Source organism: Phocoena phocoena, chromosome 9, assembly GCF_963924675.1.
Source record: "Phocoena phocoena chromosome 9, mPhoPho1.1, whole genome shotgun sequence".
Taxonomy (NCBI): Eukaryota; Metazoa; Chordata; class Mammalia; order Artiodactyla; family Phocoenidae; genus Phocoena; species Phocoena phocoena.
Genome location: NC_089227.1, coordinates 15,304,317 through 15,429,598, shown reverse-complemented (window position 1 = coordinate 15,429,598; position 125,282 = coordinate 15,304,317). Strand labels below are relative to the sequence as shown.

The window sequence follows — 125,282 nt, the reverse complement described above, 5'->3', positions numbered from 1 at the left end:
ACTCTCAACCACTGCACCGCCAGGGAAGCCCAGTTGATGCTAATTTTATTTTCATCGTGATATCCTTGTATCTCCACTCAGTACGGCGATGCCTTATTCTGAAAATGCCTTTGATCACTGTGCTGTGAAAAGCTGTTCCATGCCCGTTTTCTTGTACTTAGTATCCAGCAGTATTATTTAAAAATGTATCTTTTCTTTTCAGGGCATTGTAACCTTTTTTCCCCCTTCCCTTTTAGCCAGAGAAGACAGAAAAGAGGTGTGAAGGGAAAGCCACAAACCTGAGCCGGGAAAACGGATGCCTGTGCTGAAGGAAACACATCTAGGTCTGCCCTGGTGGTCTGGGGAGTCATTTTCATTACTAACGCCCACGGAATGCAGAGTGCTTCCCTGGGCTGACAGCTCTACTGTCTGGGAGACGGGGAAAGGAGAAGAGTAGTCATTTGAAAGGTCAAGGGTTCCCTGGTTAGCCGAGGAGCAGCCTCACACCCCAGGAGACTTTCCAGCCCTCGGGTGGTCAGAGTTAAACTTGCTCACGTGGCTCCCCAGGGTTTCTGGAGCCGAGTGGGAAGGTGGCCGTTTGTGCAGGCAAGTCTCCACTAGGAGTCTCGGCAACTGGGGTTCCTGGCCACTTAATCTCTGGACGGCCAACCTCCGACTCCACGCCCCGAAACTGGCACTCTCCCAGCTACAGCCCCCTTCTGCCAGCCACCCTCTTGCCACCCAGCTGCCCTCAGAACGCTCTCCCCGCTTCCCTAACCTCCAGGACCAGCAGCCACCTCGGGCCCCTATCCTAGGGAACTGGCAGCTCCCCGGGCTTTTTCTCACCTCCGGGAACAATCCCCCCCTGGACCGCTCTGGTGGTCCACTGGGACAGTAAACAAGCAGTCCTTTTGGGCCCTGTTAGACCCCAGGGCCCAAATCACTGTCATTCCAGGCAATCCCTCTAAATTCCCAAAATGGGAGCCTTCTCTTACAGGGCACTGCTGGTTAAACCATCAAACGTACACAAACCCATTCGGACGTCATGAGTGGGCTGTTCACCTCAAAGGGCTTCCTCTGGGGCTGCTCTCCCCCGTCCCCGCCGGCTCCTCTTTCCCTCCTGTGGGCATGGATGTCCCGACATGACACCATGCCACCTGGAACAAGCCCAGGTTCTTGACCTCCTGGTGGGACTCGCCAAACGGATGGAAGGGACTCCTCCGGTCAGGACGGTACAGTCCCCAGTACCGACTTACACAGAGCACTGAAGGCTTACACCCTGTCATTAATGACATGCTCGAGACAGGAATTATCAGGCCCTTCCAATACCCATGCAGCCAGTACTTAAGCCACCACTAATGCACGGAACCTCACCATCGACTGTTGGAACCACAGTGCTCAGGCAATTCCTAATAGTTTAGGATTGAGTGAGGTCATACAACAGTCCCAAGGAGAGCGCTTCAAGGACACTGACCTAGCTCGTATGTTGTTCTTATCATGGAAAAGTCCCAGGCCCAGTTTGCTTTCACTTGGGAAGGGGCTCCATATGTATTTCGAGGCTCCCAATGGGATATCTGAACAGTCCTGCAAGGCTACATAACCTCTGCTGCAGGACTGAAATACCGTACAACTGGGAAGTGCCGTCCTTGGCATCATTTCGATGACCTTAGGCTGAGGCTCCCTCTGAGGAAGCGGTGTGGGCAAATTTGCAAAGACCAGCTAAAGCAACAGGTGGGAGTTAAATCAACCCTCTCAAGACCCAAGGCCCAGCCTCACCTGTCAAGTTTCAGGGCACCATCTGGTCTTCTAAGGGCGAAGAAATCCCAACAGTCAAACATCAATTACTCACGTTCCCCACCCCCGTCCTCACACTCAGGCAGAACACGTACTAGGTCTTTTCAGGTTCTGGAGGCAACACACCCCCTCCTCTCCCACTAAGGCTTTGCCCCAGATGTGCAATCACACGCGAGATTCTGCCACCTTCCATCGGGATGAAGCCCACCAGTGGGTTTCAGAAGCGGCCCAGCGGACAGTCCAGCAAGCCTCACCCGTAGTCCCCTCTGGCCTCACGCTCCGAGTCAAGTCATCAGCCACACCTGACTATGCCTCCTGGGGTCTCTGGACCAAGCAGGAGGCCACCTGGCTTCCTACGCGGTTTTGGACTAAGCGCCTATGTGCAGCAGCAGCCCAAAATACTCCCCGAGTGCCAGTTTTGGGCATCCTCTTGGGCTTTTATATAAACGGAGGCACTAACAAGCCCCACCTGACTACCCCAGACCCACGTTCCTATAACGTCCTGGGTTCCAGATGCCACCCAGCGGAAGCTCGGCACGGCTACTCATGCCTCCTTGGTAAAATGAAAATGGTACCTTCAGGATAGGGCGATACCTGAGGTCAAAGGCCTTTCCAAATTACAGGAGGATGTAGCTTCCCCCATGCTCAGCCCCTTGCCTGGGATACCTGAGGAAGTAACAGTGCCCCACCTCCCCAGCTCCGGCTATTTGGGGAGCCCCTTGGGAACAACCGTCCGGGATGGATGGGGAGTCAGAGTTCTTCAGGGATAGCAGCGCCACCATCGTAGGCGATACAGCTGGAGGACGCGGCTCCACCTGCCTCGCCTCGGGCACCTCGCTGGTGGAGGAAGCCCTCCAGCTCAGCCCAGGCGATGGAAGTCAGCCCTCAGGGAGGTCATACCAAGGGGCCTTTCACAGATCCACGTTTTCAGACTCTTGGGTGGTTGTTAACAGCCTTGTGGCCTGGTCTAGCTGCTGCCTAAGGGGCAGTTTTCTCACAGGAAGCAAGCCCACCTGGGGGGCCAGATATGCAAGGAATTAGCCGAGTCCCCAGTTCCTATCATTTCTACTCACATTTCCGTTCACACTAATGGCGCCATATCAGAAGCCATTGTTAACAATCCGGTAGACACCCCCCCGCCCCCCCCCCCCATACTAAGCCCTCCACACTCCACCCAGTACAGACACCTCAGGGTTCTGGACTGTTCCATCAACTCGAGAAATGGGCCACACAACTTTGGGTCACTGGGGAGCTGTGCCTTAACAACTCGGCCTCAAGGGAGGGGACTCCCCTCTCCAGCAGCAGCCGCCAAGCTGGGGACAAACAAGTGCATTCTCTGCTCCCAAACCCAACAGAAGCCATCCAGACGGGGACATACTCCCAGCGAGACAGACCACACTCCCGCTAGCAGACTGATTTCCTTGGCCCAATGCCCCCTTCTGCTGGGGCTTCCAGATAGGGTGTCACAATCACCAATACGTACAAGGGACTCCTTGGCGACCCGTACCCAGAATTCCTCTTTTAGACAGGTCATCCCTTTCATGTTTACTCCTGCTCCTTTTGGATGGAGAGACATCACTGACTCTGACCAGGGCACCCGCTTTACCTCTCAGGAGACTCCACAGCGGCCTCTCCAACCCAATATTCTTCGCGTCTTCCATCCACGTTAAAGCCGCAGGCAGCTGGCCTCGTGGAGCGTCCTAATGACCTCCTTAAAGAGGCACTCCTTAAATTACTTTCAGGTAAGTGGTCCCCGAAAGGGATCAAACTCTTGCCTCGGGCATTTCTAGCCAATAGCATCGCTATTGAAAGCCTGAGACCAGTACAAAACACACCTATATTGTAAATAAGGTTTTGTTGGGACTCAGCCACACCCACTTGTTGATGTATCTTCCACACCTGTGGCTGATTTCCCTGCAAAGCCGAGTAGTTGGTGGCCTCAAAAGCCTCAACTGTTTGCTATCCGGTCCTTTACAGAAAAGGTTTGCCAACCCTGCTCTATTGTGTGGTGTTTGGCTTGCAGGAGGGCAAGAAGGGTAGGCAGTATGGTTGGGAGACTAGAGATAAAGAGCGGTTGTGTGTATTCCACACACATTTTGTAAAAAAACGTAGTGAATTGGCTCTTGGGTTTACTGCGTGGGGAAGGAAAAAAACAATGACTCCTGAGAGTTTCGCCTTAATTGAGCCCACGTGAGGCTCGTTACTGAGACTGGGTGCATCGGGCAGGGAAGAGTTAGCGCATACAACAGCTCAAGACTTAAATTTTGAACAGATTAATTCTGAGATGTCAATGCTGCCTCATTTGGATGGAGAATTGAGAGCTAGGAAACAGATGCCGTTAAGGCCCAGGAGAGCAAACATGAGAGACAGCAGGAAGGAGGAAGGATGGTAGTGAAAAGCCTGGGAGAGAAAAATAAGAGAGAAGAGGGATGCCATGAAGCACTGAGCTGAAGATGTCAACAAGCCAGGGTTTTGTAAATGCCTCACAGGTGGCCTTGCCACACAGAGACGCGAATTAGAGGCGGACTGTCTCCCAGGCCTTGTGAAGTCTGGGTGTGTATTAGAGCCGACATACGTCCTCAGATGCCTGACAAGACAGCCGTCCACCCCACGGCCGGGTGGAGCGGGAGAGATGGCTTCTGGAAGACTCTAGAAGGCAGGCTGGGTCCTGACCCCTGCATTTACCACATGGAGGTGGGAGCAGAGGCAAAGGCCCTCCACGTCCTCACTGCCTCCTTGGGCAGGCCATTCAGAGAAAAAGAGAGAACCAAGAGAGGAGTCACTTAGGCCCAGTTCCTTTTTTCTTTGAAAACCAGTGTTATATTGCATCAAAGCTCAATAAAACTGTAGAAAAATGAAATAAAGTAATTTAGAAAAACAGCAATATTGATATAACTTACATTCTGTTGTCCCCAAACGAACAGACTAGCAGTTACTTCCCCAGCAAAGATGGGTTTCTTCGGGATCAGAAAAGAGTTGCATTCCTAGACCTACAACCATGAGGAGCCACGAACAAATGCTCCCCAACACGAGAAGCAGCTGGCTTTTATAGAGGGAGTTGGGAGGGTGTGAGTAAACAAAGAGCCTTGGCTTCTCATTGGCTGAGTCGTTGCCAGGATAGAAGAGTAGTCTTTTTCCTGTTTGGCTCTGCTATCAGCACAGGGCATGAGAGCTCCCCCTTCTGGTCTCCCAATTCAGTCTGAGGTTTCTGTTTTATAGTTTTTTACAATACGATAAAACATACCCATTTTAAGTATAGAGTCCTGACAAATAAACAAACCCCTGTAAACACCTCCATAATCAAAATATAGACCATTTCCATCATCCCTAAAACCTTCCTCAGCCCCTTTGTAGTAAATCCCTCCCCACTCCTGGCCCCAGGTAACCGCTGATAGTCTTTCCATCAGTGTAGATTAGTTTTGTCTGTTCCTGTGTTTCATATAAATAAAACTTGTTTGGCTTCTTGCAGCAGAATGAGTTACCTGTATCAGTAGTTTATTCCTCTTTATCGTGGATTAGTATTTCACTGCTATGAATTTTGGTATGATATAACAGAATGTGTTTATTACTCGATGATAGACATTTCGGTTATTTCAAGTTTTTTGCTATTATGAAAAGAGCCTAGTTTCTTCTTTGAATCTCAGGAGGTAAATCACTCCTATACCTACAGGTGGGAGAGGAGAGAGGCTGGCACGTAGTTTGAGTGCTGTGTTTTCCACACGTTAGGAAGCATTAGAATCACCCAGAGTGCTTGCTAAAGCACAGATGATCTGCACTCCCAGAACTTCTGACTCAGTAGACTTGGGGTGGGTCAAGAATTTGCATTTCTACCCAGTAATGCTGACGCTGCTGTTCCAGGGACCACACTTTGAGAACCACTGATCTTGTGGGGTCTCCTAGAAAAAAACAGGAGGACAGGGAGGGGAAGTGACCTATAAGGGGGTTCTGTGCTCATCGCAAGCCTCATTTATACACAGACCTGATCACTCTCAGATACACGTCAGCCTAGGGATGGTTTATCTTCACAGCTTTATTGAGGTATAACTTACCACAAATTCACTTGTTTTAAGTATATACAATTCAAGAATTTTTAGTAAGTTTATCAAATTGTGACACCATCAACACTGATCCAGTTTTAGAACATGTCCATCACTCCAGTAAAATCCCTCCTGCCAATTTACAGTAATCCCCGTTCCCATTCCCAGACAAACATTAATCTACTTTCTTTGCAGTTTTGCTTTTTCGGACATTTCAGTAAATGGAATCACATAGTATGAAGTCTTTTGTGTCTGGCTTCTTAATTTAGCATAACGTTACGGAGGGTCCTCTGTGTTGTTGCAGGTATTAGTACTTAAAAAAAGTACCAAATAGTATTCCATTTAATTGTATGGATTTACTGCTTAATGGCACAGATAGACCACACTGTGTTTACGCATTCATCAGTTCATGGACGTCTGGGTTATTCTTTGGCTATTATGATGAACGCTGTGAACTGTTGCATACAAGTCTCTGCGTGGACGATTTTTTCATTTCTTTTCCGTATATACCAGGAGTGGAATTTCTGGGTCGTAAGGTAAGTTTATATGTAACATTTTAAGAAATGGCCAAACTTTTTCAAAGTGGTTGAACCACTTTATAATCCCACCAGCAATGCGGGGTCCATTTTCCCTACATATATTGTTTTTCATGGGAGGAATACGAGAGAATTTGAGATCAACCTGTATGAAGAAATATTCAAAACGCTGTTCATTAAATATTTTAAGCTCACACACAAGTGCGTGGAAAGGTGTTGTTTCTCCACGCTGGTTTCAGTCTTGGCTGCATATTTGAATCATCTGGGGAGTTTTGAAAACCCCTGATGCCAAGCTACCTCTCAGACAATTAGAACAGAGACACGATGGGGGTTGGTGGGCAGGCATAAGGACTTTTAAAGCTCCCAGGTGAGTCCAATATGCAGGCCGAGTCTGCGTGCGCATGCGCACACACACGCACAAAGTTTGTTGATTTAAAAAAGTTTGCTGAGTCATTCACTGAGATAATTGCTGAAGAGTTACAGCTGAAGCAAGACAGTCTCTAGGACACACCGAATGAGACTGGAGAGATCTGATGGCTACAGAAAGAAAAAGAATACACTGCCTGGCAAATAGTAGCTTTTGTGATGATCATCATTTACTTGCCCTGGGACTAGTTCAACTTTTTCAACCTTTTTGACCATGAAGCGGAGGAGAGAAAATGATAATGGAAGGGAGTGAATGGGGAGGGGAATCAGGTTTTGACGGTCTGTTAGTTTTCAAAGGGAGAGACTTGGTGTTTAAATGTCAATAGACAGTCCAGTTGAGCAGAAGGGATAAGATAGGTAAGAATCCACCAAGGAGGAGAAGTTCCCAGATGCAGGAAGAAGGACTGATCCCCTATTTTAACGGGAGGCGTATTGCAGCAGGCATTGTGGTTTGCTAGCAGGAAGATGAGGGAATTCCCATCTCTATTTTCTTTTCTTTCTGTAGTGAATTGTGATATAAGGTCATTTTATAGAGTCTGATGTGTTGCGAGGCTGCGTGGGGAGAGGGGTTAGGGCTGAATGTTTGAGGAGAGTAGAGAAGGTTTGAAAGAGCCATTGCTGAGCGTGAGAATATAAGTTCACCTGAGAAGGATAAGCAAGGCTGTGCAGAGAGTAGAACCATTTGAAAGTTTTATGATTTTATAATGACACCGACCTCTATTCTGTTTCTCAGCTCCTAGGGGCAGGCGGGAGAAAGCAGACAGTAGATCGATCCTTAGGGACGCGATACCTCCACAGGGCAAAGGGCTTTGGGGTAAAGCAGGAGTGTTTCAGAAATAATGAACCATAAAATCCATGCTGGAAAAGGGATGGAGAAAAAAATACAACAAACTTACTTAAATAAAAAGAAAGACTCACAGAGTAGTGGTTCCCAGTGGGGAGAGGCAAGGAGGAGGGGCGAGACAGGGGAGGGGAGGGGGAAAAAAAAGAAAAGGAATAAGCTTAAGGGGACAGTGGGTTGGAGGGGAGGTTGTGGGCAGAGAGCCGGAGGCTTAGATTTTATCATTATGGAGGCACAGACGTGAAGGAGCGAGCCCGGGGCTGGATGGGTTGTCCACGTGGGTGATGGCAAATCTCAGTCTCCACTTGCTCACCTTGTACTCACTCCTCAGCTGTCTTCAGTCTGTCACTACACTCCACCCAACGGCTTTTCCTAAGGTCTCAGATGACCTCCGTATCTTCAAACCCAAAAATCTTCTGATCCTCATTTTGCTTGACTTTTTGGCAACAAGTGACACTGTAAACCACTCCCTGCTCTTGAAGTGGTCTCGCTCACTGGCTTCCAAGACAACGCACTCTCCTTATTTCTTCCCAGCTTCTCTGGCTTCTGTTTACTGGTCTCCTTTACAGATCCATCTGCCTCTTGCTATCCACTCCCTAAGGGAGTTTCTTAATAGGAGGTAATCCTCAGCCCTCTTGTCTATATTTTCTCCCTAGGCAATCTCATCGTGTGCCTCTTGGCTTCAATCACTATTCATCACCTTAGAAGTTTCTTTTGAGCACCAAGCCCATATATCCAATTGCTACTAGTGACTTCCACTTGGATGTCTCGGAGGCTTTTCAAACTGCTCATTTATTAACCTGAACTCATAACTTACCCCAGATCTGGTTCTCTCTTCATGTTCCCAGCTAAGTGACCCTCACCTCAGGTTAGACAAGTCAGAAATCTAAGTGCCATCTTTGATCTCTCCCTTTCCCTCAACCTCCCTTATCTGATCTATCACTCTCATCAATTTCCTTCCTAAATATCTTTAGAATCCACCCGCTTCTCTCCATCTCCAGTGATATGATCTGGATCCAACCTCTATCATCTCTTATCTAAACTACTGTGAAGCTTCCCAGTGGCTTTTATCAACCTCTCTGGCTCTTTTCCAGCCCATTGTGTGCACTAAATCCTATGAATTCCGCCTCCTCCCCAAACAGATCTGGTCATGTAACGCTTTACTTCAACTCCTTCAATTACTCTCCTCTTTCCACTGCCCCTTGAATAAATACAAAAACCTATCCTTTGGTGCCCAGGATCTCTGGCCCCTGCATCTGCTCTGGGCACACGGGCCTCTGCTGGGCAGCCGCTTTGTTCTGACATCTCCCCTGGGTCCTACTGTCCCCCAGCTCAGAGCTCCTCAGGGAAGCCTCCCACCGCTCTGAACATAACTTGCTCTCATGGACCGACGTTCCTTCCCCTTGCAGCGCTTATCTTGGTGGAATTAATTACACAGTCATTCAGGTGGTTATCTGATTAATGTCTGTCTTCTCACACCAGACTCCAGGCACCGTGAGAGCAGGAACCACATCTGGTTTTGCTCATCTGTACCCTCCACAGTCGGCAAAATGCCTGGTGGTCGTAGGTGCTCAAACATTTTTTTTTTTTTTTTGGCGGCGGCGATGACTGAGAATCACAGGATTTAAGCAGAAAGGGATGTTAGAAGTCATCTGCTTTCCGTCATTTTAAAGTTGAAGAAACGGAGGCCTGGAGAGGTGGGAGATGGGGGCCCACTTGTACACAGTTCCACAGCTGGTTGATGGCAGAGCTGGAAGGTAAACGCTGGTCTCTTTCTACCTCAACCTGGGAACTGTTTGTTTCTTTAATATAAATCCTCTGCGAGTATTCTTTCCCTCTGCTGCTTTTTCTAAAGTGAAAAAGAAAAGCTGTCTGTGCTTAAACTGTGCTTCTTGTGCTAACCAACCACAGGACAGCAACCACTGGTGGCAGACAAGATGGCACGATCGGGAGAAACGGGGGACCACTTTCGGGACCGGCCCCTCCTTCAGCCCCACCACCTGGCAGGCGAGGGGGTATCTAGGGGGATCCAGGAGGCCCACTACTCCTCTTTCTGCCCCTGCTGATGGGCTGTCAGCCACCCAGCCACAATCAATACGAGGGAGGAGATTAACAAGGCTCAAGGTGACACAGACGTACTCCCTGGAGGTCGTGAACTCGTCAGAGGAAGCTGCTAACTGCATTTTCCCGGGTTACAGCAGGCAATCATTTTCTGCATGATCAGACCCAGTCTATCAAAGGTGGTTGGCCTTGTTTCTCCAGAGGCTTCGTTTTCCTGCAGTTTCTTTTGCATTGAATAAAGTACGGGAGCCCTCTGGTGGTAATTTGTAGAAAAATCTCATGAGCAGGAGAGATTTGCTCAGTTCAGGTGAGACTTCTCAGTTCTTTGCATTTCTTTCCTTTGCCTCCACGAGCTACTTCCAATTATTTTATCAGACACTAAAAGTAAACGAGGTTACACTGGGTTATATCAGTTGTCTAATTTCTTCTTCACACTGCAAAGTCAACTGTATAAATACAGATCTTAAGGAACTTAATGATAAGAGTTTGCTAAAATTACTTAAATTATGAAAGTAAAATTAATCATTATGCTTTAAAATACAGAAATATCAATTACATTTTTTTGGAGAATTTTCACATCGTAGGTCCTCAATAAAATTTGAAATTTATGGAAAAAAAAAAGGAAACCAGGGCCATTATAAATCACCTGAACAAGAAGGCATCAACAGACCAATGCTTTTTGTCGTCAGGCTTTACAACTGGCCAGCCCCCGTTGCTAAACCGAGCTGTGACTGATGACGTGGCCTGAGGATGTAGATTGTGAATCTGGCCCACGGTGTAGACTGGAGACCCTGACTTGCTGTCAGAAGTGAATGCTCTCCACGGTAAAAAGACTAATAACAAGGTCTACATAGGGTCTATTAGCATCTTATGATGATGTATATATATCATGTTGTTATCCAAGTAACTGTATAGCGAGAGGGAGCTCTGTGCCAGCGGAAGGTCTTGTGGATGGAAAGCTGGGACCAGGGGACCAAGGGCAGGTGGAGGAACAGAGGAACAAGCCAGGTCTTGGCTGTTTGCAGAGCTGGACAGGTGTGAGACACGAGAAGAATTGGGCTGTTGAGAAGCGGGTGGATGACACACCCGGGAGTGATACTCGTCAACGCCCAAACTGTGTCATCAAGGAGGAGAGGTTAGGGAATCCAGTTGCCGTGGCTGGGGACAGTGGAGGTCCAGGAGGGCAGAAGAGAGGGTGACCAAAGGCACCAGGGAACAGGCCTGCAGAGGTCAGGCTTCAGGAAAGGAAGCAGCACCGGACTTCTCAGACTCTTTCTCTAAAGGCTGGTAATATCTACTTCGCCTTTGCATTACAATGTTTGATATGCCCTTCTTTTATTAGCTCTCTTTTATATCGCGTCCAGTTTTGCATTTAATTTCCTCTGCCTTTTAAAAGCAAAAAGCAAAATTTGCGCTATTTTAAAACATTAGGAGGGACTTCCCTGGCTGTCCAGTGGTTAGGACTCTGCACTTCCACTGCCAGGGGCCCGGGTTCGATCCCTGGTCGGGGAACTAAGATTCCGCAAGCCGCGCAGCATGGCCAATAGAAAAATAAAATAAATAAAACATTAGGAAATCTAGGTTTGAAGAAGTTAAAAATCACAAAGAGATCACGACTGTTTAATAGTCACTTTTATTTTTTTCTTTGCGGTACGCGGGCCTCTCACTGTTGTGGCCTCTCCTGTTGCAGAGCACAGGCCATGGCTCACGGGCCCAGCCGCCCCGCGGCATGTGGGATCCTCCCGGACCGGGGCACAAACCCGCGTCCCCTGCATCGGCAGGTGGACTCTCAACCACTGCACCACCAGGGAAGCCCTAATAGTCACTCTTTTGACGGAAATCCAGTCACATCTGCCTATACCGTTACCTATACCATTACTTGGACATTCACACTCCACTAGGAACATGATATATTACAAAAGAGAGAGGGACTTTTAAAACCACATTTAATTTTTAATACAAACTCTGTTGCACAAGTACAGAAACGACCCCTTCATGCACAAATTTAGCATCTACCATTATGGAAGAGGAAACACCGTACTTTTCTTGTCCCCGCACACACTGGCAAATTTTAAGTAACTTATCTTTGTGCTCTCGGATGCCAAGGCAGCCTGTTTTGTCTTTCTGGATTTCCACTAGAAAGGTTGATCTGTGAAAAGTGCATATCGGAGATATGAAACTAGGTAGGGCCATCTTTACCTGGGATTACTTCAAACTGTGCTTAGGCAAAGCTCTGAAGATTTCTTCTAGAAACCTGCTGTCAATGTGGACAATAGTTCACTCTTTCAGTTTCACAGCAAAAAGGGAAAATAAAAACCCAAAAGGCATTTAATTAAATGCTTTCCAATCCCGTGCACTATATTAATTAGCTAACATCTTATCAGTACAACATAAACATCGTTGGCCCGTTTATTTGTACGTAACACCTATAGGCATAGAGCATCTACACTTTAAGTGTATTTACAGATTCAACAAAATATCTACATATAAAAAGCTTTACTTAAAATTAAACTTGATGCAAGTTATGAGAAACCAATTTATTGGCAAATGAAACTGAGCATTCCTTCAACCATAGGTTGTTATAGATTTTCATATCTGGAAGGAAACCATTTGATAGATATTATTTATGACTATGATAGAATATATATGCTTCTTTTTGAAACTGGAGGTGTAATCCCTTTGACTGTTGGCCTTGTCAGCACTTGTCAGACTTCTTAGATTCTGCAAGGCATCCATGCAATTTGTATACACGTTGTTTAACGCTGCAGAGTTTCAAAAGCTGCCACATACATAGAGACTTAGAGGAAAATATATTCCTGTTGGTGTGCTGTTGTATCCTGTTAGTTTTGGAATAGCTTGTTTTTAAAAAAATTTTCTACCTACCAAGTTGACATCTTTCTTACTGAATGTGACTTGTATTAATAGGACCCATAAAAGACCACAAAATCATCACTTGCTCCAGTTGGTGATAAAGCTTTTCTTTTTATACCTATGGGGGAAATCATGCCCCTTAAAATAAACTATCTTCCTAATTTTATTTTCACAGTTCCTTTTCTTTTTTTCAGCGTTGCAGTTTTCATGAACTATGCTTTTTCAAAGTTACTTTTAGACAATGATAGTAATCTAGGACTCCGAGTCGACTGTACCGAATGATACAGAAGGCGGTACGTTGTGGAATGCTTATCGTCTGAAGGCACTGCATGTGTCTTGCCCTGTGCTTTCTGGAATAACTTTTGACACTGAATGGGAGTGATCTGTTTGGTATTCTCTCGGTCTGCCACAAATGCCAAGATGCATTGCAATACGCATTGTTTATGCCTAAAAAGCACTGAAAGGAGAGAGGACGTAAAAGGTAGAACACTGTGCCACTGTAATACCTGGACGATTAAGAAGTCTGTGGAGTAACAGGATCAAAGAGCAGGTAAGAGAGTCTCATAAGCGTGAGCAAATGCACCTGTCATAATGAACGCATTTAGCAAGTAGAGACTGTACACACTGTGCCTAACAGTCTCCCCAAAAGACTAATGACAGCTAGACACAGAGTCACCAATTTCACGACAATGTCCACAAAGACACTGAAGTTCTAGAGAATACTACAGTAACACTCGACAATGAAAACGGAATTCATATTTAGGGGTTCAGTGGAGGAGAGTATAAACAAAGTACCAACCCATGTTTGAATAACATACACAGGTATATTCTTTAAAGGTGTAGCATTTCTCATGCATCCTAGTGAACTGTATCCCGAAGAGGGAAGAACATGATCTGTTGATGACACTGTGTTATTTTTTATCAGTTCTCAGGAAATCAAGATAACCTATGTTGAATGAAAAAGTATGCACTTTGCACTGCAGTTCACATTAAGGTATCATTTGACTGAGTTACGTTCTTGCTTTGATGGTTCTCATCATGTGAACACACAGCAGAACACAGACTTTCTGCCTCAATGTTCAGAGTATGAGAAGGCGGACCGACAAATACTTAAGATAAACATTTGAGAAAAGTGGGATATTGGCAAAGAGCTCACAGATTAAACAAAGGAATTCATGGCGTTGACGGGAGACGGTGCCTCTGAGCTTTCGTTTCCTTCGGCTGGTTCTTTCTCTTTCTTACCACTGTACTGTCCAATAAAGGAGCCGTCCTCATTGAACTGGCCATTCACCCCCTCTCCATAGTCAACTAGGCTGTCATCGCTATCTTCCTTTTTCACAGTCCTGTCTGAAGGTGTTCGACTGCCTTTTTTTAAAGGCTTGTGGTCTTCTGCATCACTGGAAAAAAGAGAAAACATTTTCGTCAAGACTGGCATTTAGGGAAAAGGCTTGGTTCCCAAAGATCATGCGTGCAAATGATGAGAAAGCATTTGGAGCCCTGAGCTCCTCTAGCCCAATCTAATCGTCAGGTGGTCTCCAAAGACCGGGACACGGTTGGAATGAAAGGCAAGTGCACAAACGGTTTAATCATGAAGTCTCCGGTAGGTGGATGGCTTTGTAGGGTACATGTCAATATCAATGACAGATTTCTGGCTACTGATTCGGAAGCAATTCAGAAATCATCACAAGCATTACAAAAGGAAGAATCGAGAAAAGCTGAAAATCATCACTACTTTCATAGAATTTGAAAGGGGGTAAAAGCTTATGACAAGTTGAGAAGTTAGTATGTTAAACTGCATAATATCTCTGATTCCTTGGGTATGAATGGAGAATGATTTTGGTTAAGTGTGAAGTATGGATTTTTGTTTTTCTGAGCAAGAAGCAAAATCCTGCATCTCAAATCTTTTTGTTACTGAGTGCAGGCCAGACTTGTAAACTTGAACCTTACCTTTCAAGAGACCTACACATTCCATTAAAAGGATGCAGAAGAAACAAGTGAAAATAGCCTAAGAAGGAAAGCAAAATCCTCACACTGACCGTATACAGTATTTTTTTTTTCTGTAAGAATTTTAGTTAATGGGTAAAGATTTATTAATTTGGAAAGAGACGTGCTTTAACTTCAGAGCACTACATCTGTACTATTAATGGCATGTCAATATATTCTGAAGAGTGTGCGTGCAAATGCAAAAGCCAAGATTTCCTGCCCTCACTTTTACCTTACTACTCCCTTCTCCGCAGTGTGGAATCTGAGGAGTGTAATTTTATAAAAATGTGTAGGACTCTCTCTCTATATTTGCTTATGTCTCTTTTGAACCCCTAAGCACAATATCTGGAAGTAGCAGAGTAATCACTATGTTTAAGGACATTCACTCACATGGTCAAGTAACTAGGTATGCATACTTAGTCCCTAACGAGTAACATTTGGTTTAAAAAAAAAAAAGGGAAAAAAAGGCGACGACATCTTTTGTATTCTTTCAAAGAGCAAAAATCCAAGGCAAAAATGGGAAACATAAAACAACATTAGTAAAAAATAAAAAGATTTCATGTAAAAGACAGGTCCCATGAGCTGCAGTATCTCACCTAGGAATTTGTGTTAGGATTTAACTGCTCCCTCTTCTTTGAAGAGTAACTTTTTTTTTTTTTTTTTTTTTAGCCAAGATACAAATATTTCATGATGCACAAACATTCTGGCTCTTTGGCCAGTAATTTCTACTAGGGTCTCCAGTTTTTCACCAAGGAGAAAATTTCAAGACTGAAAATAATACTGGCTTCACATGACATTGGCATACGCTCTTGAAAATTACCTGTTTTAGCAATACACAAGTGCTTGTCACAAATTAAATAAATGATATTATCGTTTTAATAAACAGCTGGGGACGTATCACAGAGTCTTGGGGTGGCCTGTGTTTGGGGCACTGTAGGGAACATAGCACCCAGTCTCCAACCCACTGTACGAATAACTTGCACATTTTTGGAACTTAATCATTAGCTTCTAGGCTGTGCTCGAATACTTCCTGTGAAATACTGCCCATGACTTGGTGAGACACTTAATTCTACTGAGCAGTTCAATAGTGAGCAGAATTTTGTCACCTGGATTCCAACTATTAGTATTATTCTGCTTTGTAGAACTAGTGTTCCAAGGTGTACACTCCAGGAAATTCTAGTCTATGGCATTTCTTTGATTCATCCATCCATCCATCATACATCGAATAAATGTTTACTGAGTGCCTACTCTAAGACATAATGTTCTAGTCGTTCGGGATAGAGCAGGAAACAAAACAGACTAAAGCCCTGACTTCATTGAGCTTACTTCTAGTAGGGGAAAATACAGACAATCAACATATTTAAAAAATTAGTTATAGAGTGTGTCAGAAGGTGATTAGTGCTATGGAAAATATAGGGCTGAGTAAAGAGGATGGAAGGTGTCAGGGGAGGGGATGTAAGACTGACATTCAAATAGGATGTCCAAAAAAGGCCCTGTTAAGAAGTGACATCTGATCAAAGACTTAAAAGGGTTGAGTTAGCCAGGTGGATAGCTGGAGGGAGAGCCATTATGACAGGAGTAACAGCAGTGCAAATACCCTGAGGTGGGGCAAGCCTGTTCTAGAAATGGCAAAGGAGCTCAGAGGGAGGTGGGGAGAAGAGCGGGGGAGAGGGAGGGAGAGAGAGAGATGAAAGTAAAAGAGGTAATAGAGCTAGATCAGAGCCTTGTAGGACATTGTAAGGATTCTGTCTTTAACTCTGGATGAGATGGGAAGTCACTGGAGAGTTTTCAATGGATGACTGACATGATCTGATTTACATTTTAAAAGGATTACTGTTGGGGGGGGAGGGGCGCAGTGGTTAAGAATCCGCCTGCCAATGCAGGGGACACGGGTTTGAGGCCTGGTCTGGAGATCCCACGTGCCACGGAGCAACTAAGCCCATGTGCCACAACTACTGAGCCTGCGCTCTAGAGCCTGCGAGCCACAACTACTGAAACCCGCACGCCTAGAGCCCGTGCTCCACAACAAGAGAAGCCACCACAACGAGAAGCCCATGAACCGCAACGAAGAGTAGCCCCCGCTTACCGCAACTAGAGAGAGCCCGTGCACAGCAACGAAGACATAACGCAGCCAAAAACAAATAAATAAAGTAAATTTATAGGAAAAAAAAAAGGATTACTGTCATCAGTGTTACGAATAGCCTACCCTAGAGGGAGGAGTTGGTAAACTACAGCAAAATTGGGCCGTGCCCATTTATTATGTATTGTCTCTGGCTGCTTCTGCACTGCAGCAGAATTGTAGAGTTGCAGCAGAAACTGTGTGCCCTGTAAAGTCGAAAATACTTATTATAGGGCCTTTTACAGAAAAAGTTTGCCAATCCCTGCTCTAGGGGGCTGGGGGAATTACAGCAATAATCCAGGAGTGAGAGGGCTATGACTTGGGCCAGAATGGAACATTGGGAGTGGTACAAAGTGGTCATTATAGACATATTTTGAAGGTGGCACCAACAGGATTTTCTGATGGTGGTTTCAGTAGCAGGAAGGATGGAATTACGCTTACTCAGGAGCGCAGCGTGTTTTGGCTGGAAGATCAGTGGTTCAGCTTTGGACATGTTCAAGTTTGACACATCAGAGGAACCACTCCTTTAATCATTTTGTGAGTCTAATATAACACTGATATCTAAAACCAACAAGAACACTCTGAGAAAGTAAAATTACATGCCCATATCATTTATGAACACAAATGATGAAAAAATCCCAAAGAAATCATGAGCAAATAGAATTTAGCAATCTGCTAAAAAGATAATATATTGTGACCAGGTTGGGTTGCATTCCAGGAATGCAGGCTTGTTTTAGCATTTAAACACCAATCCATATAATTCACCATTTTAGCAGAAGAAAAGAAAAATATTTTATGATCATCTCAGTAGATTTAGAAAAAAGGTATATGGTAAAATCCAACACACATTCACAAAAAAACTTTCATACACTGGGAACAGAAGTATCTTCATTACTCTGATTAAGTGTGTCTATAAGAAACTTTGAGTTAATGTCATCCTTGATGGTGAATGTTGAAAGTTTTCTGTTTGACATCAGAAATAATAATTAGGACTTCTAACCAAAACTGCATTGGAGGGACTTCCCTGGTGGTGCAGTGGTTAAGAATCCGCCTGCCAATGCAGGGGACACGGGTTCAAGCCCTGGTCCAGGAAGATCCCACATGCCATGGAGCAACTAAGCCCGTGTGCCACAACTACTGAGCCTGTGCTCTAGAGCCCACAAGCCACAACTGCTGAGCCCGTGTGCTGCAACTACTGAAGCCCACATGCCTAAAGTCTGTGCCCCACAATAAGAGAAGCCACCGCAATGAGAAGCCCGCGCACTGCGATGAAGAGTAGCCCCCGCTCGCTGAAACTAGAGCAAGCCGGCGTGCAGCAACGAAGACCCAATGCAGCCACCCAAAAACAAACAAAAACTGCACTGGAAGTACTAAGCAAATAGAAGACGTGTATTAAGAAGAAAAGAACTGTCATTATTCATAAACGATATGATTATATATGTAAAAAATCCAAAAGAACCTACAGGCAAACATCAGAATAAAAAGAGAGTTTAGTAATATTGCTTAATACCATATTAGCATAAAAGTAAATTTTATTTAAGTACTTGCAAACAATTGGAAAATGAAATTTTAAAAATAATTCCATTTTGGCTACCGTAAAAATATGAAGTAGATAAGAACAAATAGAACAAAAATATGTGTAAGACCCCCATGAAAATGAAACTCGTGTTCAGAGCTATTAAATAAGAGGTAAATAAAATGGAGGGATACACCATAACTGTGGACAGGAAGACCCATGGTAAATATGTTAACTTTCTTTATATTGCTCTTTAGATTCAATTTATTTCCAATAAAAACACAGTAGGTTTTTATGTGGATCTTGGCAAGCTGATTCTAAGATGTGTATGTACGTGAAAAGGGCCAAGAATATCTAAAAACATCTGTAGGAAGAATCACAAAGTTGGAGGACTTGACCTACCAGCTATCAAGACTCACTCAAAGCTACTGTATTAAGACAGTGTAGTTTTGGGGCAGAGGTAGACAAATTGATCAGTGGAATAGAATACAAGGAGATCTTTTTTTGGCTTTATTCCTACATCAAATTTTCATGTCATCATAACTGGAATCATTTTCAAAATCCTATTTTCCAATCGTTTGCTGGTACAAAGAAATATAATTGACTTTTATGTTAATTCTGTGTCAGGCAACATTACTAAACTCTCTTATGAATTCTAATATTTTCCTGCAGATTCATTTGGATTTTTATACACACAATCACACCAGTCATGAATAATGGCCAGGGAAGGGGCTCCCTGGAAACATCCTTTCCAGCTTAATGGCCATAGTGGATGAGAATCTACAGCAACATGGGCTGTGCTTGAAAGAAGAGAAGTAAAGAAAAGGGATGCTCTACCCACAAACAGAGTCTTTCCAGAAAAAGCTGTTCAAAGGCATCTCAAGATCTTTTTAAGACTTTTTAGAAAGTGGTGTGATGTAATGTCCTACTTCAGGAATTACAATCTGGTTAAATGAGGAAAATGTATATGAGGCACCGGCACAGTGCCTGGCACGTGATTTGTACCTAACAAATCACCATCTGCCATCACACCTCTTCTCTCTACTCCAGACCCCACCTCAGAGAGATGTTTTTTCTAAGAAATCGCTGTATAACACACACACTTAGAACTTTCCAGACTTGTGATGAGCAGTGACAAGTGTCTGCTGAAGCTCTGGGTGAGTGCTTGCCTCTTTTCAACTCAAAGGTGAATTTTCAAATGAAAGAGAATTTTCAAATGAAAGAGTAAGTCAACTACTTTTGACATTGTGCCAAGGGAAGTTGCTTGGTCAAGTTTAAGTGTGAAAGGATAGTTTCCCAAATGAGAGGAATTTAGAAGTTACAGAAGATGATTGAATAGTCACATCCCTATTTAGCTATACAGTATTCAAAGCTTAAAAAAATTAATCTACATTTTTATAAGAATTTTTTAAGGACAGGCGGTGTCAGATGTTCTTAGCCTAGAATGTCAAAGATTGAACGAATTTCAAAATAAGTAATAAAACAGTCATAAAATAGTATATACAGCCATAAAATATATTTTTTTTGATACTTACATCCACGATTATCTTTATTCATTGCTATAAGTTGTGCCATGAAAGGAATGTTCAAAACTCAGCTCCTGCATTACTGCCTCTGGGAAGATTTCTTGTACCACCTCCTTCAAGGCCATGCACTTGGCTTTGGCTTCCTGCCCCTGTCCCCTTGGTGCCTCAGCATCAGCAGTATCCCTTCCCTTTCATAGCACTCTTCACACTACGCTCAGATTGTTCTTTCACCTCCCTGCATCCCTCACTAGACTATAAACTAGTGAGATAACATTCTATTGGTTTTAGTATCCCCATAGCCTAGCATACAGTAGGCACTCAATAAATACTGGTTGAATGAATTCATTGTAAAATAACAATAAAAGAGACTGTGGGCATTTTGGAAATTCTTCAAAATTCTAACTTTAACATGTTTTTCATTTCTTCTTCATCAATTTTTTTTTTTTTTTTTTTTGCGGTACGCGGGCCTCTCACTGTTGTGGCCTCTCCCGTTGCGGAGCACAGGCTCCGGACGCGCAGGCTCAGCGGCCGTGGCTCACGCGCCCAGCCGCTCCGCGGCACGTGGGATCCTCCCGGACCGGGGCACGAACCCGTGTCCCCAGCATCGGCAGGCGGACTCCTAACCACTGCACCACTAGGGAAGCCCTTCATCAATTTTATGATGTGAGACAAAGCATTGGAACATACTCTTTCCTTTCCCTTACCCTAAAGAATGAATTTTAGCGAGTTCACTTTTTCTCAGCAGCACTTTGTTCAGGATTGTGCACACACAAGGTATCCATTGAATGTCTGCTGAGTAAAATGCGGCAACGATGGATACATCTGTGATCATTGGGTCTGATTTTCCTGTAGTCACCATCTTACCATGGCCAAACCATACCGCAGGTTTTTTTTTTTGACACTGATGACCCAAACACTCCCTGTAAAAGTCCGTCATTATATATACTGCTCACATATCAGTTTATGTCTGTGAGCAGAATAAACCTGAAGTATCCAACAAATGCAACACATCTTCACATCATCCAGGCCTTACGAGCACGGGTTAACATGCTTGCAGCAGGGTCAAGTTCATGTGACAAGCTTCCCATGCCAAGAGCCTCCATCTATGGTATGAATTCAAGTACCATGGTCATATGGCTTATGACCTATGTTCATTCTGGTTTTTAAAGGAATGGATCTGAAGAATAAAAAAATACTTACACGGTTGGTTGCATTGTTTCTCTGATTTTTCTATATGCTAGTAAGGGTGCAGATCCTACTCTCTGTATAATTAAAGAAACAAACAAAGAAAGCTGCAGGCTTCCAGCAGAGGGTGACTGCTTGGGGGTGGGTGTTGGAGTGAGGGTACAAGATTAGAGCACAGGAAAAAAACATCAGATTTGGCCACTGACGTTCCATCCCTCCTTGCACTATGAAATACCTGCTGGCTCAGAGCCAACCATGTAGAAATGGTTTCATCTTCAAGCCTGAGAACAAGCAAATCATCCACAGAATTCATTTACATTTAGGCAATAGCCCTGATTTTGTGTGTCTGTGTGATCAGCATATTAATTTATTTTCAGAATGAAAAAGAATAAGAATCAATAAATAATACAGAACTCAAAATTTCTAGAAGGTACAAAGCAGAGAAGGGACTCTTGTGATTGAGGGAGAAGAGTGACATTTAAATGTATTATTAAAAAAAATTCTGTAATAAACAGTTGGAACCATTTTCATTCATTATGACATCTATGAAATGAAAGGTCTTTTCGTTTTTTCAGTAGAAAAGAAACCAAAGGGAAAAAATTCTGAGGTCATGTCAGGAAGTCACAGGACGAAGCCACCTCTGTAGCAAAGGGTGGCTGGGTGTTTTCAGAAGTGATTTCACTTGTGACACTGTCCTTATGAATTTTCAGCTTCAGTGAAAAAAAGTCACTGAGTTGTGTTTCAGGTTTAAGACACCCGTCAGAACCTTATTTCCTTTGGCAACTGCCAGATCAATGGAATAACATGGTTTTTTTTTTTCTTCACACACGAACCAATGTGTGTGTCCTCAGTAAGCCCAAGGAAAAATCTTTCTCTTCTGAGAAACTCAAGGCATAAGCTAAAGACAGCCATATGAAAATGCTTCACAAACATCTCACATATGAATTAACACCAAATAAATATGACCAAATAAATGTAAACACAGTAATGATGAGGCCAGTAACAAAATATTTGCTGTGTACTGCTCTGAAACCCCAAATCACATTAAAACTCATTAGCAGATAGTTTGCAAAGGAGCACAGAAATCATAGAGCTAGAACTCTTTGGAGATCATCTCGTACTTCAACAACTCTATCGTTTTATAGATGAAAAAAATGAGATAGATTAAACGCCATATCTAAAGAAATCAAGGGTAGTGGCTGAGTTGACAGTAAAACTAAGTCTCTTGATTCCAGATGAGTTCACATTCAACTTCAATTTCAATCACGTTTTAATGGAGTAGGCAGCAGAGGGACTCTGAGAAAGTCATATCACATCATATCATGGTTTCACATCACTCTAAGAGCAAGCTGACATTTGAGACGCACGGAGTAAGCAGTACATTGCCAGATTCACTTGGGCATGATAATGCAGAACAGAAACCCATCACCATGTTTCTGTATGGAGTGCAATGGTTTGTTTTCAGTTCATGCAAATATGTGATATTTTCAGGTTATATTAAAGATCCAGCTTTAGCACTACAAATGAGGGAGTGGTGTGCATATCCTGGGTAGAATTCTAGTCACAGGAACACTAAAAATAACAATTTATTTAGTAATTATGAGCTCCCCTGCTTTACAGGAGAAATGTGTAGAAGAGTGAATGAAATCAGCAAAGGTTTCAACTCACCCAACCTAAGGCCTGGCAACCCTAGGCTGTGGCCATCTGCAGGCTGCTTTAATGCGCTATAAAACCTTGTGGGTGGACAGGTGGGGATGCTGATGAGGTTTTCATACCCTTTCAGTCTCAGAGTCAACATCTGACATCAAGACAACCCTCACTAGATGTTTTTCTGTATCCTAAGATACAGAATTCTGAAGAGTTTTAAAAATCACAGTCATCTCCTCTGAAAAGGGGATCAGAATGAAAGCTGAGGTGCCAAGATATATGGGAAAAACACTTGTATCTGCGTGGAGACTGGCGTGAATCTAATTTTGTAAAAAAATACACAGCTTTTCTCAACCAGTTCTCATATTTCTTATCCTTGGCATTATTTTGCCCCTTGTGATATTGACATGGAAACACCAAAGATGAGCTCTAGAGACAGGTGAAAATTAAGACACATATGTTATTTGTAAATGTCACGTGGCAATCACAATAGTGACATATTTTATTTCACCTAAAAGCCTTTTCTTCCAGCAAAAAATTTTTATCATCTTTTCAAAGTACCAGCAGCTAACATTATTAATAAACTCTTACATCTGTCATCAATTTCATTCATTTCTGCTCTTGTTTTGATTATGTATTTCTTTGGATATAATGAGTATCATTAGGGTTTATTTTACAAGTTGATCACTGAATAATGGATGTGAACAAAAGCCTCAGTACCGGCTCAGCGCATATTTAAAAGATTATACTTTATATAAACAAGAGGCTTATAGAAAGAAAGAACACTGTGCAAAGGCATTGATTAATAGATGTATTCTTTTGGAACACCAAAATCCCAATCTTTTAAATGAATAAATATATCTTTTGTTTTTGTTTTTGAACATATCTAAAGTAACCACTTATCTCTCTTTAAAAAGACCTATAACCCCTAGGCAAGAATATCTTTGTTTAAAGTTTCTTTCTTCCTTTTTTTTTTTAAAAAAAGTATTTAGCACACAGGTTACATTAAATTTGTCCTTAAAGACACAGCCAAGCCAGGAATGTTTTAGCAAAATCCTGTGAGTTAATACACTGCCTCCAGGGCTGTGATATTTCTTAATAATTAACGGCTTCTAAAACAACCTGGTCATCATTTCATGATTAATAGGAGGGGGTACAGGTACCTGTTTTGGAAAAAAGGCTTCAAATCCAAGATGAAAAAGTGACATAAATTTTACAAAAGCACTGCTTAGAGAATGACAAGGATAGTTTGTTTGCTTTACAATGCAGGTGTGTAGGGTCTTTATTGCTGTTTGAACTCTTATTATCACACACCAGCTTTTCTATGTTCATCAGTTACAGCAAGGGTCTCTGGAAAATAGGACAGAGTGGAAGATATTCCACCTCCAAACCTACCACTAAGATGGAAATTTATTTTTTAATGAAAGTGAGATTATTTTAACTGTGCGGGGTGTGTAAACATTTAGACATGCAAGTGTTTCTAAACTAATTTTTGAGATAAATAGGAAATCCCAGGCAGAGTGCATTCCTGGCTGAATCCCATTCTAAGGAGACTGAGTGTGGTGTCTGTTCAAGGCAGGGAGGATGAAGGGTGGCTGAGAAGCAGGGGCTCACCTGTATTCTCCAAAAGTGCCGTCATCTTCCTTCATAGGTTGAATTTCAGGATCCGCGTGGGCATCTTCCTTTTCTTTAACTAAAAAAAATTCCAAAATGACATTATTAGCTATTGATCCTGTCTTTCCTTATTCAACGTGCACTCTATGAGATATATGGCAGTGGGAAATAATTCTATACACCATAGAGTTATACAACCAGATGTATCTTGTGGCTATTTATTTACTTGCCATGTGGCTTGCAGATCTTAGTTCCCTGACCAGGGATCGAACCTGGGCCATGGCAGTGAAAGCCCGGAATCCTAACCACTATGCAACCAGGGAACCCCCTATGCATATATTTTGATGTTCTAGTCTCTTGGAGGTAAATTTGTAGAATGAACAACTAATTAACATACAAAGTTGACTTCATATAAAAAGCATTTTGGGGGCTTCCCTGGTGGCGCAGTGGTTGAGAGTCCGCCTGCCGATGCAGGGGACATGGGTTCGTGTCCCGGTCCGGGAAGATCCCACATGCCGCGGAGCGGCTGGGCCCGTGAGCCATGGCCGCTGAGCCTGCGCGTCCGGAGCCTGTGCTCTGCAACGGGAGAGGCCGCAACAGTGAGAGGCCCGCGTACCGCAGAAAAAAAAAAAAGCGCATTTTGGCACAAGTCTCTTACTCACCTGCTAAAGGAATAAGTCTGAAGCTTCTAAGATTTCCCTCTATTTTACCAATCTATCTATTAACTATATTCATGGTTACAAATTGTTTTTGTAAATCTAATTTTTTGTAGATTTTTTCTCTGCCACTGGAGGGGAAAATGGCCAGGTAAAGAAAACAGAAATTCACTGGATCCACTAAATTGAACAAAACATTAACCATATAGGGAAAGCAACAGTACACATCATGATATCAAGATCCAGTTCATGCATCACTTCCTCTGGAAAACTTGAGGTACCTTCTCCCTCTGCCTGTTGGTTTTAGGTGCTATTTCAGCACCTATGACTCATGTAAAGCCTAAGGAAGCAGAGTCACTAAGACCGTCAGAGGACTGATTCATCTGCTCCCCCAAGTGTCTTCTGATCCTTGGCAAGGTTGAGTCTTCCATTACATACAAAGGGATCAAAAATTGTTTGAACAGAAAGTCCAAACGTATGTCTCTTGGGAGGATACACTTATTGCAATCTCTGTGATTACTCTCATGATTTCTTTTTAGTTTAATGGATCATCATACAGCATTATACGGCAATTTCAGTCTTTCTTTCTTACCTGGATATTTACCACCTTTGTTTCTTCTGATGAAGCAAACAATCAGCAAAATTAAGATCAGGAGAGCGACAGCACACATTAGACCAATGAACCAGCCCTGGGTCGCTATATCCACCTGCCGGCTTGCCATCGCTGGAAAACAAATCAATGGCGTCAGTGTGAATGGGTTAAGGGAGCGGTGATAATTGTTGTAGTCACTTGTAGTAAAAAAAAACCTGCCATAGTACATAAGCTTTTCTATATTTTACATGTGGCCCCGCCTTGGAATCTGTCAGTTATCAATCAGGAGTTACATAAATACTTAACTCTGAAAAATCGTCAATAATTAAAACAATTCAAATAGAGAAATCCGACTGCTAACACCATTCAATGCTAACAAACTCTGCTGAGCACTGTTTTCATAGTTATTTTCACTGTATATTTTCAACAGAAACACAGTCCCAAACCAATTTAAATTATTGTTTTTGGGATAAATTGTACATTAAGTACAATGATAAGAATAGAAAACCATTTTAAACAGAACAGAATGTATACATCTAATTGAGTATTTTTCTTTCAAAGGAACCACTCTGGGAGGCTAAAATATCATTGCAATGATGCTGCAACTTTTCCAAATGTGTTGGAAACCTTCTGTTTAAAAAGGAAACTTTCCACACATGAAACCTGTCCACATAAGATAACCAACCTTATTATTTTCTACAACGTCTCGACTTGCACCCAAAATATTACTTAGATTTGTTTTTCATCTCATTTATAAGAGTTGGTTCTGAAAGATCTGGGGAAATTTCTGAAAAATCCTATTTACCCTCAAAGGATCAGTAAGCAATATTCAATATCGTTCAGAATCCAATCAAAAGACTCTGAGATATATCTTGATCAGTGGTATCATTATCGGAATAAGTGGCCAGTTTAGAAAGAAAATACTCATTCACATGTATACATGTACTTTAAGTCTTCCTCTATTCTGTTTTGAGTCAAATAATGTGAAGCCCCTTATTCAACCAATCATAGTATGCAAATCTCCTAAGAAAAACACAGAATAATTAGCATTACCAGCATTATTCAAAAGTGTCAATCAAATGGGACAAAGTGCAGCATCAATGGCTATTCAGACAAGCCCATGAGAATTTGTTGAAAACACTGGTATGAATCTTTTTTAAAAAGGTCTTGATTTTTTTCTCTTTTGACCATAATCAAGGTAAAAGGTTTTCTTTTTTTTTTAATTCAGAAGAATGCCTATATCATTCTTTTTTGATTCAATTTCTTCTGAATCCATTTAACATGGTTGGGTTAGATGTATGTGATTGCTGGATGCAGAAAGAAGCATGGCGACACCTATCCCAGTTTCTGCTCTATGCTGCAAAAATAGCACCTCATTGCCTTTTTTCTCCACCCAAAGGATAGGGAGAAAAATGAAATGCTTAAAATCAAGTGTGAAGAGAAATGTGAAAAATATGTGGATGTGTGTTGAAGAAATAAAATTAGAAGTGGAAATACATTCTCTGGAACATAAATCAAATTGCCAGTAGCCTTTCCCCAATAGCCCCTTGTGTCTCATTGGTTATCGGGGTTTTGAGTTGTATCATCATTCGCTACAACTGAAACATGAGGATGGGCAGGGCTCCCCTACCATACACGTACCATAACCATCAACGGGATGAAGATGAAAACAACGATAACGAGAGCTAGCATTTTGAAACTTATACTAGGCACTGTGATGAGGGCAAAATCTCATTCAGTCTTCACAAAAATCCTGTGAGGTAGGCATGAGGAATAAACCCATGCTCAGAACAGGTAAAGACCTTGCCTGAGAGTTGGAGCTTCACCCAAGACTGCAGACTCCAAAGAACATGGTACCAGCCATTATGCGCTACTGCTATAATGCACTGATGTCCAGGCATCAACTCTGCAGAAGTCTTTACAGAGAATAAAATGTTGTAGGGACTTTCTACCTTTGAAATATTTTAAAAGTCCATCAGTACACACTCTTTGGCAACACAGTTCTGTCAATTCACACGTGGTCTCTGATATGTACATTTTCTTTGAAACTGAACCAAAAATCAACTGGTGTTAAGTCTATGGAGCATTTGATTGAAGCTACAGAGTCCTTGTTTTTAATATGCTTAATGATTTACAGCCCTTTAATAAATAGTATCTACATTTACATTTTTCATCTAATTGAATGCAACTGCTAAGGGCAAATGGCAATAAGGTCCTCAAGTACTAGCATAGACACTGTCTTTATAGACATGGTAACTGTCAAAATTGAACTGCCGGCTGGCAGTCTGCAGCTATGCAACTATGCACAAAGTAGAAATGTTTCTTGACAGCTGATAAAGGAACATCCAAGTTGACTTTGAATTTTTGCCCCTATGTCTAAAGAAAAAAGTTTCAAATATGTCACTATCCCATTTATTTAAGACTGGGCAGACACAGTATGTTAAGAGGTGCACGTGTATGCATGGTCACACACGTATACATACACACACACACACGCACCGGAAGTTGATATGATACAAAAATTATGTAAGTGAAAATAGCTTCTATTGATTTCCCATCCATATGAAAAGGGATCTGAAGCCCAGAATGACTATAAGAGGCTCCAAGTGTTCCCAGGACATTCCAAAATCATCTTAACTAGAGATACATATACAAACCCAAGTCATGGCCACCACTGTGCATCTCACACACACACACATACGTAATGAAGCCCGTGAGGCTTTCTCTTCTTGAATCTGAGTTTCGATGGGTGGGTAATACAGTAGGATTGGGTAGGAAAGTGACAGATGATTATCCCTTTATTTAAAACTTTTACAGGGCTTCCCTCGTGGCTCAGTGGTTGGGGGTCCGCCTGCCGATGCAGAGGACACGGGTTCGTGCCCCGGTCCGGGAAGATCCCACATGCCGCGGAGCGGCTGGGCCCGTGAGCCATGGCCGCTGAGCCTGCGCGTCCGGAGACTGTGCTCCGCAGCGGGAGAGGCCACAGCAGTAAGAGGCCCGTGTACCGCAAAAAAAAAAAAAAAAAAATTTTACAGTAAAATTATATTCATGTATTACTTGAATAAGCCACAGAGCAACACATTAAACAAATAGACAAATATAAAGAATCCGAAAAGAGAAAAGCAGCCAGGGGCATGAAATTGATTTTGTTTCCTAGAAGTTAGTCTTAACAACAATCTCCTCCATCACATTGCTCGTTGTCTCATGTTTAACCTGTGCGGTGTGGGAGTAGGTCTCTGAGGAAAACGTCCTTGAGTACTCAGAATAACAGAACACAGAAGACAACAGACTCACAGACTTAGAAAACAAAGTTCAGGTTACCGAAGGGGAAAGGTGGGGAGAGGGATAAATTGGGAGATTGGGATTGACATACACCCACTACTATATTTAAAATAGATAACCAACAAGGGCCTACTGTATAGCACAGGGAACTCCGCTCAATATTCTGGGATAACCTAAATGGGAAAAGAATCTAAAAAAGAATGAATATATGTATAATTGAATCACTTTGCTGTACACCTGAAACTAGCACAACATTGTTAAACAACTATACCCCAATATAAAATAAAAACTAAAAAAAAAATTTAAAAACATGGAAGAAAAAGAGTGAGATAAATGGTTATTTTGAAGAACCCATTATGTATAAAAGTGTCCTGTTAAAGTAGTTAGAAATGTTTAGAAAGGGAAAACAATGACCTTGGCCAAAGTTTGGAGGCAGTTGACCAAAAAAACACAATCCACTAAAAAAAACACCCCAACTGTTGGGCCCAGTGAAAGCAAATCTGCTCTAAATCTTTTGTGAAAGGAGAGAAGAGACACAATGATTGAGGGAAGGAGGGGAGAAAGCAAGAAGAGGAGGTGGGGTCTTAACAAAAGTGTGGGTGAGAAGCACGACACCAGGACACCGCCTCTAGTCTTCTTTGTTTTCCAGTGTGTGCCATAGGAAAAGAAATTAAGAAGTAGACCTTAAAAATCCAGACTGTCAAAGGCAGAGACAGTGTCATGCTAAGAAGATTCATAAAATAAGCACAGATGAAAGTCCAGTCTAGGTTCCTGAAATACACAGAACTCAGAGAGAGAAGGAGCTCATTCACGCAGAGTTACAAAATCAGCCAGGATGGTATGTTTCCACGCCAAGTACTGGCATTCACACCTCAAAACCCAGCTGGAGGAGCGAAAAGCGAGAGCAGCAGAAGACAGTACTGTCGCCCTGGAGTTCATCCTTACAGAACAGACATGGAAACCGGAAGCACAAGGAAGTTGGATTAACAGTACTTGCTCCTGGAGGTAATATGTTAACTAAAGTCACTAGGGTTTAACGGATATTTATTCTCTCAAGTCAAAGGTGACAAGAAGTGGTTGTGGCCTTGTCCTATTTCTCCTTCGCTGGCACACAAGAATGGCCCACCCATGATGGTTGTTCATCTTGAACTTGCCAGCTGCAGCTGTTACTTTAGGTATAGTAACACGGAAGACAAAATGTTTTTCTAAAGGGTTTGCCCTCTGTGCTAGAAGAGGACCAAAAAAATATGCCACACCTTGATTTTGTGGGTGGAATCCAATTCTAGCTAGATCTGCAAGGTGGGGAGTACACTGGGGCCATGAAGGGTGCTGGGAAGATAACCCAAGTGCTGAACAGAGTGGTCATTTTTGAGACAACCTGTTCCCCTTGGGATGTGGGCCTCTGTGGCCCTGAACAGGGGGTGTAGTGAGAGCCTCTCCTCAGTGTCGAAAGGCTGAGCTCTCTGCGTTCTAGCTGGGTGACAGGGTAGGCCCTCTACCTCTCATTACTGGTCGTTGACGTGAGGTGTGAGTGGGTAACAACACTGTCTCCTTCAAAGGATTGTTGTAAGGACCAAATGAGAAAAGCCAAGAAAACCATTCACCTAGTACAGATTAGCTCTGAATAAATGCTAGGGCTGTTATTATTAGCATTCTAGCTGTAAATATGGGCAGAATATCTACTTGAGTTTTTAGTATTTTGAAATTAAAATCTCTCGATAATAACAAACACCTCATCACACTAGCTGTGAATGGATATTCCTCTTTTAAGTTTAAAACAGTATTTTCCTAGACCTCTGTACGCAAGTTGATATGAAAATCAAAAAAAAAGGAAAAACATTTTTTTCCTTAAGCATCATTTTAGCACATGAATATTTTTATAAGGTATTTTAATATTACCTTTATTTAATAAGTTATTGACTATTACCTTTGGTTTCTTTCTGTTTTAAAAAACCACTCATGTTTGTATCTTTTCTAAATTAGAAGAAATGATATTAAAAATCATAATGCTTGGGTAAGGAAAGACACAAAAAAATACATTTTTGCCTAAAGGTTCTACAGGAAATTCAACATGCCCCCAAGAATGCATGAAGTGACTGAAGATAACATGGTTTTATGAATCACAAAATGGACACACACTACACAACCCTTCTTAAAATTGAAGCAAGTGTGGATTGTTTTCCATCTTATGAGTAAATAGGAATACTCTTGCATCTTACAAGAACATTTTTCTTTATTTTAGAAACTTTTTTCTTTATTTTAGAGACTGTAATGTCCTTGTGTATTGTGATAATGTTCACATAACTAAAATATATACAGGCAGTCAAATATGGTACGATAATGAAATACACGCATTGAACAATTTCTTGCTCTATACCAGTTTAACGTTCTTTGCATCAGTTGTCTAACTCAAACTGCAGGGTTCTGCTGGATTACAGTCCATTCTGGCATAAAAAAAATTGTGACTTTATCAATGAGTTATTTCAGCTCTAAAGCGTTTCAAAAATTCCGTCCTAACTCTGAGGGAAAGTTTAGACATGTAAATGATGTGAAAAATTGAATCACCCAAATCATGTAGGTTAAGAAGCGTATTTCCCTCTGCTTTTGTAATGGTTTTGGCAATCGTGTGATTAGAAGATGACGTCCTCAATTCTGGAATTCATTTGATATAAAGAGCCAAAGACAATTAAGAACCCAACTCCCCACCCAACTGGGCCGCACAGTTGACATCCCTACCCAAAACACAGCTCCACCAGCACTCCCGCCTCCAGCTGGAGCGGTGGGTGGCTTCACCTCTGACTGGGAGCCAGAACGGGCGTGGTGTGTGCCTCACCTGGGCCTGTCTCAAACATACCCTCTGAACCCACAAAGCCAGAGTCCCCGTCAGCACCAACTTGAATTTGGTATGCTGTTCCTGGCATTAGACCCTATAACCCAAAGAAGCTCCGAGAACCAGTTACAGTTTCTTTCCTCCATTCTTCTTTGCCTATGGAAATATTGCAAAACAACACATTTGAATATTTTAAGGGAACAGAAGTGACTTAATGCTTCCAGAAAGGAAAATACACTTTAAAAGCTAAAGACAAAATCTAGGGTGCTTCAGTTTATCATTTTCGATGATTATAATTTGAGTCATGTCAAATAAATCAGTGAAAATGAAGGACTACATGAAAACGTCCTCAAAGAAAAATCGACTGGATATCAGATTGCATTTTAATTGCATGTACTCCCATTGAGTTAAATCTTTTTGATACAAAGGAAGCTTCTTGATCTGAACCTTGCCTTGTGAAATTATTGAGTTTCTCTAATGATATTTCTAAAAAGAACTGTTATACATTAAATAGCTGGATCGAACTATGGAAAGGATTGTTTTTTAAGGTTCACAAGATGAATCTTTTGGTAAACTTAAATACCTTAAAATTTATCCAAGTTATAGATTCAACCTTTCCCAAGTATTGGTTTTTCTAAACCCATAGTTTTTTTGTTTTTTTTAATATTTATTTGCATGATAAAGGCCTAAACAGAAAGTTGGACTATATTCAATATTTTGTCACAAACATTCACTGGCCACCCAGCTCATTACGTGCAGAGCACACTTCATTAAGGAGGGGGCACTGGGTTCTCATGAACTGCTGAAAACTAAAGCTGCGCCATCTCCTAGTAGATGTGGCGAGGATGTAGTAGAGCGCCTGACTTGGGAATCCATTAAACACTGGAATATAATTATTCATTATTACTCTTGTTTACGAGTCGTGGGTAAAGAACAGTTTTAGGTACCACAACCTGAAAATAACATATGCAATGGAACTTACTATGTCCCTTGTATTTAATAACATGAACCAAAGAGATTCCTAGTTACGTATAAAATATATAGATTGATGGTTCGCTCTGATTTTTTCAGACACATCTGATCCATTTATTTGGGTCAGGTTATTTTTCAAGATGATCCACAGTACATCCTGAAAATGTTCTCAATCTCCTCAAATGCAGCCCCCAAATTGAAAACCGGGTAACAAAGTCATTTCTTACTGCCAGCTACAACATATTCAACAGAAACGTTCACATGCTCTGGTCCCTCATATTCCCAACTGACATTGGCTGAGGTCTCAGCAGTGGCAGTAGTAAGTCTGCTGATCCTGGGGTTTACTCCTTGAAATAAATATACAATAGAAAAATAAAACAGACAGACAGACAATCAAACTGCAAAACCGTACACACACAACATGTAAAATAAGTACTCTGAAATTCTTCCAGTGAAATGAAATTAGAACTGACTGTTGAAATTCAGGATTCCCTCTTACTTCACTTTCAGTACAGAAAGGGTTTTCATTTCTTAAACCACAGCATTAGGAAATAAATTAGTAATCAGAAATAATGAGTTCTGTTGAATTAAAATGTATGAGTTCTGTGATGTGGGTCCTGAACAGTGTCAACTGTTGCCCATGAGAGACAGTCACAGGGAACATCAGAGTCTCCATTTGCTGACGTACGGCGCCAGGGGAGCTGCCAAACAATGCCGGGGGCAGAGGGCACAGAACATGGGAGACTGCAAGGTAAAACCCCATACTAGTGGCTGCCTTTCCATGCTATTTATCATCTCAGTGCAGGTCTTTAAGGAATTTGTGTTGGGTGAGAAAAAGATGCTCCTTAGAATACCAGCTTCTGACTTATTTTGAGTCACACATTTCTTTAAGAATCTGCCTCTAGGGAGCTCAGGGACCCCATGTGAGGAGCACCTACTCTGGAGAAGGTGGATAGTTAGGGCACACTGGAAGGGAAGCTGCAAAAAAAAAAAAATGGGGCTTCCCTGTGGCTCAGTGGTTGAAAGTCTGCCTGCTGATGCAGGGGACATGGGTTCGTGCCCCGGTCCGGGAGGATCCCACATGCTGCGGAGCGGCTGGGCCCGTGGGCCATGGCCACTGAGCCTGCGCATCCGGAGCCTGTGCTCCGCAACGGGAAAGGCCACAACAGTGATAGGCCCGCGTACCGCAAAAACAAAAACCAAAACAAACAAAAAAACCAAGAAGACGTAGCTAATCACATTCCTAACTGACTTCAGTTGTCTGAGGTTCTCCTCTTAAAGGAATAATGATAGGAATATGATCAATCAACAGAGACGTATTTACAACAGTACTAATGAACATGTGTGTAAAACATTAGTGGCAAAGCAAAACATTACTTTTCTTTAAACATTTTTGGAATCATGAAACTGAGGAATTTAGTCTTGGGGTAATTATGGAAGATGTTCAAGGCAGAACCATACCTTCCAACAGAAGAGCAATCAGCTTATTTTTAAAGACACCCAGAGAAGACAGCGCAATTTCCTAAGGTTATGTGGTTTGGCCCCTTTTATCATGGAGAATTCTAACCCTCCTTGCTTTTAATACCCACTCGTGCACTTACTGAACTCATTGAGCACCTATGACATGCCAGGCAATGTTTCCTTGGATGTGCTAGTGTCATTTCTCCTCTAGGCTTTCTTAAATCTGTATCTAATCTCTCTTCCTACTCTAAGTCTTTCTTTGTACAGCCCACCAGTGTGGTTACCTACGTTTTAGCTTCCAAAACTACATCTCTGATCCTGTCACTTCCCTGTTTCAAACGTGGATGGCTTACCTCTGCCCGCAGGTGGACCGCTGGATATAACCCAAACATCCTGTGGATTTTTAAACCCCATGCCTTGGCTTATTCCCTCTCCTAAGAATTTATACACCCCACCCCCCTGACTCATCTGCCAAAATTCTATCCGTCCTTCAAGTTCTATATTACTTTCTTTGGGAAGCTTTTCCTGATCCTGTTTGGCAAAATAAACGGCTCACTCCTCTAAGCTCATGTAACATTTTGTTCAAATTCCATCTCTTTTCACTCTTTTTTTATGTGTTGTCTTACCTGCCAGACCGTAAGCACATCAAAGGCAGAGTCTGCCTTACTGTGCCAACACACAGTGCCTTAAAAAGGCTGATGGTTTTTATGGGCCGGATAGACACGAGATGTTGATTGACTGAACCTTCTATATAGTTGGAGATTTTTGTTTTGTTTGTTTGTTTGGTTTGGTTTGGTTCAGGCCAAATAAAGTTGTGAACTTTAAACTTGAGTTTTACTCACTGGCCTTGTTTCTTGACCTAAGTGGTAGCTGTGCAGTGGACTCTGGTATAATGATGCAGTGAGAGTCTGACCACAGAGAGGATTCGTCACCAGCGCCTCAGTGCCCTCCTCTGCTCTGTCCTGTTCGACCACAGTCGGCTGCTAATTAGGTCAAGAGCCAGGTTCAGTTCCTGACTTTCCAGTTAGTTTCTCCCTATTCCTGTGCCCCAACTAGTCACCTCACAAAAGTGTCCTGATGACTGGTCCCAAGGTGAGAAAGCAGATAATAATCCACAGATAAAGCAGTGTCCATCCATCAGCAATACTGGGACCGTAAGTCAAATCCATTATCTGCGTGTTTTCAGTTCATTTCTAAAGATGCCTTCACAGGTCTATTTCCTAGAACCCCAGACCCTGAAGTTATTTAAAGGGACAAAGAAATTGAACAAAAGAAGCCAAACATCTACTGTTTCTTACACCGATATTGAGAGTTTTGACCAAACAAAGACACAGACCAAAGGAAGTGACTCCTGAAGATTTCGAGTACCTATTTCCACGCTCAAACTGAGGATAACGGTAAGGAAAAGGGTTAGCCTGGCATAAAACAGCTAACTGGACTCTCCCGGCTTCTACTTCACGGTTTAGATAATCATTTTGTAATTGTATACAAAATGTACACAATGTAATTGTATATTTGGAAGCTTGGGTTTCATTCACCTCTCTTAAAATCTGTAAGAAAATTTAAAAATGTAAACTCCAAGCCATCTCTTTTCCTCTCTTCAGAAGTGAATGAAAATCCCTAGAGGCTGATGCTTCTATAGCCAAGGATATCACACCTCTTTTCTCTCAATGGTTCATCTCTTACTTACTCTCTTTCACGTTGCTTCAAATTAAAATATAAAAGATTTAAAAAAACATATATAAAAGGTATATTAAAAATACTAAAATTGGGAAGAATTGTGGAGAACTTTTATCTTTCTTGTCTCCCAGAGAGTCCCTAAACTCTACACGAAGAAGGAAAACAGAGAAGAGGACAGAATTCATTCCTAGATTGAAAAAAGAAATATTTTTAAGGAAGGGAAACCAGGGAAACAAATTATTCTCAAGCAGTTTAAAGTCTCATCATGGTAAAATATTATCATTTTATGTAAGTAATGTTTACTTACTGATGCACTATGAAATGAAACAATATAGAAAAGAAGGTTAGATTTAACTTTAAAAAAAAAATTGAAACACCATTTCTCTTTTTATCTGAGTCCCACCAGATTTCAACACTGGGGGCTTTAAGAACCTTCGGAGACTCTCTTTTTGCTTGTCTCTATAATCAGAAGTAATTCACAATTCAATTTAGTAACATCAAACGGTAAAACCTCAACTATATTAACTGACATTTCTTTTAGTTAGTCTGAATTCGTTAAAATCAGCGGGTGATGTTTTTTCCCAGGGGCATGCACGTCCTCTTCCAATATGACAAGTCAACGGAAAACACAAACCGCCCTGCTGCAGCTCAAGAAATCGGCTACTGCCTCTAGGCTGAGCCCCAGTGACACGGCCACTGCGCAGGGAAAGAGGCCACGCTTTCTCTGGAACGCTTCCATGAAAGGGTCTAAGGGGAACCTAGCAGTAAGTTATTGTAAAACCACCACAGATTTTAATGGATATCTAATCATCCCCAGAAAGAAGCACACTTATAAAAGAGAGGTTCCATCCTTCCACGATCTTGCGAACATTTTGAATGTTTACAACTTTGTTCTTTCAAGGGTAAAAACACCTATAAAACATTATTAAGATGATTGAAAATGGTTACAGTTCTTATTCAATCATTCCCAAATCTACCTGATCCACATTTTAAAATTTACCAAGACTCCGAATATAAGATTTGTACGAAAAGAGAAGATATGACCAGGCCTAAGCTCCCAAGATTTGAACAACTTAGGGCAAAGCACTTATTTCTTTTGGTCGACTTTCCAATTCTTCATTCCAATTTGTACAAAGCCCAAGAAAATCCCTGGCCAGGGGTGCTCTATATGAGAACAGTGCCATGTGAGGCAGGGCGGCCTCCACTGCTCCCTAAAAAGCTGACAAATCTACCAATAGCCAAGAGTCAAAGACTGGGGGATCTCTGGGTGGAAGAAATACTACACTTCATTCCAGCACCATTCTCCCAACCAATCTTCCTCATCCAGAGAGCTGTGAGCAATAAAGGAGAACAAGAGTAATTCACTGTGACTGTCGGCTCTTCCCCAGGAGGAGACTTAAGCAGTCTGGCGAAGACAGAAATGGAATGACACAGCTGAGTAGAGCATGCGGGCTGCCTGAACACTTGGTCAGAGGGGATCCCACTGGGGAGCCTTTCAGTCCCAGGGCAGCTGGAGTGCGGCTAAGCTGAAATTCCAGGTGGACAGTGTAGTGTGATGCCAGCAACGTGTGCACTGTGTCTAGGAGGAGTACAGGTAAATCAGATTAGAACAGGGAGCTCGGTGGGTCTGATTTCTGACTGGCTGTTTTTATCACAGGACTAACATTTCTGAACCCTTCACAGACGGCATGGCCATCATGAGGGTCTGTGGCAAAGGTACAGTTTGGGTCCTGTCTGGTCTAGCCACGGTCATAGCATTAAAAGCCAAGATTAGGATTTGGACCTGGGATAAGTCTTGAGAAAAGGTGAATTCAATGCGTGGCTTTCTCCTTGTAAAAAGGACTAGACATGAATTTTAAAGTCAAGATCTTGCAGGATCTCATCTTCCTTTTGGTGCTTCAAAGCTTATTTTAAATATTTTCTCTTTTAACCCATGCTGCACTTCCCCACAGTTAACATGGCAAATTTCACACATGTAGAAAGTCATGCAGTTGAATGATTTTACCTTTGCCTGCACCTACATCAGGTGGGAGAATACCAGCTTTCATGAAGGGAAACAGAAATAGGACACTATATAGTTAGCATGTAAAGCTACATAAAAACACTTCTTAAAATGCTAAAGCATGCAAGAAGAATGGAGTGTACCACATCAGGTACAGGGGACAAAGGTACGTTTTTGTTCCCAAACTTACCAGTAATCAAATCCCCACATTACTTAAAGTGCTTTATTCATACTTGCCTATTATGTAAGAAGGCTTAGGAGGTTTCAAACCAATTTTGGGGTAAAAATGTCAATTTCTTATGCTATGGAAGATAATCAAATAAACGATCCTTAAGCAATTCTACAATTTAGAGACATGCAAAATCTTTTACAATGCTTTTGATCATTTTCATCGAATCTCAAGTTTTTCAAAATCATTTTTAAAAGTATTCAAGGAAGTGTTCATTCTTTTTCTAAACACTTTAATGGGGCTCTTTTGCTTTCTGTACCAGATGGCATAGCAAACTATGAAGTCCCATGCTCAAACACAAAGTAAATGCTTTATTTGATAACAGTTTTGATTTCCTTGCTAGAAAACCTAAATCAGTATGTAGACTAGCAAATTATTTTCTGGTGAATCAAGATCAGAACCACAGTTACATATATTTATTTGTGTATAGGTATGCATGTCTGTGTGTGCGTGTGTGTATTACACATATGTGTGTGTATATATGTAAAGCTGTAGATAGGAAAAAACATTGCCGTGAACTTTGAATTTAAGTGTGGCAAAATACTGTAATTTCCCACTCTCACCTCAATATTTTAATATAAGTTTAAAAATTTCATAGGGACTTAAAAAACAAACATCAAATCATTATTCCAGTATGAATTAAATAGCTGCTTATATATATGTATCAGAAGGAGAGGTTACAAATAAGTGTTTGTATTAATTCGGTAACATGGATACTTCCATGGTAAGAAGGAAAGAAAAAGCATAAACTTAAAGATTTTTGTCTCATGATATGTCTAGTTATATGGATTTTATACATACCCATCTTACCTTCATCCACAGTTGTTATTGCTTCCTCTGTTATTTGATTTCCTGATCCTGCTGCTGTTTGTGCATAGAAATAAAATTTATACCGAGTGCTGAAATTTAAATTTTTTAAAGTCCAGCGGGTCTTGTTGGCAGGAATTTTCAAATCCACCAGAGGGCCTAATTCATGGGTGCTGTTAACTATCAATAAGAATATAAACAAAATAAAGTAATAAAATAAATGAACAAACCAAACGAAAACAAACACACTGATACAGAGGACGGAACAATGGTCACCAGAAGGGAAGGGGAATGGGGGGAGGTTGAAATGGGTAAAGGGGTCAACTGGATGGAAACTAAACATTTAGTGGTAGGCACGCTGTAGTGCATATGGAAGTCAAAATACAGTGTTGTACACATGAAACTTTCATAATTTTATAAACCAATGTTACCTCCATTAAAAAAAAGAACAAAGGACATTCCCCATTCATTGCTGTAGGAATACTATCGTAAATAAATGTGTCAACCAAAAATGTTAAACCTGGACTACACTGACTTTTGTAATCCTACTCACTCATTGTCCGACATAATTGATAACCTTACATAGTCCTATAATTGGGGGACTGGGATTGACATACACACACTACTACGTATAAAATAGATAACTAATAAGGGCCTACTGTATAGCACAGGGAACATTATTCAACACTCTGTAATGGCCCACATGGGAAAAGAATCTAAAAAGAGAGTGGATATATGTATATGTATAACTGATTCACTTTTCTGTACACCTGAAACTAACACAGCATTATAAATCAACTATACTCCAATAAAACTTTTTTAAAAAGATAATCTCAAGGTCCACACTGCGATTCTAATACAAATACATACATTAATATATGTATGTATATATGTAAATATATATACACGTAGATATTTAATTTTGTTTTTGCATATGTTTTAAATATTAAAAAATCAACTATGGGATAAACCATAAAAAAAATCCTATAATATGGTGTAACAAGGGGAAATACATTTTCCATGGGTTTCTAAGCTGGGAGAATTTTCTGGTTGAATCACAATAGCATTTCTCATGTCTTTGTTTTTGCAGGTGGAGTCATGGGTTGTTAAATAACCCTAAATCTCATCTTCAGAGGCCTTGTGCCAAAGAAACCCCTCTTCCTACCATTTGCTGGTTATACAATACATGACGCCTACATACATAATGACAGCACGCACCTAAACCCCGTGCTCAAGGTCTGTGTTATTCTACACGTTATTTAATTTTCAAAAGCACGTGTCACTTTTCTTTAAAAAGTATGATTTGAAGTTCCTTCTAGAATGACACTTGAAGGTATATGTATATATTCTACATCTATAAAGAAATACCCCGTTTGTATTTTAAGATAACAGTCTTTTTCCTTCGTAAACCATATTTCCGTTTCCTTCTCCCCGTAACTTACTTGGCTGATATTTTAAGGTGTACTCTGTCAAAACGCCATTCGGGTGGCTTGGTGGCTCCCATTCCAAAGTGAGAGAATCTAGCGTTGGATTAACAATCTTCAAAGAGGATGGAGCGCTGGGGACTTCAAATGAGACATACAGTCAACACAAAGGTTTCTGAATGTTTCAAACTGTATTAAAGCGACATATTTCACCAGGTCCACACAACTCATCAAGATTTTTTCTTTTGGCTGCACCAGACGGCATGCGGGATCTTAGATCCCTGACCCGGGTTCGAACCCGTGGCCCCTGCAGAAGTGTGGAGCCCTAACCACTGGACTGCCAGGGAATTCCCCAAGATTCTTGTCCTCTGTAACTCATTTTTGTTCCTGATTCAGCTGAAAATACGTTAATAGAAACCTGTTGCGCTTTTCCTCACCATTTCCATTTAGATTCATTAAAACCATCCTCTCCAAATACATAAGGGCTTTGCCTTTATATGGACCCAAATCAATGGTTTTATAAGAGATGGTACTTGTTTGTTTCGTGAATGGGGTCTTAATAAAAGCGAACTAGTGGATGAGTGGAACTATTCTAACCAGACCGTTGAGTAGAAGCAGCTATGTTCTTTCTGGGCTATTAAAGACTGTTTTCTCCAACAAATCAGGTGTCTCCAAACAGTCAGAACACCCTGCCTGCCGGGCTCTGGGCCTGAGCCAGCCCCCGCCCCAAGCGCAGAGGAGCTCTTATCCGGAGAGCTGAGAGATGCCCAGCAGCTCGTAGTGATGGACAACAGCCCGGGTGCTGGCACACCCCTGGCTCTGGGGAAGAAGTGCAGGGTGTCATGTTGTCTGTGGCAGAGGCTGGCAAATTACCAGTGGAAACATGCCTGGTCTTTTGTTCACTTCCTCAGAGCATGACGGATGATGGTAGCCCTCCCTCACAATCGTGACCTTCTCTACCCAACTTACCATGTTCCCTAAACCCTCCTGTCCCTCTAGCCAGAAACCAGGCAGTCGAGCTGAATTTCTCCCTCTGTCTCATTTCCACCATCTCCTGGGACACTAAATCCTGCCACGCCCACCCTGCTAACCTCAACTGTATCCATTCCCTCCTCGCCTCTCTGCCACTGCCCCCCTTCAGACCCTCGGTGGTCTTTGCCTAGAACAGTCCTGGCCCATAGCTCTAAGCTTCTGCAGATCACCCCTTTGAGAATCTGATGACAGCCACAAACTCTCCCCAGAAAAATATACACACCTTGTATATAATATTAGGGGGTTCATGGAGCTCCTTAAACCCATTCATTGACACCTGAAGAGACTACCATCCTCAGGTTAAGAGCTTCTGGCTTGAGGGTTAATATCCATAGCATTTAAGACCATCCATCATTCTGGTCCTCCCTAATTGACCTTCCTCCCTTTTCTCACCGTTCTCGGCTACCTGACTTACCGTTCCCTGAAGGAGCCATGCTGTTTCTTACCTTTGTGTCTTTGGACAGACTACTCTTCTCTTGTCTGTTCTTTAATCCCCTGGTTCTCTTTTCTATGGCACCTTCCCCTGAGCCATCTAAAGGGCCAGTGTAGGGTCTCACTAGCGAAAGCCTCTAGTGGAAGGAGCCCTAAGCCTCCAAGGAGCAACGAGGCTGAGGACAAGCCATTGTAATGAGATGGGAGGTGGACACAGACGATTCTCAGAGGCTGTTGGGTAGCTGCCAACACCATGAGCCCTTCAACCAGGAGGAAGGACAGGGTTTGTCTGTGACCTGCTTTTAACCACACCTGGGTATATATCCGGAAAAAACAAAAACACTAATTCAAAAAGATACATGCGCCCCAATGTTCACAGCAGCATTATTTACAATAGCCCAAGCATGGAAGCAACCTAAGTGTTCATCAATAGATGAATGGATAAAGAAGATGTGGTACATATCTGCAACGGAATACTACTCAGTCACAAAAAAGACTGTACACCTGTAACTTGCATAATATCGTATAGCAACTATAATAAAAAAAGAATTGTCCTCTAAAATAAAATTGTAACCAAAATGTTTATTTAAAAGAAAAAGACCAGGGCTTCCCTGGTGGCGCAGTGGTTGAGAGTCCGCCTGCCGATGCAGGGGACGCGGGTTTGTGCCCCGGTCCGGGAAGATCCCACATGCCGTGGAGCGGCTGGGCCCGTGAGCCATGGCCGCTGGGCCTGTGCATCCGGAGCCTGTGCTCCGCAATGGGAGAGGCCACAGCAGTGAGAGGCCCGCGTACCACAAAAAAAAAAAAAAAAGACCTAAGCAATCCACAGAAGCTATCTGGATCATTTTCAATACTGGCTTGAGGCAAAATTCAAGATAAGCAAAGGCCATGCTGGTGCCTTTCTTACTACATGGCCCTCTCCTCATCCACTAGGCTTCCAGGTGGCCGTGTCCCGACCCCTCCAGCCCCCGCTCCTGCATCAGCTGTGTTTGGTTCTCCCTTCTTCCTCCCCTTGCATGGCCCACACTTGCAATGACTCTTCCCTTCCCTTCCCAACACATTCTGTCAAGACAGCCAACCTTCTAACTCAGTTCCATGCTAGCATGAACTGTAAAGGTGCACTGAGAAAGAAGTAAACTACAACCTAGAGGATTCTTTTCCTTTCTAGATATTTTTCTTAGGTGATCACATCTAGTTCTCATGCTTTCTGGCTGAGGTAACTGAGGTTTAGAGAAATTGTACAACTTGCTTCAGGTCAGAAAGTTTATGACCCAAGTCAGCATCAAATTAGCAAAGTTCTACAACCTAAGTGTCCATCGACAGATGAATGGATAAAAAAGCTGTGGTACAGATATATATACATATACATACACACACACACACACACACACACACACACACACACAATGGAATACTACTCAGCCATAAAAAAGAATGGAATTTTGCCATTTGTAGCAACATGGATAGACTTGAAGAGTATTACGCTAAGTAAAATAAGCCAGACAGCGAAAGATAAATACTGTATGATAGCGCTTATATGTGGAATCTAAAAAATACAATAAAGTAGTGAATACAACATAAAAGAAGCAGATTCACAAATGCAGAGAATGAACTAATGGTTACCAGTGGGAGGGAGTGGGAGGTACAGACTATTGGGGGTAAGACAGGCGCAAGGGGGAATCAGGAAAATGGCAGAAGAGTAAGACATGGAGATCAACTTCCTCCCCACAGATACACCAGAAATACATCTACACATGGAACAACTCCTACTGAACACCTACTGAATGCTGGCAGAAGACCTCAGACCTCCCAAAAGGCAAGAAACCCCCCCACGTACCTGGGTAGGGCAAAAGAAAAAAGAATAAACAGAGACAAAAGGATAGGGACAGGACCGGCACCAGTGGGAAGGAGCCGGGAAAGAGGAAAGGCTTCCACACATCAGGAAGCCCCTTCGCGGGCGGGGACTGCGGGTGGCGGAGTGGGGAAGCTTTGGAGCCGCAGAGGAGAGCACAGCAACATGGGTGTGGAGGGCAAAGCGGACAGATTCCCGCACAGAGGATCGGTGCCAACCTGCACTCACCAGCCCGAGAGGCTTGTCTGCTCGGGCGGGTGGGGCTGGTAGCTGAGGCTCGGGCTTCGGTTGGAGCGCAGGGAGAGGACTGGGGTTGGCGGCGGGAACACAGCCTGCAGGGGATTAGTGCGCCGCGGCTAGCCGGGAGGGAGTCCGGGGAAAAGTCTGGCCCTGCCAAAGAGGCAAGAGACTTTTTCTTCCCTCTTTGTTTCCTGGTGCACGAGGAGTGGGGATTAAGAGCGCTGTTTAAAGGAGCTCCAGAGACAGGCGCGAGACGCGGCTAAAAGCGCGGACCCCAGAGACCGGCATAAGACGCTAAGGCTGCTGCTGCCGCCACCAAGAAGCCTGTGTGCGAGCACAGGTCACTATCCACATCCCCCTTCCAGGGAGCCTGTGCAGCCCGCCACTGCCAGGGTCCCGGGATCCAGGGACAACTTCCCCAGGAGAACGAACGGCACGCCTCAGGCTCGTGCAACGTCACGCTGGCCTCTGCCGCCGCAGGCTCGCCCTGCACTCCGTGCCCCTCCCTCCCCCGGCCTGAGTGAGCTGGAGCCCCCGCATCAGCAGCTCCTTTAATCCCGTCCTGTCTGAGTGAAGAACAGACGCCCTCCGGCGACCTACACGCAGAGGCGGGGCCAAATGCAAAGCTGAACCCCGGGAGCTGTACGAACAAAGAAGAGAAAGGGAAATCTCTCCCAGCAGCCTCAGAAGCAGCGGATTAAAGCTCCACAATCAACTTGATGTACCCTGCATCTGTGGAATACATGAATAAACAACGAATCATCCCAAATTGAGGAGGTGGACTTTGAGAGCAAGATTTATGATTTTTTCCCCTTTTCCTCCTTTTGTGTGTATGTGTATGCTTCTTTGTGAGATTTTGTCTGTATAGCTTTGCTTTCACCATTTTCCTAGGGTTCTATCCGTCCATTTCTTTTTTTCCTTAAAAAATGTTTTTTCTTAATAATAATAAAAATTATTATTATTTTTTGCGGTACGTGGGCTTCTCACTGTCGTGGTCTCTCCCGTTGCAGAGCACAGGCTCTGGACGTGCAGGCTCAGCGGCCATGGTTCACGGGCCCAGCCGCTCCGCGGCATGTGGGATCTTCCTGGACCAGGGCACGAACCCATGTCCCCTGCATTGGCAGGCAGACTCTCAACCACTGCGCCACCAGGGAAGCCCCATTTTTTATTTTAATAACTTTATTTTATTTTATCTTACTTTATTTTATCCTCTTTCCTCTTTCTTTTCTTTCTTCCTTCCTTCCTTCCTTTCTCCCTTTCTCTCTCTATCTTTCTTTCTTTCTACTTTTTCTCCCTTTTATTCTGAGCCGTGTGGATGAAAGGCTCTTGGTGCTGCAGCCAGGAGTCAGTGCTGTGCCTCTGAGGTGGGAGAGCCAACTTCAGGACACTGGTCCACAAGAGACCTCCCAGCTCCACATAATATCAAACGGCGAAAATCTCCCAGAGATCTCCATCTCAACACCAGCACCCAGCTTCACTCAACAACCAGCAAGCTACAGTGCTGGACACCCTGTGCCAAACAACTAGCAAGACAGGAACACAACCCCACCCATTAGCAGAAAGGCTGCCTAAAATCATAATAAGTCCACAGACACCCCAAAACACACCGCCAGACGTGGACCTGCCCACCAGAAAGACAAGATCCAGCCTCATCCACCAGAACACAGGCACTAGTTCCCTCCACCAGGAAGCCTACACAAGCCACTGAACCAACTTTAGCCACTGGGGACAGACACCAAAAACAACGGGAACTATGAACCTGCAGCCTGCAAAAAGGAGACCCCAAACACAGTAAGATAAGCAAAATGAGAAGACAGAGAAACACACAGCAGATGAAGGAGCAAGATAAAAACCCCCAGACCTAACAAATGAAGAGGAAATAGGCAGTCTACCTGAAAAAGAATTCAGAATAATGATAGTAAAGATGATCCAAAATCTTGGAAATAGAATAGAGAAAATGCAAGAAACATTTAACAAGGAACTAGAAGAACTAAAGATGAAACAAGCAACGATGAACAACACAATAAATGAAATTAAAAATACTCTAGATGGGATCAATAGCAGAATAACTGAGGCAGAAGAACAGATAAGTGACCTGGAAGATAAAATAGTGGAAATAACTACTGCAGAGAAGAATAAAGAAAAAAGAATGAAAAGAACTGAGGACAGTCTCAGAGACCTCTGGGACAACAGTAAACGCACCAACATTCGAATTATAGGGGTTCCAGAAGAAGAAGAGAAAAAGAAAGGGACTGAGAAAATATTTGAAGAGACTATAGTTGAAGACTTCCCTAATATGGGAAAGGAAATAGTTAATCAAGTCCAGGAAGCACAGAGAGTCCCATACAGGATAAATCCAAGGAGAAACACGCCAAGACACATATTAATCAAACTGTCAAAAATTAAATACAAAGAAAACATATTAAAAGCAGCAAGGGAAAAACAACAAATAACACACAAGGGAATCCCCATAAGGTTAACAGCTGATCTTTCCGCAGAAACTCTGCAAGCCAGAAGGGACTGGCAGGACATATTTAAAGTGATGAAGGAGAAAAACCTACAACCAAGATTACTGTACCCAGCAAGGATCTCATTCAGATTTGATGGCGAAATTAAAACCTTTACAGACAAGCCAAAGCTGAGAGAGTTCAGCACCACCAAACCAGCTTTAAAACAAATGCTAAAGGACCTTCTCTAGGCAAGAAACACAAGAGAAGGAAAAGACCTACAATAACAAACCCAAAACAATTAAGAAAATGGGAATAGGAACATACATATCGATAATTACCTTAAATGTAAATGGATTAAATGCCCCCACCAAAAGACACAGACTGCCTGAATGGATACAAAAACAAGACCCATCTATATGCTGCCTACAAGAGACCCACTTCAGACCTAGAGACACATACAGACTGAAAGTGAGGGGATGGAAAAAGATATTCCATGCAAATGGAAACCAAAAGAAAGCTGGAGTAGCAATTCTCATATCAGACAAAATAGACTTTAAAATAAAGACTATTTCAAGAGACAAAGAAGGAAACTACATAATGATCAAAGGATCGATCCAAGAAGAAGATATAACAATTGTAAATATTTATGTACCCAACATAGGAGCACCTCAATACATAAGGCAACTACTAACAGCCCTAAAAGGGGAAATCAACAGTAACACATTCATAGTAGGGGACTTTAACACCCCACTTTCACCAATGGACAGATCATCCAAAATGAAAATAAAGAAGGAAACACAAGCTTTAAATGATACATTAAACAAGATGGACTTAATGGATATTTATAGGACACCCCATCCAAACACAACAGAATATACATTTTTCTCACGTGCTCATGGAACATTCTCCAGGATAGATCATATCTTTCTTGGGTCACAAATCAAGCCTTGGTAAATTTAAGAAAACTGAAATTGTATCAAGTATCTTTTCCGACCACAGCACTATGAGACTAGATATCAATTACACGAAAAGATCTGTAAAAAATACAAACACGTGGAGGCTAAACAATACACTACTTAATAATGAAGTGATCACTGAAGAAATCAAAGAGGAAATCAAAAAAATACCTAGAAACAAATTACAATGGAGACATGATGACCCAAAACCTATGGGATGCAGCAAAAGCAGTTCTAAGAGGGAAGTTTATAGCAATACAATCCTACCTTACGAAACAGAAAACATCTTGAATTAACAACCTAACCTTGCACCTAAAGCAATCAGAGAATGAAGAACAGAAAAAACCCCAATGTTAGCAGAAGGAAAGAAATCATAAAGATCAGATCAGAAATAAATGAAAAAGAAATGAAGGAAATGATAGCAAAGATCAGTAAAACTAAAAGCTGGTTCTTTGAGAAGATAAACAAAATTGATAAATCATTAGCCAGACTCATCAAGAAAAAAAGGGAGAAGACTCAAATCAATAGAATTAGAAATGAAAAAGGAGAAGTAACAACTGACACTGCAGAAATACAAAAGATCATGAGAGATTACTACAAGCAACACTATGCCAAAGAAATGGACAACCTGGAAGAAATGGACAAATTCTTAGAAAAGCACAACCTGCCAAGACTGAATCAGGAAGAAATAGAAAATATGAACAGACCAATCACAAGAACTGAAATTGAAACTGTGATTAAAAATCTTCCAACAGACAAAAGCCCGGGACCAGATGGCTTCACAGGTGAATTCTATCAAACATTTAGAGAACAGCTAACTTCTATCCTTCTCAAACTCCTCCAAAATATAGCAGAGGGAGGAACACTCCCAAACTCATTCTACGAGGCCACCATCACCCTGATACCAAAACCAGACAAGGATGTCACAAAGAAAGAAAACTACAGGCCAATATCACTGATGAACATAGATGCAAAAATCCTCAACAAAATACTAGCAAACAGAATCCAACAGCACATTAAAAGGATCATACACCATGATCATGGGGTTTATTCCAGGAATGCAAGGATTCTTCAATATATGCAAAGCAATCAATGTGATACACCATATTAACAAATTGAAGGAGAAAAACCATATGATCATCTCAATAGATGCAGAGAAAGCTTTTGACAAAATTCAACACCCATTTATGATAAAAACCCTGCAGAAAGTAGGCATAGAGGGAACTTTCCTCAACATAATAAAGACCATATATGACAAACCCACAGCCAACATCATCCTCAATGGTGAAAAACTGAAAGCATTTCCACTAAGATCAGGAACAAGACAAGGTTGCCCACTCTCACCACTCTTATTCAACATAGTTTTGGAAGTTTTAGCCACAGCAATCAGAGAAGAAAAGGAAATAAAAGGAATCCAAATCAGAAAAGAAGAAGTAAAGCTGTCACTGTTTGCAGATGACATGATACTATACATAGAGAATCCTAAAGATGCTACCAGAAAACTACTAGAGCTAATCAATGAATTTGGTAAAGTAGCAGGATACAAAACTAATGCACAGATATCTCTGGCATTCCTATACACTAGTGATGAAAAATCTGAAAGTGAAATCAGGAAAACACTCCCATTTACCACTGCAACAAATAGAATAAAATATCTAGGAATAAACCTACCTAAGGAGACAAAAGATCTGTATGCAGAAAATTATAAGACACTGATGAAAGAAATTAAAGATGATACAAATAGATGGAGAGATATACCATGTTCTTGGATTGGAAGAATCAACATTGTGAAAATGACTCTACTACCCAAAGCAATCTACAGATTCAATGCAATCCCTATCAAACTACCAATGGCATTTTTCACAGAACTAGAACAAAAAATTTCACAATTTGTATGGAAACACAAAAGACCCTGAATAGCCAAAGCAATCTTGAGAACGAAAAACGGAGCTGGAGGAATCAGGCTCCCTGACTTCAGACTATACTACAAAGCTACAGTAATCAAGACAGTATGGTACTGGCACAAAAACAGAAAGATAGATCAATGGAACAGGATAGAAAGCCCAGAGATAAACCCACACACATATGGTCACCTTATCTTTGATAAAGGAGGCAGGAATGTAGAGTGGAGAAAGGACAGCCTCTTCAATAAGTGGTGCTGGGAAAACTGGACACATGTAAAAGCATGAAATTAGATCACTCCCTAACACCATACACAAAAATAAACTCAAAATGGATTAAAGACCTAAATGTAAGGTCAGAAACTATCGAACTCTTAGAGGAAAACATAGGCAGAACACTCTATGACATAAATCACAGCAAGATCCTTTTTGACCCACCTCCTAGAGAAATGGAAATAAAAACAAAAATAAACAAATGGGACCTAATGAAACTAGAGGGGTGGGATAGGGAGGGCAGGAGAGAGGGAAACACCAAGAGGGAAGAGATATGGGAACATATGTATATATATAACTGATTCACTTTGTTATAAAGCAGAAACTGGCATACCATTGTAAAGTAATTATACTCCAATAAAGATGTAAAAAAAAAAAAGACAGGCTCAAGGATGTATTTTACTACATGGGGAATATAACCAATATTTTGTAATAACTGTAAATGGAAAGTAACATTTAAAAATTGTATAAAAATAGGGAATTCCCTGGTGGTCCAATGGTTAGGACTTGGTGTTTTCACTGTCAGGGCCCAGGTTCAATCCCTGGTCGGGGAACTAAGATTCTGCAAGCCATGCAGCTCAGCCAAAAAAAAAAAAGTTGTATAAAAATTTTTAAAAATTTAAAAAAAATTAGCAAGGTTTTTGACCGTGTGATTAACTGTGGAGAAAAATTTTAAGTGAAGTGAAAGGGGGTTTTAGGGAATCCTCTGAAGCCTTCCCCACACCCTCAGGCCCTAGATGAGCTGACACTCTGTCAGCTCTGTGTGTGCTGTGTTCATCTGTGGGAAGATCACATTTGGCTTCCAGAACATACTTTCTTTGGGGGCCCATCGGTCACGCAAAGTCTCTCAGGATGCACCACACGCTGCTAGGATCTCAGTGACACGCCTACCCTACCTCCTTCCGGGGTATTGAAGACCCTGTCGGGGCTGGCTGGGCCCTCCCCTTTCCCATTGACCACGCGGACATTCAGTGTGTAGTGGCTAAAGGGCTCCAGCCCAGGCAACATGCCATGAGTCTTGCTGCCCTGGAAGGTGAGGATCTTTTTCTCAATATGGCGTCTGTTTCTGGTTGATGAACTCTGTGCCTTCCAGTAGTAAATCTGAAACAGCAAGAGTAAAAGTCAGGGATGGACAAGGGAGCCAACAGAATCCTCATGCTCACAAAATTAAAGTTTTATTATTATTTTTTTTCCCCAGAAAGTTCCCTTGGTACATTTTAGACCAGTGGAACAACTGACAGATATCGATTCTGAGGCAAGTGAGTAGAAGGCATAGGTAATGAGGGAAATTAAGAAATTGTGATGAAGCTCGGTTATGCTATGTTGTTGGAGAAGTCTAAGTGAAATAAACCAAAGAAATGAAACAGCATGAGACCCATACAGAAGGATTTAAGTGTCCTTTACTTGTGTAAAATATTCTAATGGTAAAAATTACTGCCCAATATTTATGTACTTTTCCAGAGTTAATACAACTTCATGTACAATGTATCATTTAGTTTAATACTAAAAACCACAACGAAGCTTTAATTATTACTATTCCTACAGTACAGAAGCGCCCCGGGGCTATCAAGAGGTAAGAAGACCCTCCACTTCAAGTTTAGGGCTTTCTCACTATGCCAAACTGCATCACTTAATTAAAAATACTTATTTTTTGGTATGAAATTGGAGACACAGATTTTGAAGAGATAAAGTGTTGATTAACTTTGGATAGAAATCCAGAACTATTGTTTACTAAGTCCTCTTAAAGTCATCTTAGGAGTTTAAAGGCACCTTCAAGAGAAATCAACATAAATACAGAATCTGGCAATCTTAGAGGAAGAAAAACCAAAAACCCAAAGTTGAACATGATGCAGTGCAAAATCCGACCTCTAGAGGTCAGGGTTTGACCAAGCAAAGCCTTGACTGCCTTGGTAGGTGTGAAAGTTCTTTGACCACCTCTCAATCAAAACTATGAATCGGTCTTTCTGTGCTTCCCAAGAACACAGATAACTGATGTTTATAAGAATGACTGAGTTGGAACTCTATGATCTTGAACTATAAACTATTTAAAACAAAAGTCTACATTGTTTTCTGGATAGTTCTGTTTGTTCAACACATAGTTTTGTTCCTTTAAAACCACAGTCAGCGTGGTTTTAAAGCTAGGTGCATTTCATTACATCCTAGTTTTTTGAACATTAGTTGTCCCCATTTCGTGCATGCGGTAACTGTTGAGTTGGCAGAATGCAGACTATCTGTGGGAAAAATGGAGAAAGAATTTTTTTCTCCCTTTGTGTGCAGTGAGATTTCGATCCAGCTCTAGCGGGGATGCTTCAGAGGTAGGCTTCCTGAGGCAGTACACCTGATGAACTCTCAAGGCCTCCTCCGGCCAAGCAAAGGGCCTCTGGCATTGGCCGACGGACTGTTTCTGAGAAAAGAACACGAAAGGTCTCTTTCACTTGCCCGATAGCCCTGCAGGTGTCCTCGGATACTTTTCAGAGGTACCGGGTCCCAGTGCACCTCGGCTAAGGTGCTGTTTACCACGTTTACGTGCACATTCCCGGGAGCCACCATTGGGACTAGGGAAAGATGAGAAAGGGGGGGTAGATGTATCAATGTCATTTTGAATTTCATGCAGAAAATGTCACCATCTCCTAATTTTGGCTTGAAACATGCCCCAGCCTGATTCTGTGTATTATCAAGGATGGAGAATAGATGGTTTTGTTTTTTTATTGAGCTCTGTTCATTTGACTTTGTGAGAACAACATATCTTTTTAAAATGTAATAACTTTTTAACACACTGAACCTATTTTCTATGTAGCAGGCTGTTTAGATGCCGAAATGTTGAGCGAAAACCATGGCTGCCTCCCATCCTCCCTCCCAATCTCAGCACTTCTGGACATGGCCTTGACTTGCACTTTGGTAAGTCTGTTTTGCTGGGGAAAAATAGAAATGAAGTAGCATCAGGCACTTACGGTCTTCTCCAGAATGTCCCAGGACCACAGCTGGCTCTGGAGCAAAGCCCGCGTCGTTCAGGGCCTGAACTTTGATCAGGTATGGGACAAAGGTCGGGGTGCCCGAGACAATGTATTTGGATACATCGGCCACAACCATAGACGTCCATTCGTCATCACCATCCTTCTGGCGCCAGCTAACTTTGTACTGAAGGCCTGGCCCATTAGATTCGAAACCATTCAAGGGCTACAAGAAAAGCCAGACCATCAGAGCTTATAAAACAGATCAGCGGTGCCATCTCTTACTGGAACGGCAAATTCAATTCCCAGACTTAAGACGGTGAGCACTGTGCCACTAAAGTACAAGCTATGAACAATTTTCTCCAGGGACCTTTTGTCCGTTTTTTTCACCTGTGATGAGATCCACAGCTTGTTTGGGATCAACATTTCAAAGGTGGTTAATTTCTATCTTGAAGTAGTAAAACCCACCTAGGCCTCTCAGATTCTGGCTCCACAGTCATGGGTAGGTGACATAAACCTTTCCAGGTATATAGCTTCCTTTATGTGTTCCTGGTTGTGTGACAGCACCTCACTGTCTATTTTACTTGGAGACTGAAATTGTGAACTACTTCTTTCTTTAAAAAAAAAAAGAGATTGGCTTGTCATTCTATCCTGTTTCTACACACATGTACGTATCTAAGTATATACAAACATGTATGTATCTAAGTATGGATGTATGGATCTATCTAAAATAAGTTTTAAAATCACACAAGTAAATATATATTAATTTTCCAAGTCCAGAAAATAGAGACAGGCCAAAAAGAAAAAAGTAGAAGTTGACTACTGGTACCTGTCTTCTAGATGGTTCTCTACGATGGTGACAACACAAGCTAGAATTTATTGAGCACATTCTATGTGATAGGCACCGTTCTAAGTGCGTTATAAGCGCATTAACTCCTTTAATCTTATGAGGTTGGTTCACTGTTATTCCCATCACACAGATACACAGTAGAGAGGTTAAAGAAATGCCTTAAAGTCACACAGTTACTGAGTGGCAAAGCTGGGATTTGTACCATTCATTTTGGCTCCAAGGATCAAGCTTTTACCTACCACACGATTAATAAATATATGATATATGTATATATTCCCAAAAATGTGTGAAAGGGGATTTTAATACAGGTATTATTTAAAAACAACTTTTCTTTCCACTCTAAAATATAGCTGAATATTTCAGACATAGCTCACCTTCCACGTAATCACCAAATTATCCGGCTCTGATCCCAGCCCTTCCACAGCCGTGGGATTTTTATCTGGTTCTAGAAGTTAAACAGCCACATACTCGTAAACTTTGGTCTCTGGCAAACAGTGGAAAACCCTTCTATTTTATTTCAGATCACAGAAGTCGTGCTTTACCTGCAGCTTTAGTCAAATACTGCTCAGATGCCTCGCTGGGCAAGCTCCTTCCCAGGCTGTTTACTGCCATCACTCGGAAGGAATAGTTGACATAGGGCGACAACTTCAGCTGGGCTGTGGTCTGAGCTCCAGGGACTTCAGTTTGGTGATGCCACAGCCCCGGCTCATGCATTGCATCTTCATATTCAATGATGAATTCTGGCCACAGCACACACACACAACAAATCCAAGACAGGAATTCAGTCACCCAATGGTAGGTTGCGAGGATGACGAACAGGACAATCTAACAAGAGCAGCTGAACATGAATTATCTCACTTTCAAGAAAAATTCACTAGAATATTTTGATTTCAGAAGCCTAGTGTCCTCAACACTTAAGCAAATCCAATAAGAGTATGCTTTCTCTAGCATGCTGAGTTTAGCTCCTTAAAATTGTTTAGAAGTGGCCCACATATTCCTAGGAAAGTTTAAACACACGAAAAGATGACTGATTTTTTCATAACAGATGTTACGTGAAATACAGAGAGATACCTTCTCCCACCAAAAAGACTGGCAAAATCAAATGTTTAACACACTTTGCGAACTATGACACAGGGAAACAATCGTTCTCATACTTTGTGGGAAGTGTAAATTGGTACAACTTCTATAGAGGACAATTTAGAACATCTAACAATATTTAGATATTTAGATAACTCAGAGACCCTTTGACTCAGAAACTGTGCTTCCAGCAATTTATTTTGAATAAATGTGCTCATGAATATGTTCGAAGGCGCATGAAAAAAGAATCCACATGGCAGCATTGTTTGCAACTGAAACAACCTAATTGCAAACAATTGTTCATCAATAGGACACTGATGAACCTAAATGTTCATCAATAGGACACTGATTAAATAAATTATGATGCATCCACACAATGGAATATTCTGCAGCTGTAAAAAATGAATAGGGCTGCTCCACATGTACTGAAACAGAATGATTTCTAAAATATATTGTTAAGTGAAACCAAGTAGGGTTTAGAACATAATCCAGTGTGTGCTGGATACTACAGTTGTATAAAAATAAAAAGATTTACTATAACATATACACATACACATGCGCTTGAAAGTACATGTGTTACCTCTTGGAGGATACACACTGTAACACTGGTGTCACCGGAGGAGTTGAGAATCAGGGGTGGGAGGAAGACTTACTTTCCAGTGCATACCTACCCTCTTGTCTCTCTTAAAATTTTGTGGTGTGTACATGTTTTACCCTTGTAAAAAATAAGTGTTTATTTGAAACGATGTATGCACCCCAATGTTCATTGTAGCACTATGTACAATAAGCCAAGACATGGAAGCAACCTAAATGTCCATCGACAGATGAATGGATAAAGGTGTTGCACATACATACAAAGGGATGTTACACATACATACAATGGAATGTTACTCAGCCATAAAAAGAATGAAATAATGCCACCTGCAGCAACATGGATGGACTAGAGATGATCATATTAAGTGAATTAAGCCAGGCAGAGAAAGACAAATATCATACGATATTGCATATACGTGGAATCTAAAAGAAAATGATACAAATGAACTTATATACAAAACAGAAATAGAGGGCTTCCCTAGTGGCGCAGTGGTTGAGAGTCCGCCTGCTGATGCAGGGGACACGGGTTCGTGCCCCGGTCTGGGAAGATCCCACATGCCGCAGAGCGGCTGGGCCCGTGAGCCATGGCCACTGAGCCTGCGCGTCCGGAGCCTGTGCTCCGCAACGGGAGAGGCCACAACAGTGAGAGGCCCGCGTACCGCAAAACAACAACAACAACAAAAACACCGAAATAGACCCACAGACATAGAAAACAAACTCGCGGTTACCAGAGGGGAAAGGTAGGGGGAGGGATAAATGAGGAGCTTGGGATTAACATATACACACTACTATATATAAAAGAGATAACCAACAAGGACCTACTGTATAGCACAGGGAACTATGCTCAATATTTTGTAATAACCTATAAAGAAGAAGAATGTCAAAAAAATATATGTATAACTGAATCACTTTGCTGTAAATCTGAAACTAACACAACATTGTAAATCAACTATACTTCAATAAAAAAAAAGAAATGCAAAAAATAGGTACTTAGGTATTCATTAATTGCCTACTACATGCCATGCACCATGATATGAATTAAAGATACAAAGATGAACTAGAAATATGTGTTGCAATGCTCGGAAGTTCAGCACTTAGAGTTCTCCTTCTAATCTATGTTAATTTGCTGGTGATCTCCAGTTTCATAAACTGATGACCTTCACATTTATATCTTCAGCCCCGATCTCTCCCCGGAACTGCAGACTTGGATACTTAACTGCCTACTCAAGAATTCCACTTGTTTGTCTAGTACAGCATCTCAAATTGGATGTGACCAAGACTCATTTTGCTCTTCACCCCAACTGGTAGGGACAACTCAGGTCAAAACCTTGAAGTCCTTCTTGGCTTTCTCCTTCTCTTACTCTCAATAGACCTGTTGGCTGTACCTTTAAAATATATTCAAAATCTCAGCTTACCATTTCTCAGCTCCTCCATCCCTATAAGCCTATTCCAGGTCACCAAGATCTCTTGTGAGAATTATTGCATAACCTCCTAGCTCACAAGTTCCCAAACTTTCTTAGTTCATGGTGTGCTTAGTGTCTCAGTAATTTTTTTCACGGCTCCCTTAGGTCAAAAGAAATACCTAACATCTCTGTGTATTAAGGAGTTAGGTCTATATAATCTAATAAGTGTTTATGCCTTAAAATCTACTGGGCACCGCATAACTTGTTCAACCTTGTAAACAGATTTGACGCCACCGTCCTCATTGCCTGTTTCACACTTATTTTCACATGGTACTCGCTTTTTATCACCACAAAGGCTTTGCGGAGATATGACACTGTCCCAGTGTGATGTAGCACTATCAATACTGAAACTGTGAACTGCCTCCAGCTAGTATTTCATGGGGTGTCTGAGAGATGTCACTGTGTTTTTTAAAAACCAAAATTTTGGGGCTTCCCTGGTGGCTCAGTGGTTAAGAATCCGCCTGCCAATGCAGGGGACACGCGTTTGAGCCCTGGGCCAGGAAGATCCCGCATGCCGTGGAGCAACTAAGCCCGTGTGCCACAACTACTGAGTCTGCGCTCGAGAGCCCATGAGCCACAACTACTGAGCCCATGTTCCACAACTACTGAAGCCTGCATGCCTAGAGCCCGTGCTCCACAACAAGAGAAGCCACTGCAATGAGAAGCCTGCGCACCACAAGGAAGAGTAGCCCCTGCTCACCAGAACTAGAGAAAGCCTGTGCGTAGCAACGAAGACCCAACTCAGCCAAAAAATAAAATTAAATTAAAAAAATAAAACCCAAAATTTAAAAATCAAAAACTTAATATCCAGAGGCACCTCTGAGGTTTGCTGACGTTCCGTATGGTATTTCAACGCATGGTTTGAGAACTGTAGTCCTGCCGGGTCTCCCCACTCTCCCTCTTGTTCCTCTCTAGACCATTTTCAATAGCATAGCCAGTGTGATCCATTCCTCTACTTCAGGGGTCCCCAACCCCCGGGCTGTGGACCGATACTGGTCCATGGCTTGTTAGGCTTGTTAGGCGAGCAAGTGAAGCTTCCTCTGCCGCTCCCCATTGCTTGCATTACCACCTGAACCGTCGCTTGCATTACTGCCCGAACCATGGCTCACATTACTGCCTGAACCATCCCCGCTCTCCCCCTCCGTGGAAAAACGCTTCCACGAAGCTAGTCCCTGGTGCCAAAAAGACTGGGGACCGCTGCTCTACTTAAATCCCTCCAATTCCTTCCCAACCCCTACAAGGGCCTACAAGGCCCTGCACAGTGCACATCCCACTCCACCCACCAACTCTTTGCCTCTTTGACCTTCTCTCCTACTTCATTTCTTCTTGTTCATTTCACTCCAGCCAGCCACAGTGGCTTCCGAGAGACATGCTCCTGTCTCAGGGGCTTTGCTGTTTTTCTTGCTCTCCCTGGAAAGGTCTTCCTTCAGTTAACTGCATAGTGCGTTCACTACCTCTCTCCTCATGTCTTTATTGACATACTCAAATGTTACCTTCTTTTTAAAAATTTATTATTTTTTCAACTGGAGTATAGTTGATTCACAGTATTGTGTTAGTTTCAGGCGTATAGCAAAGTGATTTGGTTATACATAAATAAATGTATATAACTGTATTCTTTTCCCCCATTCTTTTCCTTTATAGTTTATTACAATATATTGAATATAGCTCCCTGTGCTATACAGTAAATCCTTGTTTGGTAGTGCACATCTGTTAATCCCAAATTCCTAATTTATTCCTCCTCCCCTTCCCCTGTGGTAACCATAAGTTTGTTTTCTATGTCTATGAGTCTATTTTTATTTTATAAATTAGTTCATTTGCACTATTTATTAGATTCCACATATAAGGGATATCATATGATATTTGTCTTTCTCCATCTTACTTCACTTAGTATGATACTTTCTAGGTCCATCCACGTTGCTGCAAATGGCATGATTTCATTCTATTTATGGCTGAGTAGTATTCCACTGTATATATATGTACCACATCTTCTTTATCCATTCATGTGTTGATGGACACTTAGGTTGCGTCTGTGTCTCGGCTATTGTAAACAGTGCCACTGTGAACTCTGGGATGCATGTATCTTTTTGAATTAGAGCTTTCATTTTTCCTGGCTATATGCCCAGGGGTGGGATTGCTGGATCATCTGGTAACTCTATTTTCAGTTTTTTAAGGAACCTCCATACTGTTTTGCATATGAATGTTACCTTCTTAAGGCAGCCTTTCCTGACCACCCTGTTTGTAATTATACCCCTGACCCTCATATTTTTTACTCTCCTTCTCCTGCTTTGTTCTTTGCATGGCCTAAACATGGACACACACATAACCATGTGTACAGATATATGTGTGTTTGACTCCTCTTGGAAGCAGATGCAGAGATAGAACTAAATGTGTAGGAGATTTATTTGGGAAAGAGTCCATGGAAGATAAAAGAGAGAGAAAGCAGGAGACGGCAGGGAAGATCCTCATACTGTAATTCAGGTCTGACGTCTGAGAAAGGAGAGGGGAAGGAGGTATGTGTGGAAAAAGCCTCAGACTCCAATACAGATAGATTCAGCCAGGTCAGTAAGGAGCCCCAGAGTGAAGTTCTGCAGGAGGCATGGCTGAATCTAGGACCCTTGCTGTGCTCAGTCCCTGGACTAGCTCAGGAAGAGAGGGGCCTCATGGGAATGCTGCAGCTGATCCCTAGGGAGGGGGCAGCAGATGGAGCCTGTCGTTGACATTCCTTGTAGTGGGTTCTCTCTTAAAAGGAGATCTGAGTAGTGTGTGTGCGTGTGCGTGTATGTATGCGTGTGTGTGTGTATATATATATACACACACACACACATATATACATATATATAATGACATTATACACAATAACATAACACGTATTAATTTTATCTTATTTGTGTCCTCAATAAAAATATAAACTTCATATGGGCAGAGATTTTTGACTGTTTTGTTTTAGAAGAATGCCTGGTACATAATAGGTCCTCAATAAATGTCTGTTGAATGAATGAACGAACGAAAGAGTAGAAATGCCTTGAAATCTAATGGTATCATTTTAACATGGGTAAAAAGAGTCCCCAAGCATCCTCACCGGCTAAATCTGGCTAATGTACTGAATTAACTGGAAGATTCAGCATGAATGAATACATGTTCTCATCAAGGACCAAAAACTCCACTGAGAAAGGAACACCACCAAAGAACACAAGATAGGGAGGACGCTTTTGTTCAATTTCATTGGATCTAGTCTGCTTTACCAGCAGGTGCAACAAATCAATACGCACATCACTTCAGCAGTATCTTAGGTCATCACTGGAAAGGAATTTAGTCTTCCTGCCGTATACACCTGAAGGTAGTAATATATTACAGACTTGTGTCTACTCTCTTAAGTACCTTTTTGGTTTTAAAACTTATAAGCTTATCTATAGTCTAATTTTACTAAGCTCTTCCAGTACCTTTATAGCATGGTCCCTCACCTGATTTTATTCTCTAAGCTGATGTCATCAAGGTGAGGAGGTGACACTGGTGACTGTACCACTTTATAGCCAGGGCTAATGGAAAGAAAGAGACCTGATGTCTACCCCCAGTTCTGTTAACAACTGTGGGTTTGAAAAGTCACTTTACTCACCAAGTCTCAATTTCCTAATAGCTAGACTGGTCCTTCTATTGTTTTCTCCTATATTAATGGGCAAAATGAATAACTTGCAATACATCTTCCTACTGTGGTAGAAATTGAAGGTGATTCTTATGGATCTTAAACGCAAAATGATAGTGTATTTGCTTAATTAACATCTTCAGCAATTAATTAGTGTCCCAAACCAGAAGTCGAAACCAGGAATAACTCCAGCTCTGAATAACAGAACATAAATAACCGTTTTGATTCTATTAGCAGTGAAGCAGAGAATGCCAGCAAATATCTTTTGCAAGGAATTTCAATTACATGGGATACAGTGCTTTGAAAATAATCATTAAGTTTATCAGTGAAAAAGCAAATGACACCACATACTTGTAATAGGGCTATTGTTGTCATCGCCTGGGGTCCATGACAGCTGAACACTCCTGTCTAGTTGATCCGTCAATTCTAAGTCAAAGGGAGGATTTGGGACATCTGTAGACCAAACACACACATCATAGTTAACCACCCGACCTTAGGAGGTTCTCCATTACTCATGATACTATTGTCGGAGGGGACTTTTAAAGACACAGCACACGTAATGGCCAGTGAGCATGCAACTGAAAGGAAACGAAAACAGCTGAGGCTGCTGGGAACACACACGCACACCCAAGAGAAGCCCTCAATGAGCTCTGCTTGCTTCTCTTTGAAATGAAATTAAATCCCTTGTCACCAAAGCCAGGGGAGGACATGTATGGTTCTCCAGCACTCTCAGTGCATGTCTTCTCATAAACATAGAGGAGCACAAACAGGAAAAATAATACGGAAGCTGAATTTCTAATAAATGGGAAACAGAGAATGGGAAATGCTGAAAAACAAATACAGGCAGATGTACATACTATTAAAAGAAGATGCAAGTGTTCTTTCTGAAACATGCTGAATTACAGATCTGGGGGCACCTGAAGAATATTTATATTTTTAAGGGAATTCTAAAATTGATGCTATGCAGGTAGCCCTCGGCATGCAACCCTATGTGGATGCTCAGTACAAGTCAGTCAGGCATACGGGGAGGTGTGTTTAGTCTCAGAGGACACCAGGGTACAGATGCCTGTTGGGACGAAGGTGTCTGAGGAGCATGTCTGCCTCTTCTAATGGTGCTTCTGAGATCTAGAGAGTTAATGTTCCCCCTGGGTCTTTTCCTGACCTTGCTCTTGGCAGTAACTCTGGTTCTTGGGGGAACCAGAGGCCACAGAAAAATATAAGCACTTCTTTCCTACCAGTAAAGAAGCAGTAAATGTCTACAAAGGACAGGTCTTCTACAGCGTAATTCATAATACTATGTAACATCCAGCTGAGTTTTCACCACAAAATTAATTTTTGTATTTATATGTTGAATAAACATGAGGGTTCTTTAATTAAAAAGATTTCGGGGAAAAAACTGATTTAACTTCCCGACTCAGAAAAATCATGCTACGTGAAAGTGTCCTCCTTTTCGTCTTTCTTTAGTGATTTACCTTCTGTGAACACAGTGAGTTGGTGGTTTTCTTTGATAGAAAGGTCAAATGTCGTACTAAGCATCCATTGTTTTCCTATGTAAATTTCTTGAAAATGGAATCCCCAAACAACATTTAGTTTTCCAGAACAACTTATTTTTTTGCGGTATGCGGGCCTCTCACTGTTGTGGCCTCTCCCGTTGCGGAGCACAGGCTCCGGAAGCGCAGGCTCAGTGGCCATGGCTCACGGGCCCAGCCGCTCCGTGGCATGTGGGATCTTCCCGGACCGGGGCAGGAACCCGTGTCCCCTGCATCGGCAGGCGGACTCTCAACCACTGCTCCACCAGGGAAGCTCCACAACAACTTTTAATCGATTGAAATGAAAACCTAAGTTGTGGAATGATATTTGAAATTGCTTTTTCAGTCTGTAAAATATGGACGACAGCTTTTGAAAAAGCACTATGCTACTTTACAAGGAAATGCTGTCAAAGAGGGACTTTTAGCAAATGAAATGACTTTGCAATAACACATGAAATACTTGGAAGCGAGTGGCAATATATTCAGTGAAAAGTTCCAGAATCATAACGAAGAGATGATTTATAGCAGTAAATGGACAACACGGCAGAACACCTGACAGAGCCCTTTTCCTTAAAGAAACACAATGACATGATACAGAAGAGAAAGTAATGGACTTCTTCTGTACGTGTGAAATTGTTTGAAAGAAAACAGAGAAAAGGACTCATATTAGTTTACCGTAAATGGGAGCTGGAGTTGGAGTGGGAGCTAGAAAGGACAGTAATATAAAGGAGTTTAATCAAAATTAGTAGTGGACAGATATAATATAGCACAAGAAGACAAAGAGTGAGCATGATTAAGATTATAAAACTGAGCCTTATGCTTAGCTGTGAGACACAGCATCGATAAACATGCAGTAACAACATAGGGGGAAAACCCCTTCGATTTTAAATAAAGGTAGATCATTTCCCCCCAGTTTTCTCATAAAAATATCACTAATGTGCTTAACCACCAGTTAATTGCAGTGTTGCTACAGAGTACATTTATACTGAAATTACTGCCTCAAAGGCATCTTTCAAAGAAGAAAGATGTGCGTATTTGACTCACCTATAAAATGCTAAAACTGTAACAAGCAAACAGTTACTACTGACAAGTTTTCCTTTCAACCTAAAACAGGGCAGCCAGTTGTGCTGTATGTGTTCTAGCTCTTACCGACAACGCTGAGCACAGCACTGGCCGAAACGTTGTCCAGAGTTGTGTTGGCCACACATGTGTAGGTCCCACCATCATCATCATTGACATCAGCGACCACCAAACGGTCCTCGTCAACAGTGAACCTGTAATTATCGCATGCTCAAAGCGGCTGGAATGGACATCCCACCACACCCAGTGACGGTTTTACTGGCATGAAAGCAACTGTGAACTTGGTAAAAGGGAAAGACGATAAAGATTTGCAGCACATTAGAGCTAAAATCCTATACAATACATGCCACTTCGACAATGAGTAAAGTTGGCAAACATTTTGAATGAGTGAGAAGCTTGGGTTAGAAATGATGTCACGTCATTTAGTCTGATGGCTTTCAACCACGCCTCTGGAGTTACAGGAGCTTCCTTAAGACCAGGGGCATCTAGAGCTGAGCTGGGGGCAGCTCCAGTTACCCGGAACAGAGGGCTTTCCTAGGCTTCTGCTGCTACCACTCGTCTGGCTCAATTTCTAACAAAGTGTGTATTTTAAAATAATTTGATATTAATTATTTTTTTTAATTGAACTACAGTTGATTTACAATGTTTCAGGTATACAGCAAAGTGATTCAGTTATATATATATATATATATATAAAATACTCTTTTTCAGATTCTTTTCCATTATAGGTTATTACTGGCTATTGAATATAGCTCCCTGTGCTATACAGTAGGCCCTTGTTGTTTACTTTATATACAGTAGTGTGTATCGTTAATCCCAAATTCCCACATAGTTCTTTTAAGGGCCACTTACAAGCAACAGGGCACCATTTGGGCACAGTTGAAAGAAGCCACAGAAACCAGCAGACAACACTCCTTCCCGTCGGGGTGATGCCTGTGCCCCTCTGCATCAGCTAGAATTCTCGTCTTTGACTCTGTGTACTTTGTCAAATCGAGAGCCTCACCTGGAAAATGCGCATGACCTTTCTTTCATACCAAGCTAAAGGAATGCAATGTGCTCAGGCTCTTTCAAATTCTTTACCTGTTTTTTTTTCTTCTCCTCCTTCTACTCGCTTTAGGTAAAATGAAAACTCCCCATCCAAATAAAAACTAGCGTCCTGTAAAATACTGACGAAGATTCAGGCTCACTCTGGTGATTAAAGAGATCGTATTTCTGCTTATTTGTAAAATGGGAACGAAAACATCTGTCGAGAGTGCACCGTACAAGTTAGAAAACAATGGATGTCGTTCAAGACCTGAAAGGTTATTCACATCCTAAATTACGCAGGAGACCAACACAAAGACAGACAAACATTGTCAGGGTCATATTTCTATAACTTGATACCTTTTTAGGTCCAAATATTCTATAGCACGAAGAGAAAATGTATATCTACTTTGGAGAGAGAGCAGACTTCAGAAACTTTAAAAACATAACCATTAAGTTACTGTACAATAAACCTTTCGTTCAAGAGCAGCTGAAAGAGAGAAGGAAGAGAAAGGAAAGAAATTGTCTTCAAATACCTTCCGTCACTGGGCAGCTCCCTGTGGTCCTTTAGCCACATGACGGTGGGGATTAAAGTGTGATCGTGCTTCACTATGCATTCAAAGGACACCGTGCTCCCTCTTTGCACAACTGCATATTCAGGCTGCTTAATGATCCTCGTTGGATCTGAAATGGAAAGTTACCGTTATCCATTGCCAAAGCTGGAGAATTTAACAGAATCAAGACATAGAGAACAGACTTGTGGTTGCCAAGGGGTTAGGAGGGTGGGGGAGGGAAGGATTGGGAGTTTGGGGTTAGCAGATGCAAACTATTACATATAGAATGGATAAACAACAAGGTCCTACTGTACAGCACAGGGAAGTATATTCTATATCCTGTGATAAACCATAATGGAAAAGAATATGAACAAGAATGCATATATGTATAACTGAGTCACTTTTGCTGTACAGCAGAAATTAACACAACAATGTAAATCAACTATACTTCAATAAAGTAAATTTTTTTTTAAAAAAAGCTGGAGAATTTGCTCAAAGTCTCATAATACTGAAAAAATGTCACCTCTGCCTCACCTTTGATCTCTAAGTGAATGTCATTCTTCGCCATTCCTAACTTATTCCTTGCAACACATGTATAAGTTCCCGTACTGTCCTTCTGGGCCACAGGAATTTCCAAAGTTCCATTTTCATGTAAAACATAGATATCTTCACGAAGGGCACTCCCTTTAGCGCCTTTAAACCTTCATTATGAAAATGATCACAAACAGGAATACAAATATTATAATTTGAAGTCAGACAAGAAATGCCCTGTTCAAGGTCCAACACACCACACGATCTGCATTACAGTATCAAGGTCAGAGGCGTCTGGAAGCTGCACAAGCATATTGCATGCTTGTAAATCAGGGGGGTTAATGCAAAGACAGATGTCAAACTGGAGAATTCAGCGATAAATGGTGCTTGAAGAATTAGGATGACAATACAAAACACTTAATTTGTAATTTTCATTATAAGAGATTCATAACTTAATAAACACATTATTAACCTATTTTATCTCTAATAAGTAATAAAATAGACACAGTGAATACTGCTCTTTTTGACCTTTCCCCCTACGGTGATGTCTTTGTAACTCCATCTACACCGTTACAATTCTAAAGAGATTTTGACTTCAAGGTTACAAGGGTTGTACTTCTGGGAGTATAAATAGGAAAATATTCAGGGAAGGAGAAAAAGAAAGTATGCATGTAAAGTATGTTCACATTGAGCTTTCAGGTTAGTGTCAGAAGGGAGAAGTGAGGACGGATGAAAAGCCGTGTGAAACTAAGCGTTAATCCATCTCCTTTGCTAGGAAATTTTCTGCACAAGCATCCGTGTTTGGGCTTTCATCCTACACCTGGCTTTGATCTCACACCAGGAAGTGGAGCCCCACATAGTGTCTGGCACCTGATAGACAATCCATAAATGAATGGTTCCAATTTTCTTTCACTCATTCTTTCTGAGCTGCTGTCTCCCCTGGCCTTGTCTCTTTCAGCTCATGCTAAAACAGCAAGCTGGGAGGGTGGCAGGACTTGCACCACGAGTGGTACGTGAAAAGGGATGGTCGGAAGAGGGAGTGAAAGGATACAGGGGCGCTTGGCTGGATCCAAGCCAGGACACTCAGTGGGAGAGGAACACTGGTAATAGCAATTCTGTTTTTTAATCTTATGGACCCTGCGTCCGCCCCAAATGATATTTTATTATCAAGGAATGTCCCCCAACCTGTCCCTCTAGCCACCATTCATGACGTCCCGGGTGATTGATGTCCGCAGCACTACAAAATACAGCCACCTTAATTTTTTTCAAAAACATTTACATATCCCTTTGGGATGGACAAAGCGTGCTGCCAAAGAGATCATCCATGTGACAGTATTTACCACAGAGTGAGTCGTTAATAAATATTTGTGAACACATTTAATAATTAATAGGATGGCTTCTGCCCTGCCTTTTTCCTATTGTCTGACTAAAACCCCACATATTGAGAAATCTGAAGGCTTTGGCAAATGTAAATATGACAGACAGATATGGCCACTACTTACCACTCGATGGTAGGTAGAGGAGACCCAAAGAAGGCACAGTCTAGTAAAGCCGGCCTGTTTGCAATGACTTGATAGAGTGTGTCTGCAGACGTAAGGATTCGTGGTGGCTCAGCTAAAAACGTTTTAGAAAGGTAAAGTAAATATTAAAATAAACACTTAGGCCCACCTGTATTTTATTGTATTTTTTTTCAGGCCATTAGAATTCATGTTAAGGCACAGCCAATGTATCTCTCCCCTTAGCACAGTATTTTAATAACTGATTTCTTTATCTATCTCTCCAACTACACTGTGAGTTCCTTGCAGGCAGGGAATGGGACTTTTTATTGTTTCCTCCCCATAACCCAGCACAGTGTCTGGCACAAAAAATAATGGCCAAATACATTTTTGTTGGATGACCGGCCCATCAGAACCTTGGGGTAATAACCGAGGTGGGTGTGGGGGTGTGGTGGCGAACATCCAAGCCGGCAGAAAAAAAGCAGAATGTTGATGACTCAAAACAGCACCAGAATCAAAATTGCTTCCTGTCCCTCCATCAACATCTTAAGGGCTCAGCTCTTCCTGTGATTTACTGACCTTCATTTCAAGCACAAAGGAAAAAAATACCACATATTGGTTGGCTTCCTGACCCTAATTTTGTTTGAAAGGGAACCTACTCCACTTACAGAGGTGAAAGATAATTCCCCGGCATCATGAAAACAATTCTCACATAAATTCTTAACAAATTTGGTATTTTAGTAGTTTTGTCCCGTATGAGAAATACAATGTTGACATAAACCCGACCCTTTCAGAATATGTTTATGTCACCGTTTTCTAAACATATTGCTATGAATTGATAAATAAATGTACATCGTGACTTAGGTCACAGCCGAACATTATGACGAATGACTTGCTTTCAAAAATCAGAGTCATGAAACTGTCATTCAACTTGTCAGTTTCTAAGGATGGAACAAGCAACCACATTCAGTTAGGAACAGCAGACCTACGCTGACGGGTTGGACACAATGTAACCGTCTATGAACAGAGCAGCCTCTTTGATTACCTCTACAATGAGGAATTTGCCATTGTCAAAACCATGTTATGAAAGAAAGTTAAGGCCAGACTGTAATTTCCTTTAGGGCAAGGTTTGTATCTTATCCATCTCTGTATATCCCTTACAGCTCCAAGTTCTGTGCCACTGCCTAGTAGATGCTTAATATATTTTTGCTGAATGAATGAACAACAACAGCAGTCATTAATTTAATTTGCCATGTCTTTAACAAAGGGAGAGCTTACCCAGGACATTTACAAACGCGTTTGCCAGTAAATATCCATATTCGTTAGAGGCATTACACTGATACACCGCACTTGATCTTTCTTGAACGTTTGAAAAAATAATGGTATCGCCATCTATTTTCCTGCTGGGGTCATCAGGGGCAACTGTTTGGGTGTAAAAATAAAAAGTATATATTCATACCTCTTTGCTTAAAAGATGTAAAGCTTGAACTCTAATTTACAGGAAGTGGAAGACGGATCTGGGTATATGCAGTAAGAAAGAGAAGACCAACAACCCAAGCAGAAACCACAGTTTTCCTTCCTATAATGTAGTTATCACTTATCATCATGGGTATATGCTTGATAACCATTTAGTTTTAAATGGATTGATTCTTTTCAATATTATTTTGAGAGCCTCAGGGAAAAAAAAGCAACACGTTAGGTGTAGACTAAAATACAAATTCAGAAGAACATTACCTTGTTCACAAAGAAGTTATGGTTATTTTTGAGAAGGCAAATTAATTATCAAGAGGAGACAGCAAAACCTACTCCAAAAATAGAGAACCTTTAGATCATCCAAACCTGTGTCTGTTAAGAGTCTCTTATTGAAACAGATTGATAAATAAATAAATATGTAAGCAAATATAGGGCTAATAATCAAATGTGAAAGTATGTATTTTCTTGTTTTGACAATTCCTGAGGCTGAAGTAGAAATAAATTATGTGAGATTTCCCTTAAAGGCAGCCGTTTCAGCTAAATCTCTCAAATACTTAAAAAAATGTTAAGACCAGGACTGATCCTTACTGAAGCAGAATGGAACAGGTTGGTAATATAATATATGAGAATTCAGGCCAAGGCATGCCCAACAATTTGGAAGTGCTGTGCTATTGGACATATTTTCCTTTTTGTGAACACTAAATCTTAGGCTGTCACATTACATGGTTTTAAAAGTAAACTAAGGACTTCCCTGGTGGCGCCATGGTTGGGAATCCGCCTGCCAATGCGGGGACACGGGTTCGAGCCCCGTTCCGGGAAGATCCCACATGCTGCGGAGCGACTAAGCCCGTGCGCCACAACTACTGAGCCTGTGCTCTAGAGTCCGTGAGCCACAACTACTGAAGCCCATGTGCCTAGAGCCCGTACTCCGCAACAGGAGAGGCCACCGCAACGAGAAGCCTGCGCACCACAACAAAGAGTAGCCCCCGCTCACTGCAACTAGAGAAAGCCTGCGTGCAGCAATGAAGACCCAATGCTGCAAAAATAAATTTTAAAAAAAAAGTACACTGAAAGGGGTAGTAGGTCTCAGCAGGCTGATCAAAATCAAATCTAAATAACAGCACCCATATATTCAGTATCCTGTGATAAACCATAATGGAAAAGAATATGAAAAAGAATGTATATATGTAAAACTGAATCACTTTGCCGTACAGCAGAAACTAACGCAACATGGTAAATCAACTATACTTCAGTAAAGTAAATTAAAAAAATAAATAACAGCACCATTCCTCTTAAACTGCTCTTGCACCCGGAACCACTTAATAGCCTTTACTTTCATTTTAAACACGCTTTTTCCTCTTTTTTTTTTTTTTTAAGATTTTTTTGATGTGGACTATTTTTAAAGTCTTTATTGAATTTGTTACAATATTGCTTTTTTTTTTTTTTTTTTATGTCTTGGTTTTTCAGCCACAAGGCATGTGGGATCTTAGCTCCCCCGACCAGGGATTGAACCCACACCCCCTGCATTGGCGAATTAAGCAGTGGACTGCCAGAGAAGTCCCCATTTTTCCTCTTTGATGGCAGGAAAAGGATGGGCACCTAAGACATATTTATCACTGCCTTTAGACTCCTTTATCACTTTAAAAAGCTTCAAATAGCGGGTTCGTCTGTGGTTTATTAATGAAAATAAATAATAAAAATAAATCAAACTATAGGTATTTATCCTTGTTTTATCACACATATTCAAAGTATCATGCCTACTTGTACTGCATTAGTTTCTGATGCTGAACAAGTTACTCCAAACTTACTGGCTTAAAAATCACACAAATTTACTAATCACACAGTTCTGTATGTAGTTGTATGTCTGACACTCTGACCACAATCAGTAGCTAATTTAGGAAATCATCTTAGATGCTCCAACTAGTTCAACTAGTGATAGGTGAGCCAAGATGCTTTGAGTTGGCATTTTAGCTCACATCCGCTGTTTATGACTCTAATGATTTCAAAATGGCCTTAAGGAACATGTTCTTTCTAACCAGAAGAAAAATACAAGTTGCAATTCCTTTGACAGAGAATAGATTTCCTCGGTAAATGACAGCAGAGGACTGACAGGCCACACTAGCCTAGGAAGTGGACTAGTGCTGCAGCCGGCAGCCAGGTACCCTGAGAATGCAGCATCCCTCAGGGCAGCCCGTGTTCCTTGTCCCACATCCCAAGTCTAGGACCATCGGGGGCCTTTCTGACACATACTCTCAGCAATGTCTTTCTGCTATCTCAGCAAGGCGTGCTGGCACAGAGCAGCATTTTGGGAATCCCTTTCTCTGTCAATTATTCTTAGCACTTTTGGACCCAGTAGTTGAGCACTCAGTGCTGGGCCTCCCACTGCCCACGCATGTCCATTCTGACTGCACCTCTGTGGACCCAGCAGGCAGTGGAGGGCCAGGAGTCCCTCCGAATTCCTTGAATATACTAAGCTCTTAAAAATAACATCACCAGGGCTTCCCTGGTGGCGCAGTGGTTGAGAGTGCGCCTGCCGATGCAGGGGACACGGGTTTGTGCCCCGGTCCGGGAAGATCCCACATGCCGCGGAGCGGCTGGGCCCGTGAGCCATGGCTGCTGAGCCTGCGCGTCTGGAGCCTGTGCTCCGCAACGGGAGAGGCCACAGCAGTGAGAGGACCGTGTACCACAAAAAAAACAAAACAAAGCAAACAAACAAACAAAAAAATTATATCACCATGTGTTTAATGGGTATAGAGTTCTAGTTTTGCAAGATGACAAAGTTCTGGAGATCTATTTCATAATAGTGTGAATGTACTATAACACTACTGAACTATATGCTTCAAAATGGTTACGATGGTAAATTTTCTGTTATGCGTGATTACACTGAAGTAGAGTTGACTAACAGCGTTGCGCCAGTCTCTGCTGTACAGCCAAGTGACTCAGCTTTACACATACAGACATTCTTTTTTCAATAATCTGTTTTTGTGTGTGTGTTAGTTTCTGTTGTACACCAAAGTGAATCAGCCATATGCATACATATGTCCCCGTATCCCCTCCCTCTCGAGCCTCCCTCCCACCCTCCCTATCCCACCCCCTAAGTCATCACAAAGCACCAAGCCGATCTCCCTGTGCTATGCGGCTGCTTCCCACTAGCTATTTTACATTCCATTATCGTTTATCCGAGGAGATTGGATATAGTTCCCTGTGCTACACAGTAGGACCTGTTATGTGTTTTTTTAACCACAATAAAAAGTTACCTCACCATGAACACGGAAGACTAGTTCAATTCACAAAGCCAGTAGGACGATCTTCCCCTAGTAGGGATTCATCAAGCACAATATACACCATTTAAAAGAGATTTTATGTAGCCCACGGTTGCATTTTTTTTTTTTTTTTTTTGCTATCAACTCTTTCCAATGTTACTCTTTGCTTGAGAGGCATCTGAGTGTATCTGCCTTATTTCTGCTAAATGGTGCAGCCTCCAAATATTTATTTTTGGTGAGGTATTTAGAATTTAAATAAACCCTGAAGGTGAGAGTAATAAGAGTGGAAAAGCAGATACTTCTCCATGGGGGTTTGGTCTCCATTCTCCTTAAGCGCTTACTAAAGAAACACAAGCAAACCCAGGAACTCTCACAGTGACATATGGAAGCTCAATGGGTATTGCACAAAGAATCCAATTGCTAGTGCAGAGAGACTTGAAGCCTTTGGACTCTGTGTCCTGGCTACTGGGTGGGAGTAACTCTCCAGGATCCAAACCCAAATTACCCAAAGGAATAAGAACTAATTCTGGGAATATTCAACTTCTATTGCCATAAATGCACACTGGGGAAAGAAACTGAAGAGCATAGAATTACCACCATACAACTTAAAGCCCCAAAGGTAAGGTTCAGAACTGGGGTGATAGTCTCCCAACAATGGTTTCTTTTATTCTACCTCTCCTGACACAGCTGGCCAAAACCATGATTGCTTCCAACATTTAGAAAGTGAGAACAATAACAGTGAGCGCCACCTTACATGTAAAGAGTATTATCAAGTTTTAAAATATTTTTTATATCTATTGCATAATTTGATTTTAAAAAGAGCCTTGTGGTCTACGGCCATACTACCCTGAATGCACCGAATCTCGCCTGTCTCGGAAGCTAAGCAAGGTCAGGCCTGGTTAGTACTTGGATGAGAGACTGCCTGGGAATATTGGGTGCTGTAGACATAAAAATAAAATAAAATAAAATAAAAATAAGTTTGTGAAACATATTAAGTAGATAGTAGTATATGCACCTCGGAGATGAGAAACTACAGACTTAATGGTTTGTTCAATGCACGATTACTGCTCAGATTTTCTGAGTTAGTCTCCTTTATAAACATCTCCTGAAATCTGAACGTCTGAGCGTAATGCAAAACAAATCTCTGGGGGAAGAGATGACTTTTCTTCTCCATCTAGGCATTCTATCCCTTATAAGCGATGTCACTGAGCCCTTTCCTTTAAAAAAATATTATTAATTAATTTATTTATTTTTGGCTACAACAGGTCTTGGTTGCTGTGCACAGGCTTTCTCTAGTTGCGGCGAGCGGGGGCTACTCTTCGTTGCAGCATGGGGCTTCTCACTGCGGTGGCTTCTCTTGTTGTGGAGTGGGTTCCTGCCCTGGTCCGGGAAGATCCCACACGCCGCGGAGTGGCTGGGCCCGTAAGCCATGGCCGGTGAGCCTGTGCGTCCGGAGCCTGTGCTCCGCAACGGGAGAGGCCACAACAGTGAGAGGCCCACGTACTGCAAAAAAAAAAAAAAAAAAAAAATTAGGTGGTTTTGGACAAATTCCATATTTAATAAGTCTGTTTTTTGCTTCAAGGAAAGTTAAAAGTAACCTGGCCAGTCCTGGAGAGACAGAGCTTTGGAAGATACTGAGATTAGGTCCCAGGCTCTTTTTGAATGAATTCTTCCGGCTGTGTAAAACAGTAGGTGCCAGGTCTGAAACGCACAGTCACAAATCAGTAACACTGTATTTTGCTGGCACTTTCCTGGTGGTCCAGTGGGTAGACTCTGCACTCCCAATGCAGGGGGCCGGGTTTCAATCCCTGTTCAGGGAACTAGACCTCGCATGCATGCCATAACTAAAGACACAGACCTACTAGAGCATGGACTTGAGGATATGGGGAGGGGGAGGGGGAGGGGGAGGCTGTGACGAGGTGAGAGAGTGGCACGGACATATACACACTACCAAGTGTAAAGTGGATAGCTAGTGGGAAGCAGCCGCATAGCACAGGGAGATCAGCTCGGTGGTTTGTGACCACTTAGAGGGGTGAGACAGGGAGGGTAGGAGGGAGGGAGACGCAGGAGGGAAGAGATACGGGAATATGTGTATATGTATAACTGATTCACTTTGTTATAAAGCAGAAACTAACACACCATGGTAAAGCAATTATACTCCAATAAAGATGTTAATAAATAAATAAATAAATAAAAAGAACCATCAACTACTGAAAAAAAACTGAATTTTGAAGATCTGAGAATGTGCTACCGCATGCAAGGAATCTGGAGGTTTGGTGTGAATCTAGTTAATGAAGATTTAAAAAAAACAAAAAGATCCCGCATGCTGCAACTAAGACCCAGCACAGCCAAAATAAATAAATAAAATACATATTGAAAAAAACCACTGTATTTTGCTAACAGAACCCAAGTCTGACCCCTCCCCCTCCTGATCTAGCTTCTCCTTTTACAGTCCTTATGCGCTCTTGGCAGCCAGAGCCCGCAGAGGTGGGAGGAGAGAGTGGCAATGTCCTTAGGTGATTGCCCACAAGTCAGGCGTGGGGAGGCTGTGTATCTGGTACTGTGGTGCCCTGATAATGTCTCTGTTGTGTTGAAGCTGGCGGTGATGTCAGGCACCTGGTGGGGATGCTGCACGATGATACGGCAGAAGCACAGCTATTCCCTGTTCCTGCCCCTTGGCAACTGGTCCACCCAAGGTTTCCGCAGCCGCTTAAGTAGACAGTGTCAGCAAGCCAGCCCGTGCTCCCAGCTAACTTCTGGGGTCTACTCTAGTCTCCCCTTGAATCCTCACCATGCCAATTCTGTGCCACTATATACTATGGTAAATTTTGCTCTTTCCTGCTACCCCTGCCTCTCTGCCATCCTTCCTCCTTGCCCTGTCATTGCTGAATGCATCTGTGGGCTGCAAACTCAGCAAACTGCAGATGAAAAACAAGCCCCAGTCTCGTTTCCAGAATGGTACCCAAACCTCAAAGGCAGTTCTGTTCAGAGGCATCCGAATTCATGGGCAGGGTGGACAGGGAGAAGCACGAGGCTCTTCGAATTCTACCTACTTGGGGACAGTTTTCTTCTTCATTTACTCCTTTTCCTGGATCAGGAGAGGTACACACAGGGTGGGACAGGTAGCGTTCACTTGGAACGTAGCTGTTTAAGACTTAGTATCTACAAATGAACTTATCTATGAAACAGACTCACAGACATAGAAAACAGACTTGTGGTTGCCAAGGGAGACAGAGGTGTGGGGGAGGGAGGGATTGGGAGTTTGTGATTAGCAGATGCAAACTATTATATAGTGAATGGATAGACAACAAGGTCCTGCTGTATAACAAAGGGAACTATATTCAACATCCTATGATAAACCATAATGGAAAAGAATATGAAAAAGAATGTATATGTACAACTGAATCACTTTGCTGTACAACAGAAATTAACACAACAAAGAGACTTCCCTGGTGGCGCAGTGGTTAAGAATCCGCCTGCCAATGCAGGGGACATGGGTTTGAGCCCTGGTCCAAGAAGATCCCACATGCCACAGAGCAACTAAGCCCATGCACCACAACTATTGAGCCTGCACTCTAGAGCCCACGAGCCACAACTACTGAGCCCACGCACCACAGCTACTGAAGCCCACGTGCCTAGAGCCGGTGCTCCACAACAAGAGAAGCCGCCTCAATGAGAAGCCTGCGCACCGCAACGAAGGGTAGCCCCCGCTCGCCGCAACTAGAGAAAGCCCGCGCGCAGCAACGAAGACCCAGCGTAGCCAAAAGTAAAAAATATTTTTAAAAAAAGAAATTACCACAACATGGTAAATCAACTATACTTGAATACAATTTAAAACTTTTTTATATTAAACATTACAAAAATTTTTCATTAAAAAATTTAAAAAAAAAGACAGTGTCTAGCCAAGAAGTCATTCAGCAGAAGCTGTAGGTGGACTATAGTGGCTGAGGGTGGGGATGGGTAACAGCAGTGGCCCTGCAGTACCATCGTGCAGACAGCTGTGAGGGTCCCCGCCAGGCGCCTCAAGCCCAATGTCACCTTTCAGTTCTGAGATTCCGAACAGTAATCCACGCACTTTTAGCTTGGCTACCAGATGTGGAGAAAGACACCTTCCAGGGACACTTCTCATCACCTCGGTATAAATACACAGCACCTGCTCCCAGCACTGTGGGGCAGCCTGGCGGCCAGGGCCCCTGGCTTTGCTGCCAGGCCGCACGGTGTTTCTCTTGTTGCTCGTCCACCAGAATGACTGCTGTGAGGCACGCCAGAGGCCAAGGGGCCCTGGATCTGTAGGCACCGTGGAACCCTGATCTTACCCTGCTGAGCCTCCTGTTTTCCTTCCAGCGTGGACTTAACACATACTTTGGGGACGGAAGAAACGAACTGATTTGGAACCTGATTTGAAAGATTTTGTTCTGGACCCAATCAGATGATTCGGGGTTACAGCAGACAGCTTCCACTTGTCTCGAGGGACCGCTGTCCTGCACCCCCCCCCCCGCCCCCAAAATGTAGGCTTTTCACTTTTGGTCCTCCCCCCCGATATTTCATTTAAAGGGGAGTGTCTATGAGTATAATTTCAAAGCTGACTTTTTAAAGTCTAGTTGACTTACAATATGATATTAGTTTCAGGTGTAGAACATAGTGATTCGATATTCCATATAAAGTTATAAAATACTGGCTATAGTACCTGTGCTGAACATTACACCCTTGAATCTTATTTTACACCTAGAAGTTCAAAACTCATTACAGCTGCAGTTACAGGGTTCCCTGAGAGGCACCACCTGTGCCCAGTCTGGAAGGCTCACAAGCTGAGCCAATCAGGAGGAAAGATCAGCTTCCTTATTTTATCTCCCCTCGTCCTTGTGTCACTGACCCACCTACATCTCCATTTTCCCCTGCTTATGATTGCATGCTGGCTGTGGAGCTTGAGGATTTATCTTTCCAACGTTCCCTGGCTCCCTGGCTTTCCTGCTCAGAAATGATGGATGTCCCCTCCCACCTGTCAGTTTCCCTGACCTCAGGGGCGCATTTAACCTTCCATAAATTGGCACAGAGCCTCTGAGATGCAAAACACAGTGCCAACGTGCTGAGCACGCTCCAGCCTTTATTGCCATTCTGAACACATTCCTAAGAAAATCAGATACTCTACCAAAAAACTTATTTTTCAGTTCTGGGCTTTCTTCCACTTTTTCTCAGTTTTCACCTATTTGTCTCTGAGAGTGGCAACAGCTTCCCAATGCACAGCCCCAAAATACCCTCTGCAGTTTTTCGTGATCCTCATCCTAGTTAAAATTGGGAATGGAAATAGCCAAACCCGATTTGCTGGCCTCCTTAGTGTCGGTGTTATCCCGGGAACACACTTCCTTTTACAGTAAACACAGGCTGTCTGTTTCTGAGGATCCGATAAGGACTGTGTTGTGTGACACGAACTCCTAATAAACACTCATGGAAACGGGTCTCTCACCCCCTCTAGACCTGCAGTGGTAAGACCTTGATGGTGAGAAGAAGGGACGTGTCTCATTTAAAATCTGCCAGCAGCTTTCAGGTCCATCTTAGGGTGAAGACTTGCAGGAAAGCCAGTTTAATGGACCTTGTGGGTATGTAAGAGTGGAACCAATTTTTGATTCTGGCTTGGAGGCAAAATGTGGAGCTAAGCTGCTCTGCGTCATAAGGTTTTCTCTCTCTCTCTCTCTCTCTCTCTCTCTGGGTCTAAGAGACGGTCTGAACTTCAAGATGGGGAAAATGTCCAAAAATTCACCTCTCAGTAGCAGCTGGTGGTAAGCAGGGTCAAGAAAAAGGAAAGGCAGTAGGCTCCCTGTGAATGGCCATGGGCCTAGGAATCCGGGAGCAGGAAGACGCATTATCCGTTTTAAGTTTTCTTTGCTATAATTCCCTTATATTATGCTCAAGCCTTTAACCAAGTTTTGTAAAACTGGTCTTTGTTGTGATTTAGAAGATTGATGGAAAGCCTGTGGTCACACTTTGGGGAACCGTTCCTGGCAGCAGGGGGGCAGCCTGGACAAGCTGGCTGAGAGACAGCTGGAGTGGTCCAGGGAAGGTGGCAGAAGAGGTGACACTTGGCAGCTAGGACCATATAGGTATCGCTCAAGGATGATCTCAGCAATACGGAGGGAGGGAAAACTGGTCAAAGACGGAGCACCCAGCGGAGGACTGGGGTCAGAGGATGTGTTCTTCTTTGGGTATTAAATGGGATGGTGACCTTTCAAGACTGGAGAACGTGGGAACATCTGGGCTCTACTTAAGAATGAAAACCTCTTTAAATTAAGACAGTTGTATTTCTTATTCTTGTCATATCCACTGTCTCTATTCCTAGCCTCCCCACCCATCCCCTCCGACTCCTGTGATGTTTCCACAAATCACTTGACATTTTGAACAAAGAAGATGATCTGAACTTTTCAGTGATGTTTATTTCTCACCCTGTCATTCTTCCCATGATCCATGTAAAAGCCAGAGGAAATACTGCCAAGTTCCAACAAGCACATACCGTTATGTTCATAGCATAAATGGGACTTCCCTGGTGGCGCAGTGGTTAAGAATCCGCCTGCCAATGCAGGGGACACGGGTTTGAGCCCTGGTCCGGGAAGATCCCATATGCCGCAGAGCAACTAAGCCTGTGCGCCACAACTACTTAGCCCACGTGCCACAACTACTGAAGCCCACATGCCTAGAGCCCGTGCCTCGTAACAAAGAGAAGCCGCCGCTTGCCACAACTAGAGAAAGGCTGCGCGCAGCAATGAAGACCCAACGCAGCCAAAAAAGAAAAAAAATAGCATAAACGAGTCGGTCATGATAAATTATATCTTAAGGTAGTAAAATTAAAATCTAAAGGTAATTTCGCGCCTCTGTTTAACTTATATATGGCTTCCTTCCTTAAGCCAAGTTATTTTATCACCACTTGTACCCTGTGGAGATGTCACTACGCTCTGAAAATATACTGCAATTGAGGCCACTCAAGGAAACTTACTTTCTATCGGGACTCCATTCAATAACCAGCTAATTCTGGGTTTGGGGTTGCCATTAGCTCTGCAGATCAGGGTTCCATCCTCTCCTGGGGACAGCACAAGATTTTGAGGTGCTATGATCCAGTATGGAGCCGCTTTGTGAGGAAAGGGAAAAAACCCACAAAAAATTGAATCAAATAAGTTATTCTAGCAAACTGAACTATCTTAATAGAAATAAGTATTTTGCAAAACATTTGTTAGTTTCATTTTTTTTAGAGTGAATAGATTTATGCTTCAAAGAACACTTCAGATTTTCAGAAGAATGTTTAAGAAGACTCAGTGACATCTATGTATTATTTCTAGAGCCTTTTGATTCAAATATCGTTATCTTGTTTTACATTACGTTAATCAGACATCGAAGAGGTAACAGATTTCTCTAACGTTGTAGAGGAATTTACAGGTACAGATAGGGCTAAGAAACGTGAATTTAAAATCTGAGCCCTGTAGAATACATACAATTATAAATCTGAGCCCTGTAGAATACACACAATTATAAATCTGAGCCCTGTAGAATACATACAATTATAAAATTGGGAAGCAGTTTTTAAAGCTTGGCATTTTTGGAAAGCTGCCAAGTTAGCATAGCGTGTTCTTATAAGCCCTTCATCAGCTTTCTCTTACAAAACCATGGAACAGATACCAAAACAAGAAATTAACATTGGATACCATCAGCTCAACTACACACTGTATGAGGATTTCCCCAATTTTTCCCCTAATGTCTTATTTCTGTCTCAGGACCCCGTCCTGGACACCACATTGCGTTTAATTGTCACATCTTCTTAGTTTCCTCCGATCTGGAAGTTTCTTGCTCTTTCCTTGTTTTTCATGAACCTGAGACTTTTAAAGACAACTAGTCAGTTATTTTGTAGAACATCTTTTTTTTTTTCTCTCTCTAAACAATCAAGAGCTTTTTGGTTGTTTTTTGTAATAAGGAACATCCTCTTTTCAGCATTATCAGGACAGAAATGGAGAAAAGTGAATATATGTCAGTGTTAGTCATAAGTGTTACATATCAATGTTAATTACTAGCCCAACACTATAAGTTCTCCATCATCTCTTTTTTTTCATGAAGAGTTTCTTCCTTGAACATCCTTCCAGACTTACAAAGGAGAACTAGTCAACTGAATTCTTTCAGGGATAAATCAAGCTTACTAAATTGATTAATCTTTGTATTTCTCCTAAGGTATGTTCTCTACTTCTTATCTGTAACTAAAATATTTTGTGAAACATTTTCAACATGCACTCATTCCTAGAGAATGTTTCTACCAGTGACTACTGAATTCTCCTACAGATCAATGGGAAGGTTTTAAGTGAACAAAAGCTCTTCCATCTAAGGTCAAATTTAGTGATTTCTGAGTGAAGAACTCCTGAATTTTTAGATTATAATCACCATCCAACCACCGCCATCAGTATCATCTAATTACTTCTTTTCATAAAAAAAAGGTCATACTCCATTTACAGTTATTATCAAATATTGGCTATATCTCCCGTGTTGTACAATAGATCCTTGTAGCTTATTTTAAACATCAGTTTGTACCCCTTAACCCTCTACCCTTTTACTGCCTCTCTCCACTGGTAACCGCTGTTGTAGACATCCATCATATCTGGGAGTACATGATATTGACATGGCTTATTAGTGGTTATATTAACCTTGATCACTTGGTTAGAGTGATGTCTGCCAGGTTTCTCCACTGTAAAGTTATTATTTTCCTGCTTTCCATGTTCTATTCGTTAGAAGCAAGCAAGTCCAGCCCTCACTCAAGAGGAGGACAATTAAGCTCCATCTCCTTAAGGCACGAGGAGTAAAGAATTTGTGGACATATATTAAACCTGCCTCAGTAATTAAGTTTTGGGGGGTGAGGGGAGAAGAAACACTTTGAGGCTATGCAAATATCCTGTTTCTCCTTAAAGTTCCATCCCGTAATTTTAGCATTCATCGCTAGCTCTTGCCTACAGCAGTTATAACTGTGGGATTCTAACTGTGATTTCCTATTTCCTTCATTCTTTCTACACTTACTAATTGGAATCCTCTGCAAGGAAGATCCGAGGGAGTGAATTTTCAACCTGATTTAGATGCACTATAAAAGCAATGAGAAGAGATTCAAGGTGCCTTGTATGTTGATATAAATCACGTTATTATTGAATATAATCAAAGACATTTTGATTGAAGACTCAGGGATTCTCAATGGAGGCAAGAGCCATGTATTTTAGACAACGATATACCTTTAACTGTGACAGAAATGGTATGATGGATGGCTCCTAGTGCATTTTTGGCTATACACTGGTAATTCCCAGAGTCTGCTTCTGTAACCTGGACAATCTGCAGAGTTTTCTTAAAGTTCCTATAAAATGTCCGGTTGATGGGGAGTGATCCATCTTCTTTTATCCAGTAAATAACTGGGGTAGGCCTGATAAGATGAATAAACAATAACATTACAAGAAAAGAAGTTCACCTAGCTGCTTTTGAGGGTGATTTTCATGCGAGCTTGTCACAAACATAAAGATCGTGAGGAATATACAGAGATCTTACCTGGCACCACACTTTTCTGAGTCATGCTCAAAACCTTACATTTCAGTCTGTAAGTTACCATTTTCACACAAGCAGGACTGTCCTAATTTATGGCACACTGTGAACTTGGACTTCAGGGATCTGGTGAGAATGGCAGCAAGACTTACTTGACTGAAGGGACCTAAGTATTTTCTTCAAAGTTCTGATCAGTGAGGCACTCTTGGAAAATTCTGCATGTAGGGACTAGAGGCACTCTTGGAAAATTCTGCATGAAGGGACTATGTCAATCAAAAGAATGCCCATGAAATTAATGACACCGAGTTATCATTTTTTTATCGGCTAGAGTTAAAAATGCCAGAGAAAGAGCTGATAGACATATTTGTGCCCATGAACTTTTCACACATTTCCACATCAGATGGAAGCACCTCCCTGTCTTATAACAGGCTATCTGATGATCTGAATGAAGTGATTAGAGGAATCGTGCATTTACACGATTGTCAATGGTATGTTACTCACACCATTTCTCACCTATGTCTCTTATTAAATCATGAACTATAGAGGCAGATGAAAAGCCAGACATAGGCTTAGAGCTAAAAGGTCTGCCTCAAAATCCCAACCTTATCCCTAAATTGCTCTCTGATCTTGGATCTCTGACCCTTCTGGGCCTCAGGTTACTCACACCATTTCTCACCTATGTCTCTTATTAAATCATGAACTATAGAGGCAGATGAAAAGCCAGACATAGGCTTAGAGCTAAAAGGTCTGCTTCAAAATCCCAACCTTATCCCTAAATTGCTCTCTGATCTTGGATCTCTGACCCTTCTGGGCCTCAGGTTTCTCTGTTGCCTTCATGTGCATAATGATGCTTGTTCTGATCTGGTGACTTGAGAAGGTTTTCACGAGGGTAAAATAAAAATCCATTCGATACATGTACTGAGACTAAATTATAGACCAAGCACTGAGTTGTGCGTTGGGAAGATAAAGATAAAAAACAGAATGGTCCACGCCCTCAGGAAGATCACAATGTATTTATCATTAGAAATGCAAGTGGGATTAACGGGCTGTAGAATTGTTTTCATTTGTTTGGTTGAATAAAAATAATTGAACAGGTGTATTTGAGGAACTGAATTGTGAGTACTGTGATTTCCTGACATGGCCAGCAGAGGCCTCCATGTGCCTCCGGAGGTAAAATTATTCCTGGAGGCCAATTCTGGGATTCTAGGAAGGAATGTGGACTTTGAGTCACCAGGCCAAGGACAGCACAGACCATAACACGTGATCACAACATGTTTCCGAGATTCCAATCAATGTTTTCAGCAAATGTGCCTTATCAGTAGTACTTGCTCTGTGTCCGGCACAAGAGGGAACTACATAGAGAAGCTTGCCTTGAACGTTTTCCTAATATGGGACTCCTGTCAAGGGCACATGCGTTCTGGGGGTGGCGTCAGTTTTGAGGTCTGCACAGATGAGACATCTGCAAAGAAGCTGGGCTGGTGACTGGTCACTAGGAAGCAGGGGTTGGGACAGTGTGCCAGGTAGGAGGTTAGGTCCTGTGAGGCCATGTTTGCCTCTGTTGTTAGGAGAACAAGCCAGGGCGAGATTGCTAGACGGATGTGAGAAACTCATGGTCAAGAGCTCCGTTGCCCTGCTCATAGCCAGCAGACCCAGAGCTGTGAACCCAGAGCCGAGCCGCCCAGCAGATGCACAAACAGGGTCAACTGAAATCAGTCAGATCTAGCCTGTTACAGCACAACTGCCCTGCAGACCTGCAGACAAACGATCAGTGATAAACAGCTATTGGTTTTAAGCCGCTAATTTTTGAGATGCTTTGTTAGACAACAGTAGCAAAATAATAACCTGAATTACATAACCAGAGCAGTGAGAAGGTGATTACTGATACTTATCTCAAAAGGAACACTATTAACAAAATATTTTAATAAAATGAAATTTATATGGCCTGTTTTGGAAGGAATGATCACATTTTTCTTGATGCTTAATGGAATCAACATAAGACAACGACTCTTGTTATGATATTAACGCCTCTCTACCAATCTACTATGTTTACATAAGAAGTGGACATCAAGACAGACAGAGTTAACTCACAGCCCTTCTGCAATGCACTCAAGTGAAAGGACATTTCCTCGTAATTCCTCTTTGCGGCTTGCATTGCCTTCTGGAGTTAAAAATGTTGGTGGCCTCTCTCTATGTGATTTAGCTGCAAACAAGAAAATCAATATGCATTCAGAGTTATGAACACGGATTTCTAGAAGCCCAGTTCACTGTCTAAGAATCTAATCCCTTTGCAAATCCATTTAGCATTTGATTGTGAAATTTGGTAAATAGACACACTCTTTGCCTTGCAAATAGCCATCACTCACTCAGCCGGAAGCAGAAAGTATTTTGGTTGCACCACAAGCACTAATAATAAGAACTTTTTTCCTCTTGTACATTTCCCTAATTTGGGTTAGGGTCCTATGAATTTCTGGTGAGTTGGCAAATTTTCAAAATGTGGACATAGAGAGGAAAATCATGCTATCAAACTATCCATCTCTTAAGATGAGTGCAAACGTCAAATGGAAAATGAGCTGTCTGGAAGATAAGATGATGGAAGGGGGATTTTGCTTTACCCTAGGGACAACATTATAGTCAATTCCGTTGACCAATCGTGAAGATAAATCGTGATGGACAGCTAACATATCAAAACTGCAAAGTTTATGGAAAACAAAACAAAACACAACTAGAAAGTGACTGCAGAGGTATGGCAAATCGTGTGCCATAAATTAAGGGTGGACTTAAAGCAACTGAAATGGGTTTCCTCGACAAAAACGTAAAGAAGGGCTCAAGTCAGAAATCTCAGGAAGATACCTACAGACTACCTTCATGTTTTATGTAGTCCTTGCCTAAATGTGGCCTTATCTCCTGATGGCCTCTCAGAAAAACTTAAAGTCGAAATCATACCGTCTTGAGGTTCTAAGAGCCCTTTACAGTGTTCAACACTTTAATGTATTATCTACTTGATGCTCATAAAAACTGAAAAGGTAACATATGAATTCTTCTCATTTCTCAGAAGACTGAACACCAGAGAAGGTATTACTGGAGATAAATTAGAGTTTTCCTTAGATTTTACCGCTCTGAAATCACTTTGGGAATGATTTTGAGACCCATATCTTTCAGGAGGATTTTAACATAAAATAAAATAAGGTAAGATAAAATAAAATAAAATAAAATAAGGCAGGAGTTGTGATCTGTTTACTCTGGTCATTGATAGTACCTTAATGTTTTTTACTTCATATCTCAAAGGTAAAAAATTAATACAGCAGAAATTCTGCCTTATAGATAATTAAGAGGACCCCATATCCAGAACCCATAATTTTCAGGTATAGACTCTATATCTGAGAGCCATATTTCCGTTAAGGAAATCAAATTCTTTTCTTTTTAAAAGAATGAAGTTAAATCCTCTATTTTTAAAAAGATTACTTCCACTGAAGACAGTCACTCGATTTTAAACAAAACTAAGAGAAATACTATTGCTAATTATATGACGTTGATAAGGTCATGTGAAAACAGATGGAAATACGATGATTTACTATCAAAATCCACTTCATATTAATTGCAAAAAGTTTACTAAGACTTTGACGTTAGTATTTTAGCAGGTTAACGCACCTTGCCAACTCTTATTTAATTCATGAGAAAAGCTTATGAGCCAGACAAAAAAATGAAAAATGTAATTCTGAACATACACGAAAGATTTTTTTCCAAATCTTGTAGAATGGTTCTTTACATGAAAACAGTTATAGTAACTTTCATTATTATACATACAACATGGAACACGTTTTAGTGACATGTTTGAAAGCTCAGAGCTAAACTTCATATGAAACATACATTGATTTTAGTGGTATTAAGCATGGAACTAGGAATTTCATAAAGAAATAAGGTTAAACAGCCATGGAGGTGAAGTTAGTGAACTAAATTCTACAATGAAGGAGACATATTAGTTACAATCACCATAACTCACCACCATAAAACTCAGTGTCACTCAAATTAGCAGCTATAGTGTCATTCAATTCATCCACTGAAATAAACAGAATATTATGAAGAATGCAAAAAGTAGGGGGCAGGGGATTGTAAAAAAAAGTATTGGGCAACAAAAGCAAACATATATACCTATGCTGACCGAGTACCATCCCTACCAAGTAAAAACAGTGCTTTACATTGTATAGAACTATTTCATTAATTCACTCAGCCACCCCCCAACCAGTAACATGTGAATATATAACTGAAGCAGCAGGACTCCCAATTAAAGGCATCGTGGAGCATAAAGCACTCACAAATGCTCAGAACACTAAGGAGATTCAGGAAGTTACCATGGCAACAGTAATGGTATGACAGCAAAAACTGTAAAATACAGTATTTAAGGTAGGCAAGCTCCTTATAATATTGATACATATGCCAACGCTTTAGCGACTATTCACAGGTACTTTCCTGATCAGTGAACCTGTTTACTTCAAAGCTAGTAGGATTTAGTAATTCATACATTTGCACACATTTGTAAACATCGTGGCAAGAGAGTTTCTGGAAACTGAACTCTTACCTGAAATCACCTTCACAGAAATAGGTTGCTTCTGCTGTATGGTTTGAGTGTGATTAAATCGTGCGTAACAGATGTAGTCTTCCCGGGTATCCTCTGGGAGCACATTGGAAAAATAAAGGTCTCCATTCAGACCCTGGGAAACTCTCTCACTCTGTGGAAGTCTTTGAAAGGCTGGAGAAAGGTGGAGAGACATCTAGATCATTCCATCACAAAGTAGCCACTTGCCAAATTAGTGAGATAAATGTATCTACTAATAACTAGTTCTGTGAACTTCACTTGAATGTTTTTTTTTCTCTATAAAGATCTTTGAGTAAAAGCAAATAACTGTAAAAAAAAAAAAAAAAAAGACACATGTATTAAAACTCCAATTGTACCTGCCAGACCCTCATTTCTCTGGAGTCGGGGTAGAGGTGAGATTAGAGTTGTCCAGTGAAGGGTTTCATGAAGCAAGCAGAAACCAAAAAATGTTTTAAAGGAAGAGTTTGCATGACTTTTCCTAACGTTTAAGTTAATCCCTAATTGTTAATCACAGATACACACGTATCTCAGAAAGTGCATTACGGAAGCTTGTAAGGGTGTTAACACGGGTTGCATCTACTGCAGTACATACACAGACAGACACCTTATACTGTGACAGCACCTAACTGTGATGAACTAGGGCCTGGGCAAGGTGTCAGGTGGACCCGGTTCCCTGCCCTGAGCTTGGGATTTAACTGGAGAATCAGGCAGCAAACAGGCAATTAACAACAGGGTGTAATGCTGCAGACGTGCCGCTCAGAGGCCCCCCACACCCAACCTCCCTCACCTCCTCTACTTTTTCTTTTCTGTGTTACCTATCACCTTCTAACAGACAATGTACTTTACCTGTCATGTATATGGCTTATAGCCCGTCTCCCCGCACTAGAATTTAAGTTCCAGAAGGACGGAGACCATCATCTGCTTTGTCTACTGTTGTAGCCCTAAAAATGCACCTGGCCCCTCACAGAAGCTCCAAAATGAAATGAATAACCATCAGCATTCTGACTTTCCAGTTTCACATTTAACAACTGACTTCTCCTCAGGCCCAAGGAACAGTCTAGCCTCAGGCGTGGAGGGGGGATTTTCTAAGGCGATGAGGAACTCAAGGAGATGGGACCAATGATCTATGTGTGAACTGACACTTGGCTAGCTAGCAGGACTCAGGAAGCATCTGACTCAGTTCACTGGGAGAGCTCTTCAGCTCTGAATTGAGAGAACCAGGAAAAATTGTACCTCCTAGTTGCCTGGGGCCAGGTGTCATGTCTCCCAGAGGATTTCTCGAGTCTGAGTCAAGCAGATATGCTCCTACAGCAGCAGGCGCCTTATCTAAAATGTCATGAAATGCAAAAACATGGGGAAAAGCCTGCCGCTCCCTTGGGCAGGAAAAGGTAGGGAAATGTGGAGCCAGACCTTGAAAGGATGCTGGTTAGCCATGTTAGTCAAGTTCTAGGTCAAGATGGGGGTTTGGTTGGTGGTTGTAAATTCATGGTTTGAAGCCATTAACCAGGGAAAGGGTTGTTTTAAAAAATAACTCCGAAAAATAATGTACATTTATTTCATGAATACAAAGAGCTACAGATAGGGACACATTTATTCTCTTCCATTTCTCCTGCTGTATTTTATTATGGACCGGTGTTGGGAGATCAAATGAAAGGGAATGCCATTTTATGAGGATGGTGGCACTTCGCCCAAGGAGTTCCTTGGCATTACATTGGGGACAAAAATGTATGCAGATAGGAATACCGTGATAAGGTCATCTTGCCAGAAGAATGCTACACAGATCTGAATTTTTTCTCATATCCAGATGAAATTTCACTTGAAAGGTCCAGATGCTTTGCCTACAGCCTAAAATGTATGTAAATGACATGGCCAGCAGCGCAATGTGAAAAAGATAAGTTACATATTTAGATGATTCTGAGACTCTACATGTCTATGCCTCTCTATTAAGTGGAAAAGTCATCAATTCTGAGTAAGAACCAATAACCAAATACTGGGTCTCATTTTGGCAGTACATTTGGATACTGTTATCCTCGACCACATAACCCACTCATTTCCATTTGATTTGTTACTTATTCTTTCAAAATCTGTAAAAGCTGTTACGTGATCATAGGAAAAATATCTTCGCCCATTTATTCATTTATATATTGATTTTCCATTTCTTTGTGATACTTTCTCTGAGTGCTTTGATACAGAACAGTCAAAACTGGAAATGAAATGTGAGAGCTGAACTTTATCTTCAGTAATGTGCACAGCTGGTGATTTCAAAGGAAGTCATGTCACTGAGAACAGAATGTATTCCCTCCACATATTTTGCAACCATTCCCACCATTCTACCCAAAGGACCCTTGTCAAGGTCAACAGTGACCACCGTGTTGCCAAATGTAATACTCATTTCTCACTCAGATTGGAAATTGATCTCTCAGCAGTATTTGAACCGGCTGATATTCTGTCTTCCTGACACTTTTTCTTCCCCTCGTCCCGGGGACACCCTCTCTTTTTGTTTTCTTCTTACCTAAGTGACTGCTTCTTCTCATCTACTTTCCTTTGCTCCCTAAGTTCCTGGCCCCTGGAGGCTCCTGGTCTCAGTCCCCAGGCTTTGCTCTTCACCACCTGCACTCCCTCCCTTCGTCCTCCCCTCCAGTCCCCGGCTCTACAGAGCATCTCTACAGCACTAACATTCACACATTGTCAGCAAGAGCCCTGAATCTTCCTTGGATTCATGTAGCTGTAGCTCTGATTCCTGCTGGAGACCTCCACAAGGATGCCTCACAAGCCTCTCACATCCCAAACCCTGGTTCCTAGTCTCCCGGCAGAACCTCCACAAGGATGCCTCACAAGCCTCTCATCCCAAACCCTGGTTCCTAGTCTCCCGGCAGAACCTCCACAAGGATGCGTCACAAGCCTCTCACATCCCAAACCCTGGTTCCTGGTCTCCAACGTAACATGCTAAGGGGAGGTGTGGAAGGATGGGAGAGCAGAGCAACAAACAATTCCCTAAGGACAGGGATGGGGTGAACAGATGTTAAACTGCCTAATGAATGACTTCAATTCTCTGTGCCTCGGTTTCCTCATCTAAAAAGTGGTAAGAGTCTAGGCTTCCCTGGTGGCACAGTGGTTGAGAGTCCACCTGCCGATGCAGGGGACACGAGTTCGTGCCCCGGTCCGGGAAGATCCCACATGCCACGGAGCGGCTGGGCCCGTGAGCCATGGCCGCTGAGCCTGCGCTTCCAGAGCCTGTGCTCCGCAACGGGAGAGGCCGCAACAGTGAGAGGCCCGCGTACCGCAAAAAAAAAAAAAAAAAAAAAAAAAGTGGTAAGAGTCATCCGAGATGCTTCCTGGGACTGCTGTAGAAAATGGATGAGATAACTTACGTAAAGTCTTTAGCAAAGGGACAGGCACTTAGTAAATGCCCAATCAATATTAGCTGTTGTTACTACTATATATAAAATAGATAATCAATAAGCATCTACTGTATGGTGCAGGGAACTGTGCTCAATACTCTGTAATGACCTATATGGGAAAAGAATCTGAAAAAGAATGGATATATGTATGTGTATAACTGATTCACTTTGCTGTACACCTGAAACTAACACAGCACTGTGAATCAACTGTACCCCAATATAAAGTAAAAAATTAAATTAAAAGAAAATTAGCTGTTGTTGGGGATAAAAGAACGAAACTGAAAGAAGAGACATAACACATCCTGAACAGCTTGATTTCCTTCCCTTGATGGGCTTCTGGTGTTTCAGGAAATGGCCATTCCATTTTACTAGTTGTTCAGTCTTAGACTTTGGGGTTACCTTTGATTAGACTTTGGGGTTACCTTTGATTCCTCTCTCTCATGCCTCCACCCTGACCCCAATAAATCCTGGAGGATCTACCTTCAAATTATATCTGGAATCTGACCATTTCTTCCTTCCTCCCTCCCTGCCTCCCTTCCTTCCTTTCTTTTTTTTTTTTCGGCCTCGTGGCAAGTGGGATCTTAGTTCCCTGACCAGAGGTCAAACTCACGCCCCCTGCGTTGGAAGCGTGCAATCTTAACCACTGGACCACCAGGGAAGTCCCTGGAATCTGACCATTTCTTACTTACTTGACTGCCACTACCCAAGTCCAAGTCCCCGTCAACTCTTGCCCAGATCACAGCACTGGGCTCCTAACAGAACGCCCTTCTCTCCCTTTCGTCCTCTCTGTTCTCCACACATGAACCAAAGTGAGGTTCTTACTATTTGTTTTGATTCAGGTGAAGCCACTCCTTCAATGTCTCCCTACTTCACTGAAAGCAAAAGCCAAAGCCCTTCACCCCGGAGCTCCTGGACTTTCTTGACCTTTTCTCTCACTGTCGCCCTTGGGTCAGTCAGCCCGAGCACACTGGCCGCCCTGCTGATTTTACACACGCCAGGGATGCTCCTGCCCTTGGGGCTTAAACTGGTTTTTCTCTTTCCACCCAGATATTTAAGGGCCTGCTTCTCTTTCACTCCTGTAAGTTTCTGCTCAAAACTCTGCTTATTTTTCTTCACAGCACTTACTGCCAACTGACACATATTTTCTAAATGCATTTATTCTCTGCTTCCTTCTCTCCCCGCTTTTATTCCCATTGCATAGAATATAAATTCAGTGACAGCAGGACCTTTGTTTGGTTTATTTAGAGAGGTGCCTGGTACACAGTAGGTGCTCAATAAAATAAAGTGACTGAATGAAAGGATATGTGATTTATTTTCCTGAGAATCTCTAAGACATTTTATAAACATCTTATGAATCACAAGAGGTAATAATTGATTGGGACAGCCAATAATCATAAGACTCTTGAAGAAAGAAAGTTCTTATTTTTAAAACTTACAGTTATCCATCCAGAATATTATAGGTGGTGGTAACCCAACTGGGGGTCTGCAGGGCAGTACCAAAGACTGGCCATTTCTAAGTGTTATTCGTTCAAGTTTTTCTTTGGTCCACAACGGTGACCCTAATGAAATAAAACAATAACTTCTAAGTTATTTTTGCATTGGAAAATAAAAAGAGCACTAGAAAGAAATATAAACCAAACTTTTGGAGAAATAGTAACTCGAAATTTATATACATTAACGACAAAAAAAATTTTTAATACAGTGTTAAAAAATGACATTAGTAGTATAAATTCTGAGTCAGCAATTCCATGTCTAAGAATTTATATTAAATAAATCCTTAAGAAGATACAAACTAATTTTTCTACAAGCGTGCCCTTCATGAAAGAATGAAAAACATTTCTATGGCAAAAGATTTGTTAAACAAATAACTGTACGTATACACCTTTGAATATCATACAGTGTTAGACATTGTATACTTATTTATAAGATTAATATAAAATATACATGATATCTAGATAAGGCAGAAACGGTTACAAAATAGTCTTTCAGGATGAGCTTGTTTTCGACATGTACATACATATCTGCCTAGGTAAAAATAGAAAGAATAGTAATTTCCTTGAATGAAAGGATTTGTGAGTAATTCTGAACTTTCTTTTTTGTTCATTAGTAATTGATTTATTCTATAATGCACACATATTATACACATAATAAACGTTTTAAAAAATGACAAGAACTTCAAATGGTTGCTGTTCTTTAAATACATGCTCTTGGGTTGTTGAGAGCATGTGGGTACTGACTATTGCAAAAAGAGCCAAAATAATATCAAGATAGTGAGGTCACCCTATTTCCAGTGAAATTTTGAAATAAAAATGTTTAAAGAAATACATGCATCCCAATGTTCATAGCAGCATTATTTACAATAGCCAAGACATAGAAACAACAACCTAAGTGTCCATCGGGCAGATGCATGGATAAAGAAGATGTGGTACATACATACAATGGAAAACATTACCCAGCCATAAAAAAGAATGAAATTTTGCCATTTGCAGCAACATGGATGGACTTGGAGGGCATATGATAAGTGAAATAAGTCTCTGTACAGAGAAAGACAAATACTGTACGATATCACTTATATGTGGAACCTAAAAAATACAACAAACTAGTGAATATAACAAAAAAGAAGCAGACTCACAGATACCAGTAGTTACCAGTGGGGAGAGGGATAGGGGGAGGGGCAGTATAGGGGTAGGGAGTTACGAACTACAAACTCTTATGTATAAAATAAGCTACAAGGATAGGCCCCAGTGTGGCTTCCGTGCCATCCATCTCGCGGTTGCTGCCGTAGGAGACCTTGGCGGTGGCCCAGGCCACACATGCCCACAGGCCCCCACTTGTCTCCTGTGGCAGCCTCCGTGCAGTCACCCAGGCCCAGCCAGCTGCCGGGGCTCTCAGTCTGCCCGTTCTCTAGTCACCGCTTACTTCGGGGTCCAGCAGATGCCGGAGACAAGGGAGACCTCGTGGAGGACATCGCAGGGGCCGCTAGCTGCCTCATGAGCCCACTGGGTCTTCAGAGACTCTCCGGAGAAGCTGTGTGGCTGACAGGATCTTGGTGCTCCAGCAGGGTGTCAGGCCTGTGCCTCTGAGGTGGGAGAGCCGAGTTCAGGACATTAGTCCACCAGAGACTTCCCGGCTCCACGTAATATCAAATGGCGAAAGCTCTCCCGGAGCTCTCCATCTCAACACCAACACCCAGCTTCACTCAACAACTGGCAAGCTACAGTGCTGGACACCCTATGCCAAACAACTAGCAAGACCGGAATACAACCCCACCCATTAGGAGAGAGGCTGCCTAAAATCATAAGGTCACAGACACCCTAAAACACACCACTGGATGCAGTCGTGCCCGACAGAAAGACAATATCCAGCCTCATCCACCAGAACACCGGCACTAGTCCCCTCCACCAGGAAGCCCACACAACCCACTGAACCAACCTTAGCCACTGGGGGCAGACACCAAAAACAACAGAAACTACGAACCTGCAGCCCGTGAAAAGGAGACCCCAAATACACTAAGTTAAGCAAAATGAGAAGACAGAAACACACAGCAGATGAAGAAGCAAGATAGAAACCAACCAGACCAAACAAATGAAGAGGAAATAGGCAGTCAACCTGAAAAAGAATTCAGAGTAATGACAGTAAAGATGATCCAAAATCTTGGAAACAGAATAGAGAAAATACAAGAAATGTTTAACGAGGACCTACAAAAACTAAAGAGCAACAAACAATGATGAACAACACAATAAATGAAATTAAAAATTCTCTAGATGGGTTCAATAGCAGAAAAACTGAGGCAGAAGAACGGATAAGTGACCTGCAAGATAAAATAGTGGAAATAACCACTGCAGAGCAAAATAAAGAGAAAAGAATGATAAGAATTGAGGACAGTCTTAGAGCCCTCTGGGACAACATTAAACCCAGCAACATTCGAATTATAGGGGTCCAAGAAGAAGAAGAGAAAAAGAAAGGGACTGAGAAAATATTTGAAGAGATTAAAGTTGAAAACTTCCCTAATATGGGAAAGGAAATAGCCATTCAAGTCTAGGAAGTGCAGAGTCCCATACAGGATAAATCCAAGAAGAAACACGCCAAGGCACATGTTAATCAAACTCTCAAAAATTAAATACAAAGAAAAAATATTAAAAGCAGCAAGGGAAAAACAACTAATAACATACAAGGGAAGCCCGATAAGGTTAACAGCTGATCTTCAGCAGAAACTCTTTAAGCCAGAAGGGAGTGGCAAGACATATTTAAAGTGATGGAAGGGAAAAAACTACAACCAAGATTACCCTACCCAGCAAGGATCTCATTCAGATTCGATGGAGAAATTAAAACCTTTACAGACAAGCAAAAGCTGAGAGAATTCAGCACCACCAAACCAGCTTTACAACAAATGCTAAAGGAACTTCTCTAGGCAGGAAAAACAAGAGAAGGAAGAGACCTACAATAACAAACCCCAAACAATTAACAAAATGGTAATAGGAACATACATATCGATAATTACCTTAAATGTAAATGGATTAAATGCTCCAACCAAAAGACAGAGACTAGCTGAATGGATACAAAAACAAGACCCACATATATGCTGTCTACAAGAGACCCACTTCAGACCTAGGGACACATACAGACTGAAAGTGAGGGGATGGAAAAAGATATTCCAGGCAAATGGAAATCAAAAGGAAGCTGGAGCAGCAATTCTTGTATCAGACAAACTAGACTTAAAAATAAAGACTATTACAAGAGACAAAGAATGACACTACATAATGATCATGGGATCAATCCAAGAAGATGCAACAATTGTAAATATTTATGTACCCAACAAAGGAGCACCTCAATACATAAGGGAAATGCTAACAGCCATAAAAGGGGAAATGGACAGTAATACAATCACAGTAGGGGACTTTAACAACCCACTTTCACCTTGGACAGATCATCCAAAATGAAAATAAAGAAGGAAACACAAGCTTTAAATGATACATTAAACAAGATGGACTTAATGGATATTTATAGGACATTCCATCCAAAAACAACAGAATGCACTTTCTTCTCAAGTGGTCATGGAACATTCTCCAGGATAGATCATATCTTAAGTCACAAATCAAGTCTTGGTAAATTTAAGAAAATTGAAATCATACCAACTACCTTTTTTGACCACAATGCTATGAGACTAGATATCAACTACAGGAAAAAAAAATCTGTAAAAAATACGAACACATGGAGGCTAAACAATACACTGCTTAATAACCAAGAGATCACTGAAGAAATCAAAGAGGAAATCGAAAAATACCCAGAAACAAATGACAATGAAAACATGACAACCCAAAATCTATGGGATGCAGCAAACGCAGTTCTAAGTGGGAAGTTTATAGCAATACAATCCTACCTCAAGAAACAAGAAGCATCTCAAATAAACAACCTAACCTTACACCTAAAGCAATTAGAGAAAGAAGAACAAAAATACCCCGAAGTTAGCAGAAGGAAAGAAATCATAAAGGTCAGATCAAAAATAAATGAAAAAGAAATGAAGGAAATGATAGCAAAGATCAATAAAACTAAAAGCTGGTTGTTTGAGAAGATAAACAAAATTGATAAACCATTAGCCAGACTCATCAAGAAAAAAAGGGAGAAGACTCAAATCAATAGAATTAGAAATGAAAAAGGAGAAGTAACAACTGACACTGTAGAAATACAAAGGATCATGAGAGATTACTATAAACAACTCTATGCCAATAAAATGGACAACCTGGAAGAAATGGACAAATTCTTAGAAAAGCACAACCTTCCAGGACTGAACCAGGAAGAAACAGAAAATATAAACAGACGAATCACACGCACTGAAATTGACACTGTGATTAAAAATCTTCTAACAAACAAAAGCCCAGGACCAGATGGCTTCACAGGCGAATACTATCAAACATTTAGAGAAGAGCTAACACCTATCCTTCTCAAACTCCTCCAAAATATAGCAGAGGGAGGAACACTCCCAAACTCATTCTACGAGGCCACCATCACCCTGATACCAAAGCCAGAAAAGAAACTACAAAAAAAGAAAACTAAAGGCCAATATCACTGATGAACATAGATGCAAAGATCCTCAACAAAATACTAGCAAACAGAATCCAACAGCACATTAAAAGGATCATACACCATGGTCAAGTGGAGTTTATCCCAGGAATGCAAGGATTCTTCAATATATGCAAATCAATGTAATAAACCATATTAACAAATTGAAGGAGAAAACCCATATGATCATCTCAATAGATGCAGAAAAAGCTTTTGACAAATTTCATCACCCGTGTATGATAAAAAACCCTCCAGTAAGTAGGCATAGAGGGAACTTACCTCAACATAATAAAGGCCATATACGACAAACCCACAGCCAGCATCATTCTCAATGATGAAAAACTGAAACCATTTCCTCTAAGATCAGGAACAAGACAATTTTGTCCGCTCTCACCACTATTATTCAACGTTTTGGAACTTTTAGCCACAACAATCAGAGAAGAAAAAGAAATAAAAGGAATCCAAATCAGAAAAGAAGTAAAGCTGTCACTGTTTGTAGATGACATGATTCTATACACAGAGAATTCTAAAGAGGCTACCAGAAAACTACTAGAGCTAATCAATGAATTTGGTAAAGTAGCTGGATACGAAGTTAACATACAGAAATCTCTTGCATTCCTACACACTAATGATGAAAAATCTGAAAGAGAAATTAAGGAAACACTCCCATTTACCACTGCAACAAAAAGAATAAAATACCTAGGAATAAACCTACCTAAGGAGGTAAAAGACCTATACTCAGAAAACTATAAGACACTGATGAAAGAAATCAAAGATGACACAAACAGATGGAGAGATAGACCATGTCCTTGGATTGGAAGAATCAATATTATGAAAATGACTCTACTACCCAAAGCAATCTACAGATTCAGTGCAATCCCTATCAAACTACCAATGGCATTTTCCACAGAACTAGAACAAAAAAAAAAATCTCACAATTTGTATGGAAAGACCCCGAATAGCCAAAGCAATTTGAGAAAGAAAAATGGAGCTGGTGGAATCAGGCTACCTGACTTCAGACTACACTACAAAGCTACAGTAATCCAAACAGTATGGTACTGGCACAAAAACAGAAATATAGATCAATGGAACAGGATACAAAGCCCAGAGATAAAGCCATGGACATATGGTCACCTCATTTTTGATAAAGGAGGCAAGAATATACAATGGAGAAAAGACAGCCTCTTCAATAAGTGGTCCTGGAAAACTGTACAGCTACATGTAAAAGAATGAAATTAGAACACTCCCTAACACCATAAATAAAAATAAAATCAAAATGGATTAAAGACCTAAATGTAAGGCCAGACACTATCAAACTCTTAGAGGAAAACATAGGCAGAACACTCTATGACATAAATCACAGCAAGATCCTTTTTGACCCACCTCCTAGAGAAATGGAAATAAAAACAGAAAGAAACAAATGGGACCTAATGAAACTTAAAAGCTTTTGCACAGCAAAGGAAATCATAAACAAGATGAAAAGACAACCCTCAGAATGGGAGAAAATATTTGCAAATGAAGCAACTGACAAAGGATTAATCTCCAAAATTTATGCAGCTCCGTATTAAAAAAACAAACAACCCAATCCAAAAATGGCCAGAAGGGCTTCCCTGGTGGCGCAGTGGTTGAGAATCTGCCTGCCAACGCAGGGGACACGGGTTGGAGCCCTGGTCTCGGAAGATACCACATGCCGCGGAGCAACTGGGCCCGTGAGCCACAACTACTGAGCCTGTGCATCTGGAGCCTGTGCTCCGCAACAAGAGAGGCCGCGATAGTGAGAGGCCCGCGCATCGCGATGAGGAGTGGTCCCCGCTCGCCGCAACTGGAGAAAGCCCTCGCACAGAAACGAAGACCCAACACAGCCAAAAATAAATAATAAGTAAATAATAAATAAATTAAAAAAAAATGGCCAGAAGACCTAAGTAGACATTTCTCCATAGAAGATAAACAGATTGCCAACAAACACATGAAAGGATGCTCAACATCACTAATCATTAGAGATATGTAAATCAAAACTATAATGAGGTATCACCTTACACCAGTCAGAATGGGTATCATCAAAATATCTACAAACAACAAATGCTGGAGAGGGTATGCAGAAAAGGGAACCCTCTTGCACTGTTGGTGGGAATGTAAATTGATACAGCCACTATGGAGAACGGTATTGGGGTTCCTTAAAAAACTAAAAATAGAACTACCATATGACCCAGCAATCCCACTACGGGGTATATACCCTGAGAAAACCATAATTCAAAAAGAGTCATGTACCGTAACGTTCAGTGCAGCACTATTTACAATAGCCAGGACACGGAAGCAACCTAAGTGTCCATCGACAGATGAATGGGTAAAGAAGATGTGGCACATATATACAATGGAATATTACTCAGTCATAAATGGAAATGAAATTGAGTTATTTGTAGTGAGGTGGATGGACCTAGAGTCTGTCCTACAGAGTGAAGTAAGTCAGAAAGAGAAAAACAAATACCGTATGCTGACACATATATATGGAATCTAAAAAAAAAAAAAAAAGGTCATGAAGAACCTAGGGGCAAGATGGGAATAGAGATGCAGACCTACTAGAGAATGGACTTGAGGACACGGGGAGGGGGAAGGGTAAGCTGGGATGAAGTGAGAGAGTGGTAGTGTATATACGGACATATATACACTACCAAATGTAAAATAGATAGCTAGTGGGAAGCAGTCGCATAGCACAGGGAGATCAGCTCGGTGCTTTGTCACCACCTAGAGGGGTGGGATAAGGAGGGTGGGACGGACACGCAAGAGGGAGGAGATATGGGGATATATGTATATGTATAGTTGATTCAGTTTGTTACAAAGCAGAAACTAACACACCATTGTAAAGCAATTATACTCCAATAAAGATGTTAAAAAATAATAAGCTACAGGGATATATTGTACAACATGGGGGATATAGCCAATATTTTACAATATCTATGAATGGAGTATAACATTTAAAAATTGTACACCTGTAACTTTTATAATATTGTATATCAACCATACTTCAATTAAAAAAACATTTAAAGAAATAACACTTAGACCTCAATTACCCATTTCATACCTAATTTATTTCCATCTGGCTGTTTGGAGTATGCTTAAATATAAGATTCATGAGAAATTAATGATTAGATCAATTTGAGGAAAAATACACTTTTCTTACCCCTGGTGTTTTATTCTGGACTTGTACAAAAGACACATTGGATTGGCAAAGCATTACGCTGAGGAATTGAGGTCAAGTGGAAAGGGGTGATGATTTTCAGAGTATTGGAATCAATGCCATTGCTTTCTTGTAATGGCATTCAGATGGTGTAACAGATGCTGGGGTTGGAGCTATACTTTAAAAAGGGTCCTGTTTGGTGAACAGGTCCGACTTACTGGATGGACGGATGACAATGTTATTAGAAATTGCAGCCCCGCGTTCATTCCTGGCTGTACACTGATAAACGCCTTCATAGGTCTCTGCTTTCCCCTCACTCATGATGTTGACTGTGAGGGTTCCCGAGCCAGACTTCATGGTGACAAGAGGGTCTTTATCTATGTCGAAATGAGTCCCATTTCGGGTCCAGGAGAAACTGCCCAACGCATAAAGGATTAAGCTCGTTTACAGCCCAGAAAAACAGGATTATTTCCTCTCTAACAAATTCCTAGCAATTTTATGGATTTCTAAATAACGATTAGATTTTAGTATTCAGTAAAACAACAATAGGCTCCACACCTAAAATGTTTCATTGAATTATGACTTAGAAAAAAGTGCCAGCCATACATACCAAGGTACATGTCTTCATTAGAACTAACCAAAATCTGACTCAATAAAGAAATCATGCATACAAACTGCCTGTCATCTTTCAAAGAAAACATAGGAAGTAGGTCTCCGAGGCACACTCTCTTAGAGCTTTATTAGCATTTTAATTGTAAACTCCATTGTTCATAGAATTGATAACCTGCCTATAAAGATTTGCTCTGGGCTGAAGTGTAAGAAGAAAGGCCTTCACAAGTACTAACATATGTGTGTGTTTAAAAGTGATCAGACCAGTGTCAAGTTACCAAAATGCAAAGTATGAGTTGGGAGGAGAGGCAACATGAGTTCAATGGTGTTTTAAGTGTCGGTTATTAAAAGTGATCATTGTATATCAAATATATTTTGAGAATTTTTAATTCTAGAGATAATTTTTGTAAATTTCTTAGGAAGTATTTCAAATCGTCAACTGAAAGTCTTCTTTTTCAGTTTTATTTATGTAAAAGACTGCCTTATATAAAAGTCCCAGTGCCCAAGTAATCAAATACTTGATAACTGGTCACAAATCAACAATGGCCATGCTCTTAACAAAAGCATGAATCTCTAAACTTTCCCATGATTTCCAAGCCCTCCTGGATTTCCCTTCCCACTGCTTATCCTTATAGCAGGAGTTGTCACAACTCCTGGGGTAGGGGACAGGGGTGTTGGCTGCTGCTGGCTTATTGTAGGTAGAGGCCAGGGATGCTGCAAAGTATCCCACAATGCACAGGAGAGCTCTTGTCTCCACAGCAAAAAAGTTGCCCAGCCCAAAATATCAACAGAGCTGAGATGGAGAACTCCTGCCTAACAGTTACAGGAGGTACTAATTAAATGTTAAACTAAAAGGGGTGTCATCAAAGGACATCACATTAGGGCCTGAGTGCTCAAGGGTTTCTAATAATATGACAGAAGAGATTGTTTTGAAGCCATCCTTGGATGGAAGTTTTTGGTATACTTTGGTAATTTTTTTCTCCGGTGCCAGTCTGTGATAGATTAATAAGGCTCGTCATAGACAAACTTGGCAATAAAATATTGAGAAAATTTCTCTTCTTTATAACTTAAAAAAATACACATTATCTCTCAAAAATAATGATCTAACTCTCCAGAATTTCCATATACTACGGATCACCCACTAAGGAGCTGTGGGACCTTGGATAGGTTAACCTAGCATTACTGGGCATCAGTTCCCCATCTATAAGATACACTGGTTGGACCAGATAATGTCTAATGTCTCCCCCAACTCTAAAAGGCTGTACAGTGTGCATGCCAAGGTGCATATGGAGAATCCTGAGTGCTGAACACTGCCATGTTTGGAAAACCACTCGGGGCTATTTTATAGACTTGTAGAGAGCTAGGAGAGATCTTCGAAGTTGTCAAGTTCAACTTCTTTATTTTACATTTATCTGTAAACTGAGGCCCATAGAGAAGGAATTTGCCCATGTCAGAAAGCCATCAGAAGGCTCTTTCCACATCTTCCCACAATTTTTTAGCATATCACAGAAAGGTATCAGTATGGAAATGCAACCACCTGGGTTTTTAAGAAGAACCAACAGAATTTAATTAAGCAGAGAGACAAAACAATGAACCTACAAATGATACTTTAATAATATGCAGGACATGAAATTAACTTCAACATGAGTTATCAATGCTTATTATCAGTATTATAACAGCACAAAGCACACCCACCTTGGAGGAGGTTTCCCTTTGGCCTCACACTGGATTACAATATTCTCCCGTGGGTCAATAATGTAATCTTTTGGAGACTGTTGAGTAATGGTTGGAGGTTGTACCACTTAATGGTAGAAAGAAGAACAATGTAAAGAAATAAATCATTTAATATCATAATAGCAATCACTTTTTTCTATATCAAAATCACTTACCCTAGACTACATATGCTCCAAATGTTTTTAGTAATTTCCACTGTGGTGACACACCCCCTCAGCAGATTTTCAGCTAGCTAAAAGACTCCTAAAATTTTGGAGTCAAGGCATAACTCCCTTTTGGTAACTTTGTATGTGCTCATAAAGCCCATTTCCCCACTCTGAAAGTATGGGAAAATAATTACCAATATAAGCTTATATTAAGATAGTTTCATTTCTGATGTAACAATGAGAAATTTCTCTGATAGCTTTGATTCAAATGATGCCTTTCAATGAAATTTAAGTTATGAGGTAAATTTGCATCTTTCTTGGGAAAGAGTTACTGACTTGTAGTTCATTACTGGGCTCGTGTAAATTAATACATTGGTAACGAATATATTTGAGAAGCTAACGTGAAAAAGATGGTTAAAATTAGAGACTTGACATGTCTTATTAGAGCCAGGAGGTAGGTGGCTACTAGGAGCAAAGATAAAACAAACTTCTTTAGAAGAGAAATTGAATTGGGAAGCTCTCTGTTTTAGGAAACAATATTCTCATTTCACTCTTCAAAGTGTTATCTGATCGTTGATTATCAAATTGTAGGGAGAAACTGTTCTGATCTGGAGCAACTGAATCTGAAAAAAGCTGGTACGTGGACATTTGATGTTCAGGTCACTCTAAGATTACCACGTCTTCCTTCTTGTGAAATCAGAATCACAGAGTGTAGAACAGGAAGGGACTGGAGAAATCATCCATTTCAACTTCTTTTGTTGCTCAGAGCAGCAAAATAGCTCGACTAGGAAGGCACAAAGCACAGGAGAGAAGCGAACTCTCCTGGTGGAAGCCACTGCCTTGCACAACTCGAAGGAGAGCTGTTTACACAGACCAGTGGTTCTCAACCAGGGGCCATTTGTCCCCAGCCCTTGGGGGACATCTGGCCACATCCAGAGTCCATTTTGGTTGTCACCACTGGGATGGGGGTGGTCCTGGCATCTGTTGGGTAGAGGCCAGGGATGCTGCTAAACATCTTACAATGTACAGGACATCTTTAACATGTACAGACTTATCTGGATCATTTTTCATATTCTGGATCGTCCCTTTCCTCTCCACCTATGCTCTGTGCTTCCTTTGTGAAACTTCTTCCACCTGTCAATCAAGTATTTCCCAAAGCTTAATAATCGTCCTCAGCTTTTGTCTTTCTTTCCTGTGGTGAATTGTTGCCAGGCCTAAATTGATCATTTCCATGTTCAATGCCTTATAAATCTGTAAACATGGATCTCTCCTCTTGCTTTGTCTGCAGTCTCGGGGCTGTTCACCAGACGTCTCTTACTAAACATCCAAATAACACCTAAAATACAGATAAAAAATGAAACTCATAACTGCCATCATTTATTGTGCACCTATTTACTGCGGGATACTGCACAGCGTCAATTTCAACTCCTTTAGCAAGATCCATCCCTTCCTCGTCCTCCTTAGCCAGCTGCTCTTCCCAGCCTCTAGCACTGTTCACAGGACACTCATTCTTCTAGCCGGCAGTTACCAAAGCTGGTTAACAGTTTGGGCTAGCGGTTAAGAACGAGTCTATTTCTTACCAGCTGTGAGACTTCAAGCACGTTTCTTAACTTCTGTAAGCCCTCGTTTCCATAGAGGAAAAACAGGGTTTAAAAGTAGTATCTACCTCTTGGGGTTGCTGGGAAAATTAAATAAAATAATTTGTGTAAAATTCTTAGTACATTCCAGTCCTATAATGGTTCAGTGATGTTAGCTATAAACATTTTTAATTAGACCAGCTTCACTTTGGAGTGATCCTTCAGGCTTTGGGAGTAGAGAGTTTGGGATGATGGAAAGAAGCCTAGAATTTCCCACTCAGGGACTGGTGGGCGTAGGGGGATTTTTAGGAGTGACTCAGTCCAATTCTTTGTGCTTTTCTGTAAGTGACAGAGGTGCAAGGGTAATGGTTGCAGACCCAGAACTTCTATTCATGTGTCTGTAACAGAGCTGGCTTAGTTGCCACGCATAACTGCTAAGAGTTTACCACCTAGATGTACCTCTTTGAAGCGTGCTTAGGTCAACTGGCAACTAACAAGGGCTTTGAAGTAGTAAGGGGAAAAGGTGGTTTTATATAATTTTCCTGGCTAATCTAATATCAAAGAATTTTTCAAATGCCTGAGAACGACTTTTTTAGGTAGATGACAGACGTTGCCCTACTGTCAGAGGCAGCAGTTATAGATTAGAGCACGCCACTCAGAGATGATGTGAATGGGGGTGCTGTCTTTTGCACACATCAAAACAATTCTCAAATTCTCTAGGCCATTATACTGATGACACTTAGAAACACCAGTCTACCCAGTCCTACAGGTTGAAGAAGTTTGACAGCGAACTCGGGTGAAGCATTTTCATGCACCCACCTCCTATATATACCCAAAGACATGTTTTTATTCCAGCAAGCCTTTAACAGCGTTTAGAACCAGACATTCTCTTCAAATTTTGCGAATTTTCTCACTGAGTTACATCAGATGTGAACAAAGCTCAGAAGTTAGTAGCCCAGAATACTGGTAAAAGAAAGACAGTAATACCTGAGTCTTCAGAATTCATGTAAGGAATAGATTAAACCTGCTTCTTGGAATTTAAATGCAATGATTAGCCACAGTAAACACACACGCTTAAAAAGACGTTAATCACGAAAACAAAATCGTGCGTTTTAATTCACAGCATTCATTCAAAAACAAAGACACAGTCAAATTTTCACACTGCCTGGTAATGACAGAAAGACACTTACAGTCTTCAAGAAGTTTTGCTTTTTCCCCAGCAATATCAGCAGGTGAGTGGGCAAACAGGATTAAAGAAAACCAGGTGTTAGTAATAAGAACGTTAGCACCCTGAAGATAAAAGGGGCATTTGCCTATTTTATTTGACCTAAAAAACCAGTAGAGCAAAGGCGGAGGTTGTGAAGTAGCAAGAGAAAGAGACTCCCATTAAAGGTTTTGTTTATTCCTGAAGCAGACCTTTCTACATCCATATATGGAAGAACAAAAGGGATGCTGTAGGCCAAAAAATGATTCTGCCAGGAATAGGAATGGCTAATTCCATTCCCTACGCCTTGTGCTGGACAAGTAATTACATTCAATTTGAAAAACAGCTGAAATCTACAATTAATCTGAGTTGTCACATACTGTGTTGTGTCTGATCCTATTACCCCAGACATCACTATGCACATGGTGAAAATACCTAACAATGGGACATTGCTACAATGACAGCGCTCCATCCAAGCCAAATCCAACACTGATCTGAGGTTTTTAGATTTCTACGGTTAATCGCCAAGTAGGTAATTGCACTTTTCAGACTGTTAGCATGTTTCTGCTTCAGAATTCCTCAGTCACCCAGGGTTTGCTAGTACCCACCCCAAGGAGCGGCTCATGGAAAGGGGGGATAAGGAAGAGGGGCAGGGAAGAAATGACATTAGCATGCAGTTCACATGATTCTGCTGTGCTGCCTGTCATTACCACTTGCAAAGGTTAATGCAGGAGCACCTGGGTTGCCTGTGACTTTCTTTTCATCATGGTTCTGCTGTTCTCCATTAGCAGCGATAATTGAGTTAGCCGTAGGTGACTGTTTCCCTCTGATTGTAAGACTGAGCAGTCAGATTAAAGGGGAACATATTTAACAGAAGAGAGAACAAAAGCATTTCTCTCAAATGCTCTTTCTTCTACACATCCATTAGGGCAAATGCTTACTTAGGCATTCCAACTCCAATGGGCTTAACCAGTCATATCTCTTTTTTTTTTTTTTTAACTGAAATTAAGGTCACTGAATGAATATCTTTTGAAAAGAAGGAGAATGTTGCATTTTCTTACACTTTAGACTAAAGATGCACAGAAAAGGGAGTCAACAAAGTATGGGGCCAATCACATCTCTTCTTAATTGTCTCCCCACCGGCACTCCCCACTGGACACTTAATTGTCTCCCTCATTGGCAAAAAAAAAAAAAAAAAAAACAACTGACATCCCAACAATAGAATCGCCCCCGGGAAAGTGTACCTTCCTTGTACCTTGGAAAGCTCGCCAAACAGATGTTCTAATCAAGAAGCTAATGGATTTAAAGAGGTCACGCTGATTAGGGATGAAGAATAAACCAATTCTGAAGTACAGTAATCGTCCAGATTTCAAATTCTGCTTTCCGTTGCAGGAAAAGTGACCCGTTGGCTCCTAGCATTATCTTTATTTCTTACAAACAGGCCACCCAGCCCAGGGAGAGTGCAGTATATACAGTACTTTATTCAGGAAAGGGTGGGCTCCTATAGTAGCTGTTACTTGCTCCATTTTAAATAGTAATTTTGCCGAAGACTTGTTTCATTCTCAACATTGACATCTGGGTTTTTTATCACCATTTTAAAAACAAAGACCTCTCACTAGGCTTTCGATAAGATATATTTCCTAGCTCTAAACTCATATTTAAGATCCAAAACTCAAAGGTGAATTTTGCCTTGTCTGAATGCGGAGAAACGAGCCGTGGGTAGTTTGGGGATACAGAGGGGCGTGGGGTTGGCTGAGAGATGATCTTGTCACCCTCAGCATATGAAGAAAGAAGGTGGAGATGTGGGGACAGGATAAACGGGGTGTGTGGGGGGGTCTCTGTGATCATTTTAAAGCGATTCCTATAGTTTTCTTGCGGGACTGCTTCTATAAAGAGTTGCCTGCTAGGAGGATCAGGGTAGCTCACAATTCACTCCTTCTCTGGTCAGCCCCTCCATGGTACACCAAAAGCACCTGAGGGGAGGGAAAGATAATGACAGGGAAGGGACAATATGTCTGCAATTCAATGGCCATTTCTAGGGTCTGATTCTTTATAGACACAGGGTGCTGAAGGTAAAAGCCAGATTAGTTTTGATTTCACTTTTCAGGATCACACGGACATCTCCTCCATCCACACGGTTCAGAGGGATGGTAAATGCCGGGGAGGGTCTGACTCCCGGGCCTAAGAGCTTTCCAACGTTAATACTTACGATCAAGAGGGACTTCCAGGGCACTAATCATCTGGCACAGGAAGAGTATCAGGGGTGCTCTGCCTGCAGATAAGTGCTTCTTTTTCGGCATCATTATTTTAAGCTGCATTAGCTGAACTCCCGCTGAGCCCCACGAGCTGAATTTCCTTTTCTTCTTTCACAAAAGATGTGTGTGCAACGTTTAAATAAGTCTCATGCAGGAAACTGAAAAAGGATAGGAGAAGAATTATAGTGCACTTTTGAAAAAAGGAGGAAATGAAGAGAGGAAGTTGGCAGCACAGAAAATCAGTTCTGTATTATACATGAACTCTAAATGGAACTCTAACTTTTAAATATTTCACTCTGAAGACTGAGAGACTCATTTATTCATAAATCAGCTAAAATTAGGTCAGAAATATTTGTAGGGATGTCAAGCAAAATCTGTCAACTTTGCCACCCTTCTGGTTTTCCCGTTTTAAATATCTGCTTTATACTAGAGGCTACCATGTTCCTAATAGATCAGGAAAACTTGGCTTATAAATCGGTTAGAAGGTGTGCCTTTGAAGGGGAGGCCTAATGGCTTCTCCTTTCTAGAGATTACCGCTGGGAAAGTTCAGGGCATGGTTGCCAATTTGCTTCAAACCCCAAACACTGATTTACCGGTTGAACCACCAAGAATTCTGGCCTTCTCCATCTCCTACCTAGACCGTGGCAACAGCTATGCCTGGGCTCTGAGTTCCAGGTCTTCCTCACTGCAGTCACCCTCCTAAACAGTGTTGATTATTTCTCCTAAGGGTCTTTGGTTAAATACTGGGAGTAGCCCCATGGGACCTAGCCAATTAAAGTTCAATAGATCCTTAAATAAGTAATACAAAAACTTGAATGACCTGGTCTCAATTTATCCTACCAACCTCATTTCCCTCTATTGTCATGTAAGTATTCTTTTTTGCCTGATTGTCTGATTCTGCTTTGCTTTCTTGGGTCAATCCTTCAGTACGCTTTGAATTGTCCTGACTTCTTGCCTCGGTTTATTCTATTCCTTTTACCTGGAATGCCCTCTCCACCCTATTTCCTCAACAATGTCCAATGGGTTTCTTTATAGAGCGTTTACTGGGTTGGCCAAAAAGTTCGTTTGTAACATCTTATGGAAAAACCTGAACGAACTTTTTGGCCAATCCAACATGAGCTGATCACTCAAACTAGAAGGCATTTCACTCTCTGAGAATCTCTGAAATTACGTTTTATTCATCACATATAGTATACAGGTAGATACAGTGATAGACTTTTTTTGGGGTATGCATACTCTCTCTCCTACTCCTTCAGGCAAAGGTTGAGCCTCTCCCATCTTTGTATTCCTCTCCTATCACCTAAGATAGTACGCCTTGCACATGAAAGTACCAAGAGAACATGAGCACACAGAATACAGACCTCTGTCCTACAACAGACCTCTACCTGGAATGACGGGTTTAATCACACCTTCTCATCAATAAAGAGAAGTGTCAGTGACCAATGGCTCTCTTGCGAAGGTAGGGGTGTCATTATTATAAACTAAGATTGTTCTTACGGCTTAATTACTGGTGTAATCGTGTATTTTTAAAATGTCCATCTTTCCCACTGAACTGAAAGCCTCGAAGGGTAGGGACAACATCTTTCCTGTTCCCCATTGTGTCCCCAGAGCTCATCACCGTGCCTGGCACGTGGTAGGGAGTAAATAAATATTGGTAGAAAAAAAGTGAAGGGGGGAAAGGGGAAAGGTGAGGTTGTATTCAGATAGGCACTCTGACCACAGTCTGCCTGTGGCTATGTTTATATTTATACTACTTGGTTTAAAAACCAAACTCTTGTCAATATGGTCAAATCAGTTGGCATATCATGTCTGTGTATGGAAGAGACCTTAAATGTATAAAAGAAAAATGAAACAATGCTGACAACATGTGTTTTGCTAGCAGCTGAGCTCTGATTTGAACCGGATTATAATTATAGTTGGACATTTCTTGCTAAACAAATACAAAAAAATATTCTAAACACAGACATTATACATATATAAATATTATTTTGTGAACGAAACATCCATACTGTGTGGTTTCATTTAAGATCCAGGAAATTTGTCTTCCCATATTATAATATATAAACAATCATGAGCATTAAACATCGAGAGGCCGGTAGAAAAGCTCGCCCAACCATTTCTAACCAAAATATAAACCAGACCGTCTTTCTGTGCGTGCAAAGCAGATCTATACCATTTAATCGAATTTACTTAGGTCTCTCATGATTTTTTTTTTGGTTGAAACGCTAATTGTGAATTTACACATAAGCTTCAAGGAAAATTAACATAAATGGCACAAATGGCACTAAAACAAGTCAATGGTACATACTACACATACTGAGAGAAAACGACAGAACCAAGCACCAAGAAAACAAAAAGCATACCTTTCTGATTTGTGTCAAGCTAACTGAGTTTATTCAATTTAAGTGCCTAGCTTTCTGAAGAGATGCCAGAGAACTAAAACACTTTCTAAAAGATGTACTAAGAAATTGTAATGCCCGTAAGATCGTAAGCAACTACATACAATTTCCAAGTTCTTCATTCATTACTTATTTTGCTTGGATGCCTTAACTACTCATCCTTCAGGACAGAGAAGACAATGACACAACGTCGTGTAAAAGAAAGTATCATTCAACCTGCCTTGCCTTTTCAGAATATAGATGGAAGAAAATATTCCACATTAAATCACAGTGTTATATAAAGAAAAAATCTTAAGAGAAACTGAAACAACACTTACTTAAAGAGACATGAGTAAATCTTCACAGCGAGAGGAGCTCGTGAACTACAGGGAATGAAGATGTGGTCTCTCTTCAGAAGCTGTAAGTTCATTTAAACCAACAGCCACAAAATCATCTCCAGTGTAGATTCTGTTTGGGGAGGACAAAGCAATGGCCCAGCCCACCCTCCAAATGCTGCCCATGGAAAATCACCGACTTCTCCTATGAATGCCATCACAGGTGAATAACCCAACACCCAAGGACAGCATCAGGTCCCCGGCACTCAGTCACAGTGAAAATCAAATACAGCTACAGAAAACTGAGCTTTCTCTCTTGAAGAGTGATGGGCTTTGCAAGTCTCACAAAGAAAAACCACTGCTTCTGCCCTCGGAGTACCGATGTCAGCACCCTGCCCTGCCAGGAGCCCACCTGTCGTTTACTTTACCTTGGAAAAAGGATGGTCATTCTCTCTTACATGAGAATCGTGAACTAAAACTAAATGGTTAATGCAATTACATTAACATGAATGAAACCCCCATTTGAAAGAGCAGCGACTTGTTTAGTCAAGGCTAGAGGGCATGTTAGCACAATATAGCTTATCATTTTCAAAAAATATTTGCCACAGACAATTTAAAGCATGCTTGAATGAGGCAAATGATAGGTTCATCTTCACAATATAAATCATCTTGATATTTAAAACCACATATATTGTTAAAACAACCCGGAGTAATGATAAACAGGAAAGCCTTTTACTATTTCACTTCATTTCACTCCGTTCAAAGCAACTTTTCATGTATTACCTACAGAATCTCTTAACCGAAGGAAAAAAAATCTCCCTCTTTCATTAAACTTTCTATCATTAGGAAAGAAACGCAATTCAAGATTTCCTTACTTCTTTTGCCTAAAATTCATATTAAACCATACAGCACACGTTGCCTCACATTTTTACCATATATTTTAAAAGAAAAACCTAAGGTTTTGACAAAGGATTCATATTAAGCCCAAGAAACATAGCTCTCTTGTTGCTTAAGAAGTCCTGTCATTAAGAAAGCAAAGAAAATCTTTGTTTTTCTCAAGTGAAAACTGAAATTATTTGAAAAAAAAAAATAGCAGCTCTCCACTAGAACCAGAAGGCCGTGCATTACTTACCACTTCATTCTAGCCTGTCTGTACTTTTCAGCTTCCCAACATGGGTGGTTCAATGCTGATTGCACAGTGTAACATAATCTACTCTCTAAGCCAGTAAACAAAGATGCTTATGTGACTGGATGCCCTTTGGCACACTAATTATCGCTCTGGTGAGCCCTCAGCGGCTGGCCTCACTGAGTGGATAGCTAACTGGAAGTGGCATCATCTTGACTGTGAAAGGCGTTTTTCAGCAATCAACTCGGGATGGTTACTTGTTTTTTTAATTGAGGTATAGTTGATTTACAATGTTGTGTTAGTTTCTGACGTACAGCAAACTGATTGTTATATATCAATATACATGTATGTGTGTATATATATATTCTTTTCCATTATGGTTTATTACAGGACGTTAAATATAGTTCCCTGTGCTATAGAGTAGGACCCTGTTATTTATCTATTTTATACATAGTAGTTTGTATCTGCTAATCCCAAACTCCTAATTTATCCCTCCCCCAACCCCTTTCCCCTTTGGTAACCGCAAGTCTGTTCTCTATGTCTATGAATCTGTCTCTGTTTTGTAAATAAGTTCATTTGTGTCATATTTTAGATTCCACATATAAGTGATATTATATATTTGTCTTTCTCTGTCTGACTTACTTCTCTCAGTATGACAGTCTCTGGGTCCATCCATGTTGCTACAAATGGCATTATTTCACTCTTTTTTACGGCTGAGTAGTATTGGGATGGTTACTTTTTATATTTTGTTAAACGTTTACCAAAAGGAATAAGCACAGTAATGCCCATTCCTAGCCCGTGCTTGTGCTGGTCAATCACTGGTTTTGAGTCTACGACTATGGAAGGAAGATTAGAGAGAAATGGACAAACACTTCGTATAATTAACACATGAACAAAGTCACACAAATCTACACAACTCCACTCCACCAGGAATGCGCCTTAGAAAAAAGGAGTTTGGGATTATGTGACTCTAGAGATTGTAACGATCTCTTCAAATAACAAGGCAAACTTTGTGAAGCAGAGGAACACATTTCTAATTCCCTCCCAGACCAGAGGGATGTCCCATGATAAGAGATTCTACAAGGAATCTGGTAGCTAGAACCTGGAATAGTACTGAAGGAAAGGTGAATAATTAATAGATGTTTTTTAACCAAGTAATAGATGACAGAATACATCTTGATAATAGCTCAAATCGCCATTCCTCAGAGCACTCTAACTGATTATGTTACTTGGTATTCATAAAAATCACAGAAAATAGGAAAGCAGGTATTATACCCATTAAACAGATGAGGAAAAAACCAATCATGGTGGCCATTATTCACTGAGACCCTCTATGTGCCAGGAATCACTCTGAGTTTGTTCCATGTATTAATTTATCTCATCTTGCCAATAACCCCGAAAGGGAAACTCTATTTCATTTCCCAGTTTACTGGTAAGGAACCTGAGATGCAGGATGGTAAAGTCATTTGCTTAAGGACACACACAAGGTATGTGAAATGACAGACCCAGAGCTCCAGTTCTTCTGAAAAGTTCTAGAGCTTTCAGCCTGTCACATTGCCCCTCTTCTCATATCCTCTTATTTTGCATTTAGCCAATAAGCAAACAGAATTACCAAGTTTAGTCACTGATGTTAAAAAACAAAGTGCTAATGGTTTGTGAATATCTACAGAAGACCTTCCCCGTGCGGCCCAGAGACAACTTCAGGGGCCCCTTCACACTGGATGGCATGTGAACAGGGCCTGCTGGAACTGTACCACATGTTGACCCTGGCCTTTGAAAGGAACCACAAGCTAGGACACTGTAGGCAAGACACACTTTCAGAAAGTTAATTTTAAAAGCAGGCAATGTAGTTATGGAGAACAATATGGAGGTTTCTTAAAACAATAAAAATAGAGTCATCATATGATCCAGCAATCCTACTCCTGGGCATGTATTTGGAAAAGACAAAAACTGTAATTCGAAAAGATACATGTACCCCAATGTTCACAGCAGAACTATTCACAGTAGCCAAGACATTGAAGCAACCTAAATGTCCACTGAAAGACTAATGGATAAAGAAGATGTGGTACATATACACAAGGGAATATTATTCAGCCATAAAAAAGAATGAAATTATGCCATTTGCAGCAACATGGATGGACTAGAGATTATCATACTAAGTGAAGTAAGTCAGACAGAAACAGACAAATATCATATGATATCACTTCTCTGTGGAATCTAAAAAAATGGTACAAATGGACTTATTTACAAAACAGAAATTGACTCACAGACATAGAAAACAAACTTACGGATACCAAAGGGGAAAGGGGAGGAGGGATAAATTGGGAATTTGTGATTGACAGGTAAACACGACTATATATAAAATAGATAACTAATAAGGACCTACTGTATAGCATAGGGAACTATATTCAATATCTTATAATAACGTATAATGGAAAAGAATCTGAAAAAGAATATACATCTATATTTATCTGAATCACTTTGCTGTATACCTGAAACATTGTAAATCAACTATTCATCAATTTAAAGCAAAAAGGGAACCACAAAAATTTTTTAAACTAAAAACTAAAGCTAAAAATATTTAAAATGCCTCAAAGAAAGTAGGCAATATACATGCACATGGTACAACATTCATAAGGTACAAAAGACCATATAATTCAAAGGCGGCAGTACAACAACCCAGTTTCTCCCCTGCAAGGGCTACTAACACCAAGTTTTGTGAATTATTCTAGGGATATTTCATGCATGAAGAGGTCTAAAAACACACATTACACAGTATTTTAAGGACCGCTTGGATATAGAAAACAATTTTAAAGCCCTTTTGCCATTGAAGTTAGATCATCAAAAACAGCCAAGTCTTTCAATAAAATCTAGTTATTTGCAACACACGAGATTATTTGGATACAGGCTTTTTCACACCTCCTTAATTTAACACAGCAATTACAAGAAAGGAAACAGTAAAGGATGATTAACTGAGAGATCCGAAACAAAGGATAAAGCATGCTTAATGAAAAGTGCATATGGGTGAGGCTAATGGTGACCATGACCAAGGGTGGCACCTGTCCCACACTTGTCCAGCCAATTATCTGATGACAACTGTCAGGATCGGCTTCAGGGGTGAGAGAGCTGAAGAGAAAAGGAAGGCTGGGAGAGGAGTAAGAGAGAAAGGGACTAGGGCCTCTCAAAGGAAGCCTTCCTCACCCCCACTTCTGAATCCAATCACAATTAGCTAAACAGATCAGAGAGGAGACTATTCCCTCAGCGCTTGCCATGTTCACAGTCTGTCTTTCTGCACTGACGCCATCGTCCTGACCGGGGCTAGAAGAATCAGGCGTGGGTGTCTGACCAAAGGCCATGTAGAGCCTGTGAGATGACTTGGCTATTTTAGAGGGCTGGAGAGTGACCAGCGAAGTGGTAGTAAATTCCTTTCTCGTGGGGAGCATGAATATGAGGCGGAAAGAGAGAATGAGTCAACAGTTTGGAACAGGAACAAAGGCCAAAGATGACACAGAGGCAAGGCAGCATGAGAAACCATGAGTAAGCAGGGCATGGGAGGTGTCCCGAGCAGAATGCGGCAGTGGGCAGGAACAGGGTCAGGAGAAGCAGACAGTCACCGAGTGCCCATGGCATTGGTGGAATGCCTGGCAGGTGATGACAAGGACTTGCTCCATTTGCACTGTGATCACCAGGTCTCTCAAACTCTTGGCATCCCAAACAACGTTCCAATTCTCTATGAGGGTCGCCAGAATAGTGCTTGCGGTTGAAAGGGCTTCCTGTCTTTTTCCAGCGTGTGAACTCTAAAATGAGCCTTCGCTAACATGGTAGGCAGACTGTGGTCCACAGGAAGCACTCCTCCAGCACGTGTCCCTTTGTGTAGTCCCTTCTCACTATGACTCCGGGCTTGGCCATGGGACATGCTTTGGCCAATGGGATTTTAGCAAGGATTATGCGAGCAGAGGTGTGATGAGCGTTTGCACACCGGGCTTTCCTCTTGTCATGTTCCCTCTGGGAAGCTTAGCTAGACTATGTACGGTGAGAGGAAAGAGTAGAAAGAGACCTCGGGGAGATGAAAGATCATCTTGGACTTTCTGGGCCCTACTGAGCTCCCAGCTAAAATCAGCTGAGTAAGTGACTTGTTGAACTATACGCGACGGAAGAACCATCTGAGAACAGAAAAACCAGGTGCCAGTTATCTGAGGGCTAACAAACCCTCAGAATTACAAAAAATAATCAATTGTTTCAAGCCACAAAATTTGGAGGTGATTTGTTATGTAGCCACAGATACCTGAAACAATTAATTAAGATAAACTCAGATCGGCTATTTCTTGCAACCAGAAAGATGCTAATTTGCCCATTTAAGAGTTCTGATGGGGCTTCCTTGGTGGCACAGTAGTTGACAATCTGCCTGCTAATGCAGGGGACACGGGGTTCGAGCCCTGGTCTGGGAGGATCCCACATGCCGTGGAGCAACTATGCCCGTGAGCCACAACTACTGAGCCTGCGCGTCTGGAGCCTGTGCTCCACATCAGGAGAGGCGGCGATAGTGAGAGGCCCGCACACCGCGATGAAGAGTGGCCCCCACTTGCCACAACTAGGAAAGCCCTCGCACAGAAACGAAGACCCAACACAGCAAAAATAAATAAATTAATTAATAAACTCCTACCCCCCCCCCCCAAAAAAAAAAGTTCTGATGATTTAGATGTACAGATCTTCTTACAAGATCATGGCTGGAACCACAGCAATCCTAAATGAATAGTCTGGTGATGTTGGTTTTCCCTCTAAAATGATCTATCACTTTGTTTCTTCCTAGATATACTTCCTTGTATATATGTTGGTCCAGCCAAAGGACACAGACTTAAGTTATATTTCTCATACAAAACTTGTACTCAATAAACAGAAAATAGTTACTACTGACATCCAAGAAAACTTTTTACACTAAAATAATTGTGGATCATGTCTAATTTAGAGTCTTAGGGATTATATCAATCTATTTCTAACGCAGAAAAGCAAAAACTAAGCTAGAGGACAGGGTGAGAGGGAGCCCTGTGTAGCTCTACCTTCCCATCTTCATGAATCAGACCAGAATTTGCCACTACTCAATCTTGGCTTCTACTTGCACCTACGCACTCACCTACTAAACAGGGAGTTGAAGAAAAAGGGAAGGAGAAGGGGAAAGGCAGGCCTTAGAGACAGGTCTCTTACTTTATCACAAGGTCCGCTTCCCAGGTGATTTCCTTCAGATTATGAAACAGAAACAAAGTTCCAATTTTTAAAAATGGAAAGTAGGGAACTGCTCTAAAGGTGAAGTCTGAGAAATGGAAATTTAATTCTGAATATGAGCCTCGATCGTTATATATTCAGAAACATTTGTCAAGTCACCGAAACAAGCTCTGGCTCTACTTATCTTCTTGTAAATGGAGATTTCTATAAATATCACCGAAAAGATACAAGGATCAGAAACACTTTATTAAAACCTCCAGCAGAAAAGGCCATGCAGGATATTAATATTCTCCATGGGCTCTACCTTACCTACTTGTCAAGTAAACAACACATGGCAACATGGCAGCCAGTTAATAGTAGATAACAGCATTCTGGAATGCCCTGGCAGGCTAGTCACTCTAAAAACATTATGTCATATGTCAAAGATAAGAAGCCAGCATTTACAAACTGTTATTCTTGCGAAATGGTATGAGCCATTCAGGGTGGAGATGCATGGCAGGGGTCAAGATCTCAATGGTCTGAGTTGGGGGGATGGGGAGAAGAAAGAGCTGGAGAGAGAATTAGCCTAAACCGCTGGCAGAAATCAACCCCGAGGTCTCAGCACAGTACAGTTTATATACATCACTCTTGCAAATGTCCAGTGTGGGTGGGCAAGAGGCTCTGCTCTAGGCTGACGGAGGCTCCACCATTTTGTGAGGTTGCCATCTCAATACGTGGCTTCCAGAGTCCCCGTGTTCTCCTGCTCTTAACTGCCGCCACCCAGAGGTGACGTCACATCTTTTGCTCACCACCCATGGACCGGAGGGAGTCAATGACTCCAACCACAAGGGATTCTGGGAAATGTCCAGTGCCTGTGAATATCTCTGGGGCACCACTATCTCTGCCACAGAGGGCATGCTTGGTTCACAGTAAATCTGAAGGTGCCTTTCTGGAAAGAGTTTCAGAAGTCACATGCTACAGGAGGGCCATTGTACTGTTTCCTCTCAGTGATCAGCCAGGGGGCGGGATGATGGTGGTGTGCAAGGGCTGTGTGGGTGCTGGCTGGCTGCAACCATCTCCTCTGCCTTCCGTTCAGCTGCATTTCTGAACCACTCTTTCCTGTAACTTGGGTTTCCCCCAGACATGGGCCTGGGCATGGGGGCGAGCAGGCAGAATGCCCAGATTGATCAAATCCAAAGGCTGTCCCTCCTGCCACGTCACAAATGACTATAATCTTCACAGTAACATTTCAAGATGCATTTCGCTAAGGTATCCAGGCTCTGTATAATCACAACGGGACTGTGAAAATGAGAAATGGAGTCTGACATGACATGAAGAATTGTGTTTTCCACTTGTTATCAGTGCTGGGGAAGGTGTATTATCATAAACTAAATAGCTGGAAATCCTTCATTCCGGCTAGAGGCTATTTTATATAAAGAACAAATCCCAGTCACTTGCTGATATGCATTTTCTATTACAAAGGATTTACCAGCCAAACAGGGGAGTAATTCATATTTAATTCCTGGAACATTTAATTTTCTTTAAACAGGCTACGTGAAAATCTGCATTTATAAAAAAAATCAGGAAGTGATCATTTGCTTTGAAGAGAATTTGTCAGATTTACTTCAAAGAGCATATCTTCCTCCTGGCATTTAGAAGAGAATTCAGTCTCCAGGAAGTTAAATATTAGCTCCTCAGGAGTCCATATTCTCCACAGAAGCAAAGCACACAAAAGCACTCATGTTAGAAACACTGTTCTCTGCAATGTGAGATTCAATCAAGCCAACAGTCAAAGCTCTAGAATATTCTGTTTGTGTCCCTTCTCAGGAACCACCTTTTCTATAAAAAGGTCATATTCTATTTCTATCACTCCCTAAAGGGACTTCATAGAAGAAATATGGAATTTCATTGCTATGGTATGCAAGAAATAACAACTCAAAGAGCGGGTTAGAAGCATCAACCAGAGGAAAGCATTCTTGGTCCAAGTTTCCAGCTCCCTGGAAGAATCAGAAGAGAAAAGCCTCTGGTTTTCATCAAAGTTGGTTAATAGGAACATTAAACCTAGAATTACAGCCTCTTTGCAGCTCTTCAGTTGAGTAATTCATGAACAAAATTTTTGTGGGTCAACTGAGTTCCTAAAGACAAATATTTGTGGCTTTCCAGAAAGAGTTGGGAAGTAAGAAGAAAAATTGAGACAGGAGGACGAAGACATAGCCGTGAAAGAAGAAATGCTGCAGCTGTTAGAAATTTCCAAGTTACGTTATTATTATCGTCACTTTTTTGCTTGGAAATTGTGGTAATTCATAAAGAAGGTGGTCAGAAAAATACCTATGAAAAATAAAAGTTTTAAGCACATGTAAGGAATCATGACTATTTTAAGGAAAATATTTACACAGAAGCCCCTCTTCAAGGGCTCATGCTTTGACTACCTCTAAGGTCTCTTTCAGCCCTACTCGGAATTACGAGAGCTGCACCTGCTATAATGTAAGTGGAATCTAATAAAGTAGCCACCAGCAGTACAGCCACTGAGATACCACAGCAGAAGGAAAAAAAAAAACAGGGAAAAAAAGAGAGCTAAGCGTCAGATTCCACAAGGCTGCTGGTTATTGGATCTGAGAAAGGTAGGCAAGGCAGGAATGCAGAAATGAGTACTCTCTCAAACAAAGGGCAGTAGGACGGAAGCAGGTAAGGTACGTCTATGCCCAGTGCTTTCTCAGAGAGGAGTGGGCTTGGGGGCCCTCGGCTGATGCTGGGCAATGGCTTCTGGGTCTGGGCGTCACTGGCTGGATCCCTGTGTCCAGGGAAGCCAAACTGAACATCTTTTGGAGAAGGGAATTCAAAAGGCTGGCAGAGCGGCCGACAGACTGTAGGAGTGAAAGGGCTGGGTAAAGGATGAAATCAGGAAAGAGGTAACAGACAGGATACCAAGGGAGACCACCAAGAATAAGGCTGGAGACCAAGGGACCCCAGAGACATTCCCAGAGCAGAAGAGAATAGCTGGATATGGCTTTCACTGGGTATTGGGTGTGAGTGTAGGGGCTACCCAGTCATGGGCAGAAGAAACTTAAAAGTCCTTTCTCTCCCTGCCGGCTCAGCGGGCTCAGGATTAAGTTGGTAAACATCGGCCCCCCACCTTGCCCAACCTCACTAGGCCAAGGGCAGCACCTTAAATATGTCCAATTAGCCTGTCTGAGGAACGCTTTCAAAGTTTAGGTTTCTGTCTACTTCAAGAATTTCTGAAAAGGGTGTTCTAGGCCTTTGCTGGAGTACAAAACTTTCATTGTTGGCCTCCAACATCTCTGCTAAGTTTTGTAGAGGAAAAAAAGATTTTGTTTTTGTTTTCAGAAGGCCTAACTACCCTTCTAGAAATTGCTCCAGCAGATCTGTCAGTACTCAATAGCAGCTCCGGGGTAACTTCTGAGTTTTATCCAAGTTGGTTAGAAGCGCAGGACATATATATTCGCATTTTTTTCTCTGTCCCTACATTTAACTAGTTCAAGAGACCTAGTTCTTATGTACAGACTTGGCAAACTGGATTAAGCTGTCCGACAGACAAATAAGAACCAGAAAACAATAGCCATGTTTGAAAGGTGTATTTTTGGTTTCCATTGAGAGGGAGGGTTTGAATGGAGACAAGTGATCCTGTATGCATTGCTGAGTATGCTAAAGGGTGGGGGAAGAGGGGAACGGGGAGTGATTGTTTAATGGGCACGGAGGTTCAGTTGTACAAGATGAAAAAAGTTCTGGAGATGGATGGTGATAATGGTTGCATAACCACGTGAATGCACTTAATTCCACTGAACTGTACATTTACAAATGGTTAAGATGGTACCTTCTATCTTATGTCTGTTTTAATACAATTTAAGAAAAAAGAATAAAATTCATTGCATACCTATTAAGTTTCAGATACTCTGGGCGGGGGGCAATTCAAAAGCAAATTCGACATAATTCATGTCGTTGATGTGCTCAGATCCGGGCTTGGGAGAGGGAAGGTTGCTTTAGGAGAACGTAACCAAATGTAAAACAACGTGGTATGTTCTTCACTAGCAGCAGGAAGCAGGCAGGATGCAACCAATTCTGCTCAAGAGGGAAGAAGAAAGACTTCAGTATGAAGAGCTGAACTCTGCCTTGGAAGAATAACAAGAATGCTCCAGGCAGAGAAGGGAACCCTCTACGCTGTTGGTGGGAATGTAAGCTGGTATAGCCACTATGGAAAACAGTATGGAGGTTCCTCAAAAAACTAAAAATAGAGCTTGCATATGATCCTGCAATCCCACTCCTGGGCATATATCTGGAAAAGACGGAAACTCTAATTCAGAAAAAATACATGCACCTCTATATCCATAGTAGCACTATTCACAATAGCAAAGACATGGAAACAACCTAAATGTCCACTGACAGATGAATGGATAAAGAAGATGTGGTGTATATATATATATATATATATATATATATATATATATATATACACACACACACACAATGGAATACTACTCGGCCATAAAAAAGAATGAAATAATGCCATTTGCAGCAACATGGATGGACCCAGAAATGATCATACTAAGTGAAGTAAGTCAGAAAGAGAAAGACAAATATCATACGATATCACTTACATGCGGAATGTAAAACGTGACACAAATGAACTTATTCATGAAACAGAAACAGACCCAGAGACATGCAGAACAGACCTGTGGTTGCCAAGGAGGTGGATGGGGTAGGGATGGATTGCAAGTTTGGGATTAGTAGATGCAAACTATTATATACAGAATGGATAAACAAGGTCCTACTGTACATCACAGGGGACTATGTTCATTGTCCTGTAATGAACCATAACGGTAAAGAATATGAAATTATATATATAACTGAATCACTCTGCCGTACACCAGAAACGAACACAACATTGTAAATAAAATAAAATAAATTCAATAAAATAAATGTTTAAAAAAAGAGTGCCATCTTCTCATGCAAAGAATAAAATGTGCAGGAAATTTTAGAGGATTCAATTAAGTTTAACTCAATAATCTGAGAATCAGTTATGTCCAGCTCAATGGCTGCCTGACGCTGGGGTGGTCAGAGGAGATGGATGGCAAACGGGCAGGAAGGGGCCTTTTGAGGGCTGTGCTTAGCAGAGTGGAAAACATAAGGCTTCGGGGGCCAAGTTATAATTATTTAAAATGACAACAGTATACCTGGCCTCTTGATCCCTATCATCAGCCCAACCACTAAGGCATAAAACTAACAAACAGAGACGGCCAAGGCACTGTTGTGGCATCCAGATGGTTCTTTTTTCTTTTTAATTTTTGGCCAAGTTGCGCGGGGAACTTAGTTTCCCTACCAGGGATTGAACCCGAGCCCCCTGCAGGCGAAGCGCAGAGTCTTAACCACTGGACTGCCAGGGGAAGTCCCCAGATGATTCTTGATACTTTATAAAGGAATGAAATTCAATAATTTTAATACAAATAAGAGAACAGCTTTGTGACCTTGGATTAGATTTCTTAGATATGATACTAAAAGTATAATCCATAAAAGGAAAAAAATGATAGATAAAAAATGATAGAGTGAACATTATCAAAATTAAAAACGTGTGCTCCAAAAGACACCGATAAGGAAATGCGAAAATAAACCACAGACTAGGAGAAAAATATTTACAAATCATAAAACTAATAAAGGACTTGTATGCACAACATATAGAAAAACTCTTACAACTCAAAAGTAAGACAAACAATAAAAAAAAAATAGGCAAAAGATTTGGATAGATACTTTCCCAAAGAAAATGTACAAATGGCTAATAAACACATGAAAAGATGTTCACTATAATTTATCATTAGGGAAATGCAACTTAGATACCAGCACACCCATTTGAATAGCTATTTTTAAAAAGACTGATCATAGCAAGTGTTGGTGAGCATGTGCAGAAACTGGAATTCTCCTACGTTGCTCTGGAAATGTAAAAAAGGTAACCACTTGGGAAGAGTTTGTCAATTTCTTAAAAGTTAAAACATACTTGTTATAAACCCGGCAATTCCACTCCTAGGTATTCACATAAGAGTAACGAAAACATATGTCGTCAAAAAGACTTGTATGCAAAGGTCCCAGCAGCATTTTTGATAATAAACAAAAATCGGAAAAAATCCAAATGTCCATCAATTGGTGAAAAGATAAACAAAATGAGGGATAGTCATATAATGGAAAACTATTCTGCAGTAACAAAGGATGAACTACTGATGTGTGCAGCAACATGGGTAAAAGCTCAAAATTATGCTAAGTGAAAGAAACCAGACATAAAAGACTCTATGATTCCATTCACCTGATAAAACTATAAAATCAGAACTAGATTAGTGCCTGCTGGGGGTGGGAAATGAGATCGACTGGAAACAGGCAGGAAGGAATTTTGGGGTGATGGTAGTGTTCTAAAACCAGATTTGAGTGAAGCTAGCATAACGGTATAAACTTACTAAAACTCATCAAACTACACTTAAAATGGGTAAATTTGGTGGTATGTAAACTCTACCTCAATAAAGCTATAAAAAAGAAAAATAACTTGAATACCCCGTGTTTTGCAAATCAAGATACACTTCAGAGGACACACTCATGGCTTTATTTCCCCTGGTACGTGCTCTCACATATAATACTCATTCTAGTTCCAGTATAAGTTAAATATATCTATTTCTTTTTAAAAATTTATCATCCTAGAGTTTTATTTTCGCAACTATAAGAAAGGACGTAATACTATTATTGTGTTTTTATATCATATAATGAATTGATTTCTTTTCCTTTTTTTTAAAATTGAAGTATAGTTGATTTACCATATTGTGTTAGTTTCAGGTGTACAGCAAAGTGATTCAGATATACACATTCTTTTTCAGATTCTTTTCCATTATAGGTTATTACAAGATATTGAATATAGTTCCTTGTGCTATACAGTAAATTCTTTATTGTTTCCTCACATTGGTCAGAATGGTCATAATTAAAAAGTCTACAAATAATCAATGCTGGAGAGGGTGTGGAGAAAAGGAAACTTTCCTACACTGTTGGTGGGAATATAAATTAGTGCAGCCACTATGGAAAACAGTATGGAGGTTCCTCAAAAAACTGAAAATAGAGTTGTCATATGATCCAGCAATCCCACTCCTGGGCATATATCCAGACAAAACTATAATTCAAAAAGATACATGCACTCCTATGTTCATAGCAGCACTGTTCACAATAGACAAGACATAGAAACAACCTAAATGTCCATCGACAGATGAATGGATAAAGAAGACGTCATATATATATACAATAGAATATTACTCAGCCACAAAAAGAATAAAATAATGCCAGTTGCAGCAACATGGATGGACTTAGAGACTATCATTCTACATGAAGTAAGTCAGAAAGAGAAAGACAAATACCATGATATCACTTATATGTGGAATCTAAAATATGACACAAATGAACTTATTTACAAAACAGAAACAGACTCACACACATAGAAAACAAACTCATGGTTACCAAAGCGGGAAGGGGGGAAGGAGAGATAAATTAGGAGTTTGGGATTAGCAGATACAAGCTACTACATATAAAAGAGATAAACCCCAAGGTCCTACTGTAGAGCACAGGGAACTATATTCAGTATCTTATAATAAACTGTAAGGGAAAAGAATCTGAAAAACAAAAACCGAGTGGGGAAAAGTGATAAAGCGGAAAGAAGATGGGCTATGAGTCAGACCCTCCTTCAATCCTGACTTTGCCACTTAGAAGCTACGTTGCATTGGTTATGGTAAATCAACTCTGTGCCTTAGCTTCCTCCCTGTAAAATGAAGTCAGTTGGCTCCAGGGCTGGAGAGAGGATACGTGAGATGAATGTGGAATTTTCACAGCAACATACGCAGAGCTTAACACACCCTGAGTAAAAGGGGACTTCGTCAACGTGACAAGGCCTGTCACACACAGCCCATGCGTCCCTTTCTAGCCCCCTTTCTTGCCCCTTGTTCTATCACAAGCTAACGAACAGACACACTGATCTTCATGCTTTGCCCTGACTGTTCCTTCCGGCTGGAACACTTTGCCCACTCTCTACTTGATACCTACCCTCCTCCTGGCCTAGATAACACCTCCTCTCCCCTGGACACTCAGTAAAGATGCCATCTTCTTGAACTGTGCTATCCCTAACCCTAAACCCTAACCTTAAACCCAAACCCTAACTCTAACCCCTAATCCTAAACCCTAACCCTCAACAGTAGCCACTGACCACATGAGGCTACTTAGATTTAAATTAATTAAAATGAGCTCCAATTAAAAAGTCAATTCCTCAGTCACACTAACCGCATTTCAACTGACCCACAGCTACCTGTGGCTGCCTAGAGCAGAAGAGAACATTTTCATCATCACAGACAGTTCTGTTGGACAGAGCAGCTCTAGAGGAAAACGTCTCTGCTAACCTTCTCCCAAAGAACCCATGCGTACGTTTTCAAGAGTATTCATGGCTTCATGTTTTGTTTTTTTTTTTTTGCGGTACGCGGGCCTCTCACTGTTGTGGCCTCTCCCGTTGCGGAGCGCAGGCTCCGGACGCGCAGGCTCAGCGGCCATGGCTCACGGGCCCAGCCGCTCCGCGGCATGTGGGATCTTCCCGGACCGGGGCACGAACCCGCGTCCCCTGCATCGGCAGGCGGACTCCCAACCACTGCGCCACCAGGGAAGCCCCGGCTTCATGTTTTGATTGTCGATTACTTGTTTTTCTCTGTGAGCTGTGAGCTTTCTGAACTACCGCCCCATCAGTAAGAGTTTGCTAAATGGGTTCGTTTTCTGGAGGCCCCAGACCCACAAGGAAGGAACTCCTGATATCCCTGCTTTCCGGAGACAGTCCTGAATGGTTTTGCCTTGTTTTGCCCCCCTACTCCACTTCTCAATCCAGTCCTATCCTTCTTAATTCAGTTCCTGACCTCCTTGACTTCTGACCTCTTGCCTCTTCCCACGTGTGTCTCCCCAGATGGGCTCTGGCTTGCTTCCCTCCCTCCTTTGCCTCTCTGTTGTTCTTTTGTGGGATGACATTTCTTTCTGGCCCCTCTGCGTTCCTAACCCATACAGGCAAGCCCAGCTCTAGGCCATGTGGCCAGGATTTCTTGGCCTCCAAGAAAGGGAATTAAATGATATGGCTCCTGGGAAAATACCTGATGGCAGATAAGTACCGTGTATAAAATATCTCTGTATTCACAGTGCCTTAGGCAGTGTCTGGCACATAGTATGTACCTTACAAATATTTGTGGAAGGAGTGAATGAGCTTTTCTTTTATCGGGGAATACACTCTTGGAGAGGAATGAGATCCAAGGGGAGAGATGCTGAGAAGGAAGGAGAGGCAGTGTGGAGTTTACTGAGCCGCAGAGCATGACTCGCTTTCAATTCACAGACCACACCTCCAAGAAGCCGTATAAACTGCAGTTCAGAACCTGCCCTAGGACGGAGTGGGGAAAGGAGGAAGTTACCCCAGGCTCCACCCAAAGGTTCGCCCCCTGCGTTCTGGGTTGTGCGTTCCCAGGCATGGACACCTAGTGGGTCCTGCAGTGGTACTGACACAGGAACCTTGGGTGGGAGATGAGACGTAGCCTGGTGTCAAGTTGCTCAGAGGCCACGCAGAGCTGGAACAAGGGATGGAGAGGCTGAGAGGCTCTGAAGGGGAGCATGAAAGATGTCTGGCACGATGTGTATAAGTTAATCTTGCAAATGGTCTAGCCATCACGGGCAGGACTTGGGTACCAGAGAATGACATCAGGGGAAGACTTACAATGTGGGGTGTTGTCACACTTGATTCCTCCTGGCAAGGTTCTTGCTCCATGGTAAGCAACAATTAAAAACTGACTGGTTGACAGCGTAGAGGCATCTGAGAGTCCAGTGAGGATGCTAGGTTCCCAAAGAGTGAATGTGATGCAGGCCAAGTGGGTGTCGGGGTGTTAGCCCTTCAGCAGAGAAGGGCTGAAAACAAACCTGATCTACTTTATAATTTTGCCTGGAGCCGAGTCTCTTTGAAAGACACCCCATGTCCTCTTTTGGTTCTAAATCTCAGACTAAGAAAACCATTCTGGCATCCCTTCCAAAGTTTCGTCTTGAATAAGATTTCCTATATCATTACAAAAACCACTTAAGGCCCAGCTCGTGGTCATGGTACTAAGGATCAACAAACTTCGCTTCTCACCAGCTTTTCCTTGGAGCCCAAACACCGATGCCTCTGCTTTCTGGGTTGATCACAACTGCCTACACTGGGTCTGCTGTTCTCTAAGTACACACTGGCTGTAGCTCTCTTCTGCTTCGTATCCTGTCTACACGATAAATGCCACTGCTCTGATTTGCTCTGTCCATTCACATTTTACTAACCAAGTCATTTTCAGTAAGTTTTGGTTTTTATCTTTGGGACTCATAGAGCTGAAAGGCCCAAGGGCGGGCGGGCTTGTTTGTTTGTTTATTTATTCATGCCCCTTCTTTCTAGGTAGAAGGACAAAAAAGACATTCCTGTGAGAGTGGGTATATTCACCCATCTTCTGCAGGGCTCTGAAACCCTCTCAATGGCTCCTCAAATTTCAGCCCCAGCTGTTTGGGGTCTTCTTTCCCTGCAGGCCTGGAGCAGCTCTGCACAGGTGCACCTGGACAGCGGCCTCACCCTGTCCCTCGTAAGGGACCCCTTGCTGCCTGCCTTGGGCATCTCTGGCTCAACAGTCCCAGGAATCCACCCTGCATTCAAGACGCATGACCCAGCAGGGCCAGAGACTTAGTGCTGTGGGCCGCCCCTCTGAGCAATGGGAATCTGCAGCCGGTGAGTAAACGCATCCCCCTTTCATCCCCCAGCGGCCAGTTCTGACGGGCATCTTGTAAACCCCCTCACAGGTCCCTGGGGGGTCCAACAGCCAATATAATCATGCATCCTTGTGTTGGCTTTTCCCATTTCTCTGCTTCACCTCCCCTCTTCTGCATTTCTACTCCCTGAGACGACATTTCCAAACAAGTTTTGGTCTCTGCCTCAGCTTCTAGGGGACCCTAGGCTAAGACAAGTGGGTGGTGGCCTTAGATTGGAGGTACAAAGCCTCACACCCTAGATTCGTGCTCCAGGAGGACAACTGGCCCCTTGGGGTCCCCACCACCCCTACTCTAGGGCTCCTTTGTGTCTCCTATTCCAAAGGCCAACAGGGGAAACAGGAACACCTCTGCCCTGGGCACTGCTACGGCCTGCCTTGTTTCAGCGT

At 41.6% G+C, this 125,282-nt stretch overlaps 1 protein-coding gene and 1 pseudogene across 24 annotated transcripts; one reads left to right on the top strand and one right to left on the bottom strand.

Annotated features, from left to right (window-relative positions):
* Positions 1–13,704: 13,704 nt before the first annotated feature.
* NRCAM (neuronal cell adhesion molecule) lies at positions 13,705–105,094 on the bottom strand. 24 transcript variants are annotated; one of them, XM_065884427.1, is made up of 28 exons: positions 104,986–105,094; positions 102,763–102,780; positions 99,811–99,916; positions 97,725–97,921; positions 89,708–89,830; positions 84,853–85,023; positions 84,277–84,333; positions 82,365–82,476; positions 79,976–80,160; positions 77,716–77,847; positions 67,273–67,416; positions 66,001–66,112; positions 64,502–64,668; positions 63,950–64,097; positions 62,460–62,584; positions 61,986–62,015; positions 60,133–60,234; positions 53,550–53,747; positions 53,382–53,452; positions 52,158–52,383; positions 51,646–51,761; positions 50,103–50,307; positions 40,089–40,211; positions 38,641–38,826; positions 37,614–37,649; positions 25,384–25,515; positions 24,136–24,214; positions 13,705–13,942 (listed from the first exon to the last, which is right to left on the bottom strand). In XM_065884427.1, exons 1-28 carry the CDS (start codon positions 105,092–105,094, stop codon positions 13,705–13,707), a joined length of 3,648 nt encoding a protein of 1,215 aa, XP_065740499.1. The 24 variants fall into 24 exon arrangements, with proteins under 24 accessions (XP_065740499.1, XP_065740500.1, XP_065740502.1 ...); XM_065884428.1 differs by having other exon boundaries at positions 38,650–38,826; XM_065884430.1 differs by having other exon boundaries at positions 37,614–37,625; positions 38,650–38,826.
* LOC136128644 (5S ribosomal RNA) lies at positions 71,560–71,677 on the top strand (annotated as a pseudogene).
* Positions 105,095–125,282: the final 20,188 nt, after the last annotated feature.

What these genes read in the sequence shown, in the direction of transcription:
- NRCAM (XM_065884423.1), bottom strand. Translation starts at nt 105,094, where the DNA reads ATGCAGCTTAAAATAATGATGCCGAAAAAGAAGCACTTATCTGCAGGC. An exon ending in GAATGGAGTCCCGATAGAAA is followed by an intron (nt 67,417 to 77,715) that starts GTAAGTTTCCTT and finishes ACACCCAAACAG; the next exon opens with TTGCCCCTGATGACCCCAGC. An exon ending in CTTCAATACCCCGGAAGGAG is followed by an intron (nt 40,212 to 50,102) that starts GTAGGGTAGGCG and finishes TCTCATTTGAAG; the next exon opens with TCCCCAGCGCTCCATCCTCT.